Source organism: Chiloscyllium plagiosum, unplaced genomic scaffold, assembly GCF_037043375.1.
Source record: "Chiloscyllium plagiosum isolate Xiang-an unplaced genomic scaffold, Cpla_swu_hap1 HiC_scaffold_11, whole genome shotgun sequence".
NCBI lineage: Eukaryota > Metazoa > Chordata > Chondrichthyes > Orectolobiformes > Hemiscylliidae > Chiloscyllium > Chiloscyllium plagiosum.
Window position 1 is genome coordinate 24,185,670 of NW_028270149.1, and position 144,179 is coordinate 24,329,848.

General features: G+C 41.3%; 2 protein-coding genes across 4 annotated transcripts; one reads left to right on the forward strand and one right to left on the reverse strand.

Moving 5' to 3' along the window:
• Positions 1-254: 254 nt before the first annotated feature.
• LOC122557371 (protein canopy homolog 3) lies at positions 255-26,577 on the reverse strand. Its single transcript, XM_043705013.2, has 6 exons — positions 26,346-26,577; positions 16,248-16,371; positions 12,613-12,709; positions 9,218-9,340; positions 3,329-3,446; positions 255-2,799 (listed from the first exon to the last, which is right to left on the reverse strand). Exons 1-6 carry the CDS (start codon positions 26,446-26,448, stop codon positions 2,546-2,548), a joined length of 819 nt encoding a protein of 272 aa, XP_043560948.1. The 5' UTR covers positions 26,449-26,577; the 3' UTR covers positions 255-2,545.
• Positions 26,578-42,398: 15,821 nt separating this feature from the next.
• LOC122557372 (cytokine receptor common subunit gamma-like) lies at positions 42,399-102,917 on the forward strand. Of its 3 annotated transcripts, none has more exons than XM_043705015.2 (9): positions 42,399-42,612; positions 64,762-64,849; positions 82,459-82,640; positions 86,648-86,790; positions 87,970-88,135; positions 89,590-89,677; positions 99,280-99,364; positions 101,231-101,481; positions 102,566-102,917. In XM_043705015.2, exons 1-9 carry the CDS (start codon positions 42,510-42,512, stop codon positions 102,588-102,590), a joined length of 1,131 nt encoding a protein of 376 aa, XP_043560950.1. In that variant the 5' UTR covers positions 42,399-42,509; the 3' UTR covers positions 102,591-102,917. The 3 variants fall into 3 exon arrangements, with proteins under 3 accessions (XP_043560950.1, XP_043560951.1, XP_043560949.1); XM_043705016.2 differs by having other exon boundaries at positions 102,572-102,917; XM_043705014.2 differs by having other exon boundaries at positions 101,231-102,917.
• The last annotated feature ends 41,262 nt before the right edge of the window (positions 102,918-144,179 follow it).

The following is a 144,179-nucleotide window of genomic DNA, read 5'->3' on the forward strand; positions in this document are numbered from 1 at the left end:
GACATATCACGTGCATTTGCTGAGAATAACATTCACCTTACCCACATAAGCACAATAATCTTCCTAGCTGAGAGACAAAAGAGGGTCTTTCATCCATATTTGAAACATTAGTTTAGCAAGAGACTTTGCACCAGGAGGTGGGGGAAGGAGAGTTGACTTTTGCCTGGTTTATCCAATGATGAATTAATTAAATTAATAAAAGGCAGACAAAGAAAATTCTAGCCAGAAATTATTTAGGACACACTTGTAGTAAATAAAGATTAAATACACGACTGTTAGCTATTTATTAAATGTTGAGGTTTAGAAACTGCAAACAAAAACAAAAATACAGCTAATCAGCCAGCTTCTAAGAGTTCTGATTAACAGTTTCATTTTACATATTCCCTCAATTCTTTATTTACCTTTATTTTAGTTTAAAACAACTACATTCCAGGTTTTGCATAACACTGCAGCATTCTTCCCCAACAGAGATCACCTGGGTGATTTTCCAACCAATCAGTGCCTCTGGAGTCTTAGGAACTTCACAACTCCCACCCACTTTCCTTGTATGTTTGAGGACAGAAGGGAGTATAAAACACCAATTTTCAGTAGGAGCCGGTTATGGTAGAATAGTTGCGAATGCATACATACTCTGCTCTGGGATTCTGAAGCACTCTACCTATATTGACTAACACCTGTTGCCAGTGACAAATACTTCTGATATTTGAATAAGAACAGTTAAATTGGATGATTTCCAAAGAAGTCTAGAAAAACACTTCAAAATTATTGGAGTAACCAGTCATTAATTCGTTTTAAATTATTCTGATATTATGAAATTGAGCTCCCAGTAAGTCAATCAGAATGAGCTCAAGGCCACATGCAACAAACATGGTTAGAAGGAAGGCTATCATTGTAGTTTTAATAAATATATAAAAATTACTTCTCCCAGAGGTTTATGTCTCTATATTTGTGAACATAAATGTTGTGAACTTCTACATCATTGTGCCCCAAATTAATAGTGTTTTCCATTGTCAGGAATAGTGACACCACCATTAGATACTAATTTACAGAAGTCAACAGGTGGGTTAAGTGGAAAACTCCTAATATCAACATAATGGTGTCTGTTGCAAGTACAGCAAATCCAGGGTCCTTTATTTGGGAAAAATAATTTGGATCATAAGCATGTATATTGTTTGTCTCTATCAATTTAGATAAATTCAAAAATCACACTAATGAGAGTGGATCATGCAAACCTCAAGACCTGATTATTGCATTGAAATTGCATCTTTAAAACAATGAACATTTTTTCACCTTTCCTGCTGAGTTTTATCATGTGACTTTGCACCAACCGGAAGAAAGTAGTCAGCCAATTTAAATCCAATTGGCTGACAGAATTTTAAAAATTTGATCCCTGGAGTATCAGTGTGTCTGCCAAGGCCAGCATTTGTTACCCATTTGTTACTGAATGCATGCATTTATTTCATTGCAATGTTCAGCAATAAATCACTTTAGTGCATGTGGAAGAATGAAATGTTTTTGTCACCTGGTGTATAGAACTGACATTTTACACTAGTAATATACATCAAATTAGAGCAAGAGGGCCATTGATTTAAGCTGACTAGGTCAAGTTGTGTTTATTCCATGGAATTTTCCACAATTTTTAAAAATGCATTTTAGAGGTAATTTTGCAATCCCATATGGCTTTCCAAAAAAATGGAAAATCTACAAATCTGTCTTGAGTATACAATAGAGCTGTTCTTCTATGCAACAGAATCATTTGTTTATAGAAACTAAATAAGTGGACATTTTTAAGCTGGTAGTTGAGATCTATACATGAGATGCATTTCTAAATTCCTCTCCTTTTCCTGAAGCTGAAAACTAGTAACCATGAAATGTTACAAATCAATTTTATATTTCAGCATTGGTATGTTCTGCATTCTGGATCTCTTTCAGTGTTTTGATGATCTGGAAATCATTGGATTTGCTTTCAAGCACACCTCACAACATTGCTCAATCCAATGTCAAAACACTATTATCACTTCAAAACACCTCATATTCTTTTAGCATTTAGAGACTCAATTCCCCAATTACAAAGCAAAATTGACAAAATTAATTCTAAATTCCCATTCATTGGCTAAACTTCTAGAGGTATGATACAGATTAATTTTCCTGTTCCCACAACTTTGGATCTATGTATTGAATGAACATTTTAAAAATATCCTTAAAAAGGCAGATTAGTGGCATTCAAGCATAAAAACCTCAACAGTAACTTGCTTCAATTCAAGCAATCAAACAGAAGACACAGTCCACGTATCATTTGACATCACTGTCACTGGAATTTGGAAAGGACAGTAAAAAATAGGTTGTTGCAGTGATTCATTAGATATAAATAGACAGACCAACAGTCAGAAAACTGACATTTTCCCCCACTGTATCAGATTAATTTAAAGCTATTTAAATTCAAATTCTTGAAAATGATCCACTGGGTTTAAGTTACTGTCCACTTAACAGCAATGACCTAATACACAGTTCTGAATCAATACTTTCTGGCCTAGTCCTTCAGTCTTTAGAGTTCATCAGGTCTGTGGGATGGAAGTGATTTCTGTTGGGTCTGCTCATCATCAGATGACATGTCTTTTCCTCCTTCTTGGTCAGTGTCCTCTTGTTTCTTTTTCTTCTTTCCTTTTTTCTCTTTCTTATTTTCCCCTTCCTTATCCTCTTTGCTCTTGCTTTTTTTCTTTTTTTTCTTCTTCTTCTTCTCTTCCTCATCAATCGCTGCAGGGTCCCCTTTCTGGCCATTCCAAATCTCCTTCAAGCACCCTGAAATAAATTCAAATAAGTGCTTTAATTATTGATGCACTTTTGTGCTTGAACCTTTGGCAAACTACTTTTGCTTCCTTAAGCACATCAAGGACAAATTATGCATTATTGCATTGCTGCGTTGTGAAAATGCAATGGTTCTGTTTATGTGTCCCCAACAGATGCAACATATCATTTGTCTCCACTCCCAATGATAAAGATACATCACTTTAACATCACCTTTTATGTTAGAGACTATGGACAAAAGCAGCAAATACAGGCTGGGGGGGGGGGGGTAATAGATTTTGTATCTCTTTCATCTTAATGTACCGACAGAACTGGCAGATAGATTGGTTACTCCAAATACAACTGTACCTTTAACTGTCAAAAGATGCCAAAGCACTCCAAAAGAGATGGGGAAACAGTGTTTTATTCTTTCAGGAGGTTACTATGGCCACTTCTATGGTTGTTCTCTATCTGCAGCAAAAATTTAAAGTAGTTTAAACACAATGCATGTCTTCAGGACATCTAGAGTTAGAAAGGTTTATACCTGTCTCATGGGGCTTCAGAACATGCCGTTCACAGAGGAACATGGTGAGGTCTTCCTCCTGATGATTTTTGTACCAATCCTCAATAACATCTTCATACTTTTCCACCATTACATCACACTGGGTTATAAAAGAGAGAGAGAGAGAGAGAGAGACATACACATACACATACTTGTAAGTTAGGCAAGCACCAACAGTTTCAAGGCTTTAAAAAGGGAAGTATGTTTATCTATATTGCTAACTAATCCGAAAAAAAGGTCTAAAGATATACTACTGGTATCCTGATCATCTCTTGGATTTTTTTTGGTTAATGGCATTTTGTGAAGAATATCTCACAAACACAACGCAGTCAGGATACTTTTTAGATTTAACGGTATCGTAGCACAGAGCTTAACAGCTGCAAAGTACTTCTAAAGGAGTGTGAGAAACCAGTCCTGTCCCACATGTTCTGCCACCTCCTTTCAGTGCTCCTCCAGCTCCTGCTTGTAAGGGTTAGAATCCTCAACCCTTTTACTTCCTCCAGTATTTTCCGAATGACATTCATAGTACACAGCCTGGTCCTCATTAACCATTCCATACCCTCCCTGCTACAACCAAAGCAAAAACCATGTGCCAGTATAAACTATATGAATATTTCTCAAAAACTGAAAAACCAGCCGTTTCAATATGAAATGGTTTTATTTATTTTTGGAATTCAGAGAAGCAGTTACCTTTGATTCATATACATTTTACACATATTGTCATGATCAGCTACATAAAGATCATAGTCACTATGTAGTATACTGGCAGATGGAGCCCAAAGTCAATAGAATAAGGGTATTAGGAATGTTTGGATTCACTTTCATGACATCTCACAACCTTGTACTGAGCAGTGTCAGAACACCATTATCCACCACTACCTATCTTGAAAACAATGTGTTCATTTTGTGAGTAAAATTCCCAATCACAAGTCAAAATTTGTAGCCAAAAGTAATTTTTTTTTGTGTTAGAGATATACAGCATGGAAACAGACGCTTTGGTCCAACCCGTCCATGCCGACCAGATATGCCAACCCAAACTAGTCCCACCTGCCAGCACCCGGCCCATATCCCTCCAATCCCTTCCTATTCAAATACCCATCCAAATGCTTCTTAAATGTTGCAATTGTACCAGCCTTCACCACATCCTCTGGCAGCTCATTTCATACACGTACCACCCTCTGCGTGAAAAAGTTGCCCCTTACGTCTCTTTTATATCTTTCCCCTCTCACCCTAAACCTATGCCCTGAGGTTCTGGACTCCCCAACCCCAGGGAAAAGACTTTGCCTATTTATCCTATCCATGCCCCTCATAATTTTGTAAACCTCTATAAGGTCACCCCTCAGCCTCCAACGCTCCAGGGAAAACAGACCCAGCCTGTTCAGCCTCTTCCTGTAGCTCAGATCCTCCAACCCTGGCAAAATCCTTGTAAATCTTTTCTGAACCCTTTCAAGTTTCACAACATCTTTCCGATAGGAAGGAGACCAGAATTGCACGCAATATTCTAACAGTGGCCTAACCAATGTCCTGTACTCAATACTCTGACCAATAAAGGAAAGCATACCAAACGCCTTCTTCACTATCCTATCTACCTGGGCTCCACTTTCAAGGAGCTATGAATCTGCACTCCAAGGTCTCTTTGTTCAGCAACACTCCCTAGGACCTTACCATCAAGTGTATAAGTCCTGCTAAGATTTGCTTTCCCAAAATGCAGCACCTCGCATTTATCTGAATTAAACTCCATCTGCCACTTCTCAGCCCATTGGCCCATCTGGTCAAGATCCTGTTGTAATCTGAGGTAACCCTCTTCGCTGTCCACTACACCTCCAATTTTGGTGTCATTTGCAAACTTACTAACTGTACCTCTTATTGCTCGCATCCAAATCATTTATGTAAATGACAAAAAGTAGAGGACCCAGCACCGATCCTTGTGCCACTCCACTGGTCACAGGCCTCTAGTCTGAAAAACAACCCTCCACCACCACCCTCTGTCTTTTACCTTTAAGCCAGTTCTGTATCCAAATGGCTAGTTCTCCCTGTATTCCATGAGATCTAACCTTGCTAATCAGTCTCCCATGGGGAACCTTGTCGAACGCCTTACTGGAGTCCATATAGATCACAATCTACTGCTCTGCCCTCATCAATCTTCTTTGTTACTTCATCAAAAAACTCAATCAAGTTTGTGAGACATGTTTCCCAATCACAAAGCCATGTTGACTATCCCAAATCAGTCCTTGCCTTTCCAAATACATGCATATCCTGTCCCTCAGGATTCCCTCCAACAACTTATCCACCACCGAGGTCGGGCTCACTGGTCTATAATTCCCTGGCTTGTCCTTACCACCCTTCTTAAACAGTGGCACCACGTTTGCCAACCTCCAGTCTTCCGGCACCTCACCTGTGACTATCGATGATACAGATATCTCAGCAAGAGGCCCAGCAATCACTTCTCTAGCTTCCCACGGAGTTCTCTGGTACACCTGATCAGGTCCTGGGGATTTATCCACCTTTAACCATTTCAAGACATCCAGCACTTCCTCCTCTGTAATCTGGACATTTTGCAAGATGTCACCATCTATTTCCATACAGTCTATATCTTCCATATCCTTTTCCACAGTAAATACTGATGCGAAATATTCATTTAGTATCTCCCCCATTTTCTGTAGCTCCACACAAAGGCTGCCTTGCTGATCTTTGAGGGGCCCTATTCTCTCCCTAGTTACCCTTTTGTCCTAAATGTATTTGTAAAAACCCTTTGGATTCTCCTTAATTCTATTTGCCAAAGCTATCTCATGTCCCCATTTTGCCCTCCTGATTTCCCTCTTAAGTATACTCCTACTTTCTTTATACTCTTCTAAGGATTCACTCGATCTATCCTGTCTATACCTGACATATGCTTCCTTCTTTTTCTTAACCAAACCCTCAATTTCTTTAGTCATCCAGCATTCCCTATAGTTACCAGCCTTCCCTTTCACCCTGACAGGAATATACTTTCTCTGGATTCTTGTTATCTCATTTCTGAAGGCTTCCCATTTTCCAGCCGTCCCTTTACCTGCGACATCTGCCTCCAATTAGCTTTTGAAAGTTCTTGCCTAATACCGTCAAAATTGGCCTTTCTCCAATTTAGAACTTCAACTTTTAGATCTGGTCTATCCTTTTCCATCACTATTTTAAAATGAATAGAATTATGGTCACTGGCCCCAAAGTGCTCTCCCACTGACACCTCAGTCACCTGCCCTGCCTTATTTCCCAACAGTAGGTCAAGTTTTGCACCTTCTCTAGTAGGTACATCCACATACTGAATCAGAAAATTGTCTTGTACACACTTAAGAAATTCCTCTCCATCTAAACCTTTAACACTATGGCAGTCCCAGTTGATGTTTGGAAAGTTAAAATCCCCTACCATAACTACCCTATTATTCTTACAGATAGCCGAGATCTCCTTACAAGTTTGTTTCTCAATTTCCCTCTGACTATTGGGGGGGGTCTATAATACAATCCCAATAAGGTGACCATCCCTTTCTTATTTCTCAGTTACACCCAAACAACTTCCCTGGATGTATTTCTGGGAATATCCACCCTTAGCACAACTGTAATGCTATCCCTTATCAAAAATGCCACTCCCCCTCCTCTTTTGCCTCCCTTTCTATCCTTCCTGTAGCATTTGTATCCTGGAACATTCAGCTGCCAGTCCTGCCCATCCCTGAGCCATGTTTCCGTAATTGCTAGGATATCCCAGTCCCATGTTCCTAACCACGCCCTGAGTTCATCTGCCTTCCCTGTTAGACCCCTTGCATTGAAATAAATGCAGTTTAATTTATTAATCCTACCTTATCCCTGCCTGCCCTAACTGTTTGACTCACTTCTGTTCTCAGCTGTACCCGTCTCAGATCGATCTCTTTTCTCACTATCGCCCTGGGTCCCACCCCCCCACCTTACTAGTTTAAATCCTCCCAAGCAGTTCTAGCAAATTTCCCTACCAGTATATTAGTCCTCTTCCAATTTAGGTGCAATCCGTCCTTCTTGGACAGGTCACTTCTACCCCAAAAGAGATTCCAATGATCCAAAAATGTGAATTCTTCTCCCATACACCAGCTCCTCAGCCATGCATTCATCTGCTCTATCCTCCTATTCCTGCCCTTACTAGCTCGTAGCACTGGGAATAATCCAGATATTACTACCCTAGAGGACCTCCTTTTTAAAATTCTACCTAACTCTCTGTAATCTCCCTTCAGAGTCTCAACCTTTTCCCTTCCAATGTCGTTGGTTCCAATGTGGACAATGACCTCCTGCTGGCCCCTCTCCCCCATGAGAACATTCTGCACCCTCTCTGAGACATGCTTGATCCTGGCACCTGGGAAACAACACACTATTCTGCTTTTTCCTCTGCTGGCCACAGAAACGTCTGTCTGTACCTCGGACTACAGAATCCCCTAACACAATTGATCTCTTGGAAGCCAACATATCCCTCGTTGCATTAGAGCCAGTTTCAATACCAGAAACTTGGCTGTTCGTGCTACGTTCCCCTGAGAATCCATCACCCCCTACATTTTCCAAAACAGCATACCTGTTTGAAATGGATATATCCACAAAAGATTCCTGCTCTAGCTGCCTACCTCTCTTACCCTTCCTGGAGTTAACCCATCTATGTGACTGTATCTGAGACTTTCCCCCCTTTCTATAACTGCCATCCATCACATACTGTAGCTGTTGCAAATTCCTCATCGCTTCTATTTGTCTCTCCAACTGATCCACTCGATCTGATAAGATTTGCATCCAACAGCATTTATGGCAGATATAATCCGCAGTAACCCTTAAACTCCCACATCTGACAAGTACATATAACTGCAAAGGCCATTTTTGCTCCTTCACAATCTATAGACCCAGAAAATAACACCGTCTTATTCCTCTACAAAACACTGCACCAGGTTAAATTAATAGCTATGGCTTATATTTTAAGTTTAATCAAGAGACATACCTCCAAAAAACATATAATCAAGAAAGAATCCACTGTACCCACTACTGCAGCCTTTCTATTGGACTGACTTAAAACAACAATTTACTTATCGGATTCTGTGCTGTGAACTTCGCCCAACAGTTCCTTCAAGATTAGTTGTGAATTTCACTGTTTGTTAATTTTCCCAGATGCACTCCGATGTCCAGCGATACACGAATTCAAACAGCAAAGGCGGTAACTGTGCAGGTTTTCTCTCTCTCTCTCTCTCCTGCACTGTCCTCACCATGTGCTTCCTTTGTCTGCTCTTCTCCCTTTTAAACTGCTGTTGTTTTGACTTTTTTTTTTCCAAAGTTCCAAAACAATGTAACAGCATATAAAACAGTGATTGCTGCTCCTGGAATTTGAGGAAATCACCTCCAACACCTAAAATACCTCAAAAAAAAAGGAGCAGCTCTTACAGCCAGAAAGTTTTCCCGTCCTCCATCTTGGATTACCCAGAATCCTTCCTTACTTTCCTGAAGGCAGTTAACTGTGTCTATGATATGTTCCAACGGATGTGGAGTATCCTTCAATACTTTTCTTACATGCCCATGTGTAAGGCTGGACTGTAAATGCCAAAAGCATGTTCAAATTCAAAAGGTATCACTATACATAAATGTCCACACTTTCAGGAAAGATCACCAGACAGTTATCAGGAGCTGGAATTCAGGTTGATTTCGCCCCTCCTGTTTGCAGCACCTCCATGTCCTACAGGTGACAAATTCAGAACGTTCCTGGCCTTAGGGCAGTCAGTGCATTTCACAATGAAACATCAAGCAAAGTGGAAATAAATTGTATTTGGTATCATTATTTCTCCTTGACCATCACCCCCCTTCACTCACAATCTGCGAGTTGTAGATCAAGTAGTCTTCACATACCTGCTTCTTCATATCAGAGACCTCAGCTGATGTCTCATTCCACAATTCGTAGGGAATGTCCATAACAACTTTTACACCTTTATGAACAAGACCATGGAGAGTCTGGAATGTCTCACTCATTCCCTTAAGCGGAAAGAAAGAAAATAAAACTTAATAACTCTGCACTCAGTGCCATTTCTCCTCTTTCTTTATTATAAAAGATACATTCCACCATTGTTTGTAGCTTATTGCTTACTTTACAGTACCACACATTATTCTGATCTCCTGGCCACCTCTCCCAAATCAAAATCAGTAAATTGGTCAGCAGGAAGACGAATGAAATGTTGGCCCTTATTTCAAGAGGTAGGAATATAAGAGTAGGGAAGTCTTACTGCAACTGTACAAGGTGCTGGCGAGACCACATCTAGAGTACTGCAATAATTCATTGGAAGCAATTCAGGGAAGGTTCACTGGGATGGTCCCTGTTGTCTTATCAGCAATGATTAAACAGTTTGGGACTCTACTCACTGAGGTTTAGAAGAATAAGAGGTGATCTCATTAAACATATAGGATTCTTAAGGGATTTGACAGGGTAAATGCAGAGAGAATAATTCCCCACATTGGAGAATCCACAACCAGAGGCCATAGCTTCAAAATAAAGGGGCACCAGTTTAATACTGAGATGAGAAGGAACTACTTCTCTTAGAGGGTTGAGTGTCTTTGGAACTCTTTGCCACAGAGACCTGTGGGCAGAGTTCTTGTGTATAGTTAAGGCTGAGATAGATTCCTGATCAGTAGGAGAATCAAGGATGACGGGGAAAGGACAGGAAAATGGATGCGAGGAGTATGGGATCAGCCATGATCCTACTCAATGGCATAGCAGGACTCAAGGGGCCAAACGGCCTACTCCTGTTCCTGTTTCTTGTCGTCTATGGTCTTTTTCAGTGACTCACTTTTTCCGTACTTAAAAGGAAATTTTTAATTTACAGGATAAAAGAGGGACCTTGTATTACTGGGTGCTCCACATAACATTCAGATTGGTTGCTCTGAAGATATGATTTATCTCACTGGCAGTAATGGATCACTTTGCGACAATGACCCAGTAATGATCCCTAAATCTGTTAAGTGATGCAACTGTCTGGTTTTTCAGCCTTAAAAGAATGTAAAGACAAGGAGATCTTTAATGGCCTGAACTTTGCATGGTAATGATTGAGTACACACTATCATTACTCAAGGGCCGATACAACAATCTGAGAAATCCACATCCACACAGAATAACCCAAAAATTCAGAAGTCATTGGCAGTAATTTTATCATTAAGATGATGCACTGTTAAGTCCAGAGATGGCAATTAATGAGAAATCACCGAACTGGCAATAACTTCCATTAGTCTCACTGCAAAATCCTTTGAAAAAAGTTACACCTTGTTGAATAAAATAGCAATCAACTAATTTTATAATTACTGCAAAACATCCTCACTGGCCCAGAAAAGCAGTTTTCAAATTTGTGTAATGCAAAAGGTTGCAGTTCCACTCCTGTAAGGTCACTGAGAAGAATCTGTTGATGTTAGACATCTTGTTCTCAATCTGTTCCCCTACTACCATCCTCCTGGGCATGTCCAGATTCATGCATGGGCAGAAACGACTTCTGCCTTTATCAAAAAGTATGAACTTTCCTCACGCTGCTGTATTCTAAAAATGTGCATGCGTGCATTGGTAATACAATCATGAGATCTGACGTGAAGCCTCTTTAGGCAAGTTCAAAGAGTTAAAGGGATGTACAGCACAGAAACAGACCCTTCAGTCCAACTCACCCATACTGACTAGATATTCTAAATTAATCTCATCCCATTTGCCAGCATTTGGCCCATATCCTATTCATATACCCATCCAGATATCTTTTAAATGTTTAAGTGCCTCCATCATCTCCTCTAGCAGTTTGTTCCATACATACTTACTGATGTTATTTAAATAGATTAATTAATCAGATCAAAACTATAGTTAAGTAATATCACAACCACTTCCTACCTGGGCACTTTAATTCTTTCATTGTTTTCAGACAAGAAAATATTGAACTTTAACAATCCAGTCTATAATTCATCTTGTCACGGTCTTGAGCAGATTTCAACCTTAGCGAATGAACCAAACAATCCAAAAGTATGTATTTCACTGATTGTTTGTAGGACACAGTAATGGATCTGAAAGGGTTAATCTCAGCTAAGTAAAAACTCTGCTGTTTCATGTATAACCCAGCAATTGGGTGAAGCATTGGGCAGTTTGGCAATATGAGAGCTCAGGGAGGCAGCAACTGGAGTCTATCCCAGTCTTGTCACAGAGTCATGTGTCTTACCAACTCCTTGTTAGGAATAGAACATTGTTAATGTGACTTGTATATATTTTGAGATTAATAAACTACATCTTGTTATCTAAGACAACAGCCTTTTGATTGAGAATTATTTGTGAGCTATCCTTCCCTACAGACTACAGGGAGTCTGTGCTTATTGCTGTCCCATTTAACAATGTTTCAATTTAATGTCACTAAGTTATTGGGGCCTGAAATCCTGTTAAAGATCCGGTCCGAGATTCCTTTGAGTGTTGTTTACCACATTCCTAGCCACCCCGATTGGTGCTATTCTAATTTGAGGTTGCTTCCAATGCCCAGACCTACAGTGCCTACTACACAGAGCCCCTACTAACCTGTCACCAGGCAGACTGACACTGAAGCAGTCGTCCTCTCTGACTGTGCTGCAGATGCCATCTATCACCATTCCCTCATACATCCTCCAGGACCTTCACAGGCCACTGCAAGAACTCCCACACCCAAGGCTGCTACCCCTAAGAGAGGGGAGGAAAAGTTACCGAGAACAACAGAGATCAACATGCCATCAGCCAGAGAGTGGGAGATGGAGGGGGGTGGGGTTGGCACAGGGGTGCACAGGCCCTGCAATCACCTCAGTGCCCCAACTGTACCCTGGACTGAGGGGAACCTGGAGGCGGTAGTGACTAGCAAAACAGGGTGCTGCAGACCCCTAAGTGGGTCAAAACAGTGAACTGATGCATTCCCAATAGGTGGCTCAGAGCACAATAAGCTCTATATCAAATTACTGACATTCTCTGCCCAACACCACAGGAGGGACATCAGCACCAAAACTTGTTCCTTTAGAAGGTAGCGCCACCAGCTTCTCAAGGCAACTAGAGGTAGGCAATAAATGTTCTTCCAGCCACGTCATCCAAATTCCAAGAACAAAAGACAAAGTCAATGATGAGCTGTGACTGAGTACATTTCAGTCACTTTGTCACAAGCAAACATCCTTCAACATGAATGCCACTATATATCAAACACAAGGTCCAGAATGGCACCAAGCAAAATGTGGAATAAAACGTCTCTTCATCGAAGGACAGACTCAGTAGCACTTACCTTGGCAAAGCGATTACTCCCACTTCGCTCCTTATGTAAATTATATTCCAGCAATCGATTACAAATGTTTTCAGTTACTTCAATCAACCGGATGTCACTTTGAGAAAATAAAATGCATACATTGTTAACAAGAAATCTTTTTGTTATATTAGAGTACTTTACTTTCTGACTCCAAAGTAATGAACCTAGCCTTTTGCTATACTAAATATAAACAAACTGTAGGTGATGAATTGGAGATGCTGGTTTGTAAAGGTGCACTTCTGTAAATAAATGCTTCTAAAAGTGTATAAAAATTAGCTCTAGTTTTATCCTTCATCACCTGACTTATAGAATTATAACAACTACATCTCCTCATGGTTTTAAAGTTTTCACCTTCACTTTCAAATTGCCCCATAGTCTCACTCCACCCATCACAAATATCTCCTTTGGTATTACATACTCATATACCTTATTCTGTTGATATCAAGGTATTCTTGGTCTTCCAATGTCCACCAATAAAAGGTTGTGTATTCATGCACTGCAGTTCCATTGTTTAAACATTTCTCAGTAACTCTCTTCTTCCCTACCCCTCAAAAAACTGACCAGAAGTATTTTCTCCAAAGGTGCACTCAAATCCTCATTCTCTTTATTCCTCCCATTCTTCCCCACTACTTTTACATTAGTTTCTTCTTTCACTTATTATATAAACCCTACAAATACAATCTATGTTTGCTAGTTCTGGACAAAATTATCCAATTCTGTAGAATCCTAAACAAAGTTATTATTACCTCTCTTCTTCCAATGAGAACATGCCAATTCACATAATTGTTCCACATAATCAAATCCTTGTGATCTCTCAAATCACTCTAGTTTCCTCTCAGTTGCTAGTGTCATGTTATTTTTCTATCGTACGTAATGGTAGGTTTCCCATATTTTCTCCTGTCAGCAATTTACTGGAGTCAAGGTTAACCTGTTAAACCTACGCTGTATTAATTCAACCACTGTAGAGGCCCTTGATGCATAATTTGCTCCCTATGAAGAAAGACTAGTTTTAGATACTTCAGTTTAGAAAATAACACAAGAAAACTATTGGGGAAATTATCCAAAACTCTCCACCAGTCCACATAGCACATAAAACAGTACACCACAGGATCAGTCCACCCTGTCTGTGCTGACCATGTTGCCATTCTAAATCTCATTTGCCTTTATATGATCCATATCTCTATTCTCTGCCTGTTCACCTGTCTCTCTCTAAATGCCTCTTGAACATTGATAAAGTATCTGCTGCTACCACCCTCTGGGTGAAAAACTTGCCTCACATATCTCCTTTAAACTCTTCCCCTCCCACTGTAAACTTTTGCCGCCTATTATGTGACATTTCCACCCAAGAAATTCACCGACAATTCACTATCCAAGCCTCTCATAAACGTTCATATTGCTATCAGGTCACGCCTCAGTCTCTGACACTTTAGCAAAAACAATCCAAGTTTGTCCAACCTCTCCTCATAGATAATACACTCTGATCCAGGCAACATCCCGGTAAACTTCTTTTGCACCCTTTCCAAAGCTTCCGCATCCTTACATTAAATTTGGCCGAACTAAAGTTTTATACAGCTGCAACATATTTACGAACTTTGACATTTAGTGCCCTAACCAATGAAAGCAAACATGCCATATGCCTTCTTTACCACCTTATCCACTTCTGTTGCCACTTGCAGGGAGCTATGGAGTTGCACCTCAAGATTCCTCCCTATGTCAGTGCTCCGAAAGGTCCTGCATTTACGGTATACCTTCCTCTTCCAGTTAACCTCCTAGAATGCATCAACTTACACTCATCCAGATTGAAATCCATTTCTCCGTCCAATTTTCCAACTGACCTATAACCTGCTATATCCTTTGACAATCTTCTTCACTATCCATAATGTGTTGTCTGCAAACTTACTAATCAGATCACCCACATTTTCATCCCAATAATTTATTTATACTACAAACAAAACAGGTCTCAGCACGAATCCCTATGGGACACCATGGTCACAGATCCACAGTCAGAAAAATACCCCCCCACCCCTCGGTCTTCTATGACCAAGCCAATTTTGTTTCCAACTTGCCAACTCACCATGGATCCCATCGGAGTTAAACTCCCATACCAGCCTACCATAGGCACCTTGTCAAATGTTTTAGTGAAGCCCATGTAGACAACATCCACTGCTCTACCCACATCAATAATATTCATTCCTTAAAACACTCAATCAAATTTGTGAGACAAGGCCTCCCTGTTCAAAGGGGGCGGTACAGTGGCTCAGTGGCACCTTGTCAAATGTTTTAGTGAAGCCCATGTAGACAACATCCACTGCTCTACCCACATCAATAATATTCATTCCTTAAAACACTCAATCAAATTTGTGAGACAAGGCCTCCCTGTTCAAAGGGGGCGGTACAGTGGCTCAGTGGTTAGCACTGGTGTCTCACAGCACCAGGGCCCCAGGTTTGATTCCAGCCTCGGGTGATGTCTATGTGGAGTTTGCACATTCTCCCAGTATCTGTGTGGGTTTCCTCCAGGTGCTCCTGTTTCCTCCCACAGTCCAAAGAAGTGCAGATCAGGTGAATTGGCCATTCTAAATTGTCCATAGGTGCATTAGTCAGAGGGAAAGGGGTCTGGGTGGGTTACTCTCCGGAGGGTCGGTGTGGACTGGTTGGGCCGAAGGGCCTGTTCCCACACTGTGGGTCATCTAATCTAAAGCTGTGCCGACTATCCATAATAAGTGCATTATTCTCCAAGTGTGAGAAGATCCTGCTCCGAAGAATCTTCTCCCATAATTTCCCCATCATTAATTGAAACATTGCCCTTTTAAAAACGGTCAGCTAGCTTTTACTTTCTTACCAGTGAAAAGGTGAATTTTCTGTTTCTCAAAGTAAAGATTATGAGTCAGTGCTTGGCAATGTCCTTACACCCAGTATGAATACCTACATCAGGTTCCAACCAGGTCAGATCCAACAGAACCAAATACAGATCAAAGTAAATTCTACTTTCCTGCAACATGTTCAAACTCCCATTTCAGAATCTCATCCCTGGTTGTTCCAAAATAACAATCACACTTCCCAAACACTGATCATTTCTACAGTTTTCTGAACACAATTGAAAATTGAAAGGTAATTTGATGCAATGAGCTTCTGTCAATTAAAGATATAGTTGAAGTTGTGCCAAATTTAAGTCTTCATTGGACAGGCATATGGATGTAAATGGAATAGTGTAGATGGATGGGCTTCAGCTTAGTAAGACAGGGCGGCGCAACATCGAGGACCGAAGGGCCTGTACTGCGTTGTTATGTTCTATGTAAATTAATTTAAAGGAAATTTCAGCCAGCAGATAAAGGAGATTTTCTAAATTCTCTCCTTCTCAGACTGGAGTTTGAATTCAGCCAGAAACAAAGAACAGTAATCTGCCTTCTACATCAACCAATCTTCGCCATGATATGAATGGACGCGACTGTATTTGCTAACAACAAATTTGAAATGTCTTCGGATGAAGCCTAGCAGCAGATTATCCAATTGTGTTTTTAGCAAGTCCAGAAAGAAAACTAAATCCCTCTTATTCTGATGAAGTACAAACACCAGTATCCCTCAAAAAAAAAGTGAACTTGCAGGAAATTGCTTACGAGTGCCTGTATTTTATTTTCGATCTCTTTCCTTCCAGAAAGCCGTATTTGGTATCAATCACCTCATTGGTTTTTCCTGTTTCTTCAAAAGCCAATTTCAATTCCACAGCAAGGTATTTGCACACTAAAGAGTGTAAAAAAAGATATCAAAAGAAAGAATAATTAAAAATGCAGACTCTGTTATTACGTTAGAGAAGGAACACTGTATGTGACATTCTTTGAGCTGAGCTGGATTGATCACATAGCCAGATTGCATGATCCATGCTTACCAACATTAATCATGAAGAGAGAGCTCTAATCTGGGGTGTGCTGTTACAATTCTCAAGGATAGTGCTACAAAAACACTCTGAAAGCTGTGTTTAGTTTTGAAACCAACCACGGAGCCCTGGAAGCAGCTGGATTACTGCACTTGATACAAATAAAATAGGCTGCAGCCTCCTTTGAAAGCAAGTGCACCAAGTCATAGAGGGGAATTGCACGTCGAGGAAATTCCAAGCCAGGAAATTCCAAGCCAGTTGGAAAACTCTATTGTCTTGCCATTCTGTCCTGTTTGCAGCAATATCTTCAGGACTTAGATCAGTATTAACAATCATCTCCTGGAACCATAGCAAACACCCCAGGTGACCAACATGGTCAGTTGGTGGGCGGCACGGTGGCCCAGTGGTTAGCACTGCTGCCTCACAGCGCCTGTAGACCCGGGTAAAAATTCCCGACTCAGGCGACTGACTGTGTGGAGTTTGCACATTCTCCCCGTGTCTGCGTGGGTTTCCTCCGGGTGCTCCGGTTTCCTCCCACAGTCCAAAGATGTGCGGGTCAGGTGAATTGGCCATGCTAAATTGCCCGTAGTGTTAGGTTAAAGGGGTGGATGTAGGGGTATGGGTGGGTTGCGCTTCGGCGGGTCGGTGTGGACTTGTTGGGCCGAAGGGCCTGTTTCCACACTGTAAGTAATCTAATCTAATCTAATCTTGAAAGGGTGAACAACATTATTCAATTTATTGTGGATCCAAAAGCCATGTAACTGACCCAAAGATATATTGCAGTGAAAGGAATTCTGACATACAAAAGAAAAAAAAGTGTTCTAAATATTTCATAATCGATTCAAGCGTGAAAATCTCCTAAATATTTTGTAAATAGACATTTAATGAGAATGTAAGTAAACTGTTGATAAGAGAGTTATAAAACTATTCAATTTGGTATTTAAATCCTTTTGGCCATCTTGATTACATAGATTGGCCATTTCTAGAGTCAAAAAGGTACAGCATGGAAACAGGCTCTTTGGTAAAACTAGTCCATGCCATCCACGTTTCCCGAATCTGAACTAGTTCTACTTGCCTGCAATTGGGCCATATCCCTCTAAAACCTTCCTACCCATTAACCTGTCCTAATATATTTAAATGTTGTAAGTGTATTTACCTTTACCACTGCCTATAGCAGTTCATTCCACATAGGCACCACTCTCTGTGTGAAAATGTTGCCCTGCAGGTCCTTTTATATCTTACTCTCTCACCTTAAACTTATGCCCTCTAGTTTTAGCCCTCAGGAAAAAACCTTGGTTATTCACCTTATCTATGCCTCCTCATGATGGTATAAGCCTCTACAAAGTCATCCCCCAGCCTCCTACGCCCCAGGAAAATCAGTCCCAGGCTATCCAGCCTCTCCTTATAACACAAACCTTCCAGTCTTGGTAAGATCCTTGTAAATCTTTTCGACATACTATCTAGTTTAATAATATCCTTCCTATAGGAGAGCAACTAGAATTGTGTGCCAATTGTGGCCTTATCATTGTCTTGTGCAACTGTATCATGACATCCCATCTGCTATATTTAAAGCTCCGACCAATGAACACAAGCAGGAAGACCAGAGCAAGCCAGGCAGCATCAAGAGATGGAGAAGTCAATATTTCATGTATAACGCTTCTTCAGGGCCAACAAGCATGGCAAACATCTCCTCACCATCCTGTCTACCTGTGATGCCACTTTTAAGGAACAATGTACCTGCACCCCTAGATCTCTCTGTTCAAAAACATTCCCAAGGTCCCTGCCACTAACTGTGTAAGTCCTGTGCTGGTCTGTCTTACCAAAAATGCAACATCTTGCATTCTTTGGAATTAAACTTCATTGGCCAATCCTCGGCCCAGTGGCCCAGTTGATCAAGATCCCATTGTACTCTTAGATAACCTTCTCCAGCATGAGGCGCCCCACATGAAACACTGACTTATCTCTCTCTTTCAAATAGCTTAAGAACAAAATGTTGACAGTGATCTTGTTTTATAATAGTGCAGTGATCACAGTACTGTGCTCAAATGAGTGATTTTAATGCTGTTATTCAATTATGAAGATGGATTGAAGGAGGTATGATTGTTCCCATTGGAAAGAAGGTGGCTGACAGGAGATTTGATAAAGGTTTTCAAAATCATGACCAGGTTGGATAAAGTAGTTATGGAGAAGCTGTTCCTGCTCATATAAGAAAAAAAATGAGAGAGCATAGACTTAAAGTAATGTGCAAACAAAACAAGGGTGATGTGACAAAAAAACTGTTTTCATACAGTCAGTAGCTACAGTATGGAATACACTGCCTGGAAATGCGGTGGAAGAAGGTTCAACTGAGGCATTAAAGAGAGCAGTGGATGATTATTTGGATGGAAATGGTGTGTAGGGGTATGGGATCACCACTAGGTAATAGAAGCAGTGCAGGCACAATGAGCCAAATGGCCTTCCTCTGTGCCAGAACAATGCTACGGTTTGTTTTGCCACATTGGCTTTTATCAAGTACCCCAAGTATTCACTGATACATGTGCAGAGCAAAACCTTTTCAAAGCAACCTTAACAAAACACCTTAATTCAAATCTTAAAACAGCACTATGCTATCAGTTTAATATTTCTATGCACCATGAAGTCACCTTAGAAAGACTGACAATTTTAAATAGTCATTTGGTAGTAGAGAACTTGAGTATTGCTGGAAAAAAAACATTTTGTTGAAGCTTTTCATATTGCACTCAACAGAACAATTCACAAGTATCAAAGAGATTAGTGCTGGCCCTGAAATTATTTCTTAATATACATTAATAACTTGGATGCGAATGTACTATACCCAAGCTTGTAGGCCATACAAAAATAGGTGCAAAGGCAACTACTAAGGACAACACAATGAGTCCAAAGACGTATGTGGACAGGTTAAGTGAGTGGATAAAAATGTGTGGGGAAATATGAAGTTATGCACTTTGGCAGAAGAGGTGAATATTATTTAAATGGGGAAAGTCTGCAGAAAGGTATAGAACAGAGGGACTTGGGAGCCCTTGTTTATGAATCACCAAATTGAGTATCCAACTACAGTAACTAATAAAGAAGGCATTTGATTGTTGGCCTCTACTTCAAAGGGAATAGGGTGTAAAAAGAGAGACCTCTTGCTAAAACAGTACAAAGCCCTAGTCAGACCACAGCTGGAATACTGGCAACAGTGTTAGCCCTATTTTCTAAGGGAAGATATACTGGCTTTGAAGACAATCCAGTGAAGGCTCGCTTGACTGATTCTAGGTATAGAGGGATTTTCTTAAGAAGAAAGACTAAGTATGTTGGGTTTGTAATCATGAAAGTTTTAAAGAATGAAAATTGATATTACTGAAATGAATAAGATTCTTTGGAGGCTTGACAGAGTCGTTTGTTTCCTCTTTGGTATCTGGGACCAAACAGCATAAACTCAGAGTAAGGTGTCACCCATTTAAGACAGAGGTGAGTCTTGCTAGTGAATCTATGGAATTCTTTGTAGCACAGGACCTGACTCATTAAGTATATTCAACACTGACACAGACAGATTTTCAATCATTACAGGAATCAAAGATTTTGGAGATAACGCAGGAAAGTGGAGTTGAAGATTATCAGATAAACCATGATCTCATTGAATGGTGGAGCAGACATGAAGGGCTGAATGACCTACTTACATTCCTATATCTTCATGTCTAAATAGAAAAACAACATTAAATGGTGTGGGAGAGAAGAAGTGTGAATATGTTTCGATTAAATGTGTTTTTATCAAGTAATGCCGACACTTTTGTTAATTTGAAATAAACTCCCAACCACCTTCTGTTTGTCATTTTTATAAATGACTTAGACACAGGCATAGGTGGACGGGTTAGTAAGTTTGCAGATGACATTAGAGTCGGTGGAGTAGCGGACAGTGTGGAAGAATGTTGCAAGTTGCAGGGGGACTTTGATAAACTGCAGAATTGGGCTGAGAGGTGGCAAATGGAGTTCAATACAGCTAAATGTGAGGTGATTCATTTTGGCAAGAATAACAGGAAGGCAGAGTAGTGGGTCAATGGAAAGATTCCTGGTAGTGTGGCTGTGCAGAGGGATCTTGAAGTTCATGTCCATAGATCCCTGAAAGTTGCCACCCAGGTTGATAGTGCTGTTAAGAGGGCATACGGTGTATTAGGTTTCATTGGTACAGGGATTGAGTTCCGGAGCCGCAATGTCATGCTGCAACTGTACAAAATGCTAGTGCGGTCGCATTTGGAATATTGTGTACAGTTCTGGTCGCCCCATTACAGGAAGGATGTGGAAGCATTGGAAAAGGCAGAGGAGGTTTACCAGGATGTTCCCTGGTCTGGAGGGAAGCTCTTATGAGGAAAGACTGAGAGACTTGGGTCTGTTCTCATTGGAAAGAAGGAGGTTAGGAGGAGATTTGATAGAGACATACAAGATGACCAGGGGGTTATATAGGGTAGACAGTGAAAGCCTTTTTCTGAGGATGATGATGTCAGCTTGTACTAGGGGGCATAACTTTAAACTGAGGGGTGATAGATTTAAGACAGATGTCAGAGGCAGGTTCTTTACTCAGAGAGTGGTAAGGGCATGGAATGCCCTACCTGCTAATGTAATCAACTCAGCCACATTAAGGAGATTTAAACAATCCTTGGGTAAGCACGTGGATGATGATGGGATAGTGTAGGGGGATGAGCTCAGAATAGTTCACAGGGTGGTGCAACATTGAAGGCTGAAGGGCCTGTTCTGTGCTGTATTGTTCTATATTCTATCGTTGCTTTGCTTATCAGTTAATGAATACAATTGGTTCTGACTTTTTCCTGAAACGGAATGAAATGCATGACAATGCTGTCCCTTTCTTCAATTTTTGTCCCAAAACAGGAACAATTGAATTTGGATTCAGTTTGAAACAAGCAGAAAACAAAAGAAACTTTAGATGTTATTAACCTACAGATACAATTTATAAGCATGTTACTGAGACTTTGGGTTTGAGTTATAAGGAGGGGCTGAATAGGCTGGTACTACTTCTTCCCTGGAACATAGGAGGCTAAGGGGTGACTGTAAACAGATTTATAAAATCGTGAGAGGTATAGATAAGGTGAATAACCAAGGTCATTTCCTCAGAGTAGGGGAGTCCAAAATGAGTGGATGTGCAGTTAAGATGAGAGAAGGAAGATTTAAAAGGGACCGGAGGGTAACTTTTTCCACACAGGTGGTGCATATATGGAACGAACTGCTAGAGGAAGTGGTAGAGATGAATAATATTACAACATCTAAAAGACACTTGGACAGGTACATGAATAGGAAGGGTTGAGAGGGATATGGGACAAAAGCAGGCAAATGGGACTAGTTCAGTTGAGGAAATCTGGCTGGCATGGACAAGTTAGACCTATTTCTGTGCTGTATGACTATGATTCTATTATAATTGCTTAGCGACGTACTATTTTACAACTTGAAAGATAATAGCCAAAAGTATGAGTGAGAGGTCAAACAGCAACAAGTGACACAGAGGATTGCACACTCAGTGAGCCTATCACTGACCACAAAACATGCATATTTGATGTGACTAAATCAATCTAATAGCATATCATAGTGAAATACATATGCCTTGGCCAAAAAGATTTGACAGTAAAATTAGAATATAAACTGACTCTTTAACAAGGTATGTCCAGCTGGGGTACAGAACTCACCTCCCCACACACCACCCACTCCCTCCCCCACACAAAAACAAACTTTTTGAAATCCTTTGTTATCAACTACAAATGTCAATATGTAGCACATACAAGATCACAAGACATGGCACAGATGGGCAAGTCAAAAATGTACATCAAGATCAAGAAAGTAATTGAGTGAGTGGAAAAACGAGCAGAGCAATGGGAAAGAGGGAATGTACAAAACGTCAGAGGGTTGGGTCGGGCAGCAGACAGAGAAAGGAGTGTGGTCAAGGAAGGTTTGATGTAAAATAAAGATTGCTGGACTCTCATATTAATATTGAAAATTGATCATTTCCACATTAATATAACATTCCAATTTCCGATTTCAGAACCTTTCTGATTTCAGCAAGCCAGCTGACTTGCACAGAATTACAAGCTGCTTGCATTGAATCTTCCAATGCACTATGAACTAAGATAAATAAATGAAAAAAAAATCACATTTTTATTCCAAAAATGCAATTTCAGGATGTCAGGACAAATATTTATTGCTCATCCTGAGTTGCCCTTAAGAAGTTGATGTTGAGACACCTTGTTGAACTATTGCAGTCTGTGTGGGAAAGACACTCCCATCATGCTGTTTGCTAGCCAATTCCAGCATGTTGACCCAACATTAACGAAGGGACAGCAGCAGACATCCAGGTCAGGATGATGTTTGTGACTTGGAAGAGAACTTGGGGGTGATGGTGCCTTTACCCTGTTATATTGAAGAGATCATAGTTTTGAGATGCTGCTGAAAATCCTTGGCCAGTTACGTCAGGGAGTTCTATAAAGTGTTCTTAACATTGCCACAGTGCACAGTTCTGCAACAGTGGTGCTGGAAGAGCACAGCAATTCAGGCAGCATCCAACGAGCAGCGAAATCGACATTTCGGGCAAAAGCCCTTCATCAGGAATAAAGGCAGAGAGCCTGAAGCGTGGAGAGATAAGCTAGAGGAGGGTGGGGGTGGGGAGAGAGTAGCATAGAGTACAATGGGTGAGTGGGGGAGGAGATGAAGGTGATAGGTCAGGGAGGAGAGGGTGGAGTGGATAGGAGGAAAAGGAGCTAGGCAGGTCTGACAAGTTAAGGGGACAGTGGAAACTAGGATGAGGTGGGGGAAGGAGAAATGAGGAAGCTGTTGAAGTCCACATTGATGCCCTGGGGTTGAAGTGTTCCGAGGTGGAAGATGAGGCGTTCTTCCTCCAGGTATCTGGTGGTGAGGGAGCGGCGGTGAAGGAGGCCCACCTCCATGTCCTCGGCAGAGTGGGTGGGGGAGTTGAAATGTTGGGCCACGGGGCGGTTTGGTTGATTGTTGCAGGTGTCTCGGAGATGTTCCCTAAAGGAGGACCAGTTCCACCATAGAACACACCAGATAGCCTCCTTCTTTAGAGACCGCAATTTCCCTTCCCACGTGGTAAAGATGCCCTCCAACGCATCTCGTCCACATCCCGCACCTCCGCCCTCAGACCCTACCCCTCCAACCGTAACAAGGACAGAACGCCCCTGGTGCTCACCTTCCACCCTACAAACCTCCGCATAAACAAAATCATCCGCCGACATTTCCACCACCTCCAAAAAGACCCCACCACCAGGGATATATTTCCCTCCCAACACCTTTCCGCCTTCCGCAAAGACCGTTCCCTCCGTGACTACCTGGTCAGGTGCACGCTCCCCTACGACCCACCCTCCCATCCTGGCACTTTCCCCTGCCACCGCAGGAACTGTAAAATCTGTGCCCACACCTCCTCCCTCACCTCTATCCAAGGCCCTAAAGGAGCCTTCCACATCCATCAAAGTTTTACCTGCACATCCACCAATATCATTTATTGTATCCGTTGCTCCCGATGCGGTCTCCTCTACTTTGAGGAGACTAGGCGCCTCCTAGCAGAGCGCTTTAGGGAACATCTCCGAGACACCCGCACCAATCAACCAAACCGCCCCGTGGCCCAACATTTCAACTCCCCCTCCCACTCTGCCGAGGACATGGAGGTGGGCCTCCTTCACCGCCGCTCACTCACCACCAGATACCTGGAGGAAGAACGCCTCATCTTCCGCCTCGGAACACTTCAACCCCAGGGCATCAATGTGGACTTCAACAGCTTCCTCATTTCTCCTTCCCCCACCTCATCCTAGTTTCCACTGTCCCCTTGACTTGTCCGACCTGCCTAGCTCCTTTTCCACCTGTCCACTCCACCCTCTCCTCCCTGACCTATCACCTTCATCTCCTCCCCCACTCACCCATTGTACTCTATGCTACTCTCTCCCCACCCCCACCCTCCTCTAGCTTATCTCTCCACGCTTCAGGCTCCCTGCCTATATTCCTGATGAAGGGCTTTTGCCCGAAACGTCGATTTCGCTGCTCGTTGGATGCTGCCTGAATTGCTGTGCTCTTCCATCCACTGATCCAGAATCTGGTTTCCAGCATCTGCAGTCATTGTTTTTACACAGTTCTGCAACCCCCATCCAGTACATAATAGTTTAATTTTGTGGAATCCCTGGAAATTCATGAATGTTTCCAGGAATGCTTGATTGGATAAATCCAAATGTTTTCCTGATTCAATAATCAATCTAATACTTCCCTAAAAGCTGAGGTTGTCACTCACTCCATCCTTTTCATGGAAGTACTCCTTTTAAGTCTCATCCCCAAGATTTATAGAGGCATCCCACTCCCCCAGTAGGAATTAAAAATCAATTCTCCATCTTTCTCCTGCACCTCCCAATTGACAATTCTGATTCATTTTAGGATGAGGCTTTCCAATTTAAGAGGGAATTCCTAACCGACAATGACACCTGGAATTCCCACTTGCAGCACAGACTGAGGTACTGAAGCTGGAGTATCCAGTACGAACAAGAGTTGGGAGCAGCAGCATACATTTATCCTTGTTTACCTACAAAACATGAACAGCAGTCTGAAATGAAAGCTGGTGTTCACTTTCAGCATATAGTTACATTGAAACTGCACAAAGGGAAATGGGAGCAAGTGAAATCACAATTCATGTTTAAATCGTTTTAGCTTTGTCTACATCACAGCAGAAATGTGATGCTGCTTCTTCAGCATCCAATTCAAGTCTGGCAATAGTCCACACTCTCCTCCAGATTACCTTAAGGGAGAAGGGAATAGAGGGCTACGATAAGATGAAAAAAAAAAGAGAAGCTCAAGTGACACATTACCCTAGAATGGACTACTAGACAGAACAGCCTTTCTTGTTTCTGCAGAGGGCTCTGGAGAGAGTAGTTAGGAAGAAACTTCCCACACACGAAAGGATTGAGAACATGATTCTGCGGTGGTCTTCACAGGGTGGCAGCTGAGAGGATGTTTCCTCACACTAGGAATCTAGAACTAGGGAATCTCTTTAGCAGGTGAAAAGTGGACCTGGATCATTGAATGTACTGGAGGTTGAATTAGACAGATTTTTAATATACAAAGGAGTCAAAGTTTACAGGGTTGAGGCAGATTATAGGCAGAAAAGGGAATTAAGACCACAATCAAATGACCAACAATTTTCTTGAAGGTGGAGCAGGCTTGATGGGGTGATTGGTCAATCCTGCTCCTAATTCTTATATTCTTACCATCTGAACGTTTCAGACATTATTCCTTTTGTTGAAAGTTCCTAATGAGAAATATTATAAAGTTGGATTGGCAGCAGTGCATGCAGCATAACAGCAAGTTTAAAAGTGCTCTTGAAAAAAGTAGTTCCTCTTCCCCTTTTCCATCAATTCCACTTTTAACTCTGCGTACCCAATAAAATCAAACTGGAATCTGAACATTCTGCATGAAAGCCTATAACCACTAGAAGCACACTGAGAAGTTCTATTGTACTGCTGTTTTCCACATTGGGCATAGTAGCCAAATCAGGGTGCAGTTCACTTTAATAAGTATCATGGACCCATAAGGGGAAGTAGCCCTGATTTCGAACAGTGCCAAAATGTTCCCTGCAGGTAATTTGTTAAAGAAATTATGAAATACACTATAAACATTTTTTCCTACAATGAATGGTAATAATTCCCGATTATCCCTTTTTATACTGATCGGAGGGTGAATACTGATTTTTAAATAAAAAAAATATAGACTTAAAGCACGGAACGTTTGTCAGTGTGAGTGTAATAAGTGCAGCAGCCAACAGTGTAGTAAGAAGTGGGACACAAACCTTCACATGTATTGGGGAGTTTCACCCAATCGGAATCATCGTCGCCCCAGACTGGCCCAGAGAACAGCAAGAGGACTGATATCAGCCGGGTCACCGTCAGCATATTGTTGTGATCATTAATGTAACAAAACAGAATAGAAAAGTGAAAATTAAAAAGCTGGTCAGTGGTCTTGTTCAATTGCCTTATCCATAAAGCCCAGGGCTGACTTCACCGAGAAATTGACACAGCCAGTTACGTTTTCACGTTGTATCCATTTCCTCCTCGCTCCAACCAATCCCCGCGTCCGCCGTGTCCACTCCGACCAATCACGGCCACGCTAACAGAGCACGCGCAGCGCTCAGCTGTTTGTCTGGTGGGGGGTGGTGAGTAATTGGAAAGATGGAACATGGCAGTGGTGGTCAACGAGCAAAGCCTATCAGTCCTCCTCGTAAAGCTACACGTCCTTGTTTATTTCACACACCCGTCTCTCACTGCTTTCCTCCTACATTTCGACAGCGTACGATAATGGGCTCTTGTGCTTTAGCCCTGGCAGCTTGGCTAGATTATGATAGAGGAGCAAATTACTGAAAGTGCTGGAAGCTGTATTGAAAACAAAAACGCTGGAGATCACAGGGGGTCAGAGAGCATCCGTGAAGAGAGAACAAGCTAACGTTTCAAGACTCGATGACTCTTGATCAGAGTTATAATAGATGACAGATAGGTATATAGGATCCCATGCTATAATAACTCAGTTTTGAAGAAGGGTCACTTGACCCGAAACATTAATTCTGCTTTCTCTCCACGGATGCTGCCAGACCTGCTGACTTTTTCTAACAATTGGGGTGACATGGTGGCTCAGTGGTTAGCACTGTTGCCTCACAGCACCAGGGATCCGGGTTTGATTCCAGCCTCGCGCGACTGTGTGGAGTTTGCACGTTCTCCCTGTGTCTGCGTGAGTTTCCTCCAGGTGCTCCAGTTACCTCCCACAATCCAAAGATGTGCAGGTCAGGTGAATTGGCCATGCTAAATTGCCCATAGTGTTAGGTGAATTAGTCAGAGGAAAATGGCTCCGGGTGGGTTACTCTTCAGAGGATCGGCGTGGACTGGTTGGGCCGAAGGGCCTGTTTCCATGCTGTAGGGAATCTAATTGCTGTTTTTGTTTTGGATTTCCAGCATTCGCAATTCTTTGTTCATTCCTTCCCCCACCCCCACCCCCAACACACACACAGACAAGCACTTTCAGAAGGAAAGTAAGCAGAATCTGTGGTCTGTTAGCAGAATATTAAGGTAACGCGGGCCAGTAATCCAGAGGCCTGGACTAACAGTCTGCAGACATGAGTTCCATATCCCCCACTGGCAGCTTGGAGAATTTAAATTCAATTAAATTAATTTGGAACTGAAAGCTGGTCATTCGTAATCCTAACAGATGCTGCCATACCTGTTGAGTTTCCCCAGCAATTTTTGTTTTTGCTTGTGATTACGAAACGTTAACTCTGCTTTCTAAACTATTCCCTGAAATGGTATAGCAAGACATAACATTAACATGTCTTGCCACCATTTTCTTGAGGACAATTGAGGATGGAGATATATGCTGGTCTTAGAAGTGATGCACATTTTCATTGCACAAATACAAAGAAAAAGTGCCAGTGACTGCGGGTTAAACAGTTTGGGTGATGTGCCTGACATTATTTAGTACCTAACATTGTGTGCAAACTGTGAGTTTTTTAATTCACTAATGGGATATGACTTGGCCTGCACTTATTGCTCACCCTGGTCACCCTAAGAAGGTGATGCTGAGCTACCTTTTTGAACTGCTGCAAACCATTTGGTGCAGGTACACCCACAAAGGAGGGAGTTCCACGATTTTGACCCAACAACAGTGAAGGAATGGCTTCTCAATGTTGAGAGCAAAACATCCAATTTTTCAATCAAGTGTTGAACGCTCAGTTGAGATTCTCACGAGTGAGTGAGAAGCTTATTGGCCTTCAGTAACATCTCATTATTACTTAATCTTGTCTCATTGATACGCAGTTTCCCATTCCCCCACTCGCTGGATAGAAACTAAATGCTGAGAATACTCGATATGAATGTCAGAATGGGTATCTAATGACTCCATCTCACTGCTTGGTCCTCTGACCCTCTATCCTAGAAATGCAGTGCCAACATCTCAGGACACACTCCATGCACAGTTACTGAATGCATGTCACATCCACAGACACTGACATTTGACAGATACTAGCCTCACTGCACCCTCATGGCTCATCCCCAGTCCTTACAATATGGTTCTGCATTTTAATGCTGCATTTTGGAATGGACCAACACCTTTCGTTGCAATTCTGGTAAAGAACAGTTTGTAAGCAGGTACAGGTCATTTTATGGTATGGACTAGGCTACATCTCAGGGATCCTTGCCTACTCTCTTAATGCTCAGTCAATTTGTGTCCACTTCGATGCTTCCAGAACAACTCTTTCTTGACTATATACCACATGCTGCCACCTCTGGTGCTCTGTCCTCCCAATGGTCCGGACATATGTAAGGTTGCTGATGATGGAGTCTGGAACATTGTAAGGTTTGATTCCCTGACTATAACTATTGTTATCTCAGCTGACGTTATAGAATCAGACAGATTGCATGCAATTCTGGTCTCATTTCTATTGGAGTTCAGAAAAGATTTACAAGGATGTTGCCAGGGTTGGAGGATTTGAGCTTTATGGAGAGGCTGAATAGGCTGGGGCATCGAAGACTGGGGGTGGATAGGATAAACCTTATAGAGGTTTATAAAATCATGAAGGGCATGGATAGGATAAATAGACAAACTCTTCTCCCTGGAGTGGGGGAGTCCAGAACTAGAGGACAGAGTTTTAAAGATGAGAAGGGAAAGACGTAAAAGGGACCTAGGAGGAATGTTTTCACACAGAGGGTGGTGCCTGTATGGAATGAGCTGCCAGAGGAAGAGGTACAAACTAGTATAATTACAGCATTTAAAAGGCATCTGGATGGGTAAATGAATAGGAAGGGTTTAGAGGGATATGGGACAAGTGCTGGCAAGTGGGACTAGATTGGGTTGGGATATCCAAGCATGTGGATGGGTTGGACCAAAGGGTCTGTTTCTGTGCTGTATATCTCTATGACTCTATGATTCTATGGTCTTTCACTGAAACATAAACATGCAATGCTGCTGAATTGGTTTTAACTATAAAACAGATATTTGTTCTATTAAATAAATAAAAATAAAGTAAAACAAACTGATCTATCTAAATATAACACAGTTTGAAAGATTTCAGAGCAAAATCTTACCTATTTTCAACACAATGACTCTTCAGTTACACACAATCGAGAAATTTCCCTTTGTTATCAAATCTGTTATTTTGACTAAACTGTTTTTTCCTCAGTTCTTGTCCTTTGAGTTGTGAAGTCATTTCCTTGAATCCTCACCAACTGAGATCTAAGATTTTCTCAACTTTGAATAACCAACGCAGATTTTGAACCAAACACTCCTGGTCTGGAAGTTTCACAAATTATGCACTTTCCCTGAGGTAACTTATTCCCTAATTGCACTGAACAATCTTTTTGACTCGGAGAGATTATGTTGGCATTTGATGTCAGTCAGGTCTTCTTTGAATTGTGCAAAAGTTTTCCAATCTCTGAGATTTTGTAAACTAGAATCAGTCCTTAAATATTCTAAACCCAAAGCAAGCTAATGTCTTTCAATGCTTTCTCTCTCCTGTTGTAGACCTACACAACATAAATAAACTTCCGTTAACTATCCTGGAGGCACATATTCATTTAAAATCTTGGAAAGATCTATCTTGTTAATTTTTAAATTGCTGTATGAAAATAGACCAACGCTCATGTGCTATTAGTTTAAAATCCAAACTGTTAAAAGAACGATACAAGTCTCCATAGATCATAATTCATCATCCTCATCACAATATATCAGACTGTTATTTGACTGGATTTCAATTTCATTTTCATTTCCTGTCCCTAGGTTGATGCCAGGTTATTTTCCCCAGTTTCATTCCTATCTTTAGGCTTTGTAACAGTTTGATACAACTGAGTGGCTTGCTGGACTATTTCAGAGTCAACCACAATGCTGTGATCTGGATGGAGTCTGATATAGACAAACCAGGTAAGGAAGGCAGATAACCTTCCATCCAGGTACTTCAGGAACCAGATGAGTTTTTTTTCACACTTTACAGTGGTTACATGGTCACCATTAGGCTAGTTATTTAATTTTAGATTTTATTACTCCATATTTCACCAGAAATTCTACACCTCATATAATGTCATCTTTGAATGATACAATATTAATATAATGCTCTTTTCTAAACATTATGAATAAATTATGTCTTTGGAAGAAAAAGAAACAGCTTAGCTGGTTGTGACATAAGCCCTTCCCATCAGATCCTAATTGCCTACTCTGAATCCTACTCCTGATACATGCTGTCCTTGAGACAGTTAAAGTGGCGAAGAGCCTGTTGCACAACTCCATCTGAAATGTATCTTTGCAAAGCAGACCTGGAAAGATTTGCAGTAGTTTTTATTGCGGTTCATCTCAAGTAAGACTCTGCCCAACAGGCTGTCCTCATGGATGTACTCTTAGACAAATGCCATCTGATGCTGGAGGATAAGCAACTCAGTGAAACATTCTCTTTGATCTGCCCAAAACTGGGGGGGTCTTCCTATACAAATTGTTATCCACAACTGAGTGTTGTAGACTGGTGCATTGCAAGATCCATGAGCACATATTGAAAGACACAATAATGTTTGAATTAGAGTGGTGCTGGAAAAACAATAATGTTTGGGACAGTTGCTAAGAGTAGATCTATTCTGTTTTGCCACTCAATGAGATCATTGCTGTTCTGCAACCTAATTTTTGCACCCGCTTTTGTCTGATCTTCCTTAGTATCTGCTTAAAATAGATAAATGAATCAGATTTCAAATTAATAAATGATCTAGCAACAATTGCCAGTTGTGAAAGAATTGCTAAATTCTACCATTCTTCGTATGTAGATTTATTACCTAAATTCATGCTTTAGGTATGTCTCCTTATGCTAGACTATCCAACCAACAGAAATATTTTAAATTTATCTACCTAAACCTTGTAATAGCTTAAAACGCCCATCAAGTTGCCACATACACGTGTAAATTCCAGGAAATATAACCCTAGCTTGTATAATCTCTCCACATAACTAAACGCTTGACTCCATGCTTTATTCTTATAAATCTACATCTCACTTCATCCAAGGCCAATATATCAGGCTAAATTTTACCAGAAATTATTTGTCTTTTTGGCAAGTTTCAAGGAGATATGAGCCCTATTATCTTTTTTCTCACAGTATTATCTACAACTCACCTCATTAGCTATGCAACACACTCTTATGGCACCCTGCTCTTTCTATCTTCCCTCTCTCCAGAGACAAAAGTACTCCATGACCTCATAGGATTTTTGGTGTCAATGCCACTTTTAAAGCACACTCATAAACCAGGCTGACTGCTGCCACCTACAAGTTACCCTTCATCATGAAAGTGGCAGGATTGGAATGAAAAAGGAACATTTCTAAGGGTACAGAGGTAGTACAACTGACACTTAATTGTAACTAGAACTACACATTCATAAATGTATTTCTATTTTCAAACCAAGTTACATACACTATCTGTCCTTAGTGTCATCCCATCTTAGAAACCTGTTTAAGACAGTACTACTCTTTCTCTAGTCGCCAGTGTAGCCTAACATTCTTTCATTGTTCAAGGTAGGAGTATGTCATATTCAAAATCCTTCAAATGGGAACAGGCAAGGACTGCTTGCTTTTCAAGCAGAAAAAACATTACAATAAATGAGCGATCACTGCTCCCAGCTCAAAACTAGAAATGGTGTCAATTAAATCATGCCTGGATTTTTTGTGCTCTGATGCTACAATGTACTAAGGTGCAGAAGGTAACGTGTTATCTTCTCAATGCCCTCTCGTCATTGGAAGAGTGCTGCTGCATTTGCAGTTCTAAAGAGTTCGTCAGCATTGCCTCTTTGCCATAACATGCAAGGATGATTTACAGGGAGAAAGTGAGGTCTGCAGATGCTGGAGATCAGAGTTGAGAGTGTGGCATCCGAGGAGCAGGTGAATCGACATTTCAGGCATAAGCCCCTCATCAGGATGATGTACACTCTGTCTCAACTGTACTGCAAGGGCACACACCATCCCTCTACACTCACACCCTGGACTGAGTCAAATATTGGGAACCATCTTCAGCAGACCTATCATCTGTTCTACAATGGCCCTGGTTGAAGAATGGGTCATGACGAGAATGTGGTGCTGGAAAGACATAGCATGTCAGACAGCATCCAAGGAGCAGGAGAATCGACGTTTCGGGATGAGGCCCTTCATATTCTCATTCCTGATGAAGGGCCTATGCCCAAAACATTGACTTTCCTGCTCCTCAGATGCTGCCTGACATGCTATGTCTTTCCAGCACCACACTATTGACTCCGATCTCCAGCACCTGCAGTCCTCACTATCTCCTCCTTGAAGAATGGGTCGCATTATAAATTGCCTCAACTCTATTTGGGGTTGCATAACTCAGTCAACAGTCATAGTTGCAGAGGATAACCCTTTTCTCCCAGTAGCTATCCCTGTAAATAATACAATACTTGACAGCATAGCAGATCATTTCATACCGTGGAACTCTCACTGATACAGATGTAGTAGTGTGTTTGCTGCTCATGTGAATGGTGCACGTTGAGGTTGATGTAATGTGGTCCTGAAGAGCAACATGACTGATCGTACCTGACAACTGTGACAGGCTGCCTAGCTTTGGGACTGTGCTAAACATCAAAGCAAGACAGAAGAAATGTGTGCCTTTAAGTTTTGGTTGAGGAGGTAAAGTGCAGAATGGCAAAAAAGGCAGGGCAAGATAAAGCAGGCAAATGCAGAGAAGCTGTGAGCATTCACATAGATACAAAGTGAATGAGCTCAAGGGGACTAGGCGAGAAACTCTGACATACATCCTGGTCGAATCAAGAGTGCTGTTGCTGCATTAGAGTGATAGATGGGTGGTGCGCTCTGAAGCATTGAAGTACAGAACTGTATTGTAAGTGAGTTGAAGATGTACCATGATGGCACAATAAATCTGGGGCATGTCTAATGCCAACCTCAGATTAGGGATGCAACTAGCTATTGTCCTTGGAATGTGCCCAGAGACTTTGTGATTGGCTGAAAAATATGGAGGCCCAGAGGGATGGTGTGGTGGCTCAGTGGTTATCACTGCTGCCTCACAGCTCTGGGGACCTGAGTTCAATTCCAACTTTGGTAGAATGTCTATTTGGAGTTTGCACATTCTCCTTATGTCTGTGTGGATTTTCTCCGGGTGCTCCAGTTACCTCCCACAGTTCAAAGATGTGCAGGTTAGGTGGCTAGGTTAGCAGAACAGAGTGCAGAACACAGTGTTACGGCTTTAGAGAAGGTGCAGGGAAAGACAGTAACATTTGAGAGGATGGTTCAAAAGTCTGACAACAGTGGAGAAGAAGCTGTTCTTGAATTTTCTACACTTTAACCCGGTCACTTTATTTCTTAATATAGTCTTTGTAAGTTTATGCTTCCATCTACTCAGCTAACAACGCTGCCAATGTTTGCAATATTGACAACCTTTAATGTGTGGCTTTCTATCCTATTATTAAGCTGTTAATAAAAATAATGAATATTTGAAGTCCCAACATAAATATTAGTGGGAAACCATTTGTAACACCATGACAATTAAAATAATTGTCAATTGTCCCTATTTAGTCTTACTTGTTGCAAAGCCAATTTCTTAATCTGGTCAATGATTTGTCTTGAATTCCATACGCTTTATCATTAGTTAACAGTCTCCAATGAAAAACTGTATTGAATGTCATCTGGAAATTCTATATACATTCCCCAGTCCACTACTGCAGCCACCTCTTTCAAACAGGTTTGTAAGCCATGTTCTTACGTTTTACAAATCTCTGTTGGCGCTCTGATTAGCTAATCTAACCGTTTCCCAAAAACAGGAGTTGGACTATCTAGCCTATAATTTCTGAGCTTCTCCCTCTCATCATTCTTAAACGTTTAGTGGTATATGCAAATTTCTAATCTAAAGAAGCTATTTCAAAATCCTGAGGTAGAGCATCTGCAATGTTCTGAAGACTTCCTTTGAAACCCTGCATGGAAATCAACTAATCCTGGTAATTTATCACTTTTTAGTGTCTGTATTGCCCTCAATTCTGTAATTTTGCTTGTTGTAAGCTTAGGAGACTCTGTTCCTTAATTCAATATTATATTACTTGGGACACCCTCTGCAAAGTTGCTACTCTAACTGAATTATGCATTTCAGTAACATACACTACAGGCTTTAAAAACACGCTTCAAGAACATGACTTTTAAAGACTTCCAAAAGCATTTTAGAGAGGTTGCTAGAAATGTTGATTTTGTTGTGCTGACCTGTTTATCTCACTAAGTTTAAAAATATGACCAACTTTAAGAATATGCTAGCACTTTGGAAGAGATTGCAAGGAAGGTTGACTTTGATGTGCAAACTTACTTCTTTAGTACACAGGGATACATTTTTAATATAATATACAGCAGATATTAAGAATATATCCACATATTGGAAATCTTTGCTGGACTGCATGATTTTATGATGCAATGTTGCTCTCTGAGTTATGTATTTTACTAATGTAAACAGCAGATTTTAAGATTATGGAGGCCTGTGACCAGCGTTGTGCAGTAAAGATTCTATGACATCCAGTAAGCTAAGCACTTCTTCAGCTGTGCATACTGATACAACACAATTATTCAGCCTGTTCAACATGTTGTTATTTTCATGAAAAATATCATCATTATCAATTATCAAGCAGCTCATATCACTGTTCTTCATTTTCTTAACATCATTTTTGTGCTACTATTCTTAGACCTTGAAAGTTTCTGTTTGCAGATTTTTTCAGTTTTGTCCCTTCATTGGCTTCATTATATCTCTCCCATTCAGCAGAATCATACGTTTTGGTATGCTTCATTTTGTTTTATATTGTCTCATCATTTGAGTCAATATTACTTTACTTGGGATATCTTCTGCAAAGTTGCTACTGTAACTGAATTATGCATTTCAGTAACATACACTACAGGCTTTAAAAACATGCTTCAAGAACATGACATTTGAAGACTTCCAAAAGCTTTTTAGAGAAGTTGCTAGAAATGTTGAAATATATTTCTAGCCATGCAGAGTCTTGGCTCTTAGGGTTAAAAAATGAGTACCTGGAATTCCCTCTCTAATGGCACTGTGGGTCAACCCACAGCAGGTGGACTGCAAGGGATCAGGAAGGTATCTCATCCCCATCTTATCAAGGCCAATCAGGGATGGGCAATAAATGATGGCCAACTAATGACACCCACATCCCACAAATGAATTTTTAAAAACACACATTCTTTTTTTTTAACAGCAGCCACTGAAATTTTATACATTAATGAATTTCCCACACTTAGTATCTGTTGACAGTCTTTTTCTTTGCATTGAAGTCAGCCTTAACCTAAGTTTAATAGCTGTTTCATGTTTCACTTTTTCAAAATCTATGTTGAACTCAATAATATTATCACCCTTAGTAGAGAATGTGATACACTGTTAGACCATTAATTAAATGTGGCTCATGGGAGTGTGATGTTGAGGTTGGACAAGATGTTGATGAGTCACCTTCTGGAGCACTGTGTCCAGTTTTAGTTGCCCTGTTACAGAAAGGTTAATATTAAGCTGGAAAAGGTTCAGAAAATATTTACCGGACGTTGCCAGGAATGGAAGGCTTGAGTTACAAGGAGAGGCTGGATAGACCGGAATCTTTTTTCACTGGAGCATAAGAGGTTGAGAGGCGATCTGATAGAGGTTTTTAAAATCATGAGACGTACAATAAACTGAACGGCTGGTGTTTTTTTTTCCCAGGTGGGGGGATTTCAAGACCAGGGGGGATATTTTTAATGTGAGAAGAGAACGATTTAATAAAGGTATGAAGAGCAGCTTTTTTTACAAAGAGCGGTTTGTGTGCGGAATGAACTTTCAGAGAAAGTGGCGGATATGGGTAACACTTACAATGTTTCAAAGACATTTGGATTAGTAATGTTTGGAGGGAAATGGGCCAAGCCCAGGCAGGTGGGACTAGTTTAGTTTTGGGAGAATGGTCAACATGGACTGGTTGGACCGAAGGTGTTTCCGTGGTGTATGACTGTATGACCCTATGACCAAATCTAATGTGACGTGCCCTTGTTGATTAAAGAAAATTATGTTGAACGTACTCTAGGACTTCATTCAAAAGGGCAAAATGGTAGCAGAGGATAAGGAACCTTAATGGTTAGGGATGAAATTACATCAATGAATGGGAAAGATATACCGACAGGTAATTGGAGTGAAGACGTTTTGGGTAGAATTTGTTAGATAAAGGAACTGGAGGGGCAGTTGTTTAGATGCCTCCTCACAGTGAAGATTGAAACAGCAGCATGCCTTTAATAGTGGATTTTAACTTGAGTATAGATTAGAATAAGCAGATAAGCACATATTAAAAGCACAAAGGCAGAATGAGTGGAGAGTGTCAAGCTCCTGGGAGACATCATCATCAACAAGCTTTCTTGGGACTCTTCATGTGGACACACTGGTTACAAAGGTCCAAAAATGTCTCTTCCTCCTCAGGCAGCTGAGGAAATTTGGCATGACAGCGAATACCTTTGCCAATTTTTAAAGGAGTGCCATCGAGAGCATTCTGTCTGGATGTATCACTACCTGGTATGGCAACTGTACTATTCAAGATTGGAGACGGTTACAGAGAGTGGTGAACTCTGCCTGGACAATCACAAAGGCCAACCTACCATTTATAGAATCCATCCACCAGGCCCGCTGTCAAGGAAAGGCCATCAGCATTCTCAAAGGTCCATTCCACCCTGGCAATGCTTTTCTACAACCTCTAGCACTGGGAGAAGTCAAAGCTTTTCACTGTGCCTTGGTATACGTGACAATAAATTCAATTCAAATCTCATTCCTTTAAATCATTTAGTTTTCCATTTACCTGTAGTACCTAAATCATAATTTTTTGACTATTATTCTCCACTCTTTGTTTTTTAACAGTCATTTACAGTTACCTGTACCATTGGAGCCCTCACCTTCACTTACTAGAAAGAATACTTATTCACAGAATTCATAGAATTCTGACAGTGTGGAAGCAGGCCATTCAGCCCATCAAATCCACACTGACCCTCTGATGAGCATCCCACCCAAATCCAGCAACACCCCCTCCCCAACCCCCACCATGTCCCTGCATTTCCCATGGCTAATCCATCAATCCTACACATCCCTGGACACTATGGTCAACTTAGCATGATTAATCCACCTAGCCTGCACATCCCTGGACATTATAGGCAATTTAGCTTGGTCAATCCACCTAACCTGGGCATCTTTAGACTATGGCAGGAAATCGGAGCACCTGGAGGAAACCCACACAGACACGGGAAGAACATGCAAACTCCACGTAAACAGTTGCCTAAGGGTGGAATCAAGCCCGGGTCCGTGGCGCTGTGAGGCAGTAGCTAACTAGTGAGCCATTGTGCCACCTTTGTGAGAGCTTTGTGTGTGAGGACAGCATCAAGTTAAAAAATGTACCAGTACTTACTATTCAGGTTTTCACGTGCAGACTATCATTAGGAAACAATGGTGGATAATGTTCTGCACCCAGAATCATACACTAACAGCAATCAGCAACTTCAGGAGATAGAACTTTTCAGGAATAGGAATAATGCCACAGTGCTAAGGGTTTAGATGAAGAGGAATTTGTTAAGTCTGTACAAAAAAAAATTCTGATTCAATATGTGGATGTACCTATTAGAGAAGATACAAAACTTGACCTATTCTTGGGAAATAAGGCAGGACAGTTGACCGAGGTGTCAGTGGGGAGCAGTTTGGGGCCAGCGACCATAATTCTATTAGTTTTAAAATAGTGATGGAAAAGGATAGACCAGATCTAATAGACCAGATCAGGTATTAGGCAAGAACTTTGAAAAGCTGACTGGGGACAGATGTTTGCAGGTAAAGGGACGGCTGGAAAATGGGAAGCCTTCAGAAATGAGATGACAAGAGTTGGGGGACAGTATATTCCTGTCAGAGCGAACAGAAAGGCTGGTAGGTGCAGGAATGCTGGATGACTAAAGAAATTGAGGGTTTGGTTAAGAAAAAGAAGGAAGCATATGTCAGGGATAGACAGGATAGATCAAAAGAAACCTTAGAAGACTATAAAGACAATAAGATTATACTTAAGAGGGAAATCAGGAGGGCAAAAAGGGGACATGAGATAGCTTTGGCAAATAGAGTTAAGGAGAATCCAAAGGGAATATATTAAGGACAACAGTGTAACTAGGGAGAGAATAGGGCACCTCAAAGATCAGCAAGGCAGACTTTGTGTGCAACCACAGGAGATGGGGAGATCCTAAATGAATATTTTGCATCAGCGTTTACTTTGGAAAAGGTCATGGAAGATATAGAATGTAGGAAAATAGATGGTGATATCTTGAAAAATGTCCATATTCCAGAAGAGGAAGTCCTGGATGTCTTGAAACACATAAATGTGGATAAATCCCCACAACCTTATCAGGTTTACCCTAGAACTCTGTGGGAAGCTAGAGAAGTGATTGCTGGGCCTCTTGCTGGTTTATTTGTATCATCATAGTGACAGGTGAGGTGCCGGAAGATTGGAGGTTGGCTAACATGGTGCCACTGTTTAAGAAAGGTGGTAAGGACAGGTCAGGGAACTACAGACCAGTGAGGCTAATGTCAGTGGTGGGCAAGTTGTTGGAGGGAATACTGAGGGACAGGATATACATGTATTTGGAAATGTAAGGACTGATGCGGGATAGTCAATATGGCTTTGTGCGTGGGAAATCATGTCTCACAAACTTGATTGAGTTTTTTGAAGAAGTAACAAGGAGCATCAATGAGGGCAGAGTGGTCGTCGTAATCTATTATGGACTTCAGTAAGGCATTTGACAAGGTTCCCCATGGGAGACTGGTTAGCAAGGTTAGATCTCATGGAATACAGGGAGAACTAGCCATTTAGAACTGGCTCAAAGGTAGAAGACAGAGGGTGATGGTGGAGAGTTGTTTTCCAGACTGAATGCCTGTGACCAGAGGAGTGCCACAAGGATTGGTGCTTGGTCCACTACTTTTCGTCATTTATATAAATGATTTGGATGTGAGCGTAAGAGGTATAGTTAGTAAGTTTGCAGATGACACCAAAAATGGAGGTGTAGTGAACAGCGAAGAAGGCTACCTCAGATTAAAACAGGATCTTGATCAGCTGGGCCAATGGGCCAAGAAGTGGCAGATGGAGTTTAATTCAGATAAATGCGAGGTGCTGCAGTTTGGGAAAGCAAATCTTAGCAGGACTTATACACTTAACGGTAAGGTCCAAGGGAATGTTGCTGAACAAAGAGACCTTGGAATATAGGTTCATAGCTCCTTAAAGGTAGACTTGCAGATAGATAGGATAGTGAAGAAGGCGTTTGGTATGCTTTCCTTTACTGGTCAGAATATTAAGTACAGGAGTTGGGAGGTCATGTTGCGGATGTGCAGGACATTGGTTAGGCCATTGTTGGAATATTGTGGGCAATTTTGGTCTCCTTTCTATTGGAAGGATGTTGTGAAACTTGAAAGGGTTCAGAAAAGATTTACAAAGATGTTTCCAGGGTTGGAGGATTTGAGCTAAAAGGAGCGGTTGAATAGGCTGGGGCTGTTTTCCCTGGAGTGTCAGAGGCTGAGGGGTGACTTTATAGAGGTTTATAAAATCATGAGGAGCATGGATAGTATGAATAGACAAAGTCTTTTCCCTGGAGAGGGGAAGTCCAGAACTAGAGGGCATAGGTTTAGGGTACGAGGGAACAGATATAAAAGAGACCTAAATGGCAACTTTTTCACGCAGAGGGTGGTATGTGTATGGAGTGAGCTGCCAGAGGAAGTGGTGGAGGCTGGTAAAATTGCAACATTAAAAGTCATCTGGATGGGTATATCAATAGGAAGGGTGCGGAGGGATATGGGCCAGGGGCAGGTGGGAGTAGATTGGGTTGGGATATCTGGTCGGCATAGATGAATTGGACTGAAGGGTCTGTTTCTGTGCTGTACATCTCTGTGACTCTATGAATGACTAATATAAAAATGGTAGTTATTCCTGATGAAGGGCTTTTGCCCGAAACGTCGATTTTCCTGCTCCTCGGATGCTGTCCGACCTGCTGTGCTTTTCCAGCACCACTCTCATCTAAACATCATCAGTGAGCCTCCGGATGAAGCACTGGTGGCATGGCCCACTTTCTATTTATGTGTTTAGAACGTGGTTAATTTTTAAAATTTACATTTCTACTTCCACAGCTTGTTGCATAATAATGTAATGCTTAACACTGAGGAGTGCTTTGAGCACAACAAACTATGATGACATCACACAGACTTTGCTGGGAGAATAGCTCAGAACCTTAAAGGAATGAGTCCTACCATTCCATGTCCTCTTTATAGTCTCTGTAGTAATGTCTATCATATCAGTATAGCTTGAATATAGTTGCTAATATGCATCTACATTAAACTATACCTTATTAAAGACATGAGCTTACTTTTGTTTGACTAGTCAATGATTTCCTATTACATGACCAGACCAACCCTGTAGAAGTTTATCTAAAACAAGGATGTTGGCAGTAAACCTACCCATGGTGAGCAAAGATGCAAATGATATCAATGAACAAGGTGGTCTGAAATGAGAATTTTTCATACAATCACTTGACATTTCAAAGCATTTTACATTCAGTGAAGCACTTTTGAAGCTTTTACACTGATCTAATGTAGCAAACATTGCAGCTGAGTCGAGAACAATGAACTTCTGCATGCAGTATGGTCATAATGACCGGATAATCTGTTTTTATGATGTTGCTCAAGGGATAAATATTGGTCAGGACTGTAGGGATAATTCCACTGCTCTTCTTCAAAAATAGTGCCAATGTTTATACATCATTCTGGTTTTAGACAGGTTTCAGTTCCACCCAAAAGACAGGCAACACTAATGAAATTATGGTCTGGACAATCACCTGATGAAGAAGTGTCACTCCGAAAGCTAGTGCTTCCAAATAAACCTGTTGGACTATAACCTGGTGTTGTGTGATTTTTAACTGAAATCATGGTGTTCCCTCGGTATTGTTTGAGAATATCAGCCTTTATTTTTACAGTGAAGTGAAATCCTTTCGGCAGCAAGTTGCTGTACTCTGCAATGCGCTGCATGAAATGTTTGACTGAAGTGAATTTGATGGGAACTTTCACAAGAAAATAGGATATATACTTGAAACAGAAATGAGGATGTGGTGGATGTGGGCACAGTTACAATGTTTAAAAGACAATTGAATTAAGTACGTGAATAGGAAAAATTTGGAGGGATATGGGCCAGGAGCAGGCAGGTGGCACTAGCTTAGTTTGGGATTATGATCGATGTTCATTGGTTGGACTGAAGGGTCTGTTTCCGTGGTGTATGACTCTATGAGCAGAGCTATGGGAAAAGATTAGGGTAATGGGACTATTAGGTAGCCTCTTCAAAAAGCACCAATTACCATAATGAGCTGAATAGTGACATTCAGTGGTGAGTGACTTCATGATTCTGAGATGTCTGGTACAAGGCTGCATTCAGTTATCTTTATCCCCATGCTAGGCAAAAACAATGAATGCAGATGCTAGAAACCAGATTCTGGATTAGTGGTGCTGGAAGAGCACAGCAGTTCAGGCAGCATCCAAGGAGCTTCGAAATCGACGTTTCGGGCAAAAGCCCTTCATCAGGAAGGGCCATGTTGTCTAATCTCTAGTTATCGTCTGGATCAATTGCCTTTATGAGGATTGGTGGGGAAGAGAAGTGGAGAAGGAAACAGTAGTTGTGGCTTTGTGTCATATTCAGGTTCTTTTGCAACATACAGAAACGTCAAACCTGAACACTGTGGAAAACACGTGAAACGAAACGGAGTGTAGATTCAAGGCACAGGAAACAGTACATCTGAATAGAAAAAAAAGAGCGAGGGTGGAGGAAATTGCGGAGACCACAGAAGAGGACGGTTGCAAACAGGTCTGCTGTGAGATGGAAGTAAAAATGCCTCGTGTTTAAGAGTCTGCTGAAGTTTCACAGTAATCGCAAAATGGCAAGACAGTACTCATTGAAAAGACAAATACTACCACAGCGGATTTACTGGATTTGCCTGATTGTTTTAAACAATGTGGCGCTCAACATAGAGGCAAACGGTGAGTCTTTAACACGATTTCTATTTTGTATTTTAAGATAGCAGGAAGGAAACATTTTGAAGCACGTATTTACCACTACCCCATTCAGAACAAGACTCTCTGTTTACCTTATTTGAAATACGTAGTTGAAAAATATATTTGTCTTTCATATCACTTAAATTTTGTTTCAATTAAATGAGGGATGTCTTCAGATGTGGTGTTCCTGTCTCTGAACCAGAAACTCCAGTTCAAGTCCAACTCGAGGATTTGATGGCTAAGTCAGGCATCTAACCAAGCTGAGGACTTGTAAATCCTGCCAATGCAAGCCAATGGCAAGAGGGGAAGATCTTCCTGGTCAGTGATTTGAGGGAACTGAAATTGAAGCCTCCGTGTCACTATTCCTGTCTCAGAACAATAACCTGCATGGAAAGGTGCGCGTGGTTGGGCGACTTGGGACGAAGGAAGTGGCATGTTGGCTCAGTGTGGATCAAATTGGTGCCAATAGATGGTGTCGGTTCTGGCTGGGATGCATTTGAGTCCCGCGCCCTTGACTTATCCATGGTTGATGCTGCGGCACTGTGGGTCAGACCTTCCTTCAGGAAAAGAATTAAAGGTGCTAAAAGATTCCTGCCCATAGTTTGATTTTCATTTGAAATCAAAATGCTGATCTTCATCAACAATAGGGTCAAATCTGTCACATGGAGTAATATTTCAAATCTTCTTTAAATGAACCAGAACAACAGAAAATATTTCTTGTGTTCTTGTGCTTGTGTGTCTCTCCTCTTATAAATGTTGTATAAAAATGTAATATCTTATAAAATCCAAATAGATAATTTGGAATTAGAAGGACCTTTTAAAACCTAAGTTAATCACTGCCTCAAATGCCAAGGAACGAAAAATAATCTTGTACTTACAGGAAATAATATGGCAGGGTGCAGCCCAGTGATGAGAATGCTTAAGGTATCTAACTGGATGGGAAAATCCCAAACTATATTCAATTGAATAAGTCATTTGAACTATTTAATCCAAAAAAGTTGATTGTGCAATTTATTTAGTTTACAGCCTGGACTATTTCTTTATTTGCACTGCAGTAATGTGCAAGGCATTATTTACTGATATTGGATCAGTGGTGCTGGAAGAGCACAGCAATTCAGGCAGCATCCGAGGAGCTTCGAAATCGACGTTTCGGGCAAAAGCCCTTCTTTTATTCCTGATGAAGGGCTTTTGCCCGAAACGTCGATTTCAAAGCTCCTCGGACGCTGCCTGAATTGCTGTGCTCTTCCAGCACCACTGATCCAGAATCTGTTTTCCAGCATCTGCAGTCATTGTTTTTACCTCATTATTTACTGATATCCCTAGTTGGATTGTGGACATGAGAAGTCACCATGTACAGCCATGTGTGGGGCAAACTGATTAGGGGTAACAAGTTTCCTTTCTTTCAGTAAACTAATTGAAGTTCAACAGATTTATTCTTTCCCACTTTGTGGTAATCACTGGCAACTTTGATAAATTCACTTTTACAACCTCCACCATAGAAATTGTACTAAATGGATTACTGGCGTATCACCATAAACATTGGACTACTGAATGAACAGGCCAATAATCCGAATTAATCCTAACAAGTTGAAGGCAATAAATCATGAACTAACATGTATAGAGAATTATGAAGTTGAACATCGCAGCTGATATTTTATTGTCACTCTGTAATAGTTTTGTGTGTAATCCACTAGATAGGAATGCAATGCAGCGTGTATTCTATGAAACTGTGTGCTGAATATAAATCTATATTCAACTTAAAGATACTGGGAGTAAACCATACAAATCTAACAAGTGCCATCCTGTGCTGAGTTAGCTGTTCTTAACTGTAAAGTGAATTGAACCCTGTAACTGTTCCTAAAGTAAGAATGCTGGCAAGTTAGAATAGACAAGGAGTACAGTGATTTCTGCTTTTTGGTAAAGATTGAAAAACCATTCCTTTTTGAGGGTATAATTGTTAGCTGATCGGAAGACCTTAGGATATAATTTAAACTCGTGGAACTAAATTGTTTTAATGTGCTAGTTAGACAAAGAGATCATGCATGGCCAGTTGTTATTAAGGCTTAAGAATAGGAGGCTTGACAAACACAGGAAATATCCTTCAGCTCAAGTTTCCACCAGTTGTTAAATGACACTTTCTTAATGTGAATCACACAACTGAGAACGTTATACTGAATAAGAAGATTGAAGTTTTATGGGTAAGTGGCCAGCAATTGAGAGGTATGCTTCACTTCTTCATTCTGCAGTCAAATGTTTGATATTTCTAAAGATCAGGGACAATATGTAGAAGAGACCAGATTTCTTAAAACAAAATCAAAAATGGCCAGTTGCTTCCAGCATGACCTTGAAAGGCTAAATTATCTCCTTCTGAATCACAATCTCTCTCTGATTTCATCATTTAACAGCTTGACTGGGCTAACCAGAACTAAAGCCAATTGGTCCAAGATCAATATATCTTTGTCATCCCAGAAAGTTTGCTTCATTGTTATACCTGAGGCTACAGAAGAGCCTTGTGTACATGAATTAAGACAGAGATTAATTTATTTGTAGGTTGGAATTGACCCATATGTCTCAGAAGATGGAGTTGAATATGTGTACTTGTACAGGAATTGCCAAGTTGCCACCACTTTTCAAACACACTAACGAAACCAGACATCCTTGCTACTCCATATTCTCTTCCAGGTTCAATTAGTATTTTTTATTGAATCCCTACAGTGTGGAAACAGGTCATCTGGCCCAATAAGTCCACACCAATCCTCCGAAGAGCATCCCACCCAAAACCATTCCCCTACGTTTATCCCTGACTAATGCAGCTAACCTACACATCCCTGGACACTATGGTCAATTTAGCATGGCCAATTCACCCAATTTGCACATTTGTGGGAGGAAACCGGAGCACCTGAAGGAAACCCACACAGACACAGGAGAATGTGTAAACTCCACACAGACAGTCGCCCGAGGCTGGAATTGAACCCGGGTCCCTGGCGCTGTGAGGCAGCAGTGCTAACCACTGAGCCACCGTGCCGCCCCAATTAGTATTGTGGTATATCAATTTGCTGATTCTTAACTCAGTCTGATTCTGAGCCAAAATTAAGGCTCGGAGACAATGCAAGCAAGTAAACATCAATTGGTACGGTGCTTGTTGCACAGCTGTTTTCATTACACTTTACATTTATTATAAAATTCAATTTAATATTCTAACACAAACTTCTACAATTAAACTTACATTCTAGTCAATGTAAGACATTATTCTGATAACATAAGACCATAAGATGTAGGAGCAGAATTCGACCATCTAGCCCATCGAGTCTGTTCCGCCATTCGATCATGCCTGATATGTTACTCAACCCCATTCTCCTGCCTTCCCCCTGTAACCCTTGATCCCTTTACTAATCAAGAGCCTATCTCTGTCTTAAAGACATTCAACAACAGTTTTCAACTACTTTGTTTTCTAACGTTCTCCATTAAGTTCAGTTAATATACATTAGCGCTTAATGTCATTTCAGTCAGAATAGTATTTCTGAGAATTTCTAATCTTGCGTAATAATCCAGTGAATTGTATTAAAGAACCCTTTCGTCTTAGTCAGTAAAAACACCAGATATTAGTAGGTCATGTACATCAATAGAAAGCCTCTGCTGAGTTAGCTGATTCTAAGGTTCAGGAAGCATTAAATGATATAACAATTGGCCTGATCCCTCTTAACTAAAGAGGGATAAATAGAAAACAGTCCCTCCCTCTCTCCCCATCCCTCCTTCACCTTGATGGTCTGCATCGCATTTAGTGAGTTTTGTACATAAATTAATCAATTGAAAAACACGGGTGGCTTACTGGTGATGGTCAATAGGTAGAAAGAAAATACCACGGCGATTTGGCAATGGAAAGTGTGACCGTTCAGTTATGTGTAAGAACACTTCTGGATACAGAGAAAATAAAAATAAAAATAAATAAAAAACATTTCCACTTCTATTCAGGACAGGGATAGAATTGGACCTGACATTTCTGAATAGCTTTCTGACAAATGTCATTTAGGCTCGCATATTAAAAATTCCTGCCTGCACACTGCACTAGATAATTGTCACCACCTACTGACATAAATTTCAGCATTGTTCAGCATTCTCAGAAGAGGGAAGGAGAAATTGAGCAAAGCAACAGTTTTCACCAGGATGCTGCACTTAAACTCTTATTAAGAGATTGCACTATTTGGAACTGATCAATTGTTAGCTGTTTTCTCAATAAAGTTGCAGCTGAATTTGCTGCAATCACTTTTCAGTAAAATTGTCATTGAACATTATCCGCATGGAGTATACCTCCAATCAATGTCCAAGGTAAAAACTAATGCTGCTAGAAAGGCTGAATCTAAATTGAATAAAATTGACCGTAGCCGTGGGGACAGAATCACAAGCCTAGAAACTGATTGATGCCACTAGCTGTTTTACAGGCATAAAATATTCTGCACATGAAGTGTGTCATAGAGATGCACAGCATGGAAACAGTCTTCAGTCCAACCCATCCATGATGACCAGATATCCTAAATTAATATAGTCCCATTTGCCAGCACTTGGTCTCTATACCTCTAAACCCTTCCTATTCATATACCCATCAAGATGTCTTTTAAATATTGTAATTGTACCTCCTCCACTACTCTCTCTGGCAGTTTATTCTATACACGCACCACCCTCTGTGTGAAAAAGTTGCCCCTTAGGAGCCTTTTAGATCTCTTCCCTCTCTTCTTAAATCTATGCCCTCTAGCTTTGGAATCCCCTAACCTGGGGAAAAGACTTGACTATTCACCATATCCATGGCCCCTCCTGATTTTATAAACCTCTACAAAGTCAGCCTTCAGCCTCTGATGCTCCAGGAAAAATAGCCCTAGCCTATTTAACCTCTCCCTATTGCTCAAACCTTCCAACACTGGCAATATCCTTGCAAATCCTTTCTGAACCCTTTCAAGTTTAACAACATCTTTATTATATCAAGGAGACCAGAACTGAATGCAATATTCCAAAAATGGCCTAACCAATGTCCCGTACAGCCGCAATATGACCTCCTACACTCAATGCATGATATTAGTGAAGTCAGAAAGGGGCATCCAAGCATTTCGAGAGGTGGCCTTTGTATGTAGGCAAATTAGATGGAAAGAAATAAAAGCAGAAATTGCTGGAAAAACTCTGCAACTCTGGCAACATCAGTGGAGAGAAAGCGGAGTTAATGTTTCAGACCCAGTGACCTCCTTCAGGACAGGGTCACTGGGCCCAGAACATCTGGGCAGCTCTGTGATTAGCACTGCTGCCTTATAGCACCAGTGACCTGGGTTCAATTACAGTCTCAGTGTAGAGTTTGCATGTTCTCCAAGTGTACGCGTAGGTTTACTCAGGATGTTCTGATTTCCTCCCACAGACCAAAGATGTGCGGGTTAGGTGGATCTGCTGTGATAAATTACCCTGCAATGTCCAAGGATCTGCAGGCTAGATGGATTAGCCATGGTAAATGTGGGGTTACAGGGATATTTTGGGTGGGATGCTCATCAGCGGGTCACTGCAGACTTGATGGGCTATGGCCTATTTCTGCACGTGGGGATTCTATGACGCTGCCAGACCTGCTGAGTTTTTCCAGCAATATCTGTTTTTGTTTCTGATTTTGAGCATTTAAGTTCTTTAGTTTTCCTTTCTTGTTCACATGAAAAGATACATGTGAAAAGTTGGTTTGCAAAAGAGTATTCAAGACAATTGTATTTCTACGTGCAGCATGGTCAGTGGACAGCTGAAGGCTGACACCAAAATGGAATGTTTAAAATAAAATGTGTGAATGTCATTGCCATCTCCTGCTCATCTCTGGATATCTAATTGGTTTCTGTTGAGGTCTGAGGTCCAGTCTAAACTGCTCATCTCCAGTTTGTGATCAGGAAATTAGCCATTCTTCAACAAACTGGTCACACACTCTCTCTATTTTTGGTTGGTTTTATTTGACCATTGTTCTCCTTTATTTATGTATTTTACTGCAGCAAAACAGGACACGCCACTGTAGCTTCAACTGACTGCTGACCACTAGTCTTATGTATTAGGCCCGTTCAACTGACCATATCAATTAAATAGATCAATTAAAAGTAAAATACTTCAGGTGCTGGAAATCTGAAACATACAGAAAATGCTGGAGAAACTCAGCAGGTCTGGCAACATCTGTCGAGAAAGAAACAAAATTAACATTTTGAGACCAGTGTGACTCTTCTTCACTGAAGAACAATTAATTAGATAATTTGAACTAGAAGATTTATTAATTTAAACAGTTAAAAATGATTTAACATGAGCAACATAACATGGGGAACTAGTCGCAATTTGATGAGCGTGTGCAATTGGCAGAAGCTCAGAATTCTGATATAATAGGGGCCTACAGAGTTTCTTAAATTCGTTCAGGGGACATGGGCATCGCTGAGTGGGCTAACATTTGTTGCCCAACCCTTGTGGTCTCTGAGAAGGTGGTGGTGAGCTGCTTCCTTGGATTGCTGAAGTCCTTGTGCTATAGATAACCCCACAATGCCGTTAGGGAGTGAGTTTTAGGATCTTGACCCAGCAACAGTGAAGGAATGGCACTATATTTCCAAGTCAGAATGATGCTTGCCTTGAACAGGAACTTGCAGTTTTCCATATACCTGCTGTCTTTGTCCTTCCAGTTGGAAGTGATCATGGGTTTGGAAGGCCCTGTCTAAGAAGCAGCAGGAACAAGATGAATTTCTGCAGTGCATCTTGTAGATGCTACACACTGCTGTTACTGAGCATTAGTTGGAGGGAGTGGATGCTTGTAGATGTGATGCCAATCAAGCGGGTTGTTTTGTCCTGGATGGTGACAAGCTTCTTGAATGTAGTTGGAGCTGCACCCATCCAAGCAAATAGGAAGTATTCCATTGCTCTCCAGGCTTATACCTTGTAAGTGATGGACAGCTTTGGGATTTAGAAAGTTACTTGGTGCAGAATTCCTAGCCTATGACTTGCTTTTGTAGCCACTGTATTTATAAGGCTCGTCCCAATTTCTTTGGCCAATGTTAACAACCAGGAGAAGTCAATGATATTCATGTCATTGAATGTTAGGAGACAATAGTTAGATTCTCTCCTGTCAGAGGTGATCATTACCTGGCAATTGTGTGGCGTTAATGTTACTTGCCATTTTTTAACCCGAGCTTGGATATTGTCCACATCTTGTGGTATTTGATCTCAGACTGTTTCAATATCTGTAGTGTTGTGGATGGTGCAGAACATTATACAATCATCGGCAGCCAACCCCACTTCTAATGATGGAGGGAAGTTCACTGAAGAAGCAGCTGAAGATGTTTGGGCCTAGGACATTGCACTGAGTCCCCTTGTGGTGTAGTGGTAGTATTCCTATCTCTGAACCAGGAGACCAGCATTCAAGTCCCACCTCCTCCAGAGGTGTGCAACAACATTTCTGATTGGTTAGAAAATATCTAGTCTGAGTTTCCTGCAGAGACTTGAGTTGAAATGTTATTTGAAACAGCAGAAAAAATGACAGAAACAGAAACTACTTATGGACTTAACTCATCTATGCGGAAAATTCCACTCCTCTTCTGGGTACTTCATTTAATTCAGTGAGTTTCTTGTTATCTGTCAGAGATCTTACAGAGCCTCGACACCAATAATCAGTTAGTGCACTCAGCAAACTGACAGAATGTAAATCGAAACTACACATGTGTGTAATTTGAAATGGCATTTTATTGAGGGGGTGGATCTCATCAGCTGCAGAGCCTGCTGCATCGAATGCCAGTCAGGCATTGATGAGGTCTCCAGCAGGACTTCACCTGGAAGTAAAACTTTGGGAGAAGATGTCCCACTCAACAATAGAGTCTTGCATTCAGCATCACCAGGAAAGAGGCTGTGGCTGCTGCTGAAAGAGCACCTAGCACACCGGAGAATCCAGGCACAAGATAAATGACTTATATGGGAGATAGGTTTCCGGGATTGTGGGTTGCAGGAAAGTTAGGGTGTGCAAGGTGTCTGAAGCAAGGCCAAGGCATAGCTCTAAGCACTTCCTGTCCTTTGGCCTGTCCCTCAATCAGATATTGACTGCCTTTGATGGAGCGATCACTCACCCACCCACCCACACTCCCACCTCCACCCACTCTCTCAAAATATGACTGATTGACCTGTCAGGCAGACCGAACGGGGGTGAACTTGCATTTAATTTGGTTAGTCTGAGCAACGCGGTGCCCTTCCTGCCTCCACGTTCAACACCTATGGATAGGAAAATGAGGCCTTTTTCATGAAACTAGAAAGTGGCGTTTGTAAATGCAATCATTTAAAAATGTGATTTTCAGATTGCAAGGGATCATTGTTGCAGACAAGTGCATTTTCCAGTTATATCTTTGATGGTATGATCAAATGCTGGAAATACAAAATAGGTTAATCAGCAGCAAAAAGGTGCATAACCTACTTCAGATTAGAAACTGGACAATCAGTAATGTCTTCGTAGGATGGAAGAATGGGAGAAAAAATAAAAAGGTGAACTGATGCTTAAACGGCAAACTCTCTAGCCACCCAACTCCACCTGGAAGTCACATTTTTAAATGACCTCTGTTTTATTGCATTGGGATTGTGTTGCCCTAGTAACTGGAATCGGTTATCTTTTCCTCTTTAAATTAATGATTTTGTTTCTGGACCCAGAAATATCACACTAATATTCAAATTATGTGGATTATTATACGAAAATGTGGAACTGAAATATTCCAGAATTATATAGCTGTGCATTAAAGTTTCAATATTCTTTATGACTTTTTGCTTGCTCTTTCCATAGAATTCTCTACTTTGGCTTGTAATAGGGGTGTAGACATGTGACTGAATACTCAATAGTCCACACTCCGTCAAATATAAAACTTTTTTTTTAAGAAATGAAGTATTTGTTTAGTCTAGATTTGGGACAGAAGCTTGCCGGAGGTTTGTCATGATGTAGAAATCATTACTCTGGATTAATACTTCCTTAAATTAACTGGAATGGAACTGGAGCATTTGAGCTATAAGGAGAGGTTGAATAGGCTGCGACTTCTTTCTCTGGAGCATCGGAGGCTGATGGGCAACCTTTTAGCGGTTTTATGCCCGGCATGGATAATGTGAATAGCCAAGATTTTTTTCCAAGGGTAGTGGAGTCCAAAAGTAGAGAGCACAGGTGAGAGGGGAAAGATTTAAAACGGACCTGAGGGACAACATTTTCATACAGAGGGTGGTCCATGTATGGAACAAGCTGCCAGGGGAGTTGGTGGAGGTGGGTACAATTACAACATTTAAAAGGCATCTGCATAGGTACATGTATTCAGAGGGATATTGGCCAAATGATGGCAAATGGGACTAGGTCACTGTACGATATCTGGTCAGCGCGAACGATTTGGACCGATGGGTTTGTTTCTGTGCCATGTGACTCTGTGACTCTATTGCTGCTCATTAACATGGCTCAGCTTCTATTGCAACTGATCACAGAAATATAAAAGAGAGGGCCACATTGGTTTTGCCACATGACATGTGATTAGAAGATAAAATCGCTCTTGAGTGTCAATTAAAATTATAAACCCCTTTGACTTAGATCCAGCAAAGACAGATTTGCTCTGAAGCGGATACAGAGGAATGTTGCCTGGATTAGCAATTGCAGCTATGTGGAAGGTTGTTTTCCTTAGAACAAATAAAACTGAGGGGTGATTTAATGAGTGTATGAAATGATGAGGACTGGAAAATGAGATTAGAATGGGTGGTAAGTTCTTCTCTCAAATAGTGCATACACGATATGCTGTTTGACCTCTCTCTGTGCAGTAGCTTTTCTGTCATTATATGGCTCTAAATTCAGGTCCAAAAGTTAAGTTGATATTATTCATTTCCACAACTTTTTGATTAAAATAAGGCAACACAATTAAGTAAAAAAATTCTTCCTGCATTTACTTCTTTATTAAATTACTGTGTTACACCACATTGGGATAGTGTACTGGAAATCAGACCCACTATCTGCAAAAATGTCACAAAAGTTAAAGATTTTAAAACTGTGTGCCTAATCCCCAAACTATCTGTCTTTTAGACCTAGATTGATAGAACACACAGACTGATGAATAATTATGATCTCTTGGCATATGACTCGACCAATTAAAACTCTTACCCCCTTATATAAACCACACCTCTATACACATACAGATAGAAAAACAAAAACAAAAACAGAAGTTGCTGGAAAAGCTCAGCACATCTGGCAGCATCTGTGAAGAGAAAGCAAAGTTAACGTTTCGGGTCCGGTGACCCTTCCCCAGAAAAACAAAACATGGTTGCTATGAGCAGAGGGGAAGATAGGGAAACAAGTTCAGCGGCTCCTGTTCATGTGATTTGGTGAGATAATGCTTGCACCAATCAGACCCTTGCTTCCATCAGTGGATGCTTTCTCTCGTTTGAGGCAGCACAGAGTGACTGCTTCACACTTAAAAAGGTATCTGACATATTAATTAAATGGTCACAGCTCAGAACAACTGCTGAAGGAAACTGGTTTTGCTTCAGGCTGAAAGTGATTTCTTCCTCAAAGACCACAGACAGGACCTGAGCGTACAGAGAAGATGGCTTCTCACAACCTTGTTCAAAGCTCCAAGCTATCAGTGCCAGTGGTACTAATTACATAGCTGTTAGCAGGCAAAAGGCCTTTGTTGTTGATAACTGGTCAGTGGCCCACAGACCTACTTTATGCTGGTTGAATCTCCAATTGTAGACACCCTTTTGTGGTGTAAAATTCCAAGCAGTGGAATGTGGTGAAACGGTTAAAAATTATGTCCCAATACATGTGTGAATCTAACCGGAATGGAGGTGTTGCTTAGTCCCGTGTGAATCTTCTTATCTGTATGTAACCAGAATGGAATGTGTTTTTTAGCCTTGCTCTGCTGTTCACATGAATGTTTATATCTGGAAAAGAATAAAAAGCTGGAAAAGTCTCCAGTTCGGTGAGTCTGCTCCGGGGTTACGTTTAACCGCCGAGCGTGGGTTGTTGGCAACCGCTCTACAAGAACTGACGGCTCCCAGTTTTTGTAACATGTAGAGTGAGCATAAACCAGACCCGTTGTGCGACACTGCGGGGAATAAAATGCCCATATTCTAGCAGTCTCGCCTCTTGGTCGTTTGTTCTGTGTCAGACTACTCTCCTACGAACCTGACCTTGAGAATTTTTTAAAACATTTGGCGTAGTCGGGCAGGATCAATCGCAATTGAGGAGAGATTTTGATACAGAACAATGTTTTGGAAAACGACTAAGAAACCAGAAGAACAAACTGTGGAGGTCCCGACCGTCCCGGGATGGCATGGATGTGGGCATGTACGTGGCAGTTTGTTTGAGAAAGGATCCCAGTCCTGCCGAAGAACCCCTTGCCTGGGGTACAGCGGAGGATGTGGGCATGTCCAAAAGGCTGAAGCGGAGTTAACAGAATTGAATGGGATTGAACTGAACTGAACTGAGTGGAACTGAAGTGAATCAAATTGAACGGAACAAAATGGAACTGAGCTAAATTGAATTGAAATGGACGGAACTGAATTGAACACAATTGAATTGAACTGAACAGACCTGAACTGAGCTGAATTGAACTACACTGAATTGACTGAACTGAAATTAACTGAAACGAATTGCATAATGTAACACATGTATTGGGCCAAGCAGTGGAATGTGGTGTAAAATTCCAAGCAGTGGAATGTGGTGAAACGGTTAAAAATTATGTCCCAATACATGTGTGAATCTAACCGGAATGGAGGTGTTGCTTAGTCCCGTGTGAATCTTCTTATCTGTATGTAACCAGAATGGAATGTGTTTTTTAGCCTTGCTCTGCTGTTCACATGAATGTTTATATCTGGAAAAGAATAAAAAGCTGGAAAAGTCTCCAGTTCGGTGAGTCTGCTCCGGGGTTACGTTTAACCGCCGAGCGTGGGTTGTTGGCAACCGCTCTACAAGAACTGACGGCTCCCAGTTTTTGTAACATGTAGAGTGAGCATAAACCAGACCCGTTGTGCGACACTGCGGGGAATAAAATGCCCATATTCTAGCAGTCTCGCCTCTTGGTCGTTTGTTCTGTGTCAGACTACTCTCCTACGAACCTGACCTTGAGAATTTTTTAAAACACCTTTGCATAAGCTCATCTGCAAATCAGACTTTATTGCATGAACCAGCTGCAAAAACAATACATATTAACGTCAGGTTACTTGCTTTCAAATATGCAGCAATTCCTGAACAAATCCTTGGATTTTACGACAGTTCCTTTTTCCATTTCAGTGCATAATCAAAATGGCTTTTACATTTGATTTTTTTTTGTCTATGCACAATTATGAATTTTGAAAATCTACTTTATAAAATACAGTTTTACATATGATTGTTGACACAAAAACCAGCCAATCGGCCCAAAAGTTCTATGCTGGTCTTCATATTCCAGAAGAGCACTACTGTGCTTACTTCATCCAAACATTATTCCTTTTATGCCATTCTCCCTGATGTATTTATCTAATGTGTCCTTCAATGTATTTATCCCAGCTGTCTCAGCTACTCCATAAAACAAGTAACAGATTAAATCAGTCTCTAAATACAGGGGTTTCTCCTGAACTCTTGATTGGATTAATTTTTCTTTATATTTCTTACTCTCCCACCAAAGTATATTCACCTACAGATGATCAGAGGATTAGATAGGGTGGACAGTGAAAGTCTTTTTCCTAGGATGATGATGTTAGCTTGTATGAGGGGGCATAACTACAAATTGAGGGGTGATAGATTTAAAACAGATATCAGAGGCAGGTTCTTTACGCAGAGAGTGGTAAGGGTGTGGAATGCCCTACCTGCTAATGTAGTCAACTCAGCCACATTAGGGAGATTTAAACAATCCTTAGATAAGCACATGGATGATTTTGTGATAATGTAGGGGGATGAGCTGAGAATAGTTCACAGGTCGGCGCAACATCCAGGGCCGAAGAGCCTGTTCTGCACTGTATTGTTCTATGTTCTATGTTCTACAGAGCAGGCAGCTGATTGCCTTACTCTCAGACCTACCCCCACAGTCATTTACCTAAACAAAATGAGAAAGGAGATACTTGGGGTAAGACATTGGCCTTTCACAAACAGGATCATAGTTCATATTCGGGTCAGATGAATGGCGTATGTATAAGGATCCCTTTGAGAAACAAGATTGCGGAAGATGCCCACTAGAGACAGCCACAGCCTATTCAGCCTCTCTCTGTAGCTCAAATCCTCCAACCCTGGCAACATCCTTGTGAATCTTTTTTGAACCCTTTCAGGTTTCACAACATCCTTCTGATAGGAGCAAGACCAAAATTGCACACAATATTCTAACAGTGGCCTAACCAATGTCCTGTACAGCCACAACATGACCTCAACTCCTATACTGAATGCACTGACAAATAAAGGAAAGCATACCAATCGCCTTCTTCACTATCCTACCTATCTGCGACTTCACTTTCAAGGAGCTATGAATCTGCACGCCAAGGACTCTTTGTTCAGCAACAGCTCCCAGGACCTGAACATGAAGTGTCTAAGTCCTGCTCTGATTCGCCTTTCCAAAATGCAGCACCTCACATTTATCTAAATTAAACTCCATCTCCCTTGGCCCATATGATCAAAATCCAGTTGCACTCTGATCTAACCTTCTTCACTGTCCACTACACCTCTAATTTTGGTGTCATCTACAAATTTACTAAGTATACCTCCTGTTTTCACATCTAAATCATTTATATAAATGACAAAAAGCAGTGGACCCAGCACCAATCCTTGTGGCACACCACTGGTCACAAGCCTCCAGTCTGAAAAGCAATCCTCAACCACCACCCCCCTCTGTCTTCTACCTTCAAGTCAGTTTTGTATCCAAATGGCTCGTTCTCCCTGTATTCCATGAGATCTAACCTTGCTAATCAGTCTACCATGTCAAACGCCTTATGAAGTCCATATAGATCACATCCATATCAATCCTCTTCGTTACTTCTTCAAAAGACTCAATAAGGTCGTGGGATATTATTTCCCACACAGGAAGCCATGTTGACTATCCCTAATCAGTCCTTGCCTTTTGAATTGCATGTAAATCCTGTCCCTCAGGATTCCCTCCAACAACTTGCCTACCATCGATGTCAGTCTCACCGGTCTATAGTTCCCTGGCTTTTCCTTATCATCTTTCTTAAATAGTGGCACCACATTAACCAACCTCCAGTCTTCCGGCACCTCACCTGTGGCCATCAATGATACAAATATTTCAGCAAAGGACCCAGCAATCACTTCCCTGGCTTCCCACAGAGTTCTAGGGTATATCTGATCAGGTCCTAGGGATTTACCCACATTTATGTGTTTTATGACATCCATTACCTCTTCCACTGTAATATGGACATTTTTCAAGATGTCACCATCTATTTCCCTACATTCTAGATCTTCATGTCCTTCTCCACAGTAAACACTGATGCAAAATACTCATTTAGTATCTCCCCCATCTCCTGTGGCTCCACACATTGGCTGACTTGCTGAACTTTGAGGGGTCCTATTCTCTCTCTAGTTACCGTTTTGTCCCTAATATATTTATGAAATCCCTTTGGATTTTCCTTAACCCTATTTGCCAAAGCTATCTCATGTTCCCTTTTTGCCCTCCTGATTTCCTTCTTAAGTATACTCCTACTGTGTTTATACCTTTCTAAGGTTTCTTTCAATATATCTATACCTGACATATGCTTTCTTCTTTTTCTTAAGAAACCCTCAATTTATTTGGTCATCCAGCATTTCCTACACCTACCAACCTTTCTTTTCATCTTAACAGGAATATACTCTATCTGGACTCTCGATATCTCATTTCTGAAGGCTTCCCATTTTCCAGCTGTCACTTTACCTGTGAACATCTGCCCCCAGTCAGCTTTCGAACGTTTTTAGGTGAATGTGAGCACTGAAGATGCTGGAGATCAGAGTGGTGCTGGAAAAGCACAGCAGGTCAGGCAGCATCCGAGGAGCAGGGAAAACAATGTTTCATGCAGGAGCCCTTCATTAGGAATGAAGCTGGGAGCCTCCACGGTGGAAAGATAAATGGGAGGGGGTGGGGCTGGCTAGAAGGTAGCTAAGAGTGCAATAGGTGAATGGAGTTGGGGATGAAGTTGATAGGTTGGAGAGGAGCTGGAGTGGATAGGTGGGAAGGACGATTGGCAGGTAGGACAGTCCATGAGGATGGTGCTGGGGGGAGGGGAAATGAGGAAACTGGTGAAGTCCACATTGATGCAATGGGGTTGAAGTGTTCTGAGGCAGACGATGAGGCATTCTTCCTCCAGGCATAGGGCGGTGAGGGAAAGGCAGTGGAGGACGCCCAGGACCTGCATATCCTCGGCAGAATGGGATGGGGAATTGAAATGTTCGGCTACAGGGCAGTGGGGTTGATTGGTGCGGGTGTCCCGGAGATGTTCCCTAAAGCGCTCTGCGAGAAGGCGTCCAGTCTCCCCAGCGTAAAGGAGACTGCATTGGGAGCAACGGATACAATAAATGACATTGGTGGAAGTGCAGGTGAAACTTTGATGGATGTGGAAGGCTTCTTTGGCGCCTTGGGTGGAGGTGAGGGGGGTGGTGTGGGCACAGGTTTTGCAATTCCTGCAGTGGCAGGGGAAGGTGCCAGGACAGGAGGGTGTTGGGGGGGCGTGGACCTGACCAGGTAGTCATGGAGGAAATGGTCTTTGCGGAAAGCAGTGGGGTCCGTTTGTGGTGGAAATGTCGGCGGATGATGCGATTTATGCGAAGGTTGGTAGAGTGGAAGGTGAGAACCAGGGGGGTTCTGTCCTTGTTGTGGTTGGAGGGGTGGGGTTTGAGGGCGGAGGTGCGGGACGTGGATGAGATGTGTTGGAGGGCAGCTCATGGGAAGGGGAAATTACTGTCTTTAAAGAAGGAGGCCATCTGGTGTGTTCTGTGGTGGAATTGATCCTCCTGAGAGCAGATACAGTGGAGGCGGAGGAATTGGGAATACGGGATAGCATTTTTGCAGATGGTAGGATGGGTAGAGGTTTATTCCAGGTAACTGTGCGGGTCGGTGGGTTTGTAAAAAATGTCAGTGTTGAGTCGGTCGTCGTTGATGGAGATGGAGAGGTCCAGGAAGGGAAGGGAGGTGTCAGAAATGGTCCAGGTGAATTTAAGGTTGGGGTGGAATGTGTTGGTGAAGTTGGTGAACTGCTCAACCTCCTCGCGGGAGCACGAGGTGGCGCGATGCAGTCATCAATGTAGCGGAGGAAGAGGTGGGGAGTGGTGCTGGTGGAACTACAGAAGTTAAACTGTTCTATATAGCCAACAAAGAGACAGGCATAGTTGGGGCCCAATATTGTCAAAATTGGTCTTCCTCCAATTTAGAACTTCAACTTTTAGATTTGTCTATCCTTTTCCATCACTATTTTAAAACCAATAGAATTATGGCTGCTGGCCCCTAAGTGCTCCCCCACTGACACCTCAGTCACCTGCCCTGCCTTATTTCCCAAGAGTAGGTCAAGTTTTGCACCTTCTCTCGTAGGTACATCCACATACTGAATCAGAAAATTGTCTTGTACGCACTTAAGTAATTCCTCTCCATTTAACCCTTAACACTATGGCAGTCCCAGTCTATGTTTGGAATGTTAAAATCCCCTACCATAACCATGCTAGAGTTAATATAAATTCATTTCTACTTTTTCATTTGAGCTTTTTACATTGAGCACAGGTTAACAAATTAACTTTTTTGTAGATTCAGCTGTATACTATATTTTTCCTTTAATAGTATTCATTTGCTGTTATTACACCAGAAGATCTGATATGAGATTGCAATCTTACAGTCAATTCAACGGAAATTTTCGTGACACATTTGGTAACAACCAGGGGGTATTTTTGTTCACCATCTGTAAGAGAGTTTTTCAAATATTCCCCAGTGAGTAGGCTCCAATTTTTATGTGGTTTTATAAATATATGGTTTTCTAAGTTTAAAAGAAAACTATCTTAGTTGAAATTACCACAACTAGAAAACCATAAACCTTCACAATAGCATAGAAAGAATCATTCTCGGTGTTTAATATACCAACTTTGTTTAAATTGTAATTTTGTTTTATCTTTTCATAACTATAAATTTTCAAATTGCTTAAAAGTAGAATGATCACATAACAACCATTCTCCAGTTTAACACGCTTATAATTTGCTTCACACATTATTTACTCTGTTCTCTCCCTATGATACAAATTTGCTTTCCTATTTTCTCTTGCTCTCTCTCCCCCAAACACAGTTGGATCATGCTGTACTGTGGCTCCATGCTCAGCATTGTCTGTATGGCTATGTGTGAACCCACGTTTACCCAGTGCACATCCCCAAGTAGGAATCATTGTATAACAATGAGGAAAAGCAAGACTTCCTGAACCATGGTCCTCCCTAACCTACGGCGTTAAAAATAACATTGCAGCAATCATAGAAACCAGGAGCGAGAGTAGGCCATTCAGCCCTTTGAGTCTGCTCCGTCATTCAATATGATCAGGACTGACCTTTTATTTTAATGCTATATTTCCATTTTCTCTATACACTTCTTGATGGCTTTCAAAATCTGAAAAAAAATCTATCTCTTTCTTGAATATTTTCAATGACCTGGCCTCAGCTGCCTTCTCTAGAAGAAAATTCCACAGCTTCTCTACTCTTTGAGTGAAGAATTCTTGTTCATTCCTATCTTAAATGATCTACCCCATATCCTGAGATTGTGTCCCCTGGTTCAAGACTCCCCAGTTAGGGAAAATATCCTCCCAGCATCTAATCTGTCCAGCCATGTTAGAATTGTGTACATTTCAATCAGATATCCTCTCATTCTCCTAACTTCTAGCAAATACAGGCTCAGTCAAACTAATGTTTCCTCACAGACGGTCCTGCCATTCCCAGTATCAAACTAATGAATCCCTGCTGCACTCTCTCTATGTCAAGTACATCCTTTTTCTGGTAGGGAGACCAAAACTGGATACTCCGGGCATTATCTCACCTGTTTAATAAGCCCTCTGCATAACTGCAGTAAGACACCCCGAATTCTGAACTCAAACCCTCTTGTAATGAAGGCAAATATATTATTCATCTTCCTAAATGCTTGCTGCTCCTGCTGTACAGCCACATTTCCCAATATATCTACTTAAATAATACTCTTTGTTCTGTTTTTCATATTGAAGTATATAACATCACATTTATCCTTACAACATTTTGTTGTACTGCCATGTGTTTGCCCACTCATTCAATTTATCTGAATTATATTGAAGGCTCCTGGCATACTTTTCATAACTCATGACCTCACCCTTGTCACCTTGGAAACTTGGAAATATTGCATTTTTTAATTATTCATTCTCAGGATGAAGGCATTGTTGTCCAGGTCAGCATTTATTGCCCATTCCTCATTGCCCAAAGGATAGTTAAGAGGCAACCGCATTGTTGTGGATCTGGACTTACATGTAGGCCAGATCAGGTAAGGATGGCAGTTTCCTTCCCTAAAGGATCAGTGTGAACCAGATGGGGTTTTCCAACAATCAGCAATGGATTCATGGCCATCATTATTGGGAGGCTATTTGTGCCCTTTCTGCAAAGTCAGAACCAAAATATGTGTTCAGTTCATTCTTCCCCATTATAATTTCCCTGGCTTCTGATTGTAAGGAACCTACATTTGCCTTGACTAATCTTTTTCTTTTCACATACATATAGAAGCTTTTGCAGTCAGTTTCTATGTTTCCTGCAATTTTACTCTGATACTTCATTTACCCCCTTGATCAAAATTTATGTCCCTTGTCTAAAATTCTAAAATGCTACCAATCTTCCAGATTGCTGCTTTATCTGACAATTTTCTGTATCTCCTCTTTGGATCTAATACTATCCCTAATCTATTTTGTAAGCCATGGTTGAGCCACCTTTCCTCTTTTATTTTTGTACTGGACAGAAATAAATAATTGTTATAATTAATATATGCAATCTTTAAATAAGGACCATTGGTTCTCCAATCCATTCTTACCAATTCACATCTCATACCGTTATACTTCCCTTTATTTAGATTCAGGATCCTAGTTTCAGATTCAACTACTTCACTTTCCACCTTAATAAAGAATTCTATCATATTATGGTTGCTCTTCTTAAGACACCCTGAACAGCAAGATTTCTTGTAGCACTATATACAGCCTAGAATAGTTTGTTGTCTGATTGGCTCCTCAACATATCGATCTAAAATGCATCACATTCATACTCCAGGAAATTGTCCTTCACAATACAATTGCAAGTTTGATTTTTCTGATATGTATGTAAATTAAAGTCATCCAGGATTACAGTTGCATCCTTTTGCATGAATCTCTGATTTCTTGCTTAATGCATCTTTTTACATCTCTGCTACTGGATGGGGGTCTATAGATAATTCCCAACATGTTTTCTGCCCCGTGATGGTTTTATCTCCACTCATATAGGTTGCACCCCATGATGTTTTGATGCAATATCCTTCTTCACTGTTGTATTGAGCGTTCCTATACAAACAATGTTACCCCATTTCCTTTTCCTTTTTGTCTGTCCTTCTTAAATAATAAATATTCAGTTCCTATCCTTGGTGATCTTGTAGCCATAACTCAGTAATTGCAACTATATCATAACTGTTTACGTCTATTTACACAGATAATTCATCTACCTTAATGAAAGTGTTCTGCACAATAAAACACAAAGTCTTAGACTAGTCTTTTTAAGCTTGTCAGTCATTTCAGCTTCATTTTGGACGAGGGTCTCTTGTATTTTTCACTCTTATTTATTTTGCTTTCCACATTTGTTTTTTTTATTTTTCTGTCTTTTTGTTTCTATATTTGTTTCTCTTCCCTCTACCTTCTTGCTCAGGTTCTCATTCCCATAACATTCTAGTTTAAATTCTCCCAATAGCACTTGTAAAGGCTCCGCACACCCCACATCCCCTCATAAACCCTACCTCCCCAAGAAACCTGGTGTCAGTCCTGCCAAGATTTAACCCATCCTGCTTCTATTGGTCTCAATCCCTCCCTCTTGCACCTTTTTTCTCGAGCTAAGAATTAATCTGTAATGCACTGTTACGTTTATAGGTTTTTAAAAAAATTCTACAGTTCATAGTCAGCATTTAACTCAGCACAAATTGGAGAACTCAGGTGCCATCTGAATGAGTCCAATCTTGGATGTACTTTCATGCATTCACCAAACAGGTACAAAAGCAGAAGTTGCTAGAAAATCTCAGCAGATGCTAACAGCATCTGTGGAGAGAAATTAGAGTCAACAAATCTTGGTCGAGTGGACCTTCCTCAGAACCAGCAACAAACTGGCAGCTTGATCAGAGTATTCATAAAGACTACATTCAGTATAACTTGTGAACTTCTTTTGTAGAAAAAGCCAGAAGAACAGTCACGTCCTGTTCCTGCAAGATGATACCAAATTTGAAACGAGCAAGCAAGAAAAGCAATCAAATCTGGAAATATTTATAGATAATGGACGACTTGCATTTTCAGGAAAATTGTTTTAAACATTGAAAAGGCAAAATAATAATGAGAAGTTAATAGAAAGAAAGGGCCTGACAAACAGGTCAGGATATTAGAAAGTTCCCTGTGGGATGTGCCAATGTTTATTCATGATGATTATGGAGTTATTTTAAGAATTCCAAAAAGATATCTGTGAAATATTTTGATGTTGGTGAGTTTCATAAGATTTAGTGAGCAAGAAGAGAAGAGGGGCTTGACAATGAATCCTAACAGAATTATAAAATCATACAATTAATGTTTATCAGCTAAACAAATTGCTTTAATATTGCTAATGAATAAACAAATCAAAGAAGCAAAGGAATCATTTTATGTTCTCCATGAGATTGCTCCACATATTTTGAACTGCAGTGAACTAACATGTGTCATGATCACAAATCATAACCATAGAATATCCGTGGACATCTTGAATTTTAATTAAATGTACTTCTTTAACCAAAAGACATATAGCCAAAAGTTGACTGCACATACGAATTCAGTTAGAGACATTAAAATTGCAGAAGCTGGAATCCAAAATAGACAGGTAGGACGCTGGAGGAGCACAGCAAGCCCAGCAGCATCAGGAAATGGAGAAATCAACGTTTCAGGTCCTGAAGAAGAGTTACACCCAAAACGTCGACTTCTCAACCTCCTGATACTGCCTCGCTTGCTGTGTTCTTCCAGCCTCCTGCCTGTCCATATGAATTCATTGTTTGTGAAATGTGAATAGTTGTTCATTGTAGAGGACATCACCAATAGCACTGACATTGGTATTTGAAATCAATTATGACATTCTTGGCTTTGTATATTGATTGAAACTTCCTCCTGCCTGGAGAGAGTGGCTCTGGAATGTCACACCTGATGAGGTGTCAATGAAGGGAGAAAATGCTTTATAAATTCAATGTGTGATTTTCTATAAGTATCTCAGATTGTTAACAGAATGGTCAAAAAAAGACACAATCTATACATGAGACATATTTGTGTTTTCCCCCTTTCAAGAAAACACAAGAAGGGAGGTTAAAAGTGAGCTTCAACCCTTTCTATGTTTGTTAGTGTCTGATGAACTAGTATGCATAACTCTGACAACATCCACTTAAACGCTCCTGCATGGCAGGTAAAGAGAAAAGTAAAATGACAAAAGACAAAAGAGAAACGGAAATGATTCTGTTTCACTCCAACTGCTACCAGTCAGCCATTGCCTATAGAGATCAGGACAAAAGAGTTTCAATCAATATACAAAGCCAAGAATGTCATATTGACTTCAAATACCAATGTCAGTGCTATTGATGACATCCTCTACAATGGCCGCAATGAGCAATTATTCACGTTTCACAAACAATTAATCTTATTGTGACCAACCAAACGGATGGGTGAATAACTAAGGAAAGCCAGTTCAACATTTTTGGACCAGGAGCTTAACTCTTTTAGGCATCCCATCTGGAAATGCAACATTTGAGGAACTGAGTTATGTAGTATTGCAAATGAGACCAAACTGTTACATTTTCGCACTTTAGTCCAATGCAGGATGTGAGAAGAATCAAAATATTCTTGGATATCAGTTTGTAGTTAAAATTATATTTGAATGAATTTGAGATATTTGGACTCAGTGTGTTAATGCATGTTCTGCTTTCATTTTAGATTTAAATTGCATTGTCTACAATGAGGAATTTATGGAGTGTAGATGGAACCATACTGAAGGGAAACCAAACAGAACTCTGTTTTATTGGTGAGTCTGCTGATTGGGTGAAGGGGTTTGCAGGTTTTTGTGTACTTGTTCTGGAAGAACTTGATTCAGAAGTACATCACAGCCGCAGATTCCATGAATGTTGTTACATACAACAAGGAAGGAAAGCTTCTCCAAGAACTTGACGTGCGAATACACTACCCATTTGGGATACTGAAGTGTGTGGGGAAGTAATAATCTCAGGCTACAACTCTGCTCGGTGTTCAATGAACTGATCTCAGTTAGGGAATAAAGAAGGCAGAAAGTGGGGGTTTATGGCTCCTTCTTGGTCATTAATCATCACGGAATACTTAAATAAAGATAATATCAGCAGAAGATCACAGTTAAAATATTGACAAATAGTGTGAAAGTAGACCATTCAGCTCCTTAGGCCTGCACCACCACTCAATGAGAGCATGATTAAAATTCAATATAAAATCAATTTGCCTGCCCTATTCCACATCCTGTATTCTTTGATTCCCTGATTTGAGTCTCAGTCTTAAATATACCCATTGACTAAGCATCAATAGCCTTCTAAGTGGGAATTCTAAAGATTCTCTGAATTAAGATGCTTTAGCTTTAATCCATTATTGTGAGACAACATTCTCCAGTTGTAAACTCTCCAGCTGGGGAGAAAGCAGCATCTCAGTACTGACTCTTCTGAAAGATTTATACATTTCAATGGTAGCATGTTGCATTTTCAAAAATAATGTCTCATTTTATTCAATTTCTCCATCTCATCTCAGGAATTCATCTGCTAGTATTTTGTTGCAATCTTTTTAAGTATTGCATCTTTTCTTAGATAAAAAGAGCAAAATTATATCAGCACTGCACATGGGGTTGTACCAAATTCCTACTTAGTTAATTTATTTACTCTTATATTCCAACATTATGCATACCCCTCTGCTAAACTTCATCACCAGCCTTACAATAAGAATAACACAACATTACTCTTTCTGAACCTTCACATTAACTTGCATGCAATGTATTTACTTTTCCATTCTTCATACCGAAGGTAATAAATTTACACTTCACTTCGTACTCTGTCCTGTCAAATCCCAAATCAAACCCAATACATGCACTACGTATGCAGCAGACCCCTACTCTGCAGCCACCAGTTTTAATATATGGGGCTAAGCTGGAGTGAAAGATGACTTGATAACAAAGCCTAAAATGATGAAACATTTTGATTGAGTAGCCCTTGAGAAGCTGTTTCTATTTGTGGAGAAGTCCAAACCACAAATATAAAAAAACACTCACAAATTCCATAAGAAATGCAAGAGTTTTTTTTAATCCAGAGAATAGTTAGAAAATAAAACATTCTGCTGCTTAGGCTAAAGGCAAAGAGTGAAGGTGGTTTTGTGGGAAAGCTAGCTATGTACATAAGGAAGGGAAGAAGGAAAATATACTTTATGAGAACTAGATGGAAGAAGACAGCATAGTTTTGTGTAGTATGAACATTGGCATATACCAATTGGGCCAAATGTCCTGTTTCTGTAAAAGTATATCGTACAGATAGACAACCCTTTATCCCAAATCCCGAAATCCAAAAAGCTGCAAAATCTGAAGGTATTTTCATGAAGTTTTTTTTCTCATTAACAAGGTTGTTTGGCGTGTAAACAGGTAACCCAACTCCATACCCACTCGATGCGTGTCACTCAGATGTGACATGGGTGGGCATGGCCCAGCACTGGCAGGCCTCAGTTCTGTCTCAGGGCCCGTATTACTCACAGTGAGTCTGCTGTTCAGTAAGATTTTTAAACATTTCACCGTCAAACTGTCACTTACTCCTAAATTCAAAAAATTCTGAATTCTAAAAACCAGTTGGTCCCGAGCGTTTCCGATAAAGGATTATGTACCTATACTGTTGACAGTTTGGAAAATAACATTGTGGCTGAAAATGGAACTCAGGTGAAGAATAAAGGTCTTTTGCTACAGGTGAAGAATAAAGGTCCCTGTGAACTACCCCAGCAAATATTATAAGGTCAATTAAAACATAGGTTTGTTGCAGACTATAGCTCTCTCTATACTGAGCTAAGTAAACAACTTCAATATTGTTTAAGTAAGAAACCTTCATGATGTCAGAGCAGCGAGCATTCAATCCCACTCAACATTACTCAACCTAAAATGAACTAAGAGATTCAAATTTGAAATCTTTTTAATGTCAAAGGTTGGAAAGTGTTTTGAAACAAACTGAATATGCAAAATGTCAATAGCCCTTGATATAATTATGGAAATAATTAATAGGAAATGTTTAGTTCAACTCTCAATCTAGGTTGAACTAATATATTAAAACCAGTACACTGGACTAAACTGACACAATGCCAATTTAAAAATTATTATTTCACAAATTTTAAACAATCACAACAGGTGATTCATTATTTACAATTAAAATCCTCATTAGTCTTAAAAGCCCACAAATCAGAATCTCTTACATTAAGTGAAAAGGCATCTTTTGATACGATATTTTACAAATTTAAAGTCTGATTGAATTCTGCATTCTCCGGAATTAAAGAATTATGTTTTATATTTTAATCACAGAAATAATGTTTCAGTTGAATGATGCAGCCATTTGATTTGTAATGGTCAGTCTTTTTTTAAATGTTTACTTTAGAAAATAGTACAAAAACTGATTAATTTTCATTTATTTATTAGATTAGATTAGATTACATTACAGTGTAGAAACAGGCCCTTCGGCCCAACAAGTCCACACCGACCCGCCGAAGCGAAACCCACCCATACCCCTACATTTACCCCTTACCTAACACTACGGGCAATTTAGTATGGCCAATTCACCTAACCTGCACATCTTTGGACTGTGGGAGGAAACCGGAGCACCCGGAGGAAACCCACGCAGACACGGGGAGAATGTGCAAACTCCACACAGTCAGTCGCCTGAGTCGGGAATTGAACCCGGGTCTCTGGCGCTGCGAGGCAGCAGTGCTAACCACTGTGCCACCGTGCCGCCCACTATTAAATAAGTTATATGCCACAAAATGCAGCCCTCATGTTTTACACTGTGGACAGTATAAATATTTTTTAGAATTTTAAATTTTTTTTAGAATCTTTAATATTTTTTAGAATTATGTTTCTTTTGGATTAATTCTCTGCCTGGGCAGGAATTTATTGCTTACCCTGAATTGCTCTTGAGAAGGTGAGAGTGAGCTGCCTCTTGAATTGTTTCAGTGTATTTGGAGTAGGTACACCTATCATGCAGTGAGTAAACAACTTCAATATTGTTTAAGTAAGAAACCTTCATGATGTCAGAGCAGCGAGCATTCAATCCCACCCAGCAACACAGAAGAAAGGGCAATGTGAGTCAGGAAGGTGTGACTTGGAGGGGCTCTTCAGTGATGGCGGTCCCGCAAATTTACTGCCCTTGTCCTTCTAGATGGTAGTCGTTGTGGGTTTGGAAGGTACTGTCTAAGGAACCTGAGTGAATTTTTGCCATACATCTTATAGATCATAAACACTGCTGCTACTGAGTGTCAGTGGTACAGGGCATGTCAGAAGTGAGGTTTGGATATCTCTTCCTAGAAAAATAGAAAGCTCAGAAGTGGCCTGATGAAGATCTTCACAATACTAAAATAGGTTGTTCGCTTAGACATGTGTAGTGCAACCTTCCCAGCCCTGGAATGACGTGGCTCACAGCGAGAAAGTTGGAAAAACCAGGTGAGAGGTCCAGCATGGACCATCCTGACATCAAGACTATAAAGTCCCACTTTCCATTCAAGTATTTAAGGACAAGATGAGATTTCCATTAGTGAGTGGTGAGAGGCTTACTATCTTTAATTAATACCCTCATTATTGTTTATCTTGTTTATATATATGCATTAATATATTCGCCAAGAATACCCGACATGAAAGTCAGAATGGGTATCTGGCAACTCCAGGTAAAAACAATGACTACAGATACTGGAAACCAGATTCTGGATTAGTGGTGCTGGAAGAGCACAGCATCCTCCTTGGATGCTGCCTGAACTGCTATGCTCTTCCAGCACCACTAATCCAGAATCTGGCAACTCCAGCTCGTCACTTGCTCCAAAGGACCTCCATTTTGGACAGCCAGTATCAATATCTCAGGGCACAGACTATTGACAGAGACTGCATACACCCCACATCCATAGACATTGGCATCTGATAGACACAAGCCTTGCTATATCATCATGGCACATTTCCACTCCATTGCCCTGTTTCTGTACTTCACTGCCTACTTTGAAGCTCACTAGTGCTTTTCGTTGGCAGGCTGCTGTAAGGACACTCCCTGCAGGGATGGGCACCTAGCTTAAGGTCAGGTCCACATTCGGAGATTCTCATTTGTTTGTTTACTTTGCACATCCCTGGATGATCACAACATATCTGCCTTGCCTTTCTGGGTTTTGTCCCCTCAACCAGAGCTAACAGGCTCCCAGTACTCCTGTGTTGCCTTACCTTTTAGTGTAGGCATGAGCCCAGGCAGTTTGTCATGTTAGTCAGCAGTGGTCATTTGGGAGGTGGACAAGTTGCTGTATGGCACTGTGCTACATCAGTCTCAACACCTAGACTATGTGCCAGCTGCATCTGTGCCAAATGCACTGTAGGTGCTTTAAGCAAAAGTCTTAAGGAGTGTCCCAGCGAAGGATACATTCTTCAGGTAGGGAGTTGCTGCACATTGAATCAAGGGCTGCCTCAACTATTAGTCCAGGGGCTTTGACACAGTCTGTCAACCACTCATAGCAGTTTAAAGTTAGGGGATCGGTACCTCAGCAATCCAGGTAGTGGGCCATGAACAAACCTGTAATTCCAGTGTGACCAGTTTGGGACGTTCACAAGAACAGTGTTACAAGCTGTACAGGTATCAGCCAGGGGAAAGTGAGGACTGAAGATGCTGGAGATCAGAGTCGACAGTGAGGTGCTGGAAAAGCACAGCAGGTCAGGCAGCATCTGAGAAGCAGGAAAATCAATGTTTCAGTCAAAAGCCCTTCATTGGGAATGAGACTTTGTCCTGATGAAGGGCTTTTTCCCGAAACGTCGATTCCTCTGCTCCTCAGATACTGCCTGACCTACTGTGCTTTTCCAGCAACACACGCTCGACTCTGATATCAGCAAGGGGTCTGGTCACTTATTGTTTGGGGCCATCTTCCTAACCCACTCAATGGGATAGGCCACAGTTAATCTTGAGAGTCTGTCCACTAAAGGCTAAGAGGGTTATCCAGTACTCCGGGAGGGAACCTGGGGATTTTAACTTGAGGAGGTTAGAGACGAAGGGGATTGCAATTGTGAAGAGATGGGGCAGCTCAATATGTAAGAGAGGAAATATTAGAGTATTGAAGGGAAATACAAGGGCAGTGGTGGCGTCATTAACAGTCAGCTACACCCTGGAACCACTGCATTTGGATTGTTTACTCAATATGAGGCAGGATTCCTTAGAAATCTATAAAATCTAACAGACTTAGACAGAGTTGATTAAGGAAGGATGGTCCTGATGATAAGGAACTCCAGGACCAGGAGTCACAAATTAAAGATACAGAGTAAACCAATTTGGACTGAGATGAAGAGAAATGTCTTCACCCAGAGAGTGGTGAGCCTGTGGAGCTTGTGACCTCAGAAAGCAGGGTTTGATTTCAAGGAGTTGAATTCAACACCTGGGGCGAAAGGATCAAAGGAGGAACAGCAGAAACCAGCTATTGATTTGGATGATCAGCCATGATCATATGGACCACATGAATAGCAGTGCAGGCTCGAAGCTCCAAGTGGCCTACTCCACCTCTACTTTGTACGATATGCCTAAGGCTGGGAGAGTAAATTAGGGAGGAAGGAAGATTTAGATAGAAGGGTTGGGTGAGAACTTGGGGAAGTTCAAAGCCAATGGGGTTGACAGGAAGGGCTACCAAGAGGGAGTATGTACATTTGGGGTTCATCAATAGTCAGAGAATGAGCCTGAAACCCACTGCTTGAGGGGTGACCCCTGTTTCCTTCCATCCTGCTGTAGATTACAAGTCAGCAATGGAGCTGAAACTGGCTGCCATTGCATTCAAAAGGGTAAATGTTTTGTTCTGTGAGGGGGTGGGGTGGGGTCTTCATTTGCGAGCGACGTGAGGCCCTTCAAAAGGCAGTAGCATTATGCAGACACCCACATACTTAAGCTGAAACATACCTGTGAGTACAACATGCTATGTGAACCTTAGAAGTTAAGTTCCTGTGCAGAGTTCCAATCCTTGCCTCCACACTTAACCATATCTTGCAACATTACAAATCAATTCCACTAATGTCTGCAATGCACTGGCAATGTTTTGAGATCGAAAGTTTCATTCTCGTTACCAAAGTAGCAATTACCTGCCAATTCCCCACAGCCCACATCTGTTGTAGAAGCTGCAAACTTCACACTTTGGACCATAAAACATCATATAGCCTGAAAAATGGTTAGGCTGTCCTTCAAGGTTTTAATTTTGGCTAGACCATTTGCACACACATCACTGATGAAGAAAACTAAGGTAATGTTGCCAGCACATAGGATTGTTCTCCCATTTGAGAGAGATGACTGATGCTGGTATAACCTGAGGGTCACCACATTTCAACGGTTGGGTGAAGTAAAGAAGGAGAGCCATTTATGGTAACTTCCCAGCCGGTATAAGAATTGAACCTGTGCTATTGACATCACTCTGCATTGCAAACCAGCCGTCCAGTCAACTGAGCTAACTTAAGTACAAGTGTGTGTGTGTTCCAGCAGACCGTGAGAATGTATCCATGGTGGTATCCAGGCACTTGTACGCATGAGGCAGCAGGAATCTGACTACATTGCTGCAGTCCTGGGTCAGCCTTGGGTCAGGTTGCCCTCTGCCCTTGACAAAGATGCCTGCTGCTCTTGTGTCAACCTGTGCAAGTCGATGAAGTTATTGAATTGTTAACACTGTGAGGTCCTCTCCTGCCTGCGGCAGTTCTCTGAGTGTCAGAAACCTGGGACATTTCTTCCTCAGCCAGCAGAAGAGGCATGGTGGTGATAAGCTCACCAGACTGTGCTTCCAATTGTACTTTATCTAACTTACCCATTGCAGTGTCAGTACCTGATCTGGGGAGTGGTGCAGGAGGTAGCTTTGTTGAAAACATCCTCTGAAAGATCCGTGGCATCATCCTCAGAGCTGAGTCTTGTGGCACTAGCTTCTTCGCCTTGGAAATCATGGTAACGCAACTGGTACATGCAGGAGACAAAAGACAGGATGTTTCATTGTCAGAGAGTAGAAGTTCTTACATGTTAGTAGCCATTCACAGTGAGGATAATGGGAATGGTCAATGTTTCATAATTGGCTCCAAAATTGTTTCAGCACCTCCCATGAGTGGTCCTGGCCCTCACTTACAAGGATCATAAGGATATCAGACAAATGTCAGGCACCCCATTTCCCAGTCTGGCTCTTTTGGCCCTACTGTGCATTGTTTTCTCCTGGGATTAGAGAAAGGAAAAGACTGAATGGGATGAAAGTGGGTGGCACAGATGTTAGTGCTGTTACAGATGGTGAGTTATAGAGTCATAGAGTCACAGAGATGTACAGCATGGAAAAAGACCCTTTGGTCCAACCCGTCCATGCCGACCAGATATCCCAATCCGATCTGGTCCCGCCTGCCAGCACCCGGCCCATATCCCTCCAAACCCTTCCTATTCATATACCCATCCAAATACCTTTTAAATGTTGCAATTGTACCAGCCCCCACCACTTCCTCTGGCAGCTCATTCCATACACGTACCATCCTTGTTATGAAAAAAGTTGCCCATTAGGTCTCTTTTATATCTTTCCCCTCTCACCCTAAACATATGCCCTCTAGTTCTGTACTCCCCGACTCCAGGGAAAAGACTTTGACTATTTACCCTAAACATGCCTCTCATAATTTTGTAAACCTCTAGAAGGTCACCCCTCAGCCTCCGATGCTCCAGGGAAAACAGCTCCAGCCTGTTTAGCCTCTCCCTATAGCTCAAATTCTCCAACCCTGGCAACATCCTTGCAAATCTTTTCTGAGCCCTTTCAAGTTTCACAACATCTTTCCGATAGGAAGGAGACCAGAATTGCATGCAATATTCCAACAGTGGCCTAACCAATGTCCTGTACAACCACAACATGACCTCCCAACTCCTGTACTCAATACTCTGACCAATAAAAGAAAACATACCAAACGCCTTCTTCACTATCATACCTACTTGCGACTGCACCTTCAAGGAACTATGAACCTGAACTCCAAGGTCTCTTTGTTCAGCAACACTCCCTAGGACCTTACCATTAAGTGTATAAGTCCTGCTAAGATTTGCTTTCCCAAAATGCAGCACCTTGCATTTATCTGAATTAAACTCCATCTGCCACTTCTCAGCCCATTGGCCTATCAGGTCAAAATCCTTTTGTAATCTCAGGTAACCTTCTTCACTGTCCACTACACCTCCAATTTTGGTGTCATCTGCAAACTTACTAACTGTACCTCTTGTGCTCGCATCCAATCCATTTATGTAAATGACAAAAAGTAGAGGACCCAGCACCGATCCTTGTGGCACTCCACTGGTCACAGGCCTCCAGTCTGAAAAACAACCCTCCAACACCACCCTCTCTCTGTCTTCTATCTTCGAGCCAGTTCTGTATCCAAATGGCTAGTTCTCTCTGTATTCCATGAGATCTAACCTTGCTAACCAATCTCCCATGGGAAACCTTGTCAAACACCTTACTGAAGTTCAAAGTTTGTGCGAAGATTTGTAGCTCGGGTGCTCGTTGTTGTGGTTCTGTTCGCCGAGCTGGAAACACCTGGTCAGCGGATCCAAACACTCTATACAATCAACACAGGAATTCTTGGACATCATCAGAAATATACACATAGACAAAGAAGAAACCATGATATCATTCGACGTGACGGCACTGTTCACTTCGATTGACAAAACCCTAGCCAGAGAAACAATAGCCAACCTACTGGACATACAGAACAGAAAACAGGACACTGAACCTATCAACAAAGACGGCATACTTAAACTACTGGACTTGTGCCTCACAACACACTTCACATTCAACAACCAGATATACGAACAAATCAACGGAACACCCATGGGATCACCAATCTTGGGACTCATAGCAGAGGCAGTTATGCAAAGGTTAGAACAAACAGTCCTACCACAAATTCAACCCAAACTCTGGATCAGATATGTCGATGACACGTTTGTAATCATTAAAAACACGGAAATAGAAAAAAACACACCGGATCATCAACGCCACACTCACAGGAATCATCCAGCTCGGCGAACAGAACCACAACACCTTACTGAAGTCCATATAGATCACATCTACCGCTCTGCCCTCATCAATCTTCTTTGTTACTTCTTCAAAAAACTCAATCAAGTTTGTGAGTCATGATTTCCCATGCACAAAGCCATGTTGACTATCCCTAATCAGTCCTTGCCTTATCAAATACATGTATATCCTGTCCCTCAGGCTTCCCTCCAACAACTTGCCCATCACCGACATCAGGCTCACTGGTCTATAGTTCCCTGGCTTGTCCTTACCACCCTTCTTAAACAGTGGCACCATGTTAGCCAACCTCCAGTCTTCTGGCGCCTCACCTGTGACTATCGATGATACAAATATCTCAGCAAGAGGCCCAGCAATCACTTCTCTAGCTTCCCACATAGTTCTAGGGTACACCTGATCAGGTCCTGGGGATTTATCCACCTTTATGCATTTCAAGACATCCAGCACTTCCTCCACTGTAATATGGACATTTTGCAAGGTGTCACCATCTATTTCCCTACAGTCTATATCTTCCATGTCCTTTTCCAAAGTAAATACTGATACAAAATATTCATTTACTATCTCCCCCATTTTCTGCGGCTTCACACAAAGGCGGCCTGCTGATCTTTGAGGGGCCCTATTCTCTCCCTAGTTACCCTTTTGTCCTTAATATATTTGTAAAAACCCTTTGGATTTTCCTTAATTCTATTTGCCAAAGCTATCTCATGTCCCCGTTTTGGCCTCCTGATTTCCCTCTTAAGTATACTCCTACTGCCTTTATACTCTTCTCAGGATTCACTCAATGTATCCTGTCTATACCTTACATATGCTTTCTTCTTTTTCTGAACCAAACTTTCAATTTCTTTAGTCATCCAGCATTCTCTATACCTACCAGCCTTCCCTTTCACTCTGACAGGAATATACTTTCTCTGGATTCTCGTTATCTCATTTCTGAAGGCTTCCCATTTTCCAGCTGTCCCTTTACCCTGCGAACATCTGCCCCCATCAGTTTTCGAAAGTTCTTGTCTAATACCACCAAAATTGGCATTTCTCCAATTTAGAACTTCAACTTTTAGATTTGATCTATCCTTTTCCATCACTATTTTAAAACTAATAGAATTATGGTCACTAGCCCCAAAGTTCTCCCCCACTGACACTTCAGTCACCTGCCCTGCCTTATTTCCCAAGAGTAAGTTAAGTTTTGCATCTTCTCTAGTAGGTATCAGAATCTGAATCAGAATTTTTTTTTAATTGTACACACTTAACAAATTCCTCTCCATCTAAACCCTTAACACTATGGCAGTCCCAGTCTATGTTTGGAAAGTTAAAATACCCTACCAGATAGCTGAGATCTCCTTACAAGTTTGTTTCTCAATTTCCCTCTGATGATTAGGAGGTCTATAATACAATCCCAATAAGGTGATCATCATCCCTTTCTTATTTCTCAGTTCCACTCAAATAACTTCCCTCGATGTATTTCCAGGATAGCTGTAATGCTATCCCTTATCAAAAACCCCACTTCCCCTCCTCTCTTGCCTCCCTTTCTATCCTTCCTGTAGTATTTGTATCCTGGAATATTAAGCTGCCAGTCCTGCCCATCCCTGAGCCATGTTTCTGTAATTGCTATGATATCCAGTCCCATGTTCCTAACCATGCCCTGAGTTCATCTGCCTTCCCTGTTAGGCCCCTTGCATTGAAATAAATGCAGTTTAATTTATTAGTCCTACCTTGTCCCTGCCTGCCTTGTTTGACTCGCTTCTGTTCTCAACTGTACCACTCTCAGATTGATCTCTTTCCTCACTATCTCCCTGGGTCCCACTCCCCCATCTTACTAGTTTAAATCCTCCCGAGCAGCTCTAACAAATCTGCCTGCCAGTGTATTAGTCCCCTTACAGTTTAGGTGCAATCTGTCCTTCTTGTACAGGTCACTTCTACCCCAAAAGAGATTGCAATGATCCAAAAATGTGAACCTTTCTCCCATACACCAGCTCCTCAGCCATGCATTCATCTGCTCTATCCTCCTATTCCTGCCCTCACTAGCTCATAGCATCTGGAGTAATCCAGATATTACTACCCTAGAGGACCTCCTTTTTAAAATTCTGCCTCAGTCTCTGTAAACTCCCTTCAGAATCTCAATCTTTTCCCTTCCTATATCGTTGGCTCCAATGTGGGCAATGACCTCTTGCTGGCCCCTCTCCCCCTTGAGAACATTCTGCACTCTCTCTGAGACATCCTTGATCCTGGCACCAGGAAAGCAACACACCATTCTGATTTTTCACTGCTGGCCATAGAAACATCTGTCTGTACCTCAGACTAGAGAATCCACTATCATAATTGATCTCTTTGAAACTGACATATCCCTCATTGTATTAGAGCCAGTCTCAATACCAGAAACTTGGCTGTTCGTGCTACATTCCCCTGAGAATCCATCACCCCCTACATTTTCCAAAACAGCATACTTATATGAAATAGGTATATCCACAAAAGACTCCTGCCCTAGGTGCCGACCTCTCTTACCCTTCCTGGAGTTAACCCATCTATGTGACTGTATCTGAGACTTTCCTCCCTTCCTATAACTGCCATCCATCACATATTGTTGCTTTTGCAAATTCCTCATCGTTTCTAACTGTCTCTTCAATCAATCCATTCGATCTGATAAGATTCACAACCAACAGCATTTATTGCAGATGTAATCCGCAGTACCCTTAAACTCTCTTTAAACTCCCACATCTGACAAGAAGTACATATCACTCTACTAAAGGCCATTTTTTGCTCCTTCACAATCTACAGACCCAGAAAATAACACTGTCTTATTCCTCTACAAAACACTACCCCAGGTTAAATTAATATTTATGGCTTATATTTTAAGTTTAATCAAGAGACATATCTCCAAAAACATGTAATCAAGAATAACTCACTCTACTCACTACTGTAGACTTTCTGTAGGCCACACTTAAAACAACACTTCACTGATCTGCTTCTGTGCTATGAACTTCACCCAACACGTCCTCCAAGATCAGTTGTGAATTTCACTGTTTGTTAATTTTCCCAGACGCACTCCGATGTTCAACGATACATGAATTCAAACAGCAAAGGCAGTAACTGTACAAGTTCACTGTGGTGACAGTTTCTTTCTCTCTCTCTCTCTCCTGCACTGACTTCATCATGTGGTTCCTTTGTCTGTTCTTCTCCCTTTTAAAACTGCTGTTGTTTTGACTTTTTTCCCCAAAGTTCCAAAACAATGCAACAGCATATAAAACAGTAATTGCTGCTCCTCAAATTTGAGGAAATCACCTCCAGCACCTAAAATACCTCAAAAAAGGAACAGCTGTTACAGCCAGAAAGTTTTCCCGTCCTCCATCTTGGGTTACCCAGAATCCTTCTCCTTTCTAAAGTCATTGAGGGGGCTTCTGAATTGGTGAGCCAGCAGAACCAGGGTCATGCAGGATGAGGAGATGGTGCTCTGAGCTGGCTGAAAGTGAGTGAGGGAAGATGTTGTAGGCAATAGTGAGAGGATGCAGAGCTTTAGAGTGGGTGTGGTAGCGGTAACAGTGTGAGGAGCAAAGAGAAGACATTGGCACTTAGCTAGCAGGTCATTTACCATTTGCAACGCTACTGAGCATTCCTCAAGATGGTTAAAACCACACTGACCAGGTTGGCCACCTTAGATCACTTTGCACCTGGTCCATCAGGAAAAGGTGAGGACTGCAGATGCTAGAGATCAGAGTCAAAAACTGTGGTGCCGGAAAAGCACAGCATCCGAGGAGCAGGAGAGTCAACTTTTCGGGCATAAGCCCTGGTGAAGAGCTTATGTCCGAAATGTCGACTCTCCTGCTCCTTGGATGCTGCCTAACCTGCTGTGCTTTTTCAGTGCCACACTTTTTGACCTGATCCAACAGGACTTCTAAGTTCCTGTTGGCAAAGCACGCTGCCAATTTCCCCTTAATTGAAATGTCAGGACAAAGGTCACAAACCAAGCATAGCAGCTCCTGACTGAGTGCACCACTGCCTTTTAAACATAGCGCCAGACCAGAAATCCTGTGACATGCCGGGAGTGGCAAGCACTTCCACTGAGTGAGAGAACTGGACTACCATTGAATAAGCAGACTGCCACAAGGGCATGGGTACATACACTAAATGAAGTGGGTTTGGACCAATTGTCTGAGAAAATGCACTAAATCTCCAAGAGAGATACCCTCCGTGAATCTTCACAAAAATGACACTTTGTTGATTTCTGGTAAGGTTCGACTTGTAGAAACTGTTTGCCTTTTTTGTGGCTGATGAAAACTGTAGGCCATAAATATAAAAGTCTCACTATTAAACCCAATGACAATTTCAGTAGAAACCTCTTTACAGAAAGGATGGCAATAATATGGAACTATATTGGGCCAAACGCAGGCAAATGGGACTAGTTTAGTTTGGGAAACCTGGTCAGCGTGGACAAGTTGAACCGAAGGGTCTATTTCCAAGCTGTGCTGGCAGGTTAGTTGACGAAGCAGTATGATGCTACTATCGTGGGTTCAATTCCCATCACCGGGTGAAGTTACCATGAAGGACTCTCCTTCTCAACCTCTCACCCTTGCCTGAGGAATGGTAACCCTTGAGTTAAGTCACCACCAGTTGTCTTTCTCTAATGAGAGAGCAGTCCTACAGCCTGGTGAGACAGTGGCGATTTTATGACTCTAAGTATCAGTTAAGAACAGAGTACATGTGTTTAAAGTGAGGTTGGATAACCACATAAGGAAAAAAGGAATCCAAGAAACAGCAAAGAGAATTGAATGAGTAAAGTTGGAGTCATGTGCAATATATTTACTGGCATAAACCAGTTGGGCTGTATGGTCAGAGAAGCTGTATTAAAATGTTAGCTTTTAAAGATTATCTTGCAAAGACCATAATAAAGCTATAATTGTTTTCCCTCTGGCTCAAAGAAATGAGATTATCTGATAGAATAGGTTTTTTTTTCACTGGGCTAGAATTCCAAATATCCTGGATGTGAATATTTTACAGAGTGATAGAGACATAGAGATATACAGCACAGAAATAAACCCTTCAGTCCAACTCGTCCATGCCAACCAAATGTCCGAAATAAATCTCGTCCCATTTGCCAGCATTTGGCCCATATCCGACTAAACCCTTCCTATTCCTGTACCCATGCTTTTTAAATGTTGTAATTGTACCAGTCTCCACCACTTCCACTGGTGGTTCACTCCATACATGCACCATCTTCTGCATGAAAACATTGCCACTTGGGTCCCTTTTAAATCCTTCTCCTCTCACCATAAACCTATGCCCTCTAGTTTTGGACTGCCCAACCTCGGGAAAAAGACATTGCCCATTTACCCTATCCATGCCCCTCATGATTTTATAAATGCCTATAAGATCACCCCTCAGCCTCCAATGCTCCAGGGAAAATAGACCCAGCCTATTCAGCCTCCCCCTATAGCTCAAATCCTCCAGTCCTGGCAACATCCTTGTAAATCTTTTCTGAACCCTTTCAAGTCTCACAACATCCTTCCTGTAGCCAGGAGACCAGAATCACATGCGGTACTTGAATAGTGGCCTAAACAATGTCCTGTACAGCCACAACATGACCTCCCAACTCCTATATTTAATGCACTGATCAATAAAGGCAAGCATACCAAACACCTTGTTCAGTATCCTACCTACCTGCGACTCCACTTTCAGGGAACAATGAACCTGCATTCCTCGGACTTTACCATGAAGTGTATAAGTCCTGCTCTGATTTGCCTTTCCAAAATGCAGCACCTCGCATTTATCTAAGTTAAACTCCATCTGTCACTCATTGGCCCATTGGCCCATCTGATCAAGATCCTGTTGTAATCTGAGGTAACCTTCTTCGCTGTCCACTACACCATTAATTTTGGTGTCATCTGCAAATTTACTAACCAGACCTTGTATGTTCACATCCAAATCATTTATATAAATGACAAAAAGCAGTGGACCGAGCACCAATCCTTGTTGCACACCGCTGGTCACAGGCCTTGAGTCTGAAAAGCAACCTTCCCGCATCATCTTTGAGCCGGTTCTGTATTCAAATAGTTATTTTCCCCTGCATTCCATGTGATCTAACCATGCTAACCAGTCTTTCATGAGGAATCTTGTCGAACTCTATATATATTTTTGGTGAAGTTAAACACTTGTAATGACTTCCTACAACTTTCTTTAGAATCCTGTCAAGTCATTTAGGAGTATTGGAATTACTGCTATTTCAGTTTGAGCATTCTGTGCAGGCATTAAATGAAGAACTGGGTCCTCAACTAGAAATTAGGAGGAAATTTATGATGAAATCGTTATTGGGTCACTATCATGTCACAGTGAGAGTCAAACCTCTCAGCCGAGCAAGGAAGATATAAAATAGAAGAATATTAATTTATTATTAAGATTAAAAATGATAAAATATAAAACATAAATTCCTGATAATACCACTTGGCATATATTTTGACAATGTCTCACCTGAGGCTCCACATGAAAATTTGTAACAGTATGTTGAAACTTAATATAGACAAAGAATCACAAAGGATCTATCTTACAGATAAGACAGCAACTGTCTCAGGATGGGGTGTAAGATTCCTGAGGAGATAGTGAGATCTGCAGATGCTGGAGATCAGAGTTGAGAGTGTGTTGCTGGAAAAGCACAGCAGGTCAGGCAGCATCCGAGGAGCAGGAAAATCGACGTTTCGTGCCAGAGCCCTTCATCAGGAATGAGACTGGGAGAGATAAATGGGAGGAGGGTGGGCCTGGGGAGAACGTAGTTGAGAGTGCAATAGGTAGATGGAGGTGGGGGTGAAGGTGGTAGGTGGGAGGGGAGGGTGGAGCAGATAGGTGGGAAGGAAGATTGACAAGTGGGACAGGTCATGAGGATGGTGCTGAGCTGGAAGGTTGGAACTGGGGTAAGGTGAGGGGAGGGGAAATGAGGAAACTGGTGAAGTCCACATTGATGCACTGGGTTGAAGGGTTCCGAGGTACAAGATGAGGCGTTCTTCCTCCAGGCATCAGATGGTGAGGGAGCGGCGATGGAGGATGCCCAGGAACTACATGTCCTTGGCAGAGTGGTAGGAGGAGTTGAAATGTTCGGCCACGTGGTGGTGGGGTTGATTGGTGCGGGTGTCCCAGAGATGTTCTCTAAAGTGCTCTGCGAGAAGGTGTCCAGTGTCCCCAATGTAAAGGAGACCACATCGGGAGCAACAGATACAATAAATGACGTGTGAAGGTGCAGGTGAAACTTTGATGGAAGTGGAAGGCTCCTTTAGGGCCTTGGATGGAGGTGAGGGAGGAGGTGTGGGCGCAGGTTTTGCAATTCCTGTGGTGGCAGGGGAAGGTACCAGGACGGGAGGGTGTTGGGGGGGCGTGGACCTAACCAGGTAATCACGGAGGAAACAGTCTTTGCTGAAAGCGGATAAAGGTGGGGAGGGAAACATATCCCTGGTGGTGGGATCCATTTGTAGGTGGAGGGAATGTCAGCGGATGATGCAATTTATGCGGAGGTTGGTGGGGTGGAAGGTGAGGACCGGGGGGGGGGGAGTTCTGTCTTGGTTGTGATTGGAAGGGTGGGTTTGAGGGCGGAGGTGTGGGACGTGGATGAGATGTGTTGGAGGGCAGCTTCAACCACATGGGAGTGGAAATTTTGGTCTTCAAAGCAGGAGGCCATCTGTGTGTTCTGTGATGGGACTGGTCCTCCTGGGAGCAGATGTGGCAGAGGCGGAGGAATTGGGAATACGGGATAGCATTTTTGCAGGAGGTAGGGTGGGAAGAGGTGTAATCCAGGTAGCTGTGGGAGTCAGTTGGTTTGTAAAAAATGTCAGTCTTGAGTTGGTCCTTGTGGATGGAGATGGAGAAGTCTAGGAAAGGGAGGGAGGTGTCAGAGATGGTCTAGGTGAATTTAAGATCAGGGTGGAATGTGTTGGTGAAGTTGATTAACTATTCGACCTCCTCTTGGGAGCATGAAGTGGCACCAATGCAGTCATCAATATAGCGGAGGAAGATTCCTGTAAGATTCATGTAAGATGCCTGACTCTGTACTGAAGAATTTCTACCAGATAACCAGGCCAATATTTATCCCTCAACTCATATACCAAATAATAAAAGAACATGTTATCTGGTTTGTGAGAGTATGCTCTGTGTTATAGACTGTTGTATTTTCTGCATTACAATACTGACTACACTTCCAAAGTACTTAATTGGCTGCAAAATAATTTCCTGAAGATGTGAAAGGTGCTGTATGAATCTAGGTTCCTTTCTCTTTAAAGAATTGTTGAAGATGTGGTGATTTTTGAAAAGATATTGCTTTGTGATCAATTTTGAACTTCCAGGTTAGAAACACATACTGTAAAGGAAATAATAACCATTTCTTATCCCGTACAGGTATAACTCAAACCCACCGGAGGAATGTGGGAACTACATTCAAGAAAATGGCTATAATATTGGTTGCTATTTCTCAAAAGATAAAATTATCGAATTTGAAAACTTTTACGTTTACACAAATGGATCCAGTGACTCAGAAAATATATCATCTGTGCACAACACCTTCCAGCTGCAGAACCAAGGTAGAAAATTTAATAATCGAAATGATAACCCAGTGTTACTGTTGTTGGATTCTTCATTCAGGGACCCAGGTAATGTTCTGGGGACCCAGGTTTGATTCCCACCACAGCAGCAGGTGAAATTTAGAGTCATAAAGATGTACAGCATGGAAACAGATCCTTTGGTCCAATGCATCCATGCTACCAGATATCCTAAATAGATCTGGTCCAATTTGCCAGCATTTGGCCCATATTCGCTTAAACTCTTCCGATTCATATACCCATGCAGATGTCTTTTAAATGTTGTAATTATACCAGCCTCCACCACTTCCTCTGGCAGCGCATTCCATTTTGAATTAAATTTTTTTAAAATTGGAAATTAAGAGACTAATAATGACCATAAACCTATGGCTGATAAATGGAGTCTGATGCTGTGATAGAAGTAATTCCTCTCACCCATCTCGACCTGTGCAGCTTTAGACCCAGTGGACCGGATCCCCCTTCTTTAATATCTCTGTGCCATCACCCAGCTGGGTGTAACTGCACTCAACTGATTCCATTCTTATCTTTCCAAGCACCAAAGAATTGCCTGCAGTGGATTCTCTTCCCACTCTCAACCCTTTACCTGTGGAGTTTCTCAGGGATCGACCCTTGTGTCTATCCCATGTCTCATTGACTTGCTGCTGTCCAGCAATGTCATCTCAAATGATAACATCAATTTTCACATGATCTCCCAGCTCCACCTCAAGATCCACTTCTCTGGATCCCTCATCCGCCTCACAGTATCAAGTTTAAAATCACACAACGCCAGGTTATAGTCCAACAGGTTTAATTGGAAGCACTAGCTTTCAAAGCGCCGCTCCTTCATCAGGTAGTTGTCATTTTTAACTTTGTACACCCCAATCCAACAATGGTATCTCCACATCATGACTTACAATATCAGACTGCTTGTCTAACATCTAGTACTGGATAAGCAGAAATGTCTCCAAATAAATGTTGACAGAGTTAAAACTGTCTTTGGTTCATACTGCAAACCCCATTCCCAAATTCCAACCCTCTAATTGGCAATTGTATGTTCGGAAACTGGGTTTCGTATTTGAACCCCGGTTCGAGCTTCTGACCAGGTGCCCCTGAAATCACTAAAATCACCACCTCCACTTCCACAATATTGCCCAGTTCCACCTCAGCCTCAGCCCTTCAATTCCTTTACATTTGCTTCTGCGAATGTGAATCGTGTTTCTTGCACTATTGCCTGAGTCACAAGGTTCAAGTTCCACTCAAGGGCTTGAGTGCAAAACATTCAGTAGAGTCCGAACATTGCAAAGCTGTACCGTTGAGTTACAGCTGCACTGTTACAGGTGCCACTTTCTGAATGACACATTAAACTGGAGCCCCTCTACCTGCACACGTGGTTTCATTTCAACAAACACCAGCAAAGGTATCTCTGACAAAGAGGATCCTGATTAGATTAGATTAGATTAATTACAGTGTGGAAACAGGCCCTTCGGCCCAACAAGTCCACACTGACCCTCCGAAGAGCAACCCACACAAACCCATTCCCCTACATTTACCCCTTCACCTAACACTACGGGCAATTTAACATGGCCAATTCACCTAACCTGCACATGTTTGGACTGTGGGAGTGTGGTGTAAAATTATGTCCCAATACATGTGTGAATCATAATGTAACACATGTATTGGGCCAAGCAGTGGAATGTGGTGAAACGGTTAAAAATTATGTCCCAATACATGTGTGAATCTAACCGGAATGGAGGTGTTGCTTAGTCCCGTGTGAATCTTATTACACACCTCCCCGTGTGAATCTTCTTATCTGTATGTAACCAGAATGGAATGTGTTTTTTAGCCTTGCTCTGCTGTTCACATGAATGTTTATATCTGGAAAAGAGTATATCAGCTGGAAAAGTCTCCAGTTCGGTGAGTCTGCTCCGGGGTTACGTTTAACCGCCGAGCGTGGGTTGTTGGCAACCGCTCTACGAGAACTGACGGCTCCCAGTTCCGGTAACATGTAGAGTGAGTATAAGCCAGACCCGTTGGTTGTGGCGACGCTGCGGGGAATAAAATGCTCATATTCTAGCAGACTCGCCTCTTGGTCGTTTGTTCTGTGTCAGACTACTCTCCTACGAACCTGACCTTGAGAATTTTTTAAAACATTTGGCGCTGCGAGCAGGGTCAATCGCAATTGAGGAGAGATTTTGATACAGAACAATGTTTTGGAAAAAGACTAAGAAACCAGAAGAACAAACTGTGGAGGTCCCGACCGTCCCGGGATGGCATGGATGTGGGCATGTACGTGGCAGTTTGTTTGAGAAATGGTGGGGGGCGACCGGAGGAACCCCAGGGTCGCTGCTGTCCACCCTTGAGAGGATCCCAGTCCTGCCGAAGAACCCCTTGCCTGGGGTACAGCGGAGGATGTGGGCATGTCCAAAAAGCTGAAGCGGAGTTAACAGAATTGAATGGGATTGAACTGAACTGAACTGAGTGGAACTGAAGTGAATCAAATTGAACGGAACAAAATGGAACTGAGCTAAATTGAATTGAAATGGACGGAACTGAATTGAACACAATTGAATTGAACTGAACAGAACTGAACTGAGCTGAATTGAACTACACTGAATTGACTGAACTGAAATTAACTGAAACGAATTGAACTGAATTAAGCATAATGTAACACATGTATTGGGCCAAGCAGTGGAATGTGGTGTAAAATTATGTCCCAATACATGTGTGAATCATAATGTAACACATGTATTGGGCCAAGCAGTGGAATGTGGTGAAACGGTTAAAAATTATGTCCCAATACATGTGTGAATCTAACCGGAATGGAGGTGTTGCTTAGTCCCGTGTGAATCTTATTACACACCTCCCCGTGTGAATCTTCTTATCTGTATGTAACCAGAATGGAATGTGTTTTTTAGCCTTGCTCTGCTGTTCACATGAATGTTTATATCTGGAAAAGAGTATATCAGCTGGAAAAGTCTCCAGTTCGGTGAGTCTGCTCCGGGGTTACGTTTAACCGCCGAGCGTGGGTTGTTGGCAACCGCTCTACGAGAACTGACGGCTCCCAGTTCCGGTAACATGTAGAGTGAGTATAAGCCAGACCCGTTGGTTGTGGCGACGCTGCGGGGAATAAAATGCTCATATTCTAGCAGACTCGCCTCTTGGTCGTTTGTTCTGTGTCAGACTACTCTCCTACGAACCTGACCTTGAGAATTTTTTAAAACAGGGAGGAAACCAGAGTACCCGGAGGAAACCCATGCAGACACAGGGAGAATGTGCAAACTCCACACAGACAGTTGCCTGAGGCAGGAATTGAACCCGGGTCTCTGGCGCTGTGAGGCAGCACTGCTAACCACTGTGCCACCATGCTGCCCCCTCGTTTCCGTTAAGTTCAATTGCTCTAATTATTACTAGAGGGATATACATTTCTTAATGGATGTTCAGGAGTCAACAGTTATCACAAGTTAAACTATATTTTGATAATTGCACTCCATATTAAAGAAGCTGCTTGATGCCCCATTTTGCCTGTAGCAATAACTTCTGCAGCATATATCTCACTCCTGTGCCAGAACTCTTACCAGCAAGGGAGACCTTGTGGGCTGTCCCAGAAATGGAGACTGGCCCTTTCCCAATATTGTGAAGGTCTCAGGTTTCTGTAGCACTGACTTCCACTGCATCAAACTGGCTTTACTTTGCAGTGTTTGCAGGATTTGAACCTGTGGAATAGACTTTGTAATGGTTACAGTGAGTACTGATATTCCAAGGATCAAATAGGTCCTCATTAAACTGAGACAGAAGAGATATGGAGGGACTGACTGAGTAGTGTGCGATGGATGTTACATTATCCTACTTCTCCTCGTTTTTCCTTTAGTAATTATGATAACTCTTGAACCTCAGCCAGTTCACTTGCTCCAATTTCATTGACCCACAATTTTTTTCTGAACGAATCACTCTCTGAAACGCTTGAAATATCCACTTTAATAACAGCAAAAAACTCAATTCATGTCTTTCAGTGAAAGTCTACCCTCCTACAAACATGACGCTGAATATGACTGAAAACAACGAGCTCCTTTTGAGCTGGGAAACACCAGCCAAGTTACTGAAATGTCGAATGTATGAAATCAGGCACCGCAGTAATAAGGATAAAGACTGGCAGGTACCATGTGATAATGACCAACAAGACTGATACATTGATTAACAAAAACTTTATAAACAGAGAGTAGTGGCTGTTCTTTTATGAACTGAATAGTACATTATCTCTTTGTCACTGTGTACTAGTTTGAAGGTCTCCTACCTTTCTACTTTTAATCTTGGATGAAGCTGCTCTTTGTACATCTTTTCAGGAAACAGAAGACAAGTGTCTCTTATAGATGCTTGAGGATGTTATCTGCAGCACCAGCATCCCCGAAAAATGACTTGTCAATCTAGTGAAGCAGCATGCAGTAGTCATAACTAAATGATCCCACAACTTATGAATCAGTGCAAAGTGATTCACGTTGAGTGGTGAATAGGGTTGAAATTTACAGCTAAAAGGAGATGAAGGCTCCAATGATGTACCCCTCAGCAATGATAGGGGATCCCAGCTCATCACAGCAAAAAGGAAGGCTGAATCATTTGCAACCAGCTTCAGCCAAGAAGTGCTTTATAAATGATCCATCTAAATCTTCTCATGAAGTCCCCAGTATTATAAATATAATTGCAATTCACAACATGTAATATCGAGAAACCACTGAAGGCGCTGGATACTTCAAATCTACAGACCCTGACAAAATATAAGCAATATTACTGAAGACAATTTCTGCAGAACTGACTGCAACCCTAACCAAAGTATTCCATTGGCATTACACACAAGGAGAAAAATTGCCTGGTTATGTCCCATCGACAAAAAGCAGGAAAAGTCCAATCCAGCAAAACATCACCCCATTGACTTCAAAATCATCAGTCAAATGATGGATAGGGTTGTTGATAGTGCTCTCCAGCAGCATTTACTCAGCAGTGACCTGCTCACTGACACTCAGTTTGGTTTCCACCATGACTTCATGACAGATTTTCTCCAAGGGCAGAACTCCAGAGGTGAGGTGAGAGTGACTGATCTTGACAACAAAGGCAGCATTTGACTGGATGTTAACTCAGAGGAGTTTTGATTGTCCCCTCCTCCTTGTGTTATAGATAGCTAGTTACCAAGGATGTGAGGAAATAGCGATCTGGAATGAGTTCCTTACCAATCAGTGTAAATAGCAACAGCTTGGAGACACGTTGTTTACCTATGAAATGAGATTTTAATGTTATCTTCAGTTCTGATTACATACTACTTTTTCTGGATTTGTTCATCTAGTCACAAGTCATCACTGCACAAACAAAGTACGTTTTGTCAAGTGTAGATCCAGAGAAATTCTACACTTTTCAAGTGCGAAGTAAGATTAACCAGTATTGTGCAAATACTAAGCTGTGGAGTGAGTGGAGCCCAGCTGTTCACTGGGGAAAAGATCCCGTCCAGCCAGGTAAACTCATTGTGTTTACAATTTATTAAACTAGACCTCAGGAAAATGATTGTTCAGATAGTGTTCAAATGGAACTAAAAATCAAAAAAGACGTAAAAACAGCTGCCGATGAAACATTTTTCACTATCTCCCAAAATCAGAATTATCCCTGTAGAGAAGGCATCTGGGAAAGTGAAAACAAAAACCTTCAGTATGATCTTTGTAATTTAGTGCTCTTGGTCCTTCAAAATTAGAGCCTTTATTTTCACCATAGGATAGAAATTATGTGAAATGGCTTGCCTCAAATGAGCACAGCGTGCTTCGGAAAAGGTGGAGAAAATGACGTCAGTATGGTGCACCCTTACTGTTTGAAGTTACTGGATTTGATTGGCAGAATCTGGTCAATGTCTTGAAGTTTCTGCAATTAAATACTGCATGCCAGAGGAAAGATGACCATGTCATAGAAAAAGGCTGAAGCAGCAGAGAGAGTTTTATATGCAATGTTTAAACAATGTTTTATATGCCGAACACACGTTTCAGCCTAAATCATAGTCATACAGCATGGAAACAGACCCTCGGTCCAAACAGTGCATGCCAAACATAATCCCAAAATATACGAGTCCCACTTGCCAGATCCTGGTCCATATCCCTCCAAGCCTTGCCTATTTAGGTATTTACCTAAGTGTCTTGAAACGTTGTAACTGAGCCCATATCCACCACTTCCTCAGGAAGTTCATCCCACATGCGAGCTTAAAATATTTGCCGCTCATGTCTTTTTAAATCTCTCTCCTCTCACCTTAAAAATATTCTCCGGTCTTGAAATCCTCAAGACTTTATAAGCCTCTATAAGGTCACCTCTCAACCTCTTAAACTCCAGTGAAAAATGTCCTAGCCAATCCAGCCATTTTTAAAATATAACTTAAACCCTCCATATCCTACAACATCCTGGTCAGTAGAAGTTTATAAAATCATGAGGGGCCTGGATAAGGTGAATAGTCAATGTCTTTTCCTCAAGGTAAGGGAGTCAAAAACCAGAGGGCATAGCTTTAAGGTGACAGAGGAAGGATTTAACAGCGACCTAAGGGGCAACTTTTTCATGCAGAGGGTGGTACGTGTATGGAATGAGCTGCCAGAGGAAGTGGTGGAGGCTGGCAGAATTGAGCATTTAAAATGCATCGGGATGGATACATGAATAGGAAGGGTTTGAAAGGTTATGGACCAAATGCGGGCAAATGTAACTAGATTAGTATTGCATAAATGGTCGGCATGGACACGTTGGACCGAAGGATCTGTTTCCATGCTGTACATCTGTGTGATTCTAAATTTCTTTTGAACCTCTCTAGTTTCTAAGTGACCAGCAAAGTAGGGAGAAATTATTTATTTAGGGGTAGGGTCAGCAGAAAAATATACTGAGAATTAAAATAGATAATTAACAATTTCAAAAAGTGATGGGAATTTGTTGTTTTGTTTTACAGAGGGTTCAGCAGGTCTCCGTACTATAATTACTGTGGTTTCACTTCTTGGATTAATTTTACTTGTTATTTTTGTCACAAAGAATGAACGGTGAGTTACAAATAGCACAAATCCCACAAATATTATGATTCTTAAAACACTATGTTATATTTTGCCATCTTTTTCATGTATCTGCTACCATAGTAATGCCAGAATGCACTAGCTGCACATTTCTATGGACATAACATGTATACAAAATTATTTGACACCTCTCTGTTCTGAAGTGCCAGTAGCTATACTGAAGTGCCAGTCTCTCAAATACATACAGGATGATAAATTGAAGCATGAGTTAGTGATTCTATCCATGCTGATCATTTAATCTGATGTACCCACCATGTAAAGTGGTTGGGTGGGTATGAAATGCATAGTCATGGAGAAAAAATTGTTATTTCCAAGAATTTCAGGCAACGAACTGGCCCCAATCATTAAACACTTTCAGAACCATTTTTTACAGAGATAAAGAGGTGAGACAGAGGAGGATATAAAAAAGATGGTGTGACATTATTAATGAAAGAAGCAGTTACTGCAGTAAGCAGGGATGGTATGCTGGAAAGGTCTTAATCACTTTGTGGGCAGAGGTTAGGAATAAAAAAAGGGGCTGTCACATTTACTGGGAGTGTATTATAGACCCCCAAACAGTTAGTTGGCATCAGAGGAGCAGATATGTAGACAATTTATTGTGTGTAGTAATAATAATAATAATAGTATAACTATTTAAGGGGATGAGAACTTCCCCAAACCAAATTGGGATAATCACAGTGCAAAGGGTTTAGAGGGTTTAGATTTTGTGAAATGCTTTAGGAGAGCTGTTTGTGTCAACACATAGAAGGTCCATTAGGGGCGGTGAAGAAATCTGGGGAATAAAACTGAACAGGTGTTCAATGTAAGAGTTAGGGACTATTTTAATGATAGTGACCACAACGTAAACTTGTAATGGAAAAGGACAAAGATGGTGTGCAAAGAATAGATTTGAACTAGGGGAAGGCAGATTTTATCAAAATAAGACAGGATCTGACCAAAGTAGACTGGGAGCAATCACTTGTGAGAGAATCTACAGCAGAATGGGGGGTGAGGTGTCAAAAAAAATGGGGAGAGTACAGGCCCAACGTGTTCCCTTTAGATTGAAACATGGCAGCAACAAGTTCACAAAACCCTGAATGTCTAGCAGTATTCAGGACTAGATAAAAAGGGGGAAAAAAGTAAGTACAAAGGGATCATAACAACTGGAGCCTTAGTGGAGTATAGAACGTGCAGGGGGAACTTAAGAAAGCAATTGGGCCGACAAAGAAAGGGCATGATAAAGCACTGGTGGTAAAATTATGGAGAATGCACGGGGAAAAGGATAACCAGGAAAAGAAAGAACTAAAAGAGAAAATGCTGGAAAATCTCAGCAGGTCTGGCAGCATCTGTAAGGAGAGAAAAGAGCTGACGTTTCGAGTCTAACTGACCTTTTGTCAAAGCTAAAAAAAGGGAGAAATAGAGAGGTATTTATTCTAGGCTGAGAGAAGGTAAGTCATGGCTCTAGAAGCAAAGGTAGCAACAAAGAGGTGATAATGACAGTGCATAGAGAGATTGTAGGGAGATTAGGAGCTGTGAATGACCAAGGCTGAAGCCAGTGCTATGTGACAAAATATGTGGGGGATGGTGGGGATAGGTGAAGCAGAGGCAAAATGGAAAACAGGGGAGAAGGGTAGCAAAGGGGAAGAGGAGAGGAAAAAGGTGATGAGAGAGTGGGGAGCGAGAGAAAAAAAGACAATCAAGAAATAAGAGGTACAGAACAGTGACAAAAATATTTAAAAAAATAAAATAAATTAAATAAAATTACTGAGCAGAATGAAAACAGTGGGGTTGAGATGGGATAATCGTCTGAAGTTGTTGAATTCAGTGTTGAGACCAGCAGGCTGGAACGGGCCTAGTCGGAAGATGAGATGCTGTTCCTCCAGTTTGCGTTGAGCTTCACTGGAACATTGCATCAGGCCAAGGACAGACATGGGGGCATGGGAGCAGGATTGTGTGTTGAAGTGGCAAGCCACGGGAAGGTCCGGGACCTGATTGCGTACAGACCGAAGGTGCTCAGCAAAGCGATCACCCAGTCGGCGTTTTGTCTCTCCGATATAGAGGAAGACCTAAGAGGGCAATCTATGCATGGAACTAGAGAATAGTGACAGGGAGTTAAAAGAATATTTCACAACTGTCTTCACTCTGAAGAAACAGGATGTGGGTACAGATTTTGGCAACATGGACTGTGAGGTTTGTGAGCAGATTGACATTGGAAGTGAAGAGATATTAGGGGTTTTGACGGGGTTTAAAAGTTGACACACCCCCAGGTCCAGATGGGAGCAGGGCAAGAGAAGTAATTACAGGACTCTGACTCAAATGTTTAATTCCTCTCTCATCACAGTAGAGGTGTCAGAAGGAGGACAACTAATGTGGTTCCATTTTTCAAGAAGGGTGGTAGAGATAAACCAGTGAATTACAGATCAGTGAGTCTCATATCAGTGGTAGGGAAACTATTGAAGAATATTCTGAAGGAGAGAATCAATTTTCACTTGGCGAGGCAAGGTTTGGTCAGAAATAGTTGCCGTCGCCGCATCTATTTCCGCCCCCATTGACGTCACTCGCCTGCACAACAACCACGCCGCATGTCTCTGCCCCCATGCCGATCCCTGCCCCTATGCCTAACCCCGCCCCAAGCCGATCTCCACCCCCACACCTAACCCTGCCGCCACACCTAACCCCGCCCCCACTCCCAGCTCCAGTCCCACACCAGCTCCTAGCTCCCAGCCCTGCTGTATTTTCACCATCCCTCCAGATCTCCCCCTCTCTGAGGATGAAAGATTAGTCCTCAGCAGAGGCCTCTCCTTCATCCCCCTACGCTCCCGGATTAACGAATTCGACACGCGGTGAGACATCGAGCATTTCTTCCGCCACCTTCGTCTCCGCGCCTACTTCTTCAACAGGACTCCCGCCCACCCTCTGACGACCCCTTCTCCCGCCTCCAACACACCCCATCCACCTGGACACCCCGTGCTGGCCTCTTACCCGCCCTCGACCTCTTCATAGCTAACTGCCGCCGCAACATTGACCGCCTCAACCTGTCCACCCCTCTCACCCACTCCAACCTCTCACCCTCGCAACATGCAGCCCTCCACTCCCTCCGTTCCAATCCCAATCTCACCATCAAACCGGCAGACAAGGGAGGTGTGGTGGTAGTTCGGCGCACCGATCTTTATATTGCTAAGGCTAAACGCCAGCTCGCGGACACTTCCTCCTACTGCCCCTTGACCATGACCCCACCTCCCACCACCAAACCATCATCTCCCAGACCATCCATAACCTCATCACCTCAGGGGACCTCCCATCCACCGCCTCCAACCTCATAGTCCCACAACCCCGCACCGCCCGTTTCTACCTCCTGCCCAAAATCCACAAACCTGACTGCCCCGGCCGACCCATTGTCTCAGCCTGCTCCTGCCCCACCGAACTCATTTCTGCATACCTTGACACGGCCCTGTCCCCCTTAGTCCAAGAACTCCCCACCTACGTTCGGGACATCACCCACGCCCTCCACCTCCTCCATGATTTTCGCTTCCCTGGCCCCCAACGCCTTATCTTCACCATGGACATCCAGTCCCTATACACCTCCATCCTCCATCACAAAGGCCTCAAAGCCCTCCGCTTCTTCCTTTCCCGCCGAACCAACCAGTACCTTTCCACTGACACCCTCCTTCGACTGACTGAACTGGTCCTCACTCTGAACAACTTCTCTTTCCAATCCTCCCCACTTCCTCCAAACCAAAGGAGTAGCCATGGGCACCCACATGGGCCCCAGCTATGCCTGCCTCTTCGTTGGATATGTGGAACAGTCCATCTTCTGCAGGTACACTGGCACCACCCCCCACTTTTTCCTCCGCTACATCGATGACTATATTGGCGCTACCTCGTGCTCCCACAAGGAGGTTGAACAGTTCATCCACTTTACTAGCACCTTCCACCCCGACCTCAAATTTACCAGGACAGTCTCAGACTCCTCCCTCCCCTTCCTTGACCTCTCCATTTCTATCTCGGACGACCGACTCAACACGGACGTTTACTATAAACCGACCGACTCCCACAGCTACCTAGATTACACCTCCTTCCACCCTGCCCCCTGTAAAAACGCCATCCCATATTCCCAATTCCTTCGCCTTCGCTGCATCTGCTCCCAGGAGGACCAATTCCAATACCGAACAACCCAGATGGCCTCCTTCTTCAAAGACCGCAATTTCCCCTCAGACATGGTTGACAATGCTGTCCACTGCATATCCTCCACTTCCCACTCCTCCGCCCTTGAACCCCGCCCCTCCAATTGCCACCAGGACAGAACCCCACTGGTCCTCACCTACCACCCCACCTACCTCTAGATACATCGTATCATCCTTCGTCATTTCCGTCACCTCCAAATAGACCCCACCATCAAGGATATATTTCCCTCCCCACCCCTATCAGCGTTCCGGAAAGACCACTCCCTCCGCGACTCCCTCGTCAGATCCACACCCCCCACCAACCCAACCTCCACTCCCGGCATCTTCCCCTACAACCGCAAGAAATGCAAAACTTGTGCCCACACCTCCCCCCTCACTTCCCTCCAAGGCCCCAAGGGACCCTTCCATATCCACCACAAATTCACCTGCACCTCCACACACATCATTTACTGCATCCGCTGCACCCGATGTGGCCTCCTATACATTGGGGAGACAGGTCGCCTACTTGCGGAACGTTTCAGAGAACACCTCTGGGACATCCGCACCAACCAACCCAACCGCCCTGTGGCTGAACACTTTAACTCCCCCTCCCACTCCACCAAGGACATGCAGGTCCTTGGCCTCCTCCATCGCCAGACCATAGCAACAGGACGTCTGGAGGAAGAGCGCCTCATCTTCCGCCTAGGAACCCTCCAATCACAAGGGATGAATGCAGATTTCTCCAGCTTTCTCATTTCCCCTCCTCCCACCTTTTCTCAGTCCCAACCCTCAGACTCAGCACTGCCTTCTTAACCTGCAATCTTCTTCTCAACCTCTCCACCCCTCACCTTAACCTCCTTCCACCTATCATATTCCCAACGCCCATCCTCCAAGTCCTTCCTCCCTACCTTTTATCTTAGCCTGCTTGGCACACCCTCCTCATTCCTGAAGAAGGGCTTATGCCCGAAACGTCGATTCTCCTGCTCCTTGGATGCTGCCTGAACTGCTGCGCTTTTCCAGCAACACATTTTTAAGTTCTTTTCCCTCAGAAATAGTCAGCATGGCTTTGTCAGCAGCAAGTCATGCCAGACAAATTTGGTAGAGATTTTTGAGGAGGTGATCTGCTGATGAGGGTTGTGCAGGTAGTGATGAGGTTTATATGGATTTCAGCAAAGCCTTTAGCAAGGTCCAACATGGAAGACTGATAGAAAATGTAAGAACACATGGGATCCAGGATAATCTGGCAAGTTGGATCCAAAATTGGCTTCGTAGTAGGAGACAGAGGTGGTGGTAGAAGGCCAATTCACCTAATCTGCACATTTTTTGGATTGTGGGAGGAAACCGGAGCACCCGGAGGAAACCCACGCAGACACGGGGAGAATGTGCAAACTCCACACAGAGAGTCGCCTGAGGCAGGAATTGAGCCCGGGCCTCTGGTGCTGTGAGGCAGCAGTGCTAACCACTGTGCCACCGTGCCGCCCACGGTGTGAGATCGTACAGGTTAGAAGAAGTAAGAAGACAAGGGATTACACAATGAATGGCAAGACAGTAAGAAGCTCAGAAGAAAAGAGGAATCTTGGGGTGCTTCTTCACAGATCTCTGAAGGTAACAGCAGGTTAATAAGGGGTTTAAGAAGGCATACAGGATGCTTACCTTCATCCATCATGGCAGGATTATAGGAGCAGGGAGATAGTTTTGGAGTTGTATAAAACTTTGGTTAGGCCACATTTGGTGTACTGTGTGCATTTATGTCGCCTCACTTCAGGAAGGACGTAATTGCATTGGATAGTGGTGCAGAGAAGATTCATCAAGTTGCTGCTTGGGAGGGAGCATTTTAGCGATGAAAGGAGGATGAATAAACTCAGATTGTTTTCTTTTGAACAGAGAAGGTTTAGATAGAAGATAATGAGGGGTGTGGTCAGGGTGGATAAGGAGCAGTTGGTCTCCCTAGCCAAAGAATCAATCACAAGGCATAATGTTAAGGAGTTTTAGAGGGATTTGAGGAAATAATTTTCACTCAGAGGCTGTTGGGGATCTAGAATGCATTGCCTCAGATGGTGGTAGTGACAGAAAACCTCACAACTTTTAAAAGGACTTGGATAAGCCCTTGAAATTTCATAACATTCAAGGCTGTGAGCCAAGTACTGGAAAGTGGTAGTAGTGTAGATGGGTCAATGGGCCAAAGCGTATCCTTTGTGGTGTATGACTCTATGATTCTATGATAACAAACATGTACCTTCTCACCCAATAACCACCATTTCAGTTCATTCCTCTTAACAGGGGTATAAATGAATCCCCAATTCATGCCTTCACCTGTATGCAGCTAATGTGCAATTAACAGATTCCCTTTTTTATCATTAAATGAAAGTTAGAGCTCAAATGTACAGCCAAAATTTCAAAAACAAATCAAATCAAAAACTCCAAATTCCATACAAAACATTACATCTTGAGATGTCCCGTCTACTAGGATCTTTAATAGTTGATGACATGAATGTCCCATGTAATTTTAGAGATACCTTTTCTTTCCACCGTTTGTTTAAAGTCAGCAAGGCAATATCTAATCGTTCCTCACACAGGTTTTACAGTATGTGCATTATCCCGTTAGGAATAATCATCTACACAATATTCAGTGGGAATATTGTCTTTATACACCCTTATATAGGAAGTCACTGAAAATGTTAGACAACTAGAATTCCTTATTCTCTGCCTCCACAACGGCCAGTGTTTCACCAGAGTATTTTCAATAACCTCTTTTTATTCTCTTAGCTTCCTAAGCTGAAGGATAATATTTCCCATTTTTAGCTGTGACAGCACTACAAAAACTGCTAGAACAGCCTCAGCTGTGACTGTGTGAGGAAAAGTCATTTCTAAGTAGGTTACGATCTAGAATACACTGCCTGAGTATGGTGTGGAGGATTAATTGAGACTTGAAAAGGAAACTGGATATGTACCTCGAGGTGATATGCTCGTTTGAAGGGACAGTACATACATAATGATAACTACCTCATCTTAATCACATGCTAATGGAAAGCTTACAATACAACTGTGCTACTTTTTACAGACTTCACATTTTGCGCTCATCCTTACAATGAGCCAGCTATCATTATCCATAAATCCTTTAGCAATCTTTAATCTTTGACAGCAGTTGTGCAGCTTTAAGGCTCTTTGATTTTTATTCTCACCTGATCACCTGATGCTGTTAATATTCTCCAAATTTCTAATTAGAAACATTAGATTTGTTAAGAGGAAGTGGAAGTTTCGTGATTGGGTAAATTACAGATATACCAACCTTCCAAAACCATTTTTTTAATATTCTATATCCAGTTTCATGGTGCTTTTTTTAAAATGGAGATAATGCCAGCAGTAATAAAGTGGCTTACTTATGCTACTTTGTGTGGAATCATTACTCTTTTTAATGACCACACTGTGTTATTGTTCCCAGACCTTAAAATAAGTAGAACTTACATAAGCCATGATCTTATAGAGTCAATCTGGATATTGTTTTCGCTCATCTGTTCTACACACTGTTGATGTACAATCATTCTATAACACTGCAAAGTTAAATGAATCCATCAGTAATACATATGGCATGTGACTAAAGCTTCTTGTGACTGGTATAATTCTTCAGATTGATTGACTTCATCGATATTCTTAGCATGTGAATGGTCAATGTTTCCAAACATCATCCTTAGACAATCATCCTTTGCTACTCTCACACCGTTATAGAGGTCTACATAAAATGGTCCATTGGCCCATTGAGTCTGCAGCAATCAAAATGAAGCACCCAATTATTCTGATCCCACTTTCCAGCACTTATCCTTGTATGCCTTGGCATCACAAGTGGATATGTAAATACCTCTTATTACCTGTTATGCGGGTTTCTCCTTACAAGCAGCAAGTTCCAGATTGCCACCACTCTGTAGGTGAAACATGACTTTCTCTGACACTCTCTGAGCCCCGTGTCTCTTATCTTAAATCTATGCCCTTGGTCATTGATCCCTCCATTAAGGGGAAAGGTTCCTTCCTGTCTACGCTATCTGTGTCCCTTATAATTTTATACAGCTCAATCTTGAGGTCCTCCTCGTCTTCCTCTGCATCAAGGAAAATACATCCAAGAGAAACATCAGGACAGGCACTTTGATGTTACATTGTCCCTTGTGCCTGCTCCCCCTCCCTTCAAGCTTCCATTGGTCTTTTGGTTCATCATTCACCTCCATTGAACCTCTAACAACCATGTAAGGAAGGAAGAGACCAGAAGTCAATTTTTACTCAATTTAGATTTATTCAGAAGGTGAAAATTATAAATAATTATTTCCTAATCCTTCTCCCCATTCCAGTGTCCATACATTTCCCTTTATATGTGCTTAAATAATAAATACCCACACCTTATTTAAGTTTATATAATTAACTAGCCTCACATATTCACTTCATTCTTCCACTGGTCCAATGGTCCAGACTTCAAAAACACCAGAGGCAGGGCTCTCTCTCTCTCTCTCTCTCTCTCTCTCTCTCTCTCTCTCTATATATATATATATATATATATATCAAATATAGAAATTTCTTGTGGACCACTTTTTGATTCTTCTGAACTACTTTTGGCTTTCAAGGACATCTTTATCACTCCTTTAAACTCAATAACTCCTTCATCGTTGTTCAACAATACCTTTTGTATCTGTGTTGATATCTAGAAGATTCATAGAGTTGTATAACATGGAAACAGGTCCTTCAGTCCAATTCATGCTGACCAGATATCCTAAATTAATCTAGGCTCATTTTGCCAGCTTTTGGCCTATATCACTCTAAGCATTTCATATTCACGTACCCATCCAGAAGTCTTGTAAATGTTGTATTTATACCAGCCTCTACCACTTCCTCTGGCAGCTTATTCCATACCCATACCACCGTCTGCATGAAAAAATTGCCCTTTAGGTCCCTTTGTATCTTGCCCCTCTCACCTTAAACCTCTGCCCCTAGTTTAGGATTCCCCTACCCTAGGTAAAATAGTTTGGCTATACACCTTATCCATGCCCGTCATGATTTTATCAATTTTTATAAGGTCAGCCCTCAGCCTCCGATGTTCCAAGGACAATAGCCCCAGCCTTTTCAGCCTCTCCCTTTAACTCAATCTCCAGCCTGGCAACGTCCTCGTAAATCTTTTCTGTACCAAGTTTAATAACACTTTTCCTATAACAGAGAGATCGGAATTGAACACAGTAGTCCAAAATTCAGATTCGCATTGAAGCAGAAGTAGAAGAATTCATCAGTATCCCCAATTGTTATCACTGGCCTATTGAATGTAAAGTGATAAGACACAATGAAGCAAGGACATTTCCCAGAAATCACGATTTAAATCGGCACAAGATTCACCCACATATCTTACTTAGTTTTCTATTTAAATCAAGGTCTAACCCTTTGACTTTTGTTTTGCAGGTTGAAGGTGATAATCATCCCAAAAATACCCAATCCAGGCAGAAGTTTTGATCCTTTGTTCAACAATTACAATGGCAACTTTCAGGTAAAGAAAAAGGAAGAAAAAAAACACTTCTGACATTTTTGAAGCAAATTCCTTGCATTCCAATTATCTCTGGGGATGTAGCTATCAAAGACAGGAGGGAGGAAATATCAGTGGGAACAACCATCTCAGCCTCAAACACAGCCTTCTAGACAATGGCATTGACAGAGAGCTGGGGTGAAGGATCATTCAATACTTCAAAGGGGTTACAGTAAATGGATTGCATGAGTTGTGGATGTCTGATCTGGGAGATTGCTGTGTTTGTAGTCAACAGATGGAAGCTACAGGAGCAGGTTAAAGTTGAGAGGGAATGTTGAAAGAAAGAAACAAAGAGCTTTAATTTGCTTAGTATTTTCCATCACCTCAGATCACCACTAAGGATTTTATATGAAATGATTTTTTTTTTCAAATATAATCACTGTTGTAATATGTCACAACTCGCTAGGATAGTGCATTGAAAAATAAATCCTGCTATCCGAGAATTGTCATAAAAGTTAAAGATTTTATCAAATTTCACAAAATTTTCCAATTCACCACCCTTCTTAGACTCAATTAACAGAAAGCATGTCCCAGGTTTCGGTATTTAACAAGAGTACTGTCTTTTGTAAATTAATACACACACCACTTCCATCACGAAAGACAAGGGCAGCAAATACATTGGAAGACCACCACTTGCAAATTTCCCTGCAATCTATTCACCATCCTGACTTGGAAATATATCGCTATTCTTTCACTGTCGCTGGGTCAAACATTTAGGATTCCTCCACTAAGGGCAGTGTGGGTCAACCTACCGCACGTTGACTGCAGTGTTTTAAGAAGGCAGTTCGCCTCCTGTGCTCACGCACAGGGGGCAGTGTTTGATGGAGGTGGTGGAGTTGCCACCTGTCAGCTGGAAAACAAGCATTTTTCTCAGGAAGACGGGAGAGTTAAATGCCAGCACTGAGCTGGGCAGCGGTGGCCCTTCCTCAGGATCAAGGACCTGGAGAAGCGGAAATCTTGTCCACTGATAGCTGCAGTTTGTGGCTCAGCATACCACCAAGTAGGCAGTACCTGCTGCAGGTACTATACCTACCCAACACCAAGGGTCTCACTTACCTTGTTGTGAGTGCAAGCAATTCTCCGTTAATGGGAAAAAAACTTAAAGAGGATATCCCTCTCCTATATATTCTAACAGCTGTTTGAGAACAATGAAACAGAAGCCTCAGCGTACGGTTGTTGAAATACCTCCACTGAAGCCGATATCCCATCACCAAGTCACCTTTAATTTGCACGCGAAAAGTCCTTGACACTGACCCAGCTCCCTCAGACCCAGGTCTCAGTGTGAACAAGGCACTGATCCAGCTCCCTCAGAGACAGCCCTCAGAGTGAACAGGACACTCACCCAGCTCCCTCAGAGACAGCCCTCAGAGTGAACAAGACACTCACCCAGCTCCCTCAGAGCCAGCTCTCAGAATGAACGAGACACTGATCCAACTCCCTCAGAGCCAGCTCTCAGAGTGAACAAGATGTCTGTCACTCCTATTCTTAGCTGTCAGTCAGGGTTCCCTGATTGAAGCAGATTAACAGCCCCAATCAGGGAACTCATATTCCAAGATGCACCCGGCTGACCTCATTACAATTATTAGATTTGCAAGGCTGCCTTCTAAGATGCATGACCTAGGAAGAGAAGGAATTTAAACCTGACGGTAAAAGATTACTTAAACAATTAGGCCAGGAATGCATTAGCAATAGCAGCACCATAATGAAAATGGGTGGATGTTCAATATTCTGAGTGAGTGTGAGAAGTGTTTTACAATGGCCCTATTAGTATAGTTAGCATGGCAAACCAATAGGAAGTAGACAAATGGTTAATGGTCTTATTTTTTACAGGACTGGCTTGGTGTCCCAAAGGATGCATTGGAAGGTTTCAAATCAACCTACCATGAGAATGTGTGTATTGTGACCGAGTCACCAGTCAATCCTTCCCAGACCGGTGTCCATGGAGGGTCATACGAGCAAAGTGGAATGACACAGATCCCAGGAAAACTTCCTATTCTTGCTACGAAGGGAGAGATTCAACCAAAAAGCACCTCTCCTGCACTGCTGTTTTCTGATATTGCCGTTTTTGTAGAGAGCAGTAGGTACGCCATTAATGAAAACATCTATGTCAGAGTCTAACATTTGCCATATTGCAAGCCTGTATGACACTGAAGAAAATTCAATAATAGTGGCACATAATCCTGAACTATTCCATAGGTCTTTCAGGAATAAAATACCCAAAATGTTACACCTCACAACAATCTCCACAGAGAAACCAAAATGAAAATACAACTACTCTGTTAGGATATGAATTAGAAACGCTCCCCTTTCTGTTTCATAAGTGAATCACTTCTTGAGCTTTTCTGATATTTTTGTTTATATTTCAGTTTCATTGCAAACTGTGTATTTTTTTAAATCTTTCAAGCATATGTAGAAAACCGGGCAAGAGAAAAAGTTAACATTTCAATTTGATATCTTTTAGCTTTATTTGACTCTCCACAGCTGCTGTCTGACCTATTGAATGTCTGCATCACTTTCAGTATTTATTTCAGACTTCCAGACTCCATAATATTCTGCTTTACTTTTGCCTTACATATAAATCCTTATTTCAAGTTTGATTTCTCAGTGAGATGTGGCTGGAGAGGAGTAGTTGTCTTAGGGTGTAATAGTTGGAAATTGAAGCTGCTCCTCATTCCCCATCCAGTTAATTTAATGATTGATTAGGGACTGAGAGTCAACTGCTTAGTGCAATGTTAACTGTCACTCCCATTACTTGCTGAGATCTTCCATTTGGACATTTATACATTTGGCTTCAAAACACTGCTATTTTGTGTAACTATAGATTAGACAAAATAATTAATAAGAATGTAGAAGTGGACTTTTCAAAATTGCATTTGACCTTTCCTGGTATAATAATACTGAAATCAAGACTGTGATGGATTACTGCAAAATAGCAAATAATAAGAGTTCTTCAATGATGCATCATGTCCCATAAGTTGTGATGTCTTCAGCTGTGAGAAAATATAAAAGAACTAAGTACAATCATTTTGTATGATCTATGGGTGTGTGATGATCTTAATACAACTTATGTATATTTTTGCTATTCTTGTGTAATACACATATGAGACTGATCTGAAGGTGTTTCTGTTTTTGTTTTTGCCTTCTTTGTTCCATATTATGTTGAAGCTATAGCATCACCAAGTCTGGCTGAGGAGCATAGCAGTGAGCAAGAAATATCCAGAGGCAGAGAGAGAGAGAGAGAGCCGGCAGCAGCCTGAACATTGTAACACGGGAGCATTTGATTGTTATTGTTTAGTGATGCCAAAAGTGACTTGTACCAGGCTGTTGCACATTTTTAACACGCAGTTTGATGATTAATTAGCAAATGCTTTACGTATATTATTATTCTGTCATCAGCTTACCTTTAAAACCATGTGCATGCTTTTGAAGTAACTTAATTTGGATATGGACTAGAATTATGAAATGTTTCAGAAATGTTTTAAATGGATAAACCATTACTTAAACTCAACAAAATGTGTGTTTCACTTTCTCAATGTCCAAATTTCAAATGCAATGCTGTAGCTTTTTTGTGGAATTGTGCCAAACAGGACAAAACAAATCAGCAGCCCATTTTACATCTCTCCTTGCTTTTATTTTCATTGAGTTCGAGAATAGCTTTGTAACCATGAGTTCTGATGCCCAGAACTCTGATGAGTTCTGGTATTAGGTCCCTACTACCTGCCATGGGAGTTTACTTCTGATCTCCTGACAGCAGTTTACATCTCACTCAATGTGGAAGTGAAATATACACAGCTACAAATAGCCTTGAGACCGAATATCCCAAGGCTTTGTTCATCATAGTTGGTGACTTCAACCAAGCCAACCTCAAGAATGTCTCACTAGAGGCCCAAACACCCAGGACCATTGCTATACAATCATCAAAGACCCTTACCGCTCCATTCCTGACCCTTATTTTGGTAAATCAGACCAAATGTCTGCGTTCCTTCTCCCAGCTTAGAAGCAGAAACTGAAGCATGAGGATCTGATATAGAAAGTTGTACATTGCTGATCTGAGGTAATGGACAATGGGCTCCTATGTGACTGCTTGGAGTCAGTGGACTAGTCCATATTCAAGAACTCAGTGGTCAGCCTAAATGAGTATGCCATTACCAACACAGACTTCATCAGCAAGTGTGTAGAGGACTACATGCCAAAAACATTAAAACAAGTGTTCCCCAAACAGAAACCTTTGATGAACTGGAAGATTCACTTCCTACTGAAGTCTAGCTCTGAGGCGTTCAGGTCGGTTGACACTGACCTGTAGAGCAAATCTAGGTTTGACCTTCACAAATCCATCAAGGACCCCAAGAGACAATATCAGACTAGAGTCCCAGACTAACCACACAAATACATGTTGACTGTGGCAAGGTTTACATGACGTATCAGGCTACAGAGCGAAGTTGAGTAGAATTACTGACAACAATGCATCCCTCCCCAGTGAGCTCATTGCATTTATTTCTTGTTTTGAACAGAAGGTTAGTGAAGCATTGTCACCTGCCCAGACAGCCATGGGTGCACCTGTACCCATGGTTGTCAGCACAGACATCAGAGCGGCCTTCTTGATAGTGAACCCATGGAAAATGATTGGCCAGGCTGGAGTTCCTGAACGTGCACGCAGATCCTGTGTGGATCAGCAGGAATATCTGCAGACATCTTTAACCTCTCCTTACTTGATGTGAGGTTCACATCCGGTTCAAAAAGATCACTATCATCCCAATGCCAAAGAAAGGTCAGATATCATGTCTTAATGACGGGTCCCAGAGTGTGGGAAAAAGGTCTGCCACTCTGCTCACCCACAACATGGCCACATTAAAAAAATCCTAGAAGGTGGCCTGCAAAACACAGAAATCAAGCCTGCCAACACATACAGAAACTACCCAGAGTGCCCAGTCTTGGCCAAACAGGCTCACATAGAAACCAAACATGGCCAAGCTATTCCCAGACCAGAGAATACACTTGCTAAAACAGTTTTCACAATCAGCTCCCAGTCCAGATTAATACTGCAATCCCAACACCCTAAGGGCAGGCTCATTTCCCATTGAAACCAATACCGCATAAATAGAGGCAGACTAAGAGACCCTGGAAGATTTCACTCGCAGGAGGAACACAATGGACACACCTGAATGCCAGGTGAAGGGACATTTACACATATTCGCACGAATGGGAAATACAATGCAGAATCCTCCAGAAGACATTTTCACCCACTCACAGAGATGGCTGGAATCTCCTGTGCCAATTACAAATGAATTGCTACTGCCAGACGTTTAATTAACTTTCATTCAGTTTATTCTTGTTTTAATCTCTTTACAATTTTCACCATTGTACTGTAACTGCTTTACAATTATCACTTTTGTGTTGTACCCCTGTAAAGCATGCCTGCACCTTCTGTTCTGGGAACAGCATTCTGGTCATCCGTCCAGAGAATCAATTCTGTGTCAGCCTGATCAATTTCTCTTCCATGATAGTGCTTTGTTTAAGTAAACTGCTTGTCAATTTCACCACAATCCTCATTTGTGGTCTCTGATCCATTGGGCTCAATTTCTCCAACACAGAGACTCTGACATCTATCACAATGAAGTTTTTTGAGAGGTTAGTAATGGTACACATCAACTTGAGCCACCCAGATTGCCTTGATCCACTGCAATTCGCCTACTCTCACAATAGGTCCACAGCAGATACCACCTCCCTGGTCCTGCACTCATCCCTGGAACATCTGGCTAACAAGGACACCGACAACAAACTCTTATTTATTAACTTTAACTCTCCCTTCAGCGCCATAATTCCAGCAAGAACACGGACTCTGCTCCCCCATATGCAACTGGATCCTCAAATTCCTGACCCACAGACAGCAATCAGTAATCAGTAAGAACAGGCAGCAACACCTCCTCCATAATAATCCTCAATTCAGGTGCCATGCAAGACTGAGTACTCAACCCCTTACTATACTCCTTAAACACGCAAGACTGTGTGACCAAATTCTGCCACAACTCCATTTACAAGTTTGCTAATGACACCACCAGAGTGGGTCAGATCTCAAACAACAATGAGATAGAGTATAGGAAGGTGACACAGAGCTTAGTGGCATGGTGTAAGGACAATAATCTCTCCCTCAATGTCAGCAAAAATGAAGGAGCTGGTTATCGACTTCAGGAAGCAGAGTAGAGGGCATGGTGCTGATGAGGCATTTGAGAACTTCAAGTTCCTAGGAGTAAATATCACCAGTGATCTGTCCTGGTCCATCTATGTTGATGCTACAGTCAAGAAAGCACACCAATGTCTCTACTTCCTGATAAAGCTAAGGAAATTCAGCAGGTCCACAGTGATTCTTGCCAACTTTTATAGAGGTAACATATAAGCTATCTGGATGCATCACAGCTTGGCATGGAAACTGTTCTGCCCAAGACTGCAGGAAATTGTGGAGAGTTGACTATCATGAGAGCCCAGTCCAGCATGAAAACCAGTCTTCCTTTCATTGAGTCTGTCTATACTTCCTACTGCATCAGGAAAGCAGCCAACACAATCAAAGACCCATCCCATCTCCGTTATAATCTCTTCCACCCACTTCCGTCAGGCAGAAGGTATAAAAGTTTGAAAACACACACCAACAGATGTAATTACAGCTTCATCCTGCTTTTATCAGACATATGAACTGGATCGCTCATATATTAGAGTTGATCTTTCAGGGCATCTTCTCCATAGCTATAACACTATATTTTGCATTCTGTTCTCTTCCCCTGATGTACTTATACAAGGTATGATTTGCCTGGTTAGCACACAATATAATACTTTTCACTATGTCTAGGTGCATATTGATAATAAATCAAATCAAATCAAAAATGACAGACAAATAAATAGCAATTTCTGTGAAAGCAACTATTGTAAAATAATTTATTTTTAGCAGATTTTCCAACAGAATACATTAACAAGTCACAGAGGACTGAGTACAACCCTAGTAAATATGTTGGCAATTTCCAAATTGTATATTTTCTCATCACACGTATTCACACGTACACAAACACACTATTGTTAAAAAATGTTAAGTAAATGTGAAAAGACGTTGCTCCAGTTGATTTTGCCAACTGTTTAATATATCCAGGGACAGTGCAAGTAAGAGGGAAAGCAATGGTGTAGTGGTAATATCTGTCATCCTTATCCAGAACCCCAGGCTGATGTTCTGGGGAACACAGTTTGGATCCCACCATGGCAGATGGTAAAATTTGAATTAAATAAAAAAGCTAGCTGAATGTTACCCATACAACCATCATCATAAAAAACTTATTTGTCTCACTAAAGCCAGTTATGAAAAGATATCTGGCCTACACAAGACTACAGACTACAGGGTGGCACGGTGGCACAGTGGCTAGCACTGCTGCCTCACAGCACCAGAGACCCGGGTTCAATTCCCGCCTCAGGTGACTGACTGTGTGGAGTTTGCACGTTCTCCCCGTGTCTGCATGGGTTTCCTCCGGGTGCTCCGGTTTCCTCCCACAGTCCAAAGATGTGCAGGTCAGGTGAATTGGCCATGCTAAATTAGGTAAGGGGTGTGTTAGGTAAGGGGCCCATGTTGGGGTATGGGTGTGTTGCGCTTCGGCGGGGCGGTGTGGACTTGTTGGGCCGAAGGGCCTGTTTCCACACTGTAAGTAATCTAATCTCATCTAATCTAATCTAGAAATATGATTGACTGTTAACGGCCCTCTCGGCAACCAATTAGTTCAAGGGCAATTAGGGATGGGCAACAAATACAGGCACTACCCACATCCCATACAGCAGTAGAGGGTGGTATTTGAGCAGGTAGCACACATTAACCTGGCAGCCAAGTTGAAACATGTGAAGTATCCCTTTAAGTATCATTATTCACCCTCCATTATCTTAGACCTCATGCCCCAGCTGTTCAGGTAGCAAAATTTGATAAAAATCAGGTGTACTGTTGACAAAATGTGCTGATGTGCCTAAATTGGAAAGATAATGGAATAGGTGACAATTCTGAACTAACGGACTTTTCAATTGATTCTAATCATTTATGAGATCAGGGTCTATCTCACTGTGACATGGAAAAAAAGAGCATTGTGAATCTACTACCGTGTCCTATCCATCACTGCGCACTGAGTTTTGCCAATGGCCATAAGCATTTTCAAATGTCAGAGGGACTATAGGATTTGTTGCCATAAAATGGAAAGACATTTTCCCTTGGTGATTATTAATGATTAGGTATTTAGTTACCTCTGCTATGAGTCTTCCTAGGTTACCCACTTTCCTAGATCAAGATGGCTGCCTGACAACAGCAATTGTCATAAAGAAAATAAAGACATGAAATAATGCAGTCCACTTTCGTTATCTCAGAAGTCACAAAGCATTCTATAGCCTCTTCAACAATAATGTTAATCTAATAGCAATTGCATGACAGCCAGCCACATTCTCTTTACCTTCCAGTAGAAAGTGAGGACTGCAGATGCTGGAGACCAGGGTCGAGAGTGTGGTGCTGGAAAAGCACAGCAGGTCAGGCAGCATGCGAGAAACAGGAGAATCGATGTTTTAGGCATAGACCCTTCATCAAAATTCCTGATGATTAGGAATAAGAATATTTGTTGCCTCTCTCTGAAAATAAATGAGTGGCAACCAGATCTCACTGGAATACTGGGTAAGACATATATTGCGGCTCTTAGAATTGCAGCTGAGAGCTACAACCAGAATTTATTCATCCTTTGAATTCTGCCATGCCTCCCTCATGGTATATCAGTTTTTGAAGTCATTCATACACTTTAAGTAACTTTTGTTTTTGTAAGTCTTCAATTTATGTAGAATAAATGTGCAAGGTGCAACAGTATCTTAGCTGATTGTGAGCTTTTTAATAAACATTTTATTCGGAGTGAGTTTTGAGAAGATTTTTAGCTCAGATTAACGTTCTGGATCTACATTTATTCACTAAGCTGATCCAGCTCAGTGAGCAATCTTACATCCATTTTATTGGGAATACCCATCACACACATCAATGCTCGAACACAATGGCTGATCATTCCTCAAACCCCAGATTACGGATAAAGCTGGTTATGTAGGATGGGGTAGTGGTGGTGGTGAGTGAGGGTTGGAGGGGGGTGGTGAAGGGCTGAGCTAATAAGAGCCAGTTGGATCTGCCTTCTTGTTTATCTGTTTATTTGTTTTGAAATTTTGTACCAGTATTCATTCTTACATCCAAGACAGATATTCTTAAAGATGAAAGTTAATCTGATTCCATGAGATCAGTTCAGTGCCCACAGTAACTGGAAGCTAATGCCAGCCTATTGCTATAGATGTTTCTGAATCATTTCCCGAAATTAACAAACATATAAAAACACACAAAATAGATAACATCTCATTCTGTGTGTTTTCTTTCAATTCATTTCATTGACTTTGAACTGTCAAAAGTTAATTTCTTAGGTCCATTCATGTCTAGGTGAGTTTGCAAACATCTTGGAATGGCTCAGTGAGTTTGTACACATGTGGAAATGGCTCAGTGAGTTTGTACACATGTGGAAGTTGCTCAATTAATTTGTACACATGTGGAAATGGCTCAGTGAGTTTGTATACATGTGGAAATAGCTCAGTGAGTTTGTACACATGTGGAAATGGCTCAGTGAGTTTGTGTACATGTGGAAATAGCTCCTTTGCATGCATGTGGAAATGGCTCAGTGAGTATGCATACATGTGGAAATAGCTCATTTGTACATACATGGAAATGGCTCTTTCGTACACATGTGGAAATGTCTCAGTGAGTTTGTACACATGTCGAAATACCTCAGTGAGATTGTATACATGTGGAAATAGCTCCATGAGTTTGAATACATGTTGAAATAGATCCCTGAGATTGTATACGCGTGGAAATATCTCAATGAGTTTTTACATATGTGTAAATGGCTCAGTGAGTTTGTACACATATGGAAATAGTTCAGTGAGTTTGTATACATTTGGAAATAATTAAGTGAGTTTGTACACACATGGAAATTGCTCAGTGAGTTTGTACAGATGTGGAAATAGCTCAGTGATTTTGTACACATGTGGAAATTGCTCAGTGAGATTGTATACATGTGGAAATGGCTCAGTGAGTTTGTTAACATCTGGAAATGGCTCAGTGAGTTTGTATACATGTGGAAATAGCTCGTTTGCATGCATGTGGAAATGGCTCAGTGAGTTTATATGCATGTGCAAATAACTCAGTGAGTTTGTACACATGTGGAAACGGCTCAGTGAGTTTGTATGCATGTAGAAATGGCTCAGTGTGTTTGTACACATGTGGAAATGGCTCAGTGAGTTTGTAGACATGTGGAAATGGCTCAGTGAGTTTGTACACATGTGGAAATAGCTCCTTTGCATGCATGTGGAAATGGCTCAGTGAGTATGCATACATGTGGAAATAGCTCATTTGTTTACATGTGGTAAAGGCTCGGTGAGTTTATATACATGTGGAAATGGGTCAGTGAGTTTGTACACACGTGGAAATGGCTGATTTGTACACTTATGGAAATGGCGCAGTGAGTTTGTATGCATGTTGAAATGGCTCAGTGAGTTTGTGCACATGTGGAAATCTCTCTGTGAGTTTGTATACATGTGGAAATACCTCAGAAAGTTTGTATTCATGTGGAAATTGCTCAGTGAGATTGTATACATGTGGAAATAGCTCCATGAGTTTGAATACATGTTGAAATAGATACCTGAGAATGTATACATGTGGAAATGGCTCAGTGAGTTTGTACACATGTGGAAATGGCTCAGTGAGTTTGTGCACATGTGGAAATAGCTCAGTGAGTTTGTATGCATGTCAAAATGGCACAGTGAGTTTGTATACATGTGGAAATAGCTCATTTGTATACATGTGGTAAAGGCTTGGTGAGTTTATATACATGTGGAAATGGGTCAGTGAGTTTGTACACATGTGGAAATGGCTGATTTGTACACTTATGGAAATGGTTCAGTGAGTTAGTATGCATGTCAAAATGGCTCAGTGAGTTTGTGCACATGTGGAAATCTCTCTGTGAGTTTGTATACATGTGGAAATGGCTCAGTGAGTTTGTATTCATGTGGAAATTGCTCAGTGAGATTGATTACATGTGGAAATAGCTCCATGAGTTTGAATACATGTTGAAATAGATACCTGAGAATGTATACATGTGGAAATGGCTCAGTGAGTTTGTACACATGTGGAAATAGCTCAGTGATTTTGTATACATGTGGAAATGGCTCAGTGAGTTTGCATACATGTGGAAATAGCTCATTTGTATACATGTGGTAAAGGCTCGGTGAGTTTATATACATGTGGAAATGGGTCAGTGAGTTTGTACACACGTGGAAATGGCTGATTTGTACACTTATGGAAATGGCTCAGTGAGTTTGTATGCATGTCGAAATGGCTCAGTGAGTTTGTGCACATGTGGAAATCTCTCTGTGAGTTTGTATACATGTGGAAATACCTCAGAGAGTTTGTATTCATGTGGAAATACCTCAGTGAGATTGTATACATGTGGAAATAGCTCAGTGAGATTGTATACATGTGGAAATAGTTCCATGAGTTTGAATACATGTTGAAGTAATTCCCTGAGATTGTATACGCGTGGAAATAGCTCAATGAGTTTTTACATATGTGTAAATGGCTCAGTGAGTTTGTACACATATGGAAATAGCTCAGTGAGTTTGTATACATTTGGAAATAATTAAGTGAGTTTGTACACACATGGAAATTGCTCAGTCAGTTTGTACACATATGGAAATAGCTCAGTGAGTTTGTATACATTTGGAAATAATTAAGTGAGTTTGTACACACATGGAAATTGCTCAGTCAGTTTGTACACATGTGGAAATGTCTCAGTGAGATTGTATACATGTGGAAATAGCTCCATGAGTTTGAATACATGTTGAAATAGATACCTGAGATTGTATACATGTGGAAATGGCTCAGTGAGTTTGTTAACATCTGGAAATGGCTCTGTGAGTTTGTACACATGTGGAAATAGCTCAGTGACTTTGTACACATGTGGAAATGGCTCAGTGAGTTTGTATACATGCAGAAATAGCTTGCTTGCATACATGTTGAAATGGCTCAGTGAGTTTATATGCATGTGCAAATACCTCAGTGAGTTTGTACACATGCGGAAACGGCTCAGTGCGTTTGTATACATGTAGAAATGGCTCAGTGTGTTTGTACACATGTGGAAATGGCTCAGTGAGTTTGTATACATGCAGAAATACCTTGCTTGTATACATATTGAAATGGCTCAGTGAGTTTATATGCATGTGCAAATAACTCAGTGAGTTTGTACACATGTGGAAACCGCTCAGTGCGTTTGTATACATGTAGAAATGGCTCAGTGTGTTTGTACACATGTGGAAATGGCTCAGTGAGTTTGTATACATGTGGAAATAGCTCCTTTGCATGCATGTGGAAATGGCTCAGTGAGTATGCATACATGTGGAAATAGCTCGTTTGTTTACATGTGGTAAAGGGTCGGTGAGTTTATATACATGTGAAAATGGGTCAGTGAGTTTGTACACACGTGGAAATGGCTGATTTGTACACATATGGAAATGGCTCAGTGAGTTTGTATGCATGTCGAAATGGTTCAGTGAGTTTTTACACCTGTGGAAATGGCTCAGTGAGTTTGTATACATGTGGAAATAGCTCGTTTGTTTACATGTGGTAAAGGCTCAGTGAGTTTATATACATGTGGAAATGGCACAGTGAGTTTGTACACACGTGGAAATGGCTGATTTGTACACTTATGGAAATGGCTCAGTGAGTTTGTATGCATGTCGAAATGGATCAGTGAGTTTGTGCACATGTGGAAATGGCTCAGTGAGTTTGTATACATGTGGAAATAGCTCCTTTGCATGCATGTGGAAATGGCTCAGTGAGTATGCATACATGTGGAAATAGCTCGTTTGTTTACATGTGGTAAAGGGTCGGTGAGTTTATATACATGTGAAAATGGGTCAGTGAGTTTGTACACACGTGGAAATGGCTGATTTGTACACATATGGAAATGGCTCAGTGAGTTTGTATGCATGTCGAAATGGTTCAGTGAGTTTTTACACCTGTGGAAATGGCTCAGTGAGTTTGTATACATGTGGAAATAGCTCATTTGCATGCATGTGGAAATGGCTCAGTGAGTATGCATACATGTGGAAATAGCTCGTTTGTTTACATGTGCTAAAGGCTCAGTGAGTTTATATACATGTGGAAATGGCACAGTGAGTTTGTACACACGTGGAAATGGCTGATTTGTACACTTATGGAAATGGCTCAGTGAGTTTGTATGCATGTCGAAATGGATCAGTGAGTTTGTGCACATGTGGAAATCTCTCCGTGAGTTTGTATACATGTGGAAATACCTCAGAGAGTTTGTATTCATGTGGAAATTGCTCAGTGAGATTGTATACATGTGGAAATAGCTCAGTGAGTTTGAATACATGTGGAAATGGCTCAGTGAGTTTGTACACATGTGGAAATGGCTCAGTGAGTTTGTACACATGTGGAAATGGCTCAGTGAGTTTGTACACATGCGGAAATAGCTCAGTGAGTTTCTATACACGTGGAAATAGCTCAGTGAGTTTGTACCCATATGGAAATGGCTCAGTGAGTTTGTACACTCGTGGACATAGCTCAGTGAGTTTCTACACTGTGGAAATAGCTCAGTGAGATTGTACACACGTGGACATAGCTCAGTGAGTTTGTACAAATGTGGAAATACCTCAGTGAGTTTGTACACATGTGGAAATACCTCAGTGAGATTGTATACATCTTGAAATAGATCCCTGAGATTGTATACATGTGGAAATGGGTCAGTGAGTTTGTATACATGTGGAAATAGCTCAGTGAGTTTGTATGCATATGGAAATGGGTCAGTCAGTTTGTACACATGTGGAAATTGCTCATTGAATTTGTACACATGTGGAAATAGCGCAGTGAGTTGTACACAAGTGGAAATAGCTCAGTGTGTTTGTACACATGTGGAAACGGCGCAGTGAGTTTGTATATGTGTGGAAGTGGCTCAGTGAGCATGTGCACATGTAGAAATAGCTCAGTGAGTTTGTACACATGTGGAAATCTCTCCGTGAGTTTGTATACATGTGGAAATGACACACTGAGTCTGTATACATGTCAAAATGGCTCAGTGAGTTTGTACATATGTGGAAGTAGCTCACTGAGTTTGCACACATGTAGAAGTGGCTCAGTGAGTTTGACACATGTAGAAATAGCTCAGTAAGTTTGTATACATGTCAAAATGGCTCCGTGCATTTGTATACTTGTGGAAATGGCTCAGGGAGTTTGTATAAACGAGGAAATCGCTTAGTCAGTTTGTCCACATTTGGAAATAGCTCAGTGAGTTTGTACGCATGTGGAAATAGCTCAGTGAGTTTGTACACATCTGGAAATCGCTCAATGAGTTTGTACACATGTGGAAATTGCTCAGAGAGTTTGCACACTTGTGGAAATGGCTCAGTGAGTTTGTATACATGTGAACATGACTCAGTCAGTTTGTATACATGTGGAAATAGCTCAATGAGTTTGTACACACGTGGAAATGGCTCAGAGTTTGTATACATGTGGAATTAGCTCGTTTGATTGCATGTGGAAATGGCTCAGTGAATTTGTATACATGCGGAAATGGCTCAGTCAGTTTGTACACACGTGGAAATGGCTCAGTCAGTTTGTATACATGTGGAAATGGCTCAGTGAGTTTGTATACATGTGGAATTAGCTTTTTTGTATGCATGTGGAAATGACACAGTGAGTTTGTACACATGTGGAAATGGCTCAGTGGGTTTGTACACATGTGGAAATGGCTCAATGAGTTTGTACACATGTGGAGGTAGCTCAGTGAGTTTGTACACACGGAAATGGATTAGTGAGTTTGTACGCAGGTGGAAATAGCTCAGTGAGTTTGTACACATCTGGAAATCGCTCACTGAGTTTGTACACGTGTGGTAATTGCTCAAAGAGTTTGCACACTTGTGGAAATGGCTCTGTGAGTTTGTATACATGTGGAAATTGTTCAGTCAGTTTGTATACATGTGGAAATGGCTCTGTCAGTTTGTATACATGTGGAAATAACTCAGTGAGTTTGTACAAATGTGGAAATGGCTCAGTGGGTTTGTGCACGTGGAAATATCCCACTGAGTTTGCATACATGTGGAAATGGCTCAGTAAGTTTGTACACATGTGGAAATGGCTCAGTAAGTTTGTACACTCGTGGAAATGGCTGAGTCAGTTTGTATTCATGTGGAAATAGCTCAGTGAGTTTGTACACATGTGGAAATGGCTCAGTGAGATTGTGCACATTTGGAAATAGCTCAGTGAGTTTGTACACATGTGGAAATGGCTCAGTGAGTTTGTATACATGTGGAATTAGCTCATTTGTATACATGTGGAAATGGATCGGTGAGTTTGTATACATGTGGAAATAGCTCGTTTGTAAACATGTGGAAATAGCTCAGTGAGTTTGTACATAAGTGGAAATGGCTCATTTGTATACATGTGGAAATGGATCGGTGAGTTTGTATACATGTGGAAATAGCTCGTTTGTAAACATGTGGAAATAGCTCAGTGAGTTTGTACATACGTGGAAATGGCTCATTTGTATACATGTGGAAATGGCTCAGTGCATTTGTTTACATGTGGGGATGTCTCAGCGAGTTTGTATACATGTGGAAAGAGCTCAGTGAGTTTGTGTATGTAGAAATATCTCATTGAGTTTGTATACATGTGGAAATGGCTCAGTCAGTTTGTATACATGTGAGAATAGCACAGTGAGTTTGTACACGTATGGAAATGGCTCAGTGAGTTTGTATACATGTGGAATTAGCTGATTTGTATACAAGTGGAAAAGGCTCAGTGAGTTGTATACATGTGGAAATAGCTCATTTGTATACATGTGGAAATGGCTCCGTGAATTTGTATACATGTGGAAATAGCTCGATTGTATGCATGTGGAACTGGCTCAGTGAGTTTGTACATACGTGGAAATGGCTCGTTTGTATACATGTGGAAATGGCTCAGTGAGTTTCTGTACATGTGGGGAAGTCTCAGTCAGTTTGTACACATGTGGAAATGGCTCAGAGTTTGTATACATGTGGAATTAGATCGTTTGATTGCATGTGGAAATGGCTCAGTGAATTTGTACACATCTGGAAATCGCACAATGAGTTTGTACACATGTGGAAATGGCTCAGTGAATTGGTGCACATTTGTAAATGTCTCAGTGAGTTTGTACACATGTGGAAATAGCTCAGTGAGATTGTAAACATGTGGAAATACCTCAGAGAGTTTGTATTCATGTGGAAATAGCTCCCTGAGTTTGTACACATGTGGAAATGGCTCAGTGAGTTTGTACACATGTGGAAATAGGTCCGTGAGTTTGTATACATGTGAAAATAGCTCAGTGAGTTTGTACACATGTGGAAATAGCTCAGTGAGTTTGTACACATGTGGAAATAGCTCCGTGAGTTTGTACACATGTGGAAGTAGCTCAGTGAGTTTGTACACGTGGAAATGAATTAGTGAGTTTGTACGCATGTGGAAATAGCTCAGTGAGTTTGTACACATCTGGAAATCGCTCAATGAGTTTGTACACATGTGGAAATTGCTCAGAGAGTTTGCACACTTGTAGAAATGGCTCAGTGAGTTTGTATACATGTGGACATGACTCAGTCAGTTTGTATACATGTGGAAATGGCTCAGTCAGTTTGTATACATGTGGAAATAGCTCAATGAGTTTGTACACATGTGGAAATGGCTCAGAGTTTGTATACATGTGGAATTAGCTCGTTTGATTGCATGTGGAAATGGCTCAGTGAATTTGTATACATGTGGAAATGGCTCAGTCAGTTTGTATACATGTGGAAATGGCTCAGTGAGTTTGTATACACATGGAATTAGCTCATTTGTATACATGTGGAATTGGCTCGATTGTATACATGTGGAAGTAGCTCAGTGAGTTTGTACATACGTGGAAATTGCTCGTTTGTATGCATGTAGAAATGGCTCAGTGAGTTTGTACACATGTGGAAATGGCTCAGTAAGTTTGTACACATGTGGAAATGGCTCAGTGAGTTTGTACACATATGGAAATGGCTCAATGAGTTTGTACCCATGTGGAGGTAGCTCAGTGAGTTTGTACACGCGGAAATGGATTAGTGAGTTTGTACGCAGGTGGAAATAGCTCAGTGAGTTTGTACACATCTGGAAATCGCTCACTGAGTTTGTACACGTGTGGTAATTGCTCAAAGAGTTTGCACACTTGTGGAAATGGCTCAGTAAGTTTGTATACATGTGGAAGTGGTTCAGTCAGTTTGTATACATGTGGAAATGGCTCTGTCAGTTTGTATACATGTGGAAATAGCTCAGTGAGTTTGTACAAATGTGGAAATGGCTCAGTGGGTTTGTGCAAGTGGAAATATCCCACTGAATTTGCATACATGTGGAAATGGCTCAGTGAGTTTGTGCACATTTAGGAAATAGCTCAGTGAGTTTGTACACATGTGGAAATGGCTCAGTGAGATTGTGCACATTTGGAAATAGCTCAGTGAGTTTGTACACATGTGGAAATGGCTCAGTCAGTTTGTGTACATGTGGAATTAGCTCATTTGTATACATGTGGAAATGGATCAGTGAGTTTGTATATATGTGGAAATAGCTCGTTTGTAAACATGTGGAAATAGCTCAGTGAGTTTGTACATACTTGAAAATGGCTCATTTGTATACATGTGGAAATGGCTCAGTGCATTTGTTTACCTCTGGGGATGTCTCAGAGAGTTTGTATACATGTGGAAATAGCTCAGTGAGTTTGTGTATGTAGAAATATCTCATTGAGTTTGTATACATGTGGAAATGGCTCAGTCAGTTTGTATACATGTGAGAATAGCTCAGTGAGTTTGTACACATATGGAAATGGCTCAGTGAGTTTGTATACATGTGGAATTAGCTCGTTTGTATACATGTGGAAATGGCTCAGTGAATTTGTATACATGTGGAAATAGCTCGATTGTATACATGTGGAAATGGCTCAGTGAGTTTGTACATACGTGGAAATGGCACGTTTGTATACATGTGGAAATGGCTGAGTGAGTTTCTGTACATGTGGGGAAGTCTCAGTGAGTTTGTACACATGTGGAAATGGCTGAGAGTTTGTATACATGTGGAATTAGATCGTTTGATTGCATGTGCAAATGGCTCAGTGAATTTGTACACATCTGGAAATCGCACAATGAGTTTGTACACATGTGGAAATGGCTCAGTGAGATTGTGCACATTTGGAAATAGCTCAGTGAGTTTGTACACATGTGGAAATGGCTCAGTCAGTTTGTGTACATGTGGAATTAGCTCATTTGTATACATGTGGAAATGGATCAGTGAGTTTGTATACATGTGGAAATGGCTCAGTCAATTTGTATACATGTGGAAATAGCTCAATGAGTTTGTACACATGTGGAAATGGCTCAGAGTTTGTATACATGTGGAATTAGCTCGTTTGATTGCATGTGGAAATGGCTCAGTGAATTTGTATACATGTGGAAATGGCTCAGTCAGTTTGTATACATTTGGAAATGGCTCAGTGAGTTTGTATACACATGGAATTAGCTCATTTGTATACATGTGGAATTGGCTCGATTGTATACAAGTGGAAGTAGCTCAATGCGTTTGTACATACGTGGAAATTGCTCATTTGTATGCATGTAGAAATGGCTCAGTGGGTTTGTACACATGTGGAGGTAGCTCAGTGAGTTTGTACACGCGGAAATGGATTAGTGAGTTTGTACGCAGGTGGAAATAGCTCAGTGAGTCTGTACACATCTGGAAATCGCTCACTGAGTTTGTACACGTGTGGAAATAGGTCCGTGAGTTTGTATACATGTGAAAATAGCTCAGTGAGTTTGTACACATGTGGAAATAGCTCAGTGAGTTTGTACACATCTGGAAATCGCTCACTGAGTTTGTACACGTGTGGTAATTGCTCAAAGAGTTTGCACACTTGTGGAAATGGCTCAGTGAGTTTGTATACATGTGGAAGTGGTTCAGTCAGTTTGTATACATGTGGAAATGGCTCTGTCAGTTTGTATACATGTGGAAATAGCTCAGTGAGTTTGTACAAATGTGGAAATGGCTCAGTGGGTTTGTGCAAGTGGAAATATCCCACTGAATTTGCATACATGTGGAAATGGCTCAGAGATTTTGTGCACATTTAGGAAATAGCTCAGTGAGTTTGTACACATGTGGAAATGGCTCAGTGAGATTGTGCACATTTGGAAATAGCTCAGTGAGTTTGTACACATGTGGAAATGGCTCAGTCAGTTTGTGTACATGTGGAATTAGCTCATTTGTATACATGTGGAAATGGATCAGTGAGTTTGTATATATGTGGAAATAGCTCGTTTGTAAACATGTGGAAATAGGTCAGTGAGTTTGTGTATGTAGAAATATCTCATTGAGTTTGTATACATGTGGAAATGGCTCAGTCAGTTTGTATACATGTGAGAATAGCTCAGTGAGTTTGTACACATATGGAAATGGCTCAGTGAGTTTATATACATGTGGAATTAGCTCGTTTGTATACATGTGGAAATGGCTCAGTGAATTTGTATACATGTGGAAATAGCTCGATCGTATGCATGTGGAAATGGCTCAGTGAGTTTGTACATACGTGGAAATGGCACGTTTGTATACATGTGGAAATGGCTGAGTGAGTTTCTGTACATGTGGGGAAGTCTCAGTGAGTTTGTACACATGTGGAAATGGCTCTGTCAGTTTGTATACATGTGGAATTAGATCGTTTGATTGCATGTGGAAATGGCTCAGTGAATTTGTACACATCTGGAAATCGCACAATGAGTTTGTACACATGTGGAAATGGCTCAGTGAGTTTGTGCACATTTAGGAAATAGCTCAGTGAGTTTATACACATGTGGAAATGGCTCAGTGAGATTGTGCACATTTGGAAATAGCTCAGTGAGTTTGTACACATGTGGAAATGGCTCAGTCAGTTTGTGTACATGTGGAATTAGCTCATTTGTATACATGTGGAAATGGATCAGTGAGTTTGTATACATGTGGAAATAGCTCGTTTGTATACATGTGGAAATAGCTCAGTGAGATTGTAAACATGTGGAAATACCTCAGAGAGTTTGTATTCATGTGGAAATAGCTCCCTGAGTTTGTACACATGTGGAAATGGCTCAGTGAGTTTGTACACATGTGGAAATAAGTCCGTGAGTTTGTATACATTTGAAAATAGCTCAGTGAGTTTGTACACACGTGGACATAGCTCAGTGAGTTTGTACACATGTGGAAATACCTCAGTGAGATTGTATACATGTGGAAATAGCACCATGAGGTTGAATACATGTGGAAATAGCTCAGTGAGTTTGTATACATGTGGAAATGGCTCAGTGAGTTTGTACACATGTGGAAATAGCTCAATGAGTTTGTACACATGTGGAAATAGCTCAGTGAGTTTGTGCACATGTGGAAATGGCTGAGTCAGTTTGTACACACGTGGAAATGGCTCAGTGAGTTTGTATACATGTGGAAATAGCTCAGTGAGTTTGTATACATGTGAAAATAGCTCAGAGAGTTTGTACACACGTGGACATAGCTCAGTGAGTTTGTACACATGTGGAAATACCTCAGTGAGATTGTATACATGTGGAAATAGCTCCATGAGGTTGAATACATGTTGAAACAGATCAGTGAGTTTGTATACATGTGGAAATGGCTCAGTGAGTTTGTACACATGTGGAAATAGCTCAGTGAGTTTGTACACATGTGGAAATAGCTCAGTGAGTTTGTACACATATGGAAATGGCTGAGTCAGTTTGTACACACGTGGAAGTGGCTCAGTGAGTTTGTGCACATGTAGAAATAGCTCAGTGAGTTTGTACACATATGGAAATAGCTCAGTGAGTTTGTACACATGTGGAAATGGATCAGTCAGTTTGTACAAACGTAAAACGGCTCAGTGAGTTTGTATATGTGTGAAGTGGCTCAGTGAGTTTGTACACATGTGGAAATAGCTCAGTGAGTTTGTACACATGTGGAAATGGCTGAGTCAGTTTGTACACACATGGAAATAGCTCAGTGAGTTTGTATGCATGTCGAAATGGCTCAGTGAGTTTGTATACATGTGGAAATCTCTCCGCGAGTTTGTATACATGTGGAAATACCTCAGAGAGTTTGTATTCATGTGGAAATACCTCAGTGAGATTGTATACATGTGGAAATAGCTCAGTGAGATTGTATACATGTGGAAATAGTTCCATGAGTTTGAATACATGTTGAAGTAATTCCCTGAGATTGTATACGCGTGGAAATAGCTCAATGAGTTTTTACATATGTGTAAATGGCTCAGTGAGTTTGTACACATATGGAAATAGCTCAGTGAGTTTGTATATATTTGGAAATAATTAAGTGAGTTTGTACACACATGGAAATTGCTCAGTGAGTTTGTACACATGTGGAAATAGCTCAGTGATTTTGCACACATGTGGAAATAGCTCAGTCAGTTTGTACACATGTGGAAATGTCTCAGTGAGTTTGTATACATGTGGAACTACCGCAGAGAGTTTGTATACATGTGGAAATTGCTCAGTGAGATTGTATACATGTGGAAATAGCTCCATGAGTTTGAATACATGTTGAAATAGATACCTGAGATTGTATACATGTGGAAATGGCTCAGTGAGTTTGTTAACATCTGGAAATGGCTCTGTGAGTTTGTATACATGTGGAAATAGCTCAGTGACTTTGTACACATGTGGAAATGGCTCAGTGAGTTTGTATACATGCAGAAATAGCTTGCTTGTATACATGTTGAAATGGCTCAGTGAGTTTATATGCATGTGCAAATAACTCAGGGAGTTTGTACACATGCGGAAACGGCTCAGTGCGTTTGTATACATGTAGAAATGGCTCAGTGTGTTTGTACACATGTTGAAATGGCTCAGTGAGTTTGTATGCTTGCGGAAATAGCTCGTTTGCATGCGTGTGGAAATAGCTCAGTGAGTATGCATACATGTGGAAATAGCTCATTTGTATGCATGTGGTAAAGGCTCGGTGAGTTTATATACATGTGGAAATGGGTCAGTGAGTTTGTACACATGTGGAAATTGCTCAGTGAGATTGTATACATGTGGAAATAGCTCCATGAGTTTGAATACATGTTGAAATAGATACCTGAGAATGTATACATGTGGAAATGGCTCAGTGAGTTTGTAGACATGTGGAAATGGCTCAGGGAGTTTGTACACATGTGGAAATAGCTCCTTTGCATGCATGTGGAAATGGCTCAGTGAGTATGCATACATGTGGAAATAGCTCGTTTGTTTACATGTGGTAAAGACTCAGTGAGTTTATATACATGTGGAAATGGGTCAGTGAGTTTGTACACACGTGGAAATGGCTGATTTGTACACTTATGGAAATGGCTCAGTGAGTTTGTATGCATGTTGAAATGGCTCAGTGAGTTTGTGCACATGTGGAAATCTCTCCGTGAGTTTGTATACATGTGGAAATTGCTCAGTGAGATTGTATACATTTGGAAATAGCTCCATGAGTTTGAATACATGTGGAAATAGATACCTGAGATTGTATACATGTGGAAATGGCTCAGTGAGTTTGTACACATGTGGAAATGGCTCAGTGAGTTTGTACACATGTGGAAATGTCTCAGTGAGTTTGTACACATGTGGAAATGGCTCAGTGATTTTGTACACATGTGGAAATAGCTCAGTGAGTTTGTACACATGTGGAAATGGCTCAGTGAGTTTGTACAAATGTGGAATACCTCAGTGAGATTGTATACATGTTGAAATAGATCCCTGAGATTGTTTACATGTGGAAATGGCTCAGTGAGTTTGTACACATGTGGAAATAGCTCAGTGAGATTGTGCTCATTTGGAAATGGCTCAGTGAGTTTGTCCACGTGGAAGTGGCTCAGTGAGTTTGTACACATGTGGAAATGGCTCAGTGAGTTTGTATGCTTGCGGAAATAGCTCGTTTGCATGCGTGTGGAAATGGCTCAGTGAGTATGCATACATGTGGAAATAGCTCATTTGTATACATGTGGTAAAGGCTCGGTGAGTTTATATACATGTGGAAATGGGTCAGTGAGTTTGTACACATGTGGAAATGGCTGATTTGTACACTTATGGAAATGGCGCAGTGAGTTTGTATGCATGTCAAAATGGCTCAGTGAGTTTGTGCACATGTGGAAATCTCTCCGCGAGTTTGTATACATGTGGAAATACCTCAGAGAGTTTGTATTCATGTGGAAATTGCTCAGTGAGTTTGTATATATGTGGAAATAGCTCCATGAGTTTGAATACATGTTGAAATAGATACCTGAGATTGTATACATGTGGAAATAGCACCATGAGGTTGAATACATGTGGAAATAGCTCAGTGAGTTTGTATACATGTGGAAATAGCTCAGTGAGTTTGTATACATGTAAAAATAGCTCAGAGAGTTTGTACACACGTGGACATAGCTCAGTGAGTTTGTACACATGTGGAAATACCTCAGTGAGATTGTATACATGTGGAAATAGCTCCATGAGGTTGAATACATGTTGAAACAGATCAGTGAGTTTGTATACATGTGGAAATGGCTCAGTGAGTTTGTACACATGTGGAAATAGCTCAGTGAGTTTGTACACATATGGAAATGGCTGAGTCAGTTTGTACACACGTGGAAGTGGCTCAGTGAGTTTGTGCACATGTAGAAATAGCTCAGTGAGTTTGTACACATATGGAAATAGCTCAGTGAGTTTGTACACATGTGGAAATGGATCAGTCAGTTTGTACAAACGTAAAGCGGCTCAGTGAGTTTGTATATGTGTGAAGTGGCTCAGTGAGTTTGTACACATGTGGAAATGGATCAGTCAGATTGTACAAACGTAAAGCGGCTCAGTGAGTTTGTATATGTGTGAAGTGGCTCAGTGAGTTTGTACACATGTGGAAATAGCTCAGTGAGTTTGTACACATGTGGAAATGGATCAGTCAGTTTGTACACACATGGAAATAGCTCAGTGAGTTTGTATGCATGTCGAAATGGCTCAGTGAGTTTGTATACATGTGGAAATAGCTCATTTGTATACATGTGGTAAAGGCTCGGTGAGTTTATATACATGTGGAAATGGGTCAGTGAGTTTGTACACATGTGGAAATGGCTGATTTGTACACTTATGGAAATGGCTCAGTGAGTTTGTATGCATGTCAAAATGGCTCAGTGAGTTTGTGCACATGTGGAAATCTCTCCGCGAGTTTGTATACATGTGGAAATACCTCAGAGAGTTTGTATTCATGTGGAAATACCTCAGTGAGATTGTATACATGTGGAAATAGCTCAGTGAGATTGTATACATGTGGAAATAGTTCCATGAGTTTGAATACATGTTGAAGTAATTCCCTGAGATTGTATACGCGTGGAAATAGCTCAATGAGTTTTTACATATGTGTAAATGGCTCAGTGAGTTTGTACACATATGGAAATAGCTCAGTGAGTTTGTATATATTTGGAAATAATTAAGTGAGTTTGTACACACATGGAAATTGCTCAGTGAGTTTGTACACATGTGGAAATAGCTCAGTGATTTTGCACACATGTGGAAATAGCTCAGTCAGTTTGTACACATGTGGAAATGTCTCAGTGAGTTTGTATACATGTGGAACTACCGCAGAGAGTTTGTATACATGTGGAAATTGCTCAGTGAGATTGTATACATGTGGAAATAGCTCCATGAGTTTGAATACATGTTGAAATAGATACCTGAGATTGTATACATGTGGAAATGGCTCAGTGAGTTTGTTAACATCTGGAAATGGCTCTGTGAGTTTGTATACATGTGGAAATAGCTCAGTGACTTTGTACACATGTGGAAATGGCTCAGTGAGTTTGTATACATGCAGAAATAGCTTGCTTGTATACATGTTGAAATGGCTCAGTGAGTTTATATGCATGTGCAAATAACTCAGGGAGTTTGTACACATGCGGAAACGGCTCAGTGCGTTTGTATACATGTAGAAATGGCTCAGTGTGTTTGTACACATGTGGTAATAGCTCGTTTGCATGCATGTGGAAATGGCTCAGTGAGTATGCATACACGTGGAAATAGCACGTTTGTATACATGTGGTAAAGGCTCAGTGAGTTTATATACATGTGGAAATGGGTCAGTGAGTTTGTACACACGTGGAAATGGCTGATTTGTACACTTATGGAAATGGCTCAGTGAGTTTGTATGCATGTCAAAATGGATCAGTGAGTTTGTGCACATGTGGAAATCTCTCCGTGAGTTTGTATACATGTGGAAATTACACACTGCGTCTGTATACATGTCTAAATGGCTCAGTGAGTTTGTACATATGTGGAAGTAGCTCACTGAGTTTGCACACATGTAGAAGTGGCTCAGTGAGTTTGACACATGTAGAAATAGCTCAGTAAGTTTGTATACATGTCAAAATGGCTCCGTACATTTGTATACTTGGGGAAATGGCTCAGGGAGTTTGTATAAACGAGGAAATCGCTTAGTGAGTTTGTCCACATTTGGAAATAGCTCAGTGAGTTTGTACAAGTGGAAATGGCTCAGTGAGTTTGTACAAGTGGAAATGGCTCAGTGAGTTTGTACACATCTGGAAATCGCTCAATGAGTTTGTACACATGTGGAAATTGCTCAGAGACTTTGCACACTTGTGGAAATGGCTCAGTGAGTTTGAATACATGTGGACATGACTCAGTCAGTCTGTATACATGTGGAAATGGCTCAGTCAGTTTGTATATATGTGGAAATAGCTCAATGAGTTAGTACACATGTGGAAATGGCTCAGAGTTTGTATACATGTGGAATTAGCTCATTTGATTGCATGTGGAAATGGCTCAGTGAATTTGTATACATGTGGAAATGGCTCAGTCAGTTTGTATACATGTGGAAATGGCTCAGTCAGTTTGTATACATGTGGAATTGGCTCAATGAGTCTGTACACATGTGGAAATAGCTCGATTGTATACATGTGGAAATGGCTCAGTAAGTTTGTACACATGTGGAAATGGCTCAGTGGGTTTGTACACATGTGGAAATGGCTCAATGAGTTTGTACACATGTGATGGTAGCTCAGTGAGTTTGTACACGCGGAAATGGATTAGTGAGTTTGTACGCAGGTGGAAATAGCTCAGTGAGTTTGTACACATCTGGAAATCGCTCACTGAGTTTGTACACGTGTGGTAATTGCTCAAAGAGTTTGCACACTTGTGGAAATGGCTCAGTGAGTTTGTATACATGTGGAAATGGTTCAGTCAGTTTGTATACATGTGGAAAAGGCTCTGTCAGTTTGTATACATGTGGAAATAGCTCAGTGAGTTTGTACAAATGTGGAAATGGCTCAGTGGGTTTGTGCACGTGGAAATATCCCACTAAGTTTGCATACAAGTGGAAATGGCTCAGTGAGTTTGTACACACGTGGAAATGGCTCAGTGAGTTTGTATACATGTGGAAATAGCTCCTTTGCATGCATGTGGAAATGGCTCAGTGAGTATGCATACATGTGGAAATAGCTCGTTTGTTTACATGTGGTAAAGGCTCAGTGAGTTTATATACATGTGGAAATGGGTCAGTGAGTTTGTACACACGTGGAAATGGCTGATTTGTACACTTATGGAAATGGCTCAGTGAGTTTGTATGCATGTGGAAATCTCTCCGTGAGTTTGTATACATGTGGAAATTGCTCAGTGAGATTGTATACATGTGGAAATAGCTCCATGAGTTTGAATACATGTGGAAATAGATACCTGAGATTGTATACATGTGGAAATGGCTCAGTGAGTTTGTACACATGTGGAAATGTCTCAGTGAGTTTGTACACATGTGGAAATGTCTCAGTGAGTTTGTACACATGTGGAAATGGCTCAGTGATTTTGTACACATGTGGAAATAGCTCAGTGAGTTTGTACACATGTGGAAATGGCTCAGTGATTTTGTACAAATGTGGAATACCTCAGTGAGATTGTATACATGTTGAAATAGATCCCTGAGATTGTTTACATGTGGAAATGGCTCAGTGAGTTTGTACACATGTGGAAATGGCTCAGTGAGTTTGTACAAATGTGGAAATACCTCAGTGAGATTGTATAAATGTTGAAATAGATCCCTGAGATTGTATACATGTGGAAATGGCTCAGTGAATTTGTACAAATGTGGAAATACCTCAGTGAGATTGTATAAATGTTGAAATAGATCCCTGAGATTGTATACATGTGGAAATGGCTCAGTGAGTTTGTACACATGTGGAAATAGCTCAGTGAGATTGTGCTCATTTGGAAATGGCTCAGTGAGATTGTCCACGTGGAAGTGGCTCAGTGAGTTTGTACACATGTTGAAATGGCTCAGTGAGTTTGTATGCTTGCGGAAATAGCTCGTTTGCATGCGTGTGGAAATAGCTCAGTGAGTATGCATACGTGTGGAAATAGCTCATTTGTATGCATGTGGTAAAGGCTCGGTGAGTTTATATACATGAGGAAATGGGTCAGTGAGTTTGTACACATGTGGAAATTGCTCAGTGAGATTGTATACATGTGGAAATAGCTCCATGAGTTTGAATACATGTTGAAATAGATACCTGAGAATGTATACATGTGGAAATGGCTCAGTGAGTTTGTACACATGTGGAAATGGCTCAGTGAGTTTGTACACATGTGGAAATAGCTCAGTGAGTTTGTACGCATGTCGAAATGGCTCATGAGTTTGTATACATGTGGAAATAGCTCATTTGTATACATGTGGTAAAGGCTCAGTGAGTTTATATACATGTGGAAATGGGTCAGTGAGTTTGTGCACATGTGGAAATCTCTCCGCGAGTTTGTATACATGTGGAAATACCTCAGAGAGTTTGTATTCATGTGGAAATACCTCAGTGAGATTGTATACATGTGGAAATAGCTCAGTGAGATTGTATACATGTGGAAATAGTTCCATGAGTTTGAATACATGTTGAAGTAAATCCCTGAGATTGTATACGCGTGGAAATGGCTCAGTGAGTTTGTACACATGTGGAAATGGCTCAGTGAGTTTGTACACATGTGGAAATGTCTCAGTGAGTTTGTACACATGTGGAAATGGCTCAGTGATTTTGTACACATGTGGAAATAGCTCAGTGAGTTTGTACACATGTGGAAATGTCTCAGTGAGTTTGTACACATGTGGAAATAGCTCAGTGAGTTTGTACACATGTGGAAATGTCTCAGTGAGTTTGTACACATGTGGAAATAGCTCAGTGAGTTTGTACACATGTGGAAATAGCTCAGTGAGTTTGTACACATGTGGAAATGTCTCAGTGAGTTTGTACACATGTGGAAATAGCTCAGTGAGTTTGTACACATGTGGAAATGGCTCAGTGAGTTTGTACAAATGTGGAATACCTCAGTGAGATTGTATACATGTTGAAATAGATCCCTGAGATTGTATACATGTGGAAATAGCTCAGTGAGTTTGTACACATGTGGAAATGGCTCAGTGAGTTTGTACAAATGTGGAAATACCTCAGTGAGATTGTATAAATGTTGAAATAGATCCCTGAGATTGTATACATGTGGAAATGGCTCAGTGAGTTTGTACACATGTGGAAATAGCTCAGTCAGATTGTGCTCATTTGGAAATGGCTCAGTGAGATTGTCCACGTGGAAGTGGCTCAGTGAGTTTGTACACATGTTGAAATGGCTCAGTGAGTTTGTATGCTTGCGGAAATAGCTCGTTTGCATGCGTGTGGAAATAGCTCAGTGAGTATGCATACATGTGGAAATAGCTCATTTGTATGCATGTGGTAAAGGCTCAGTGAGTTTATATACATGAGGAAATGGGTCAGTGAGTTTGTACACATGTGGAAATGGCTCAGTGAGTTTGTACACATGTGGAAATGGCTGATTTGTACACATGTGGAAATTGCTCAGTGAGATTGTATACATGTGGAAATAGCTCCATGAGTTTGAATACATGTTGAAATAGATACCTGAGAATGTATGCATGTCGAAATGGCTCAGTGAGTTTGTATACATGTGGAAATAGCTCATTTGTATACATGTGGTAAAGGCTCAGTGAGTTTATATACATGTGGAAATGGGTCAGTGAGTTTGTACACATGTGGAAATGGCTGATTTGTACACTTATGGAAATGGCTCAGTGAGTTTGTATGCATGTCGAAATGGCTCAGTGAGTTTGTGCACATGTGGAAATCTCTCCGCGAGTTTGTATACATGTGGAAATACCTCAGAGAGTTTGTATTCATGTGGAAATACCTCAGTGAGATTGTATACATGTGGAAATAGCTCAGTGAGATTGTATACATGTGGAAATAGTTCCATGAGTTTGAATACATGTTGAAGTAAATCCCTGAGATTGTATACGCGTGGAAATAGCTCAATGAGTTTTTACATATGTGTAAATGGCTCAGTGAGTTTGTACACATATGGAAATAGCTCAGTGAGTTTGTATATATTTGGAAATAATTAAGTGAGTTTGTACACACATGGAAATTGCTCAGTGAGTTTGTACACATGTGGAAATAGCTCAGTGATTTTGCAAACATGTGGAAATAGCTCAGTCAGTTTGTACACATGTGGAAATGTCTCAGTGAGTTTGTATACATGTGGAACTACCGCAGAGAGTTTGTATTCATGTGGAAATTGCTCAGTGAGATTGTATACATGTGGAAATAGCTCCATGAGTTTGAATACATGTTGAAATAGATCCCTGAGATTGTATACATGTGGAAATGGCTCAGTGAGTTTGTATACATGTCGAAATGGCTCGGTGAGTTTGTATACAGGTGGAAATGGCTCAGGGAGTTTGTATACACATGGAAATCGCTTAGTGAGTTTGTTCACATTTGGAAATAGCTCAGTGAGTTTGTACGCATCTGGAAATAGCTCAGTGAGTTTGTACACCTCTGGAAATCGCTCAATGAGTTTGTACACATGTGGAAATGGCTCAGTGAGTTTGTACACATGTGGAAATTGCTGAGAGAGTTTATACACATGTGGAAATGGCTCAGTGAGTTTGTATACATGAGGAAATGGCGCAGTCAGTTTGTATACATGTGGAAATAGCTCAGTGAGTTTGGACACATGTGGAAATGGCTCAGAGTTTGTATACATGTGGAATTAGCTCGATTGTATACATGTGGAAATGGCTCAGTGAGTGTCTTTACACGTGGAAAAGGCTCAGTGAGTTTTGTTCATGTGGAGATGTCTCAGTGAGTTTGTACACATGTGGAAATGGCTCAGTGGGTTTGTGCATGTGGAAATATCTCACTGAGTTTGCATACATGTGGAAATGGCTCAGTGAGTTTGTACACATGTGGAAATGGCTCAGTGAGTTTGTACACATGTGAAATGGCTAAGTGAGTTTGTATACATGTGGAAATAGCTCGATTGTATACATGTGGAAATGGCTCAGTGAGTGTCTTTACACGTGGAAAAGGCTCAGTGAGTTTATATACATGTGGAGATGTCTCAGTGAGTTTGTACACATGTGGAAATGGCTCAGTGGGTTTGTGCATGTGGAAATATCTCACTGAGTTTGCATACATGTGGAAATGGCTCAGTGAGTTTGTACACATGTGGAAATGGCTCAGTGAGTTTGTATACATGTGGAAATGCCTCAGTCAGTTTGTATACATGTGGAAATAGCTCAGTGACTTTGTACACATGTGGAAATGGCTCAGTGAGTTTGTATACATATGGAATTAGCTCATTTGTATACATGTGGAAATGACTCAATGAGTTTGTATACATGTGGAAATAGCTCATTTGTATACATGTGGAAATGGCTCAGTGAATTTGTATACATGTGGAAATAGACCGATTTTATACATGTGGAACTGGCTCAGTGAGTTTGTACATGCGTGGAAATGGCTCGTGTGTATACAGGTGTAAATAGCTCGATTGCATACATGTGAAACTGGCTCAGTGAGTTTGTACATACGTGGAAACGGCTCGTTTGTATACATGTGGAAATGGCTCAGTGAGTTTGTATACATGTGGGGATATCTCAGTGAGTTTGTACACATGTGGAAATGGCTCAGTGAGTTTGTATACATGTGGAAATAGCTCATTTGAATACATGTGGAACTGGCTGAGTGAGTTTGTACATACATGGAAATGGCTCGTTTCTATACATGTGGAATGGCTCAGTGCATTTGTTTACATGTGGGGATGTCTCAGTGAGTTTGTACTCATGTGGAAATGGCTCAGTGAGTTTGTACACATGTGGGGATGTCTCAGTGAGTTTGTACTCATGTGGAAATGCCTCAGTGAGTTTGGACACATTTGGAAATGGCTCAGTGATGATGTACACATGTGGAAATAGCTGCATGAGTTTGTATTCATTTGGAAATCATTAAGTGAGTTTGTACACACATGGAAATAGCTCAGTGAGTTTGTACACATGTGGAAATAGCTCACTGAATTTGTACACATGTGGAAATAGCTCAGTGAGTTTGACCACATGTGGAAATAGCTCAGTGGGTTTTTCCACATGTGGAAATAGCTCAGTGAGATGTACACATGTGGCAATGGCTCAGTGTGTTTGTATACATGTGGAAATTGCTCAATGTGTTTGTACACATGTGGAAATACCTCAGAGAGTTTGTACACATGTGGAATGGCTCAGTCAGTTTGCATATGTGTGGAAGTCGCTCAGTGAGTTTGTGCACATATGGAAGAGGCTCATTGAGTTTGTATACATGTAGAAATGGATCAGTGTGTTTGTACACATGTGGAAATAGCTCAGTGAGCTTGTATGCATGTTGAAATAGATCCCTGAGATTGTATACGTGTGGAAATAGCTCAATGAGTTTGTACATATGTGGAAATGGCTCAGTGATGATATACACATGTGGAAATAGCTCAATGAGTTTGTCCACATGTGGAAATGGCTCAGTACATTTGTACATATGTGGAAGTAGCTCACTGAGTTTGTACACACGTGGAAATAGCTCAGTGAGTTTGTACACGTGTGGAAATAGCTCATTTGTATACATGTGGAACTGGCTCAGTGAGTTTGTACATATGTGGAAATGGCTCGTTTGTATACATGTGTAAATAGCTCGATTGTATACATGTGGAACTGGCTCAGTTTGTACATACGTGGAAACGGCTCGTTTGTATTCATGTGGAAATGGCTCAGTGAGTTTGTATACATGTGGGGATATCTCAGTGAGTTTGTACAAATGTGGAAATACCTCAGAGAGATTGTATTCATGTGGAAATTGCTCAGTGAGATTGTATACATGTGGAAATAGCTCCATGAGTTTGAATACATGTTGAAATAGATCCCTGAGATTGTATACATGTGGAAATGGCTCAGTGATTTTGTATACATGTGGAAATAGCTCAGTGAGTTTGTACACATGAGAAAATGGCTCAGTGAGTTTGTACACATGTGGAAATGGCTCAGTGAGTTTGTACACATGTGGAAATAGCTCAGTGACTGTGTACACATGTGGAAATGGCTCAATTGTACACATATGGAAATGGCTCCGTGAGTTTGTATGCATGTGGAAATGGCTCAGTGAGTTTGTACACATGTGGAAATACCTCAGTGAGTTTGTATTCATGTGGAAATTGCTCAGTGAGATTCCATACATGTGGAAATAGCTCCATGGGTTTGAATACATGTTGAAATACATCCCTGAGGTTGTATACATGTGGAAATGGCTCAGTGAGTTTGCACAAATGTGGAAATACCTCAGTGAGTTTGTACACATGCGGAAATGGCTCAGTGAGTGTGTACACATTTTCAAATGGCTCAGTGAGTTTGAACACATGAGGAAATAGCTCAGTGAGTTTGTACATATGTGGAAATGGCTCAGTGAGTTTGTACACATGTGGAAATAGCTCAGTGAGTTTCCATACATGTGGAAATAGCTCAGTGAATTTGTACACATGTGGACATAGCTCAGTGAGTTTGTACACATGTGGAAATAGCTCAGTGAGTTTGTACACCCATGGACATAGCTCAATGAGTTTGTACAAATGTGGATATACCTCAGTGAGTTTGTATACATGTGGAAATAGTTCCATGAGGTTGAATACATGTTGAAATAGATCCCTGAGATTGTATACATGTGGAAATGGCTCAGTGAGTTTGTACACATGTGGAAATAGCTCAGTGAGTGTGTACACATGTGAAAATGGCTTAGTGAGTTTGTATACATGTGAAAATGGCTCAGTGAGTTTGTACACATGTGGAAGTAGCTCAGTGAGTTTGTATACATATGGAAAAAGAGTTTGTATACCTGTCGAAATGGCTCAGTGTGTTTGTATACATGTGGAAGTACCTCAGTGTGATTGTACACAAGTGGAAATGGCTTAGTGAGTTTGTATACATGTGAAAAAGGCTCAGTGAGTTTGTACACATGTGGAAATGGATCGGTGAGTTTGTATACACGTGGAAATAGCTCAGTGAGTTTGTGCTCTTGTGGAAATGGCTCAGTGAGTTTTTACACAAGTGGCTATGGCTCAGTGAGTTTTTACACATGTGGAAATGGCTCATGGAGTTTGGACACATGTGGAAAAGGATTAGTGAGTTTGGATACATGTGCAAATAGCTCAGTGAGTTTGTACAAATGTAAAAATAGCTCAGTGATTTTGTACACACGTGGAAATGGCTTAGTGAGTTTGTACGCAGGTGAAGGTAGCTTAGTGAGTTTGTACACATGTGGAAATGGCTCAACGAGTTTGTATACATTGGGAAATACTTCAGTGAGTTTGTGAAAGTAGTTCAGTGATTGTGTATACCTGTTGAAATTGGTCAGTGAGTTTGTACACAAGTCGAAATGGCTCAGTGAGTTTGTACACATGTGGAAATGGCTCAGTGAGTTTGTATACATGTGGAAATGGCTAATTTGTACACATATGGAAATGGCTCAATGAGTTTGTATACATGTGGAAATGGCTCAGTGAGTTTGTGCACATGTGGAAATATCTCAGTGAGTTTGTACATATGTGGAAATGGCTCAGTGAGTTTGAATACGTGTAGAAATAGCACAGTGAGTTTGTACACATGTAGAAATAGTTCAGTGTGTTTGTATACATGTGGAAATGGTTCAGTGAATTGTATTCCATGTGGATGCACGTGGAAATAGCACAGTCAGTTTGGACACATGTAAAATTGGGTCAGTGAGTTTGTATAAATGTGGAAATAGCTCGTTCGCATGCATGTGGAAATGGCTCAGTGAGTTTGCACACATGTTGAAATAGCTCAGTGAGTGTGTATACATGTGGAAATATCTCAGTGAGTTTGTACACATGAGGAAAAGGCTCAGTGAGTTTGCACACACATGGAAATGGCTCAGTGAGTTTGTATACATGTGGAAATAGCTCAGTGAGTTTGTACACATGGGGAAATGGCTCAGGGCGTTTGTACACATGTGGAAATAGCTCGTTTGCATGCATGTGGAAATGGCTCAGTGAGTTTGCATACATGTTGAAATAGCTCATTTGTATACATGTGGTAATGGCTCAGTCAGTTTATATACATGTGGAAATGGCTCAGTGAGTTTGTACACACGTGGAAATGGCTAATTTGTACACATATGGAAATGGCTCAATGAGTTTGTATACATGTGGAAATGGCTCAGTGAGTTTGTGCACATGTGGAAATATCTCAGTGAGTTTGTACACGTGGAAAAGGTTCAGTTTGCACACACGTGGATTTGGCTAATTTGTACACATATGGAAATGGCTCAGTGAGTTTGTACACACGTGGAAATGGCTAATTTGTACACATATGGAAATGGCTCAGTGAGTTTGTATACATGTGGAAATAGCTCAGTGAGTTTGTACACATGAGGAAATGGCTCATTTGCATGCATGTGGAAATGGCTCAGTGAGTTTGCATACATGTGGAAATCGTTCATTTGTGTACATGTGGCAATGGCTCAGTGAGTTTATATACATGTGGAAATGGCTCAGTGGGTTTATACACATGTGGAAATGGGTCAATTGTGCACATATGGAAATGGCTCAGTGAGTTTGTATGCATGTGGAAATGGCTCAGTGAGTTTGTATACATGTTGAAATAGATCCCTGAGATTGTATACATGTGGAAATGGCTCAGTGATTTTGTATACATGTGGAAATAGCTCAGTGAGTTTGTACACATGTGAAAATGGCTCAGTGAGTTTGTACACATGTGGAAATGGCTCAGTGAGTTTGTACACATGTGGAACTAGCTCAGTGACTGTGTACACATGTGGAAATGGCTCAGTGAGCTTGTACACACGTGGAAATGGGTCAATTGTAAACATATGGAAATGGCTCCGTGAGTTTGTATGCATGTGGAAATGGCTCAGTGAGTTTGTACACATGTGGAAATACCTCAGAGAGTTTGTATTCATGTGGAAATTTCTCAGTGAGATTGTATACATGTGGAAATAGCTCCATGAGTTTAAATACATGTTGAAATAGATCCCTGAGATTGTATACATGTGGAAATGGCTCAGTGATTTTATATACATGTGGAAATAGCTCAGTGAGTTTGTACACATGTGAAAATGGCTCAGTGAGTTTGTACACATGTGGAAATGGTTCAGTGAGTATGTACACATGTGGAAATAGCTCAGTGAGTTTCTATATATGTGGAAATAGCTCAGTGAGTTTGTACACATGTGGAAATGGCTCAGTGAGTTTGTACACATGTGGAAATAGCTCAGTGAGTTTCCATACATGTGGAAATATCTCAGTGAGTTTGTACACTCCTGGACATAGCTCAGTGGGTTTGTACACACATGGAAATGGCTCATTTGTACACATATGGAAATGGCTCAGTGAGTTTGTATGCATGTGGAAATGGCTCAGCGAGTTTGTACACATGTGGAAATACCTCAGAGAGCTTGTATTCATGTGGAAATTGCTCAGTGAGATTGTATACATGTGGAAATAGCTCCATGAGTTTGAATACATGTTGAAATAGATCCCTGAGATTGTATACATGTGGAAATGGCTCAGTGAGTTTGTACACATGTGGAAATGGCTCAGTGAGTTTGTATACATGTGGAAATGCCTCAGTCAGTTTGTATACATGTGGAAATAGCTCAGTGACTTTGTACACATGTGGAAATGGCTCAGTGAGTTTGTATACATGTGGAAATGACTCAATGAGTTTGTATACATGTGGAAATAGCTCATTTGTATACATGTGGAAATGGCTCAGTGAATTTGTATACATGTGGAAATAGACCGATTTTATACATGTGGAACTGGCTCAGTGAGTTTGTACATGCGTGGAAATGGCTCGTGTGTATACAGGTGTAAATAGCTCGATTGTATACATGTGAAACTGGCTCAGTGAGTTTGTACATACGTGGAAACGGCTCGTTTGTATACATGTGGAAATGGCTCAGTGAGTTTGTATACATGTGGGGATATCTCAGTGAGTTTGTACACATGTGGAAATGGCTCAGTGAGTTTGTATACATGTGGAAATAGCTCATTTGAATACATGTGGAACTGGCTGAGTGAGTTTGTACATACATGGAAATGGCTCGTTTCTATACATGTGGAATGGCTCAGTGCATTTGTTTACATGTGGGGATGTCTCAGTGAGTTTGTACTCATGTGGAAATGGCTCAGTGAGTTTGTACACATGTGGGGATGTCTCAGTGAGTTTGTACTCATGTGGAAATGCCTCAGTGAGTTTGGACACATTTGGAAATGGCTCAGTGATGATATACACATGTGGAAATAGCTGCATGAGTTTGTATTCATTTGGAAATCATTAAGTGAGTTTGTACACACATGGAAATAGCTCAGTGAGTTTGTACACATGTGGAAATAGCTCACTGAATTTGTACACATGTGGAAATAGCTCAGTGAGTTTGACCACATGTGGAAATAGCTCAGTGGGTTTTTCCACATGTGGAAATAGCTCAGTGAGATGTACACATGTGGCAATGGCTCAGTGTGTTTGTATACATGTGGAAATTGCTCAATGTGTTTGTACACATGTGGAAATACCTCAGAGAGTTTGTACACATGTGGAATGGCTCAGTCAGTTTGCATATGTGTGGAAGTCGCTCAGTGAGTTTGTGCACATATGGAAGAGGCTCATTGAGTTTGTATACATGTAGAAATGGATCAGTGTGTTTGTACACATGTGGAAATAGCTCAGTGAGCTTGTATGCATGTTGAAATAGATCCCTGAGATTGTATACGTGTGGAAATAGCTCAATGAGTTTGTACATATGTGGAAATGGCTCAGTGATGATATACACATGTGGAAATAGCTCAATGAGTTTGTCCACATGTGGAAATGGCTCAGTACATTTGTACATATGTGGAAGTAGCTCACTGAGTTTGTACACACGTGGAAATAGCTCAGTGAGTTTGTACACGTGTGGAAATAGCTCATTTGTATACATGTGGAACTGGCTCAGTGAGTTTGTACATATGTGGAAATGGCTCGTTTGTATACATGTGTAAATAGCTCGATTGTATACATGTGGAACTGGCTCAGTGAGTTTGTACATACGTGGAAACGGCTCGTTTGTATTCATGTGGAAATGGCTCAGTGAGTTTGTACACATGTGGGGATATCTCAGTGAGTTTGTACAAATGTGGAAATACCTCAGAGAGATTGTATTCATGTGGAAATTGCTCAGTGAGATTGTATACATGTGGAAATAGCTCCATGAGTTTGAATACATGTTGAAATAGATCCCTGAGATTGTATACATGTGGAAATGGCTCAGTGATTTTGTATACATGTGGAAATAGCTCAGTGAGTTTGTACACATGAGAAAATGGCTCAGTGAGTTTGTACACATGTGGAAATGGCTCAGTGAGTTTGTACACATGTGGAAATAGCTCAGTGACTGTGTACACATGTGGAAATGGCTCAATTGTACACATATGGAAATGGCTCCGTGAGTTTGTATGCATGTGGAAATGGCTCAGTGAGTTTGTACACATGTGGAAATACCTCAGTGAGTTTGTATTCATGTGGAAATTGCTCAGTGAGATTCCATACATGTGGAAATAGCTCCATGGGTTTGAATACATGTTGAAATACATCCCTGAGGTTGTATACATGTGGAAATGGCTCAGTGAGTTTGCACAAATGTGGAAATACCTCAGTGAGTTTGTACACATGCGGAAATGGCTCAGTGAGTGTGTACACATTTTCAAATGGCTCAGTGAGTTTGTACACATGTGGAAATAGCTCAGTGAGTTTGTACACCCATGGACATAGCTCAATGAGTTTGTACAAATGTGGATATACCTCAGTGAGTTTGTATACATGTGGAAATAGTTCCATGAGGTTGAATACATGTTGAAATAGATCCCTGAGATTGTATACATGTGGAAATGGCTCAGTGAGTTTGTACACATGTGGAAATAGCTCAGTGAGTGTGTACACATGTGAAAATGGCTTAGTGAGTTTGTATACATGTGAAAATGGCTCAGTGAGTTTGTACACATGTGGAAGTAGCTCAGTGAGTTTGTATACATATGGAAAAAGAGTTTGTATACCTGTCGAAATGGCTCAGTGTGTTTGTATACATGTGGAAGTACCTCAGTGTGATTGTACACAAGTGGAAATGGCTTAGTGAGTTTGTATACATGTGAAAAAGGCTCAGTGAGTTTGTACACATGTGGAAATGGATCGGTGAGTTTGTATACACGTGGAAATAGCTCAGTGAGTTTGTGCTCTTGTGGAAATGGCTCAGTGAGTTTTTACACAAGTGGCTATGGCTCAGTGAGTTTTTACACATGTGGAAATGGCTCATGGAGTTTGGACACATGTGGAAAAGGATTAGTGAGTTTGGATACATGTGCAAATAGCTCAGTGAGTTTGTACAAATGTAAAAATAGCTCAGTGATTTTGTACACACGTGGAAATGGCTTAGTGAGTTTGTACGCAGGTGAAGGTAGCTTAGTGAGTTTGTACACATGTGGAAATGGCTCAACGAGTTTGTATACATTGGGAAATACTTCAGTGAGTTTGTGAAAGTAGTTCAGTGATTGTGTATACCTGTTGAAATTGGTCAGTGAGTTTGTACACAAGTCGAAATGGCTCAGTGAGTTTGTACACATGTGGAAATGGCTCAGTGAGTTTGTATACATGTGGAAATGGCTAATTTGTACACATATGGAAATGGCTCAATGAGTTTGTATACATGTGGAAATGGCTCAGTGAGTTTGTGCACATGTGGAAATATCTCAGTGAGTTTGTACATATGTGGAAATGGCTCAGTGAGTTTGAATACGTGTAGAAATAGCACAGTGAGTTTGTACACATGTAGAAATAGTTCAGTGTGTTTGTATACATGTGGAAATGGTTCAGTGAATTGTATTCCATGTGGATGCACGTGGAAATAGCACAGTCAGTTTGGACACATGTAAAATTGGGTCAGTGAGTTTGTATAAATGTGGAAATAGCTCGTTCGCATGCATGTGGAAATGGCTCAGTGAGTTTGCACACATGTTGAAATAGCTCAGTGAGTGTGTATACATGTGGAAATATCTCAGTGAGTTTGTACACATGAGGAAAAGGCTCAGTGAGTTTGCACACACATGGAAATGGCTCAGTGAGTTTGTATACATGTGGAAATAGCTCAGTGAGTTTGTACACATGGGGAAATGGCTCAGGGCGTTTGTACACATGTGGAAATAGCTCGTTTGCATGCATGTGGAAATGGCTCAGTGAGTTTGCATACATGTTGAAATAGCTCATTTGTATACATGTGGTAATGGCTCAGTCAGTTTATATACATGTGGAAATGGCTCAGTGAGTTTGTACACACGTGGAAATGGCTAATTTGTACACATATGGAAATGGCTCAATGAGTTTGTATACATGTGGAAATGGCTCAGTGAGTTTGTGCACATGTGGAAATATCTCAGTGAGTTTGTACACGTGGAAAAGGTTCAGTTTGCACACACGTGGATTTGGCTAATTTGTACACATATGGAAATGGCTCAGTGAGTTTGTACACACGTGGAAATGGCTAATTTGTACACATATGGAAATGGCTCAGTGAGTTTGTATACATGTGGAAATAGCTCAGTGAGTTTGTACACATGAGGAAATGGCTCATTTGCATGCATGTGGAAATGGCTCAGTGAGTTTGCATACATGTGGAAATCGTTCATTTGTGTACATGTGGCAATGGCTCAGTGAGTTTATATACATGTGGAAATGGCTCAGTGGGTTTATACACATGTGGAAATGGGTCAATTGTGCACATATGGAAATGGCTCAGTGAGTTTGTATGCATGTGGAAATGGCTCAGTGAGTTTGTATACATGTTGAAATAGATCCCTGAGATTGTATACATGTGGAAATGGCTCAGTGATTTTGTATACATGTGGAAATAGCTCAGTGAGTTTGTACACATGTGAAAATGGCTCAGTGAGTTTGTACACATGTGGAAATGGCTCAGTGAGTTTGTACACATGTGGAACTAGCTCAGTGACTGTGTACACATGTGGAAATGGCTCAGTGAGCTTGTACACACGTGGAAATGGGTCAATTGTAAACATATGGAAATGGCTCCGTGAGTTTGTATGCATGTGGAAATGGCTCAGTGAGTTTGTACACATGTGGAAATACCTCAGAGAGTTTGTATTCATGTGGAAATTTCTCAGTGAGATTGTATACATGTGGAAATAGCTCCATGAGTTTAAATACATGTTGAAATAGATCCCTGAGATTGTATACATGTGGAAATGGCTCAGTGATTTTATATACATGTGGAAATAGCTCAGTGAGTTTGTACACATGTGGAAATGGTTCAGTGAGTATGTACACATGTGGAAATAGCTCAGTGAGTTTCTATATATGTGGAAATAGCTCAGTGAGTTTGTACACATGTGGAAATGGCTCAGTGAGTTTGTACACATGTGGAAATAGCTCAGTGAGTTTCCATACATGTGGAAATATCTCAGTGAGTTTGTACACTCCTGGACATAGCTCAGTGGGTTTGTACACACATGGAAATGGCTCATTTGTACACATATGGAAATGGCTCAGTGAGTTTGTATGCATGTGGAAATGGCTCAGCGAGTTTGTACACATGTGGAAATACCTCAGAGAGCTTGTATTCATGTGGAAATTGCTCAGTGAGATTGTATACATGTGGAAATAGCTCCATGAGTTTGAATACATGTTGAAATAGATCCCTGAGATTGTATACATGTGGAAATGGCTCAGTGAGTTTGTACACATGTGGAAATGGCTCAGTGAGTTTGTATACATGTGGAAATGCCTCAGTCAGTTTGTATACATGTGGAAATAGCTCAGTGACTTTGTACACATGTGGAAATGGCTCAGTGAGTTTGTATACATGTGGAAATGACTCAATGAGTTTGTATACATGTGGAAATAGCTCATTTGTATACATGTGGAAATGGCTCAGTGAATTTGTATACATGTGGAAATAGACCGATTTTATACATGTGGAACTGGCTCAGTGAGTTTGTACATGCGTGGAAATGGCTCGTGTGTATACAGGTGTAAATAGCTCGATTGTATACATGTGAAACTGGCTCAGTGAGTTTGTACATACGTGGAAACGGCTCGTTTGTATACATGTGGAAATGGCTCAGTGAGTTTGTATACATGTGGGGATATCTCAGTGAGTTTGTACACATGTGGAAATGGCTCAGTGAGTTTGTATACATGTGGAAATAGCTCATTTGAATACATGTGGAACTGGCTGAGTGAGTTTGTACATACATGGAAATGGCTCGTTTCTATACATGTGGAATGGCTCAGTGCATTTGTTTACATGTGGGGATGTCTCAGTGAGTTTGTACTCATGTGGAAATGGCTCAGTGAGTTTGCACACATGTGGGGATGTCTCAGTGAGTTTGTACTCATGTGGAAATGCCTCAGTGAGTTTGGACACATTTGGAAATGGCTCAGTGATGATATACACATGTGGAAATAGCTGCATGAGTTTGTATTCATTTGGAAATCATTAAGTGAGTTTGTACACACATGGAAATAGCTCAGTGAGTTTGTACACATGTGGAAATAGCTCACTGAATTTGTACACATGTGGAAATAGCTCAGTGAGTTTGACCACATGTGGAAATAGCTCAGTGGGTTTTTCCACATGTGGAAATAGCTCAGTGAGATGTACACATGTGGCAATGGCTCAGTGTGTTTGTATACATGTGGAAATTGCTCAATGTGTTTGTACACATGTGGAAATACCTCAGAGAGTTTGTACACATGTGGAATGGCTCAGTCAGTTTGCATATGTGTGGAAGTCGCTCAGTGAGTTTGTGCACATATGGAAGAGGCTCATTGAGTTTGTATACATGTAGAAATGGATCAGTGTGTTTGTACACATGTGGAAATAGCTCAGTGAGCTTGTATGCATGTTGAAATAGATCCCTGAGATTGTATACGTGTGGAAATAGCTCAATGAGTTTGTACATATGTGGAAATGGCTCAGTGATGATATACACATGTGGAAATAGCTCAATGAGTTTGTCCACATGTGGAAATGGCTCAGTACATTTGTACATATGTGGAAGTAGCTCACTGAGTTTGTACACACGTGGAAATAGCTCAGTGAGTTTGTACACGTGTGGAAATAGCTCATTTGTATACATGTGGAACTGGCTCAGTGAGTTTGTACATATGTGGAAATGGCTCGTTTGTATACATGTGTAAATAGCTCGATTGTATACATGTGGAACTGGCTCAGTGAGTTTGTACATATGTGGAAACGGCTCGTTTGTATTCATGTGGAAATGGCTCAGTGAGTTTGTATACATGTGGGGATATCTCAGTGAGTTTGTACAAATGTGGAAATATCTCAGAGAGATTGTATTCATGTGGAAATTGCTCAGTGAGATTGTATACATGTGGAAATAGCTCCATGAGTTTGAATACATGTTGAAATAGATCCCTGAGATTGTATACATGTGGAAATGGCTCAGTGATTTTTTTATACATGTGGAAATAGCTCAGTGAGTTTGTACACATGAGAAAATGGCTCAGTGAGTTTGTACACATGTGGAAATGGCTCAGTGAGTTTGTACACATGTGGAAATAGCTCAGTGACTGTGTACACATGTGGAAATGGCTCAATTGTACACATATGGAAATGGCTCCGTGAGTTTGTATGCATGTGGAAATGGCTCAGTGAGTTTGTACACATGTGGAAATACCTCAGTGAGTTTGTATTCATGTGGAAATTGCTCAGTGAGATTCCATACATGTGGAAATAGCTCCATGGGTTTGAATACATGTTGAAATACATCCCTGAGGTTGTATACATGTGGAAATGGCTCAGTGAGTTTGCACAAATGTGGAAATACCTCAGTGAGTTTGTACACATGCGGAAATGGCTCAGTGAGTGTGTACACATTTTCAAATGGCTCAGTGAGTTTGAACACATGAGGAAATAGCTCAGTGAGTTTGTACATATGTGGAAATGGCTCAGTGAGTTTGTACACATGTGGAAATAGCTCAGTGAGTTTCCATACATGTGGAAATAGCTCAGTGAATTTGTACACATGTGGACATAGCTCAGTGAGTTTGTACACATGTGGAAATAGCTCAGTGAGTTTGTACACCCATGGACATAGCTCAATGAGTTTGTACAAATGTGGATATACCTCAGTGAGTTTGTATACATGTGGAAATAGTTCCATGAGGTTGAATACATGTTGAAATAGATCCCTGAGATTGTATACATGTGGAAATGGCTCAGTGAGTTTGTACACATGTGGAAATAGCTCAGTGAGTGTGTACACATGTGAAAATGGCTTAGTGAGTTTGTATACATGTGAAAATGGCTCAGTGAGTTTGTACACATGTGGAAGTAGCTCAGTGAGTTTGTATACATATGGAAAAAGAGTTTGTATACCTGTCGAAATGGCTCAGTGTGTTTGTATACATGTGGAAGTACCTCAGTGTGATTGTACACAAGTGGAAATGGCTTAGTGAGTTTGTATACATGTGAAAAAGGCTCAGTGAGTTTGTACACATGTGGAAATGGATCGGTGAGTTTGTATACACGTGGAAATAGCTCAGTGAGTTTGTGCTCTTGTGGAAATGGCTCAGTGAGTTTTTACACATGTGGCTATGGCTCAGTGAGTTTTTACACATGTGGAAATGGCTCATGGAGTTTGGACACATGTGGAAAAGGATTAGTGAGTTTGGACACATGTGGAAATAGCTTAGTGAGTTTGGATACATGTGCAAATAGCTCAGTGAGTTTGTACAAATGTAAAAATAGCTCAGTGATTTTGTACACACGTGGAAATGGCTTAGTGAGTTTGTACGCAGGTGAAGGTAGCTTAGTGAGTTTGTACACATGTGGAAATGGCTCAATGAGTTTGTATACATTGGGAAATACTTCAGTGAGTTTGTGAAAATAGTTCAGTGATTGTGTATACCTGTTGAAATTGGTCAGTGAGTTTGTACACAAGTCGAAATGGCTCAGTGAGTTTGTACACATGTGGAAATGGCTCAGTGAGTTTGTATACATGTGGAAATGGCTAATTTGTACACATATGGAAATGGCTCAATGAGTTTGTATACATGTGGAAATGGCTCAGTGAGTTTGTGCACATGTGGAAATATCTCAGTGAGTTTGTACATATGTGGAAATGGCTCAGTGAGTTTGAATACGTGTGGAAATAGCTCAGTGAGTTTGTACACATGAGGAAATGGCTCATTTGCATGCATGTGGAAATGGCTCAGTGAGTTTGC

Excerpts from the sequence above, each read along its gene's own strand:
- LOC122557371 (XM_043705013.2), bottom strand. The coding sequence starts at position 26,448 with ATGCTGACGGTGACCCGGCTGATATCAGTCCTCTTGCTGTTCTCTGGG. Across the intron at positions 12,710-16,247 it reads AAAATAAAATACAGGCACTC|TGACATCCGGTTGATTGAAG; the intron begins GTAAGCAATTTC and ends ATTTTCTCAAAG. Across the intron at positions 3,447-9,217 it reads TCTCTGATATGAAGAAGCAG|TGTGATGTAATGGTGGAAAA; the intron begins GTATGTGAAGAC and ends TTTATAACCCAG.
- LOC122557372 (XM_043705014.2), top strand. The coding sequence starts at position 42,510 with ATGGCAAGACAGTACTCATTGAAAAGACAAATACTACCACAGCGGATT. Across the intron at positions 86,791-87,969 it reads ATAAGGATAAAGACTGGCAG|TCACAAGTCATCACTGCACA; the intron begins GTACCATGTGAT and ends TTGTTCATCTAG. Across the intron at positions 99,365-101,230 it reads ATTACAATGGCAACTTTCAG|GACTGGCTTGGTGTCCCAAA; the intron begins GTAAAGAAAAAG and ends TATTTTTTACAG.